Genomic DNA, 144,179 nt, shown 5'->3' on the forward strand with positions numbered 1-144,179 from the left:
AAAAATTTTTCTTACATCGGAAGGTAAATTTTCAAACGGTATAAGACAGTGTTTGTCTTTTTTGTCATTTCAGTGGATTTAAAGACCTGTTTTTCCGAAGAAAAAAGAAACTTGAATATCCAGTTTCATAAAAAATATTGAGTCTATAACTCGCATTTTACTTTTTACAGAGCGATTGTATCTTTCATCGATTTTGATAGTGCTTGAAATACTAAATGGTTGTCATCTCGATATCAGTAACTGAATATCCTTAAAGACTTTGATATGTTTTAAAGGAAAACCGCAGCGTAAGAGCAGATCAACTAAGTTCCCCTCACCCTGCTTCTCGATTTATCACTTTGATTCACTTTCCGTGAACCTTTTCCTTCCAAAAATTTCGTTATTTTTACGCTCTGATCAAGATCCGAACTCTACCATTACCAAGGGACAAATGATTTAAAAAAATTAAAATAACTCGCGAGAGACTAGAGCCTGACGTGTGATGACGAATGATGACGACAAATATTTTTTTGGCTTCAATTTTTGGCTTCGGTTATCATTCTAGTTATTCAAATGTCTAGTTATTCACTGTCTCAAACACGGCTTTAATTAGCGGCTGAAACCAAAAAAATGGAGGATTTGTTCCATTACCGCTGAGATTTACCGAAATCTTCACACATTAAGAAAGAGTGAGGAAAAAGTATATGTTTTTTTCGCATATTTGGCAAGCATTTTATGGTGATATCACTGTAAAAACATAAATTTCATAAAAGCGAGTCTACTGTCGTTGCCAGTTGTCGGCTTCTACGACGGATGCCTTTTTCAACTATTGACGAACGAGCTATTTGTTGGCCACATATGAATGCAGATGTGCGCGTCGTAACTGTCGTTTAACGATTTGCTCGATCAAAGTTTGTAGTCTGTACGAAACAAAATATATCATATTTTATCTCAACGGATCACGAGAGAAATGTTAGCTCATTTATTCTCATTAGTTTTTTGCTTTCTTTCATGTGATGGCCTTTTTCGCAACAATTGTAGGATTTGTTTTTGTGCATGCGTTTCTCGCGTTTCGTAAATGAATAATGAAAAAATATTGTATACAAATCACGAGAAGTCGAGAATCTTTGAGATTTTTGTGGTCTTCTGAACAAGAACTGCATCGAATACTTCCCAAGTTGTAGCATATTTGATTTCGTTGTAATGATTGTGAAATGGCAAAAAGCAAATAATTAAAACACTTAAATTACATCCGCCAGTGGCGGATCCAAAGTACCTCAAAATAAATGAAAGATCTTCAATTTTAAATTCAACTTTAAAAAACTATTGGTTCATAATTTCTAAAGAATATAGTTTTGCCAATGAGTTTGCCTCTAAGGTGTTTAGAAATGTAAATATACGCCAAAATGTGCTGCAGTAATTTATTTTGAGGTACTCTAAATCCGCCTCTGCTAATGGCCATTGTCCCCTTGGGTATTTTTCGTCAGCTACAAGTACTAGATCTCCTTCTTCACGATTCCGTCTCGGTGTATACTATTTCTTTCTCTCCATTAATGTTGGTAAGTAATTCTTAAGCCATCTACGCCGAAAAACATTTGCCAGGTATTGAGCCTGCTTCCAATTCTTCTTACAGCAAAAATAATTCTTGTCAAATATCCTCGGGGGTAAGCTGGTACTTGTTCGTAAATGCAATAAGTGGTTTAGAGTTAGAGGATCGCCATCGTCAGGACGGTCACTGTTGCGCGTGAGAGGTCTTCAATTCAGGATTAGAACCACTTCTGCAATCACGGTTTGCAGGACTTCGTTTGAGACTACTTGTTCTAGGGGCCACTACTGTCAGCGTCTCTTCCATTATTTGAAGCGCTCTCTTGTCTTTAAGCGATGGACACACACTAGTTTCAACTAGGGAGCCCTCAAAGTCGGTCTTCCGCAATCTTTCCAGTTGATACTTGAGGTATTCATTTTCCCCTTCATCAACCTCATTGTTAGTGGCAGAGTCATCGGCAACGATTTCCAATCGTGCATGATTAGCCGATGCACACCGACGCCGTTCCTTTTGGTCAGCGACGCGACCAATCACTGTCCATCCTAAACTGTCTTTAATTTCTACTGGATCCTGTTTCTCTCCCAATTTATATTCCAAAGGTAGAAACAACGTAGGATTTTCGCGCAGTCCGATAACCAGCATAACTTCACAAGTCTCCAACACTTGCAACGGAAGATTGCGCAAGTGCGGCCATTTTCTTATATCACCTCTTTTTGCTACACAAGACTCTGAAATTGGTATTTGGTCCACCGTTCTGATATTTGGTAATTCAGCCACTGTGCTGTCATCCATAGAACTTACTACGATATCTACTAATTCACTCTTTAATTCAGTCGATCCAGTCATCCCTGTCAATGTGAAGTCATGCTTTCCTCCAGTTATTTCAAGTTGATTTTGCAAACGTTTATGACAAAGTGTTACCTCTGAACCACAATCCATTCGTGCGTAAGTTCTGACTGCCAGTCGATTGTTCCTCTTTGCTGTTACTTTCAGTGGAAGAACGCTAAGGCACCAGTTGCAACTGCTACCTTTTCTTCATCTGGACTTCCCTCTTTGTTCGGTTCCCTCTTCTTGTTTGTACCATTTCCTTCACACAGTTTGTCCTTTGAATGCTCTTTGCTGGCCGTTTTCGTTTGTGGTGGATGTAACAAAGTATTGTGGCCCTCTCTGCATCCTTCTACTCGACAGTTGAGATCAGTCTTGAGACAATATCTGCATAATGCCCCCTAGTGAGACACCTGAAACAAAGTTCGTGTTCCTGAACAAACTTCTTCTTTTCATGATAAGGAAGTTTCTTAAACTTATCACATTTCCATATCCTATGGCTTTCTTGAAAAATGAGGCATTTCATGTTTGATATTCTCCTTTCTGTAAAGTTTCTATCTCTACCGTTCACTCGTTTGTACACTCCAACCGCAAACGAACTAGTTCTCGTAGAGGGACCCTTTTTCCATCTAATCTCTTGCCTCCATCGTTTCTTACGACGCCAGAACAGAGATCTTCCCCAAAGTCATTGTTCACGAGCTTGGCTCTTTTCTTCACAAAAAGAAGGAAATCTTTAAATTTAGGTCTAGAACCAGATTCGATTATAGAACCCGCACATTTTGTCCACTTAACTCTCATAAATAGTGGTAGCTTTCGATTTAATTCGCGTAGGGTTCTGTTTGCTACTTCCAAATGTCGAGTTAATTCCAACAAACTTGGTCCATCTGCTTGCTTCAATAGCAGCAAATTCATCAACTTTAGAACGTTAGCCTTTGCAATTATATGCAGTTTGCCAAAGTTTTCATACAGTGTGTTCTTTGCAATGTTATAACGTTCTTGGGCAGGTAAGTTAACACAACTCTCAATAGCATCACGAGCTTTACCAGTGCAATATTGTATTAGCAGTTGAAGTCTAGTATAACTATCTGGATTGTCCTTTTCTAAGCAAATCTCAAAATTATGCATGAAGGAAGCATAGTTTATTGCATCACCCTCAAAGTGCATATATTTGAATTATGGCATAGAAACTACTTGTCTCAAGGCTTTTACTATCTCTTCTCCTCCTACTACTTCCATTAATTGGATCTGTTCTGTTTTTTGTTCTATTACGTTTGTCATAAGAGCTGATTGTGTTTCGTCTTTCGACGATCTTACAGGTTGCTCTGAATTAGTTTGAGTTTTCTGTGTTGGTACCTCCGACTGTTTTATTTGTGGTTCGGGTTGATCTACTTCAATGATTTTCCCCAGGTCTCCTATCTTCCTTGGCTTCGAGGGCATGCTTGTTGTTTGCACTAGCGAACTTTGTGGAACACGCCTTTGCAAACGGTGATAGGTTTTTCCTTAGGTTTGATACTGTTACCGCTGATGTCTTATTGTGGCCTTCTTCGAGTTCGATCTATGCTTCTTCTCGGCAAGAGTTAAGACTCACCAACGCTCGCTCTTCTTCCATTTGGGCTTCCATAGCCTCCTTTTCAAATTTTAATTCTGCCGTTTTCCTTTCAAGTTCATGTTGTTCGCTAACAGATTTCTCTTCAGCTGTGCAAGAGCTAACTTTTCCTTCCTTTTGGACACTGTTGAAGACTTGGATCTGTGGCTCCTTGACTTACTCGCTGAGCTTCTTACTTGTTATTAATGAAGGCGAACTAACCTCTTTTCCTCGTTGCTTTGCTTCTAGCTTGGCTTTCCTTTGCCAAGATCTGATCATTTCATCTAGATGCACCTTTTTTGCCATCTGTTTTTTGTAGCTACGACTTGCGATATCTCTTTCTTCTTTCTGGAGCACTAATTCAAGGTATTGTTCGTGAACGTCAACAAACGCCTTCCAATTATCATCATATTGCCTTTGGCGTCCCTAGATTTCATCCAATGTTGCACCAGCATGAACGCCTCCTTGTAACCATTCCTAATTGGTTAAAAATTTTCCTCACAGATGAATTATTTCTGCACTTTTTTCCGAAAAAATGGTGGATTAAAACCCAAAATATCTGACAATTCAATAAATCGGCTGTTAAATTTTTATAAAAAAATTTGAAGAAAATTGAAAAATGTCATTCTCTAGCTCAGATTATTGGCTTTTTAAAAATGTATTATTTGTTTCATTGTGATGACTTGTTCTTGAGATATCATGTTAATGCTGTTAACTAATTATGGGCTAATTAATGGCCGCAATAATGGATAATTAGTGTAATTAGCAACTTCCTGAATTTTTTTGTGCACATCATTTTCTATCACCTTACTCATTCAGAAAATGTTATTTTCACCTTAAAATGTTTAAAAATAAAAAAAAGTTGCTATAGAGGGTTGACCACCTTAAAGTGTTTATCAACCCGATACGAGTCTTAAACAAAACGTTGATTGCTTCGTTTCCGGTTTTCCCTATATTTGATTCTGATATTGAAGTATTTGGTTCATTGTCGAACACCGCAAAGCCTACGTGTCTGAAGTCACTCTCAGATCTTGTTTTCTGTTCGACAATTTGCTCATCTTGCACACTATCGGCCAAGATTTTACTGACATAGTCGAACTCCTAAAATAGCATTGGCTTAGAAGACTGTCCTAGCAACTGTCCATCATTCCATATGATAATCCCAATGTTTATGTTGCGATATCCCGTCCCCCACAAGCAAGTATAATCAGATAGCTGTTTCCTTCGAGCAATTAAATATGTCGTCCGTAACGAGCGAACATAAAAGAATACACCGTCCCTGATGCGCAAGTATAGATGAGATACAGCGTCCCTGACGCGCAAATATAAATAAAATACTTCATCCCTGAAAAGCGAATATAGATGAAATACACGAATATAGATGAGATACACCGTCCCGGACAAGCGAATATATTGTTTACAAATTAACAATCGTGGTGTTTAGGTTCTTAACTGTAACTATCAAGTCGCTATACAACTTGAAATTAAACTTTATTTAATCAAACATACCAAATTACGCTCAAATTACGTTAAAATAAGGTAAATCGTACGGTAGCCCCACCTCAGTTTGTATTCCATTGATTTATTAATGTACGTAAATGGTGAGAAAACGCATTAAACTTCTCCTGTGGGGAAAATTTGACGATTTGTCGGGGAATGGATAACGAAAAAATGTAATTCACAATGTCGATTATTGCAGTTCGTAGCAATGTCAGAACTCAGCATCAGCACAAATCTTCATGCACGCCAGCTGTCCGGCATCAAATTTGAAAAAATTGATAAAGTTTATGTGAAATACTTTTTTCTGATTTTTCATTAGAGAACAGGGCCAGTTGCACGAAGCCCTAGCGTTATCCATTTGGATAGCAAAACTTTTCAAACTTGTAAAAAAGATGTTTATATTTTTTTACGACAAAGAAAATTTCGCAATCTTCGAAACAATATTTTATTCAAGCGGTTGCTCAGTTTGAATCTTATATTTTTTGCTTTAAAAGGTTTTATAAAAGTTTAAAAAATTGCTATCCGATGGATAATGCTATTCAGGCTTCGTGCAACTGGCCCCAAATATGCAAATGTGACGTAAGATAAATCTTTTAATATGGAATCGCCATGGTGCTCGCCCGCTATTGGGCATGTGCCTTTTGGGACTGGACTAGTAAAAGGCGGACTAGACTCGATTAGTAAAACACAGACTGGACTCTAGTAAAACGTAGATCTTTCTCAGAAAATTTTTTTTAATTTCCAATATTTCAATACACTGTAACTAATAATGTATCGCATAAAATTTGTTTGTACGACAAACAACGTCTACTTTCAAAACTAGCAGTGACTGCTGACATGTTGTTGTCGAAGACAAAGTCTTTTAGACTGGCGGGAAAATATTATTAAGCCCTTAATAACCGAGCTCGAGGAATACGAGCGAGGAAACAGACCGAGGTCTTTTTGTACAGACCGAGCCCGTAGGGCGAGGTTTGTACAAAAAGACAGAGGTCTGATATTTCTCAGTAAAGACCGAGAAAGCGAGGTCTTTAAAAGGTTTAGCCGGAAGTGACGCTTAACATATAAAAAAACTTATTATTATATGGCAAGCGTCACTTCCCAAAAAATGGCGCGCTTTGATTGGCTCAGAAACGTTTTTGCCGTTTCATTATCATAATCGACCACGGTCCAAAACGCGTAATTTTACAGTAAAATGAAAACAAACTTAGTAAAGCAAACATCAAAACGCAAAAAAAGACAAAACAAAAAACCATTTACGAATCTGAGTCGAAGGAAAAACACTGGGAAAACAGTTTAACTATTCAGACGATATAATTTGAAACGATTTATTTTCGACTGACGAAAACTAGAAAAGTGAAAGTCAACCGTACAAAGCAGTAAAGACAAGATAGAAAGCAAGCTTCATTTCAGGTCAAATAATGCTATATAAAAACCTTTTAATAACCTCATTTTCTCGGTCGGGCTCGGTCTGTACAAATTTTGTACAAACAGATCTTGGTCCGATATTTTTCCGTAAAGACCCCGAGCTCGGTTATTAAGGGCTTATCAATTCAGTTTGGGTGTTATTATTTAGTAAGTTCAATGTATTTCTGGTTTCACAATTTAGAGCGAAGAGACAGTGCAGATTATATATTTTTTATTTATGATTGCTATAAGTTGCATCGACATAATTTACAAGAGTAGAACCTCTACACGGAGTCACTAAAACTCATCAAATTTAAAAACAGTATTACAAGTGATAGTAAAAAATCTGGAATCTAAATGTAAATAAATATTCCAAAGTCCTCAAATTTACAAAACAGATCAAACTTGTGGTCTGGCTAGGCCAGCGTAGTGTATAAACGAATGGTTTTACTAATGGAGTCCAGTCCGCGTTTTACTACTGTAATCCAGTCCGCTTTTTACTAATGGAGTCCACTCCGCTTTTTACTAATGTAGTCCAGTGCTCGTTTTACTAATGGAGTCCACTCCCCTTTTTACTAATGGAGTCCAGTCCACTTTTTACTAATGGAGTCTAGTCTGCGTTTTGTTGATGAGGCGTTCCTCGACATGATCGGATGGAGGTTAATCAAAAGGATGCAATTAGTTTTAATATACGCCGTTTTAGTTGTAGAGAAGCACATGGAATAATAATTAGTTACATAAAAAAGGAATACAGGAAGATTGAGATCAGACTGTAACACGTTTTACTACTGGAGTCCAGTCCGCTTTTTGCTAATAGAGTCCAGTCCACTTTTTACTAATGGAGTCCAGTACGCGTTTTACTATTGGAGTCCAGTCCGCTTTTTACTACTGGAGTCCAGTCCGCGTTTTATTACTGGAGTCCAGTGCGCTTTTTATTAATGGAGTCCAGTCCGCTTTTACTAATTGAGTCCAGTCCTCTTTTTACTAAAGGATTCCAGTCCGTGTTTTCGTAATGATGTCCTGTCCGCTTGTTACTAATAGAGTCCAGTCCGCGTTTTACTAATGGACTCCACTCCGCGTTTTACTACTGGAGTCCAGTCCGCTTTTGACTAATGGAGTCCAGTACGTGTTTTACTAATGGAGTTCAGTCCGCTTTTTACTAATGGAGTCCAGTCCCTTTTTACGAATGGAGTCCAGTCCGCATTTTACTAATGGAGTAATTTTGATCTGTATAAGGAAAAATGCAAGGAATTTAGAAACACATGGAATTAGCAAGGAAATGTCGTGGTATGCGTGTATTGAATTTTGAAGGTGTTTAAGGCTGAAACACACTAGGCAGTCGCTTTAGTCGCGCGTCTAAAACTACCGCTTTGCGTGGTTACTATAAGCTAGTAGCGTAGTCGCGTCAGCTCGTCGCTTTGAAAGTTCAACATGTTGAACTTTTGACATTGGTCGCTTCAGTCGCTTTACACTGATTGGCCAATAGATACATTTAACTTCCTAAATGCATATCATATTCCCTGTCATAAGCATCATACGAAATTTATAGATTATACCTTGGAAAACGAAGGCAATATATAGTGAGTTCACACTGGAATCTTTCAGTTTTTATGACTTATCAAATAGGGACAATAGGAGCTACAAACTGGAACCTTAATGCACAACCTAAATGCACAGAACAAGATTGTCCACGATATACGCGTAATGGGCTATGATCATATTGGCATGTTTTAACTGGCTTGTTCTCTTTTCTCCACATAGTAATTTGTACTGAGTAAATATTCATATATTAGTAGCTATAATAAAGGCCCAAATAAAAAGTCTATGTGATGTCTGTGTCTGCAACAAACAGAAATCTTCGGCATGTTCAATAGACGCCACGGTAAATGTCGCGATAGTCGCTGCATGTGTGTTTCTGGCATTCGACGCGTGCGCATCAATTCGCTTTGGACGCGCAACTGAAGCGACTGCCTAGTGTGTTTCAGCCTTTATATTTGGTAAAAAATTAAATGCAGAACTGCCATAAATCGACTTTTGTAAATTAATTTGAGAAGTTGTGGGAGCAGAAACAGTTTACAAATTAGAAAGTACAGAATCGCTCATTACACTCAGTTGACTGGTTTACAGGTACAAATATTAATTATGACCCTAATCATTTCATTAATATGGATGACTCCGATTCATCTTTGGAGGAAGGAGAAGGAAATAGTAACTTCTTCTTGCATTCAGAAAGTAAACGTAAACGTCCCAAACAAGTTCAAGTTTTTGTAGACTGCTGGTTGACAGACAAACAGTTCAAAGATTGGTTATGCAAAAGAATTTTTAAGAGATGACACTTCCCAGCCATTTTACAAGTTTTGTGATAAGTTTTTTCCTTGCTCCAAGACTGCCTTGAAGCGACACGCAGCAACATCATTACACCAGAGTTGGAGTAATTCTACTAGAAATACAAGTTCTATAACTAGCCTTTTTACAAAAGCTGCTAGTCAAGAAGAATCAAGTTCAATGGAGATAAAGTTATGCACATTTCTTGCTAAACATAACTTACCAATATCTCTGTCTGAAAAGATGTTAGATTTACTTGGATTACTTTTCCCGCTTGATAACACTCTTAAAAATGTTACCCTCGTGAAACAGAAAGTAACGAATGTGATACGACAAGTCATCCAATTTGATTATTTAAGGGAAGCTGTATCGACATTGCGCTCTCGACAGTTTAGCTTTATTATTGACGAAACAACAGATAAAAGCACAGCCAAACAGCTTGCAATTCTTGCCACCTATTTTGACATGGAAAGTTTTCAGCCGAAGCAGTTTTTGCTTGACTTAATTGAAGTTGAAGATGGAACTGCAAAAGGCATCTACTCTGCAGAAAAGCAATCATTTATTGATCTCCACATTCCAATGAACAATATAATTGTTTATTCTTCAGACACGACAAATGTTATGTTTGGACAATTTAATTCAGTTGCTCAACTATAAAAGGAAGAGTTCCGGGTGTCATTACTGTTAAGTGCTCGTTTCATTTGATTCATTTAGCATCTTCTCAAGCAGCTCTTAAATTGCCAAATAGTTTGGAAGATTTGTGTCGCGATGTTTTCTCACATTTTAGTCGCTCATCGAAAAGACAAGAAACCTATCTGGAGTTCTAACAGTTTTTTAGTGTCGTGCCCCTCAAATTGCTTTCACCATGTCAAATACGTTTGCTTTCTTTGGAAGCATGCGTAAATCGCATTTTGGAATAGTATGTGGCTTTAAACTACTATTTTCTACTTGTTGCAACTGAAGATCCCACACATGCTACCGATCACATTGTAAAATTACTGCCCAGCAAATACACCTTGGCTTATCATGAATTCTTAAGTTTCCAACTTCAACACTTCGATGCTCTCAATCTCCTTTTTCAAAGCGAAAAGCCCCTTTTGCAAAGATTTAAAGAAGAAGTTGAAGGACCTATCAAGTCTATTTCAACTGATTTTATGGATGTCCATTATGTCAAAGCCACAAACCCAAAAAATATTGATCCAAAAAATAGTGGTCTTTATGTACCGTTAATTGAAGTATACCTTGGGGTGGCAGACACGGCAACCATCAATGAAATCAAAAAAGACATCAGCCAAGATGATGTTGATTTGTATAACTTTATGGTCAACTCCAGGAACTTTCTCTGCGAAAGCATTGAACAGATAAAACGAAGATTCGATTTGGATGATGAAATTGATGACGTAGTACAGTGTATTTATCTAGAAAAGCAGCAGCGCGAAATCCATCCTCCCTAGCAATGGTTATCAAGAAATCACCATACATTGAAACTCTATTAAATGCTAAAAGCTTGACAGAGAATGGAGAGAGCATGTTCTTGAAGAAAAGCTCAATGATGACCTTACATGGGAGGAATATTAGCTGATTGTGAAAAATGCTAAGGTGTCTATCGGGGAACCGAAATATCCAAATCTGACAAGGTTTGTTGAAATAGTAGCTTCTTTCCCTTCTCCAATGCGGCTGTAGAGAGGGTATTCAGTTTATTAAAAAAATTTAAGATTGATGACCGGTCAAATCTTAAATTGTCATCAGTTACAGTGCAAGTTGGCAATGAAGAATGTCAGATTTAATGCAGTAAATATTACACCAACGAAGGACGCACCAGAACTGATTTCTAAAATGAAATCCAGTGTTTCTGATGAAGAAGCTAAATGTTTAAAAAAGAAATTCCTGGACTCACCTTTTAGCTAGTCAATTTTATTGTTAATTTTGTCATTTGTGACATAAATATTTCCAAGTCTAATGTGAACCTCTAGTTGACTAGTTCGGTAGTTCTTGAACGTAAAAACAAGTTTGACAGTTCATTTTTTATTGAATAATGTTGAAGGTGTTTTGTTACGTAGTTAAATATTTGTGGTGCTGCCGTGAAAGGACGTTTGCGGGAAAAGATAAAGATTTCTTTCAAGGATTTTTTGTGAAAATAAGAATTTCAGAGTTCAAAACAAGGATTTCATAAATTTGCTTGTGGAAACACTGATCATCCACCGTCACACATTCTCACATGACATGCAATCATGCATGATATTGTCATTTGAGACTTCAGACCTTGGGAGAATTTCTTGTAATTTTTAGACTAGTGCGTGATGAATTGGATTTAACGAGAGCACTTGATCAAACTGATGACTTCTTCAAATTTTGCGTAGGGGAAATATTTTTTCAAAGTTGGGCTAATCGAATACGTATGTACAAAACAGTGTGAAACCTTAAAATGAATCACGATTGTTTAAAAACGACAAATAAAACTGACACCACCAATAACGATCCATTTGATGAATTATATCCAGCATTGATCAGTGTGTTTGCCGTAATTTTTTTGGGCTACTTAACTGGACGTTTGGGCTTGATATCTCCTAACGAAGCTCAGGGAATCAGTAAATTTGCTATTTATCCTACTTTACCTGCTTTCGTATTTCGAGCAATTGCTACAATTAATTTCAAGACTGTTGAATGGATGTTCCTTCTAGCAGTTACCTTGTCGAAGTTAATCGTTTTTGTTGTAGTGACTATGTTGACTTTGTTATTTACAAGAGATGTTGGCAGAGCCGGCGTTTATAGTTTGTTTTGTACAATGTCGAATGATCTAGCATTAGGAATACCTATATGTAAGTATGATAATACGTAATGAAAAATTGCTCAATGTTCAGTGTGGTTGAACACATAAAACACATACTACGTTTTGTCATTAGCAATAATTCTTAATGTCGTTAACAATTATTCAGTACAATAATTATTGTTGTGATTCTATCGTAATGACTTTCAAATGCATTGTGGAGTTGGTAATGTGCTGTTCGTCATGTTGCGTAATTACACTGTGCACATGTAATTAAGAGTCAATTAGCAGGGGAAGGGCTGCAGTTGCCTCAATCAGGATTATGTGGTTTACTGTGTAATATATTGTTTGATAAATCATGAATTTTAATACATGGACACAAAATTTTGAAGAGCATGAGTTAATCAGAATTTCTTATCTTTATGCTTGTAATTCTATATAGTGATTTAAAAAAGACACATTCACCATTAATTAACCCAACAACTAACGAATTAACTTAAATGTGGCCTATTGTTGTTTTTGAACAAGTTAGTAAAATCTTTGCTCAAAGAAGCATTGAACTACCAGCTGACAATTTGATGTAGTATAAAATGAAGCAGACTACCTATAAAATACCCATCTTTAACTTAATTTTTTATGTAATAGTTTATAACTGATGTTTCAATAGAATTTTTATTTCTTGTGAGTTTTGTTAGATTCTTGAATATCCTAGTCGAGATGAGAGTTCCAATATTCTTGATTCATGTGAACACAATCTTTCATCGGTGTTGTATTTATAAACATTTAGTAGTGCCTTACTAGGCTAAAAATATTGTGTTGAGATAATGAGTAATTTTCTTAATGTTATCTTAAAACATGTTCAGTTATAGTTTTTGGCTATCTTCCTCAGAGTTATAAATGCAAATGCGACCCACAAAAATGAAATTTTTCTAAGTTGTCCTGACAAGTTGCATTTTCTATAAACTTTGATATTGCAAAGTAATGAAACAAGCATGAACCACTACATCCATTAACATACAGATATATTAATAATCATACCATATTATAGTTAGATAGAACTTTATTTAGACACACTAACACTGAAAATCAAAGCTGATTTCTATGGGGAGAGGGCAAATGAAAAGTATATGGAAAAAATATTTATAAAATTGCGAGAGAGAAATATTATCAAATTGACTGACTGTACATGAAGTATTGAAAAGGTATTCCATAGAGTGAAGTGAAGTAGTTCACTCAGTGGTTGGTTTTCTCTTTTTATCTAGTGAAGCCATTATATGAAAAGAATCATAAGAATTTTTTGGATTGTGCTTACGTTCTTTCATTGGTCAACGTGGTTCTTCTTCTAATGATAGCACTTATTATGATGGAGTTTAACCATCAACGTTCTCGAAACAAATCAGCAAATCTGAAAGGTATTGTACTGAAAACTGTACAATCAATCGTTACAACTCCAGTTGTTCTGGCATCTGTGATTGGCATCATCGTAAATTTCATATCTAAACAAAAATTGCCAACATATTTGGACAAACCACTCATGACCTTGAGCAATGCATTTGGTGGAGCAGCATTGTTTTTTCTTGGTTTAAGCGTCGTGGGAAAGATCAGGACCAAAATAGGAATGATTACTCTCGTTCCCTTGTCGCTTGGTATTGCTAAGGTGTAAGTATATGATGTTAATTTTGCAGCAAAACTAAGCAATGCCATTCGTGCTTTATTATATCTAAAGTAGAATTGTAAAGTAGGAGGAATATTGCCAGTGTTTTATTGAAACGGATTAATTCTGGTCAACTTAAAGTGTAATGTAAACAACAGACAGTTTCTTGGACTATTGAAACGTAAAATTGGTTCGAACAGGTTTACCGAACGGAAAGAATACAGATTGCTATGGGAATTGGGAAATTAATTCTTCACTGTGCGAATGACTGGAAGGCTGTGTAGATTTTTTGCTGTAAAACCTTTTTACATTTTTTGAAGTGTTGAACACACGAGCAGTTTGGTCTGACAAATTTCCTTATATAGTAGCCTGCAGTCAAAACACATTTCGTGTATTTTTACGGTGTATGCAGGAAATTAACTATTGCGCTCCGTGCTTCATTCAAGTTACCTATTGACGACAAGTGGTGTGTTTATAAAAGTTTATCCCTCCAGCTTAGATATACCTATTGTGTACAAACAACCATAAATAAACGCATTTTTATCTTCAACATTTCGCTATAGCTTGTGGCAAATACAAGTTTTACAGATTTGGCTAATTTCTATTCGTTTTCTCTATACACCACTAATTTATTAGGCAGTTGAAAATAAGTTGTTGATAGTTGTCCATTATCTATCGTTATCTGTACCTTAAAGTGCCTGACCTAATGTAATTAAACATAATCCTGTTTCCTCCCAAATTCTCTTTTTTTCCAAACTCCTGCTCGTGTTTCTTTCTACTGAAGCACAGAAAATGTTTTCTATTTGCTCAATTTTATTGCCTTTTAACAGCAATTGAAAAAGATAAAGATTTATCGATTTTAATTACATTAAATAGTATATTTTTCACTTAAATTTTCTTCACAACCACGCAACTTGCGGGGAAAGTCCTTGTGTCTATAAAGTTAAGGAACACTTTTTTTGAGCCATTAACTAATCAACGTCCATCTTTTGAAAAGCTTATTTTATAAATTGTGGTTATCAAGATCAAGGATTGAATCAACAATGATTGTGTTAGGGGGTGGTTACCTTGTTACTGTCTTTGCGCCTTGTTTTATTGAATTTTGTGTGCTTCATAAAACACAAATCACCATTGCTTTTGCTTGGTTGCTCGATATAAGTAAATAAACCCCTGATCAGAATCGAATTTCTCCTCACCTATAGTAGCTATACAGTTAAGTTGTTATGTTTTAGTATCGTCCTACCGCTGATAATACGCGGCCTATGTATTTCATTCAACATTGGCGGCCAAAATTTGAGGGAAGATTGGAGTATATTTGGCTTCTTGTATGGTACCATACCGCCATCTCCTCCCACGGTTATTTATGCTGCTTACTTTGGTATTGAAGAGGATACGGTATGAACGGTTTCTTTCTTTCGTTTTTCTTTAAAGGATGCAACAATCACTTACATTTGCTTGTTATGATCCTTTGATGAAATGTTGGATGCTTGCATGACAGAAATGTGTCCATCATTGAAATGTATGATGAGTGCATGACAGAAATCCGTCCACCAATGAAATGTAAATACAAAAAAAACTTTCCCCCGATAATTTAGTAGATAATTTCACTAGATTATAAAGTAGAGCAAAAACAAGTTCCAAATAAACAGGGCATCTTAAGATAACAAAATATCTGTCTGTACTAGACGTAAACTGCTTTTTTGCTTTAATGAAGCGTATAATGCGTGCATGACAGAAGGTCGTTATTCAATTTTATGATAAACTAGTGGAACATTCACCATTTCATACATACTGTAATCAATAGGTCATTCCTACCTATTTACCTCATTCAATATTTTATATGTTTCTAGATGGCGTTTGGAATGATTATGTCAACAATGTTTTCTGCTCCCGTCATGTTGATTTCATCTAAAATGGCAACTGTCAATAACATGAATCAAACAAATGTTGTTTACAGAGATCTTTTGAATAAAACTAGGACTGACATTAGCATCGTCTCCATTATTTTGGCTGTAAGTATTTTGCTTTATATGAATAACGCTTCCTGTATTCTTTTCACTTTCGATGTGGAAATTTTGATATGTTGAATTTCAAGCTAGAAAGCTTTCAAAATGTAAATTGTGGATTTCGCTTTGTTTTACGGGCAACTTTTGCAGAAGACGTGAGGTCTGATTGAAGAATTATCTTAGCAAATGCCAATTTTTCAAAATTAAACCATCCATTTTATCTTAATGAATAACCTGAAAGAGGTAGATTTATACGATGGCTATTTAATTTGAGGTTTTACGTTAAAACCGCTCCTTAAAACCTACGTCCGGAAGTTGCTTTGTACAGTACCACTCAGAAGTAAGTATACCGAAAACGCGTTTCAGTTGCGTTCCAATTGCGTTCGGCTTAACGTTGAACGCTTATCAAAACGCGTTGTTGATCACATCCAATCGTTGATCGGTAATCATCATTGATTCTTCTTATACAAGTGTTCAATTTCGAAAATTTCGGATGTTATACCGAGATTATTTAAACAATCGGGAACGCGTTCAGAATGTGTCCTCTAATTTTTTTGGCGCGTTCCGGCCGCATTCGAAACGCAAATGGAACTTGAACGCAGTGTTAATCATTGTAGATTAAAGATGTATAGCGTGTTCTCTGTTTGGTCAACATGACGCATTTGGATCTTATGTCCTTTTGTTCATGGTCCCTGATCACATATTTATGTGTCCGTGACAGTGGTCCGTAATGGCTAGATTTTTCATGTCCGGGGTGATAAATCATCGTTTTTTCACGTGTTGTATCTTAATAGTCTTTTGAAATTGTTTTTATGATTAAGTTTTGTGTTTTATAGTGCTGGGTTATCGCAATACTCTTCCTCAGTCGTCGATTCCAATCAATTCCACACAGGTTCACAGTGTGTCTTGCTCTTAGTCAGGTAAAAATCACAATGTTTTTTTAGCAGTTCTATTTTTTATAAAGCCTCTAATTATAACAATCAGAGCAAACTCAAATTTATATTGACAGATAGATAGATTTCAAAGGTCATTTTTTTGTTGTGACGTGCGTAATTGATTTAAAACTGCCTTCGTCCTTGTGAAGAGGAAAAAATGAGCCTGGCTCAGTGGTATTGTGTAAGTTGTGTAGTGTTTGTTTTTTTTTTGCTTAATTTAATGAATGACGATAGTAAATTTAGATCATTATGTTTGTAAAATTTAGTCATTTCCTCTGTTTTAATTAGACAGCAATGCCATCAAGTTAGGTACTGTTTAGAAAGATGGTGTTTTATCATGTTCTGCATGACCAATTAGATAAATATACGTTTAAGCTATTTCTTCCCAAGTCTTTTTTGCATCAAAACAAATTTTTAAGTTCTCAGAAAAGATATAAATGATACTCTGTTAACTAGTTTTTTAGCATATGCTTTTTGGTGACACCATCCACTGCCCTTGGTCACCTTTGGCAGTTGTCAATGTTCTACGTCAAATGAGAAAAAGTTAAACAAAATAGAAACACAACGTTGAGAGTGGTTCTACTTAAAAAACCCACTAAACTTTCAATGTCTCCCTCTTCTATGTATTTTAACTGCCTTTGTATGTAATTTTACGGTAAATGTGATGTTTTTTGAATTTTGTAGAACTATTTTCTGTGCTGCTGTTTTCTTATGATGTCTACCAGTGTCGCCTTTCTTGTCAGTTTATAAAAAATGATGAAAAACTAAAGTAAATCATTCCTAGTAAATCATGTGTTGAAAAATGATAAAAACTGAAGATAAAAACTTGTGGTACCGTACTTGTGCGCCGCTCCCGGTTAAGCGCCGTATCTGAGTAATATTAGTATGGCGCTTAATAGGACTAAATTTCGAGTTACTATAAACTGCAGAATTTACGACAATTCTGTTCTGTACCTATATGACATTATTTTCGTTAAGTTGAATCATGTTTTATTATGTAAATAGATTTCGTCTGCTATTTATTAAAAATCTCCCTGAGAACCTTTGTTAAAAATTTTCAAGCACCGCTCCCACTTAACCGCCGCTCCCTTATAAACGTCCCATCCTTATAAACGCCGCTCCCTCATTAGCGCAGCTCCATTAAAGTTCACTACAATGTTGATCACTAGATTATAATGTCACTACAATGTTGATTGCTAGATTATAAAGTTCACTACAATGTTGATCACTAGATTATAATGTTCACTAGAATGTTGATCACTAGATTGTAATGTTCACTACAATGTTGATCACTAGATTATAATGTTCACTACAATGTTGATCACTAGATTGTAATGTTCACTACAATGTTGATCACTAGATTGTAATGTTCACTACAATTTTGATCACCTGATTGTAATGTTCACTACAATGTTGATGGCTAGATTATAAAGTTCATTAGAATGTTGATCACTAGATTATAATGTTCACTACAGTTTTGATAACTAGTTTGCAATCTTCACTACAATGTTGATCACTAGATTATAAAGTTCACTGCAATGTTGATAACTAAAATATAATTTTCACAACAATGTTGATCACTAGATTTATAAAGTTCACTACAATGTTGATCACTAGATTATAATGTTCACTACAGTTTTGATCACTAGATTATAAAGTTCACTCTAATGATGATCACTAAATTGTAATGTTCACTACAATGTTGATCACTAGATTATAATGTTCACTCTAATGATGATCACTAAATTGCAATGTTCACTACAATGTTGATCACTAGATTATAATGTTCACTACAATGTTGATCACTAGATTGTAATATTCACTACAATGTTGATCACTAGATTGTAATGTTCACTACAATGTTGATCACTAGATTATAATGCTCACTACAATGTTGATCTCTAGATTATAATGTTCACTAAAATGTTGATCACTAGATTATAAAGTTCACTACAATGTTGATCACTAGATTATAATGTTCACTACAGTTTTGATCACTAGATTACAATCTTCACTACATTGTTGATCACTAGATTATAAAGTTCACTACAATGTTGATCACTAGATTATAATGTTCACTACAGTTTTGATCACTAGATTACAATCTTCACTACATTGTTGATCACTAGATTATAAAGTTCACTACAATGTTGATCACTAGATTATAAAGTTCACTACAATGTTGATCACTAGATTATAATGTTCACTACAATTCTGATCACCTGATTGTAATGTTCACTACAATGTTGATCGCTAGATTATAAAGTTCACTACAATGTTGATCACTAAATTGTAATGTTCACTAGAATGTTGATCACTAGATTATAATGTTCATTAGAACGTTGATCACTAGATTATAATGTTCACTAGAATGTTGATCACTAGAATATAAAGTTCACTAGAATGTTGATCACTAGATTATAATGTTCACTAGAATGTTGATCACTAGATTATAAAGTTCACTACAATGTTGATCACTAGATTATAATGTTCTAGAAATTTGGTTTAGTTTAACTCTTTAAAAATATTACGCGACGCTGCATTTTTAAAATGCTTTATCTACTTTTACCATTAAGTATTTAACAAATAGATAACATTTAACCGTTGTCTATACAGTTATAGAAACACGGGTATGACGTCAATTGTGATAAAAACTAAAAAAGTGGCCACGAGCCAATACTTGGAACATTGGAAAGTCTTGATTTTACAAATATCACGCTTACGTGATCTATAGGATTAAAGAATTACTATCGGCTAGTTAAATCACGTGATAAAATGTGATTGGCTAACAATATAAACAAGCAAAGGCTGATCAATGTAATTGAAATTTTGTTATCGAAGACGGACTACAAATCAATACTTGTAAACCGGTTTTTTTTTCTTTTTGCTTAAATACGTCCACTCCTTCAACTAGGCATGCTTTATTTCTTTATATGCTCATTCAGGGATAAATTCAGGTAAATATTCAAGCAAATTCGCCGCTCGTCTGTCATTAAAAAACAAGAAATTTTCTGTGACGTCAATTCTGTCCTTTTATATATCATAGCTCTCGACCAAAGAAATTACTCAAATTCTTTTGGTTATTATATATGAACTGCTATACTACATAATAAACCAATCACCAACCATATTTTAATTAAAAGGTATCTAGAAAGTTTGAAAGCACTCAATTCTTCAATTTTCTTCTTTTTTAGTTACTGCTTTGTATATCTTTTGTTCTCATCAAGTCTAATCCATTCATTGAATGCTGCGGAGGATTTGAAGCTTTTTTAATAACAACGTTTATTTTTGCAACACATTGCTGGACGGCAATCATCGCGTTCATTTTATCCAGCGCTCGTTGTTCCGTAGAGTCGCAGTGGAACACAAAGACACGACGAATATGCATTACTGGATGGGCGTGAGTGCATTTATTACTTATTTAATTTTTTTGAAAATGAAATGCATATGTTTTAGAAATTTTGGTTGCGTGTAGAAATCATCAGTCAGGTGGAAAATACAATTGTTTCATCAATTTCTCTGCTTCAGTATAACTGATTATTCCTGTCTTCATTGCCCTCAAGGAGATGTGCTATGGCTTTGATCTTTTTATATACATAACACGAAAGGACCAAAAAACGACATTCCGCCTTATTAACTACCATCGGTTCCTACATACTTCTATTTTTTCATAAATTTTGAGAAAAATCTTGCATAGGTGCGATGTCATTAGATCCCTGAGATAGTTCCGAATCTTGTCATTATGAACTGCACGATTTAATTTTTTCTTATCAGAACCAATAATTACATTCTAATGTCAAGTACTTCTTTTATTAAAAACTTGTGATTTCATGTGTTTTCGTGTGTTATGGAAGTGTAGCGTCCTATGGGCAATTTAATCTCTCATTTCCCGAACAATTGTGTCATTACTTCGTTTACCATGATTGTCGAGGAAGACCTTGAAACAGAGAAACTTGCCTGGGTTTTAAAACTATAGAAAACGAGGCAATCCTGATATGATCAATAGCGAAACATCAACTGCTAACTGTACCTGAAATAGTTGTTGCTGTATTTTTAAATGTACACGACTCGTAACATGTTTGAATCTTGTGCGAATGCTAAAATTATCTTTCATTCAATGGCAGTGTGCATGGTTATTAACTTTTTTTTGTTTGCTTTCAGTTTGCCGGCTGTTTGTTGCGGGATACTTGTGCTGATTTTAAAACCGAAAATTGACGAATTCCCTGATAAAAAAAAAGATTTCTTTGCTTTTATCAATGAGAAGGTGAGTTGATGATTTTTTGGCTTGTTGAACTACACATTATCTTCGCGGTTTTGAAGATTTGTGCTTATTTAACCTTGAAATTTTTGTTTAAACCATAGGAAGCCCATAACTACGTTTTTTTTCTTAATAAATATGAAATAATGAAATAGCTAATATTTCTTTCTCACTCCTGAGTAACATGATAACTTCAACAGTTTGTCTTTCATTGATCGATGAATACTTTGATATGCGAGAAAAACTGTAGTTTTTATAACGTCAATTGAACTCACAAGACAATGATGAAACATTCAATAATGCGATGTGCAATATTAATCACACAAAAGCGATTTTAACAAGTTGCAACGATATATCGATCAATAGTAGTACACCGTTGTATCATTGACTTCGAAAAGACACAATAGAATGACATATGTAGACAATGTTCTTGCCGATAAGCGCTCAAACGAAGAGTGTGCATTGTTCAAGAAGCCTTAAAAAGATGAGAAGCTTCAGGACCTAATGAACAAGCATGCACGCAGTTCAACACTTGGACATGGCGCAAAGATGAAGGCAACAAATTATTTAAAAACCCTGCGAGCTTTTTAGTCAGAGCATTTGAGGATCCCGAGCAAGATGATTTCACTATTGCAGATGCGCTGAGGATCCACTGGTCAACCTCAAGAGGCATTGTAAGGCGGTATTTAGAGGACGGCCGTGTACAGGAACTATTTTGTGGTGTGTGTGCTAGACGATGCCCAGCCGAAAGAAATCGACCTGATGTCATTAGAGCTCGTTATGAGTTTGCGAAGTGGTTCCTGGAAGGAGGCCATAGAAGATCGTGTTGTCTTTGTCGAAGAGTGTGGATTTCATTTTTGAACTGCAAGAAATCTTAGGTGGTCAATAGGGGATCATACTGCACAATCGTCGTCTGATCATATACGCCTACGGATGCTTCCACCTTATTCTCCTTTCCTTAATACTGTAGAAGAGTATCTCAACCACATATTCAGCAAGGGATACACAATAGACTGAGAGCACGCGACGAAAACATACACTAGGGGAATACAGGAAGTGTATTCTCATGCACGCTACTGAACGAAACATGGGGACCATGACTATTGCCAAATGTGCTGCATGGTTTCGTCACATGTAGACGTACCTTCAAGGCTGCATGAACCGGGAACCCATTTAGGCAGATAAAACAACTTATTGAATTGTATTTCGTTTAGTCATTAACGATCACACGGTTTTCTGCTGTTGATATACTTTTGCGACTTGTTGAGTACGATTTTGTCTGATTAATATTGTACGTCACGTTATTAAATGTCTGATCACTGCCGTGTGAGTTTAATTGAATTTATTAAAATTACAGTTTTTCCCGTGTATTAATATTATTGACGTTTCAATGGTGGTAACGATTTTCCGCATTTTTGCTAATAAATATTTATTTGCGTTAATGTTATGGTGTAATTAATAAAACTGATAAGACTACACGTCACACTAACATCGCACGAGGTTGATCGATCAATGAAAGACAAATTGTTGAAGTAATCAAGTTCCTCAGGAGTAAGAAAGATTGATTATTTCAGATTTATTACGAAAAACCCTTAGTCATGGGCTGCCTATGATTTTATTGAGATTCTTTTTGGAATTCTATTTTAAAAAGTAAATCTCGGGATTTTTTTGAGATTTGAAGAATTGAAGTTTCAGAAATAGATTAGCTTTTTAGGGGAGAAATTTTTCAATAATAAATGATTTTGCTGCACGTTATGTTATGAAGTTAAAACACACTACTAAAACCATTTCGCTAGAGTTAGGAAGTGGCTTATAATTAGGAATAGTAACGAAATTTTGATTTATAAAGTCACAATCTATGGGTGCAGTGGCATTAAGAAAAACCTGTAGTAATGGGCTGCCTATGTTAAAACGAAGTATACCGGCCTTTCCCGAAATTGCTTTAGGAACTTAAAATAACAGCATGAAGTTGAGGCGGACAATGACACTATTGTTAAATCAGTATTATCAGCAAACAAATTTGCAAATTGCATGTTGATGAAAGAATTTTTGTTTTCTTTAATAAACTAATTTTTAAATATTTGACTAACAAATTTTAATAAATTTTATAGCAAATTTTAATAAATTTAGTAACGAATGAAAGCGATATAAAATTTCTTTTTCGACGTTTTGATGCAATTACATTACAGTGCTTACAAACAATGAAAATTTATTACAAATCACTTTTTATAGCTTGTCCTTGGAGGTAAGTTATCATCTGATACTGAACGTTTTATTAAACTAATTTATAATGGCACGTTTATTTAGGCGTGATTACCAAAACTCAATCTAAGCATTATTCATCCAATTTCTATTCTTTTTTTACCATTAGCTATGAAGCCAATCACGCTTGTGCATGATCATGATTAGCTTGAACTGCCTGCATTGAAGGTTAAATTGGCCGAAATTATTTTAGCAACTACGCTCTATTTCTGAGAGGCCTATTTTACAAGTTGCTATTATTTATTTTTGGTTATTAAGTCTCGAGTGTTTGGTAGAGATGATATACCGTTTCGGTGAAAAAAAATTTACATGTTTCTTGCGCTTAGGTGAGGAAATTGAACTACTTTAATAATATTAGATTGGGCGAAAACGTCTTTATCCATTGTAAATTAAAAAGATAGTGGGCAAAATGTTTAAAGAACTACTTAGGTTAAGCTTATTGTTGTAATTTGAAGACACTAATTAATATTTTCCTATTTTCCTTGCTTTTCTGTTATCAGAAAGTGTATGTTGCATTTTGGCTGACTCTTCAAGTTATTTGTATTTTCGTTTGTGTTGGATCACTACTACGAATGTACAGATTTGACAAATATTGTAAGTGTGAAATGGTTACAGAGGAAGACAATGCTGGCGATCAAACACCGTTACTTTCTTCGTCTAGGTACGTTTTTTTATTTTTACCTTTACTGCAATTCTCGCTTATTAAAGAGTAAGTTTCTCTCTTGCTATTGTTGCACTTCAAGTTTTTTCATTTCGCAAGTAAGCCTGGCTACGACAGGTCGCGGTAACTACCACGTTTAACGATCATTTTCATCTCCAATAATAGTATCTTGTACAGGGATAAACCACTTTGATTTTGTTGGTGGTGAGGGGAGATGTCCAGTGTTTGTTATATTTTGGTGGCTACTTGTTGCCATAGCATGTCAAATTTTTTTTGTTAAAATTAATTCTGTTACCTTTTTATTATGATTGGGAGATTTTTTTGTTTTGGAAATGTGCTTCATTAATCACTAACCAAAATTTGCTTTGCCTAATTATTTTGTAAATAATAGCTATTTGTAGAAAAATCGGACCCCTCCTGCGTTCCTTTTTATCGAAGACCACGAGGGTTGCGCATCCCTCTACAATCCTTCTCTAAATCTATTCCCGATCGCTATTTAATACACGATATAAGATAGTTTTCCAATATGATATTATTAAGAGCTTATTAAAAACTTATTGTTTGTCACTTCTAACGTCTTGTTTGTACCTTGTATATGTTGTATAGGAAAAAGTGCCATCGATGCGTAAGAGACAAACAACGTGGAACTACTGACGATTGCACATCTGTAAGTGAAGATATGCAAGATACGGATGAAGGGTTTTCCGTTGTGCATACCAGAAACCGCTTATCGTCACAAGACTTTCTTGAAGGCAAACATATAAAATTGGACAAATATTACGAAGGAGAGCAGCATCAAAGTGGCAATCATGTTGTTGTTATTGTCAGTCAAGTACTTGTTATGTGTTTGGTGAGTTATATACACTTAATTGTGTTTCTGACCGACTTTAGTGTGTAATAATTGAAAAGCTTCCTATTCATGTACGTATGTAGGGTTTATAAAAGTGAAGGGGAGTTACTATGGGCGCGCCTCAATTTTAAAATAATGAAAACGTAAGTGTGTACAAAAAATAAAACGCTCTTATTCTTACAAATACAAACCTTGAGCACACTTTAATTATTTAGAGTCATTTTACGTGTACAGTATTTGCTAAATAATACACTGTTTTCGGTGTATATCTTAGCACACATCCTCTCTGTAAACTTTAGGGTTGGGCGATACTTTTATGATATTTTTATGACGCGATTATCGTATCAAAGGTTCAAACTTAAAAAACGACATGTTAATGCATGTTCTAGTTTTTCTTGTAAAAACATGGAGTAAAGTCGACTATTAGTTGTAGAGTATGTCAATACTCAATACTGGGATACTTCAGATCAACCACAAGCGGTAGTAGTTATATTTAGTAACTTTAACTTTATCTCATAATATTTTATTTAAAACGAAAACGTCTCGTTTAAAAAAAAGGATAATAATGTTGATTAGAATTGGAAAATAATGTGGTGCTGTTTTGTTGTATTTGTGATAGTTTCCTTAAAAATAATGGTCTGTTAATTTTTTTATTTTCACCCAACTCCTGTCATCTTAGGTACATCTGATTTTTTGCGCACAATTCTAGTTTCCTGATTTTCTTATTTGTTGATAACTATTTGCTCACTGCTCATACGTACGTAGAGTCGTGCAAATATACATTTACAGAGTGTATCAAAAAAAACTGAACAGTCAGGAAAATCTCGCTTAAGTAATTAGCGCGCAAGATCTACAAAAACCTTTAGTGAAATGGGTAGTTACACTTCCAATGGTTCATTTGACAGTAAATTTTTCTTTTATATTAATAATAATATTTGGAGTGAGAATTGTGTTACCGGGGAGCACTTTTGAAATAGCTGGCGCTCGTAAATGACACCAATGCAAAGCAATTGGAACACGTAGGGTTAAAATATGGCAGATATTGTTCAAGCTTACAAAGTTTTGGTAAATTTGGCGTAACCGTATACGAACATATCAATCACAGATTATTTTGCATTTTCCGTTTTTATCGCCATTTTTTTAAACCTTCATCAATTATTCATATTACTTTAACTTAAGCTTACATATACGCATAATTGATGAGGATTATAACTAAATGACATTAAAAAACAAAAAATCCAAAATAATCCGCGATTTGAAAGCAAATCTATGTGTTTGTATTGTTTTTTCGCCGTGTCATTTTCGTGCGCAAGCTATTTCAATGGTATTCTCGGTAAAACAATTTTTAACATAATAATGTTTATTATTTGCAACAATTTTACTGTCAGGTGAACCATTGGAAGTCCAAGACTTTCACCAAAGACTTTTGCAAATCTCGTGCGCTAATGACTTAAGCAAAGTTTTCCAAACTGTTCATTTTTTATACACATACTGTATATATTCAGATGTTGCAACAGTTCAGTTAAATATTCGCCAATTAGCAGCTCTATAGTTGCAAGTGCGTGCACATTAATAAATTGCTATGCAATAATGCAAAGAAATCACAGGTGAAATGCTGAGGACAATTACAAAAAATGTATGTCATGCAATTTAATATTTTACGTAACGTGCAGCAGACTATTCAGTGGTAGATCAATTTTCCAAGCAGTTAACATGTGATTAAAAATACAAAAAAGAAATTTTTCATTTATTTAACAGTTTAGTTTTTTGTTAAGAAGCCTTTTGTAACTATTCAAACCTGGTATTAAAAACTAGTATTATAAACTGAAGTACTGTAGTATTATAAACTGAAGTACTGGTATTATAAACTGGTATTATAAACTGGTATTATAAACTATATATAAAACTAGTATTATAAACTGAAGTACTGAAGTACTGTATATTTGAAATTGAATAGTCATTGAAGCTGTCTTTGACAATGACACGTAGAGTCTAAAACATTGTCTGATGTTTACTTAAACAAGCAGTAAGAATGTTTTATGTAGTGCGGTGTTTGAAATTAAATGAAGATATGATCTTCGCACTTTGCTGGACAATTTAAGCAATCGTCTCAGGAACCTGAAAAAATCAGGTGACTCAACGGGATTCGAACCCATGACCTCTGCGGTGCCGGTGCAGTGCTCTGACCAACTGAGCTATGAAGTCACACAGTGGGGAGCAGGTCAATATTGTTGGGCTCATGTTTTCTCGTGAAAGGAATGTCATATGAATGTTTTATGCAGTGCGGTGTTTGAAATTAAATGAAGATATGATCTTCGCACTTTGCTGGACAATTTAAGAACCTGAAAAATCAGGTGACTCTTCGAAAGTGCAGTGTGACCAACTGAGCTATGAAGTCACACAGTGGCGGCTCATGTTTTCTCGTGAAAGGAATGTCGAATGTTTTATGCAGTGCATCTTACGACATTTCTTCAAACATGAGACTTGACCTGCTGAACCACGTCAGGTCCTGCAGTGCACCGGCCCGCGGACTACCTGATTTCAGGTGAGTGTTCAAACATATCTTCATTTAAACAAGCAGTGTTAAATATCACTCTTTAATACTTTGAATGAAAATTAAGATCATGCATGTACATTTTAATGTGAACTATACTGGTTGCTCATTAAATATTGCTTATATTCTACTTAATAAGTTGACCTTTTTTCCTACCCACAACTTGGTTATCTACGACACACGATTACGAAAAAAAAAGGGATCCCTTTGACTTATTGCTCCACGTTGTTTGAAAATTAGCAAGCGGAAGTTTTTTATTCAATGCTTATAATGAGTTTGTTTTTTTGTGGTTCATATCGATGTTTTATAAAAAATTGCCCATTCATTTTAAATGGCCAAACGGATAATTTTTCCCAATTTTTGCCGGACTGACTTTGTAGACATATTTCACAATTTTTAAGGAGGAGGGTCACACCGCAATGAACATTTAATATGATATAAGATCAGTATCATAATTTATTTCTTTATCTATTGTTCTCACAGTGAGAGCGAGCACATAGAGTTTACGTAATATGTAGGACTAAATGCTGCAAAGTAGGACTATGTTATCACACATATTTTTTATCTCTTCCAGTGCATATTCTACTGTTTGTGGGTGCTCGTAGGCGATGATTTGACTTCTGGCATATTTTTGGAGGTTGAACTCTTAATATCAATTATTCTCTCTGCTCAGGTATGCCATAGCTAGTTATGCTTTAACTCATCGTATTTTGCGAAAAAATTTGTTCCTTTACCATGAAACATCGGCAAGCGAGCAAGTTATTAAGTTTATTATAAGAAATTTAACCACTACCAACAGCTCTCTAATGCAAACATAATGTGAAATGTTTGTCAATCATAATCTAATATGAGGAATTTGAATTCAAAGAAAAAAAATTGCTATCATTTTTACTTGAAGAATTCCATAGTACTTTTAAGTTTTTCGAGATGGAAATTCATTTTTCTACGAGCGGTAAATTTGTTACACAGGAACTCAGAGAAGCATTTTCAGGAGCCGGAGTGTTATTGATTTGTTGTGCTTTTTTGTCTCAACTTTTTATGATCATTTTTATTTGGCTATTTCTAAAACCGGGAACGGAATGGGGAATGGGAAAAACCAGGAATACTAAAAGCTGGAATCTCTAAAAATCTCTACTGTCAACAAAGCGTCCATAAGAAGATTAGCTCATCAAAATTATTGCATTATAACTGATATAAATTGAACAGCTTTTGTACGAGTTGGTCGAAGAACGAAAAGAGTGCAAACATCGATTTTGACCATATTTTTATTCGGCATTATGAGGAGTATAACAATTTTAAATCAAGAACATACCCTCTGAAAGCGTATTTTCAGTTGTCGATTAGAATTTCAATAGAAGCACTAATGGCGCAAGTGTACCGATGAAGCTTGTGAAAACACGTTGTACGATTTTAAAACTAAAAACACAGATTGTCATACTATAAAATGTGGTCATTATCGAAATTTGCACTCTTCGTTCTCCGACCAACTCCTACAAAACCTGTTCAATTTATATAAATTATAATGCTATAATTTTGATGAGCTAACCTTATCGATGCTTTGTTGACAGTAGAGAATTTTAGTGATTCCGGCTTTAACTATTCCTGTTTTTAGAGATTCCCTCTTTAGTATTCTTGTGTTTTTAGAGATTCCGGCTTTAGTATTCCTGTTTTTAGAGATTCCGGCTTTTAGTATTCCTGTTTTTAGAGATTCCGGCTTAATGCTTACCTGCTGTCGAGCAGGTGCAACCCTCGACCTTCGGTCTCGGGCTAGCACTGATCTTCTCTCGAGTTCTCCCAAAGGTCACCTCGGTTTGCATAAGCATGTGCAAACACAGTAAACATCTTTTATTTCTTTAGAATTTATTGTAATATAAGTAGCTACATTTATGTGCATGTGTATGAGTGAAATGTGTTATTCACTATACATAACCTTCAACCCCCTGTTGATATTAAGTGAAATTGAAGTGAGTTGTTTAAATAGATCTTCGAAATATTTCAAGTCCTTTATAAAAAATTAGTTTTGATGGTTTTCCTGCTCTTGATTTTGTCGAAATTGTTCGTTGTTTCACTACAATTCACACTTAACATGCTTTATTATATAGGTATTAGTTGTATTTGCATGTTTTGGATTTGAAAGAACGTTCCTAATAGATCCTCTACTCCAAAAGTAAGTTAATTTGCAGAAAACATGTGTTGTATCGTCGTGAATAACAAAAATACAGTTATCAAAAGCTGTTCTCATTTTTATCAAAATATAAGTCAATTTTGGGGGAAAACAAAACGTCAGAAAAGTTTTGGTGTCGTCTAGAGTTTTATCGCATGATTTTGTCATTAATTAAAACTTCTTTTAGAGATGTTTTATGTTTAATCTTGTATTTCCAAGTTTTTCATTCGCACGAAGTTGTGATCTCAAATCAGGGTTGCATGCTAAAAGTTTGTATTTCAAAATTGTTTTGCGATTTCATTCTAACTTTTTGATTACATTTTTTTATTAGTATTGTAAAAGTTAAGAAACCAACCATTCATTTGACTTTAAACTTATTCGTTTGCATTAAATGAATCAGCTTCACATGCGTAGCCAAAACGTTGATGTATAATTTGGTTTTCATTGCAATGATACTTCATATAGATTGCGTTGTTATTGGTACGGCGTTGACACTTTAATACTACCTGAGATAAATGATTTGGAACCGGAGGAATATCATATATGTCGACAGTTTGTGCGTTATCACAAAGAAAGTTGTTTGGAAGCATTAAGTTCGAGACCAGCAGAGGATGGGTAAGTTATTGTGATGCGATGTTTGTTTAATAACGAGTAATATCATAGGCGGCCCAGAAATCTGTTTAGCTTTTTTATTCAATCGATTTATGTAGTAAATATAATCTTTGATTCATATGCAATATTTATCAAGCGCGCTATCTCGCGTGAATTCCACATTTTTTTGGTCTTAAAGGTCTTATATATTGACAATGTAGGCAACTCTCAACACAAAATTACCAACCGTTAACACAAACACTTTCACAAAACCGTAAATATCTTATAACTACATGGAAAAACACGAAAAACAAATACATCTCATTAATAACGAATAATTTTACTGTATTTTTGCAGCTTTTTTAACATTCAAATGTATTTCTATGCATTATGAAAAAAGCAAATGTTTGTAGGGTTTGTGGCAAATATTTTTCCAAACTTATGCTGGGGACACTTATATTTTTGAATGCTCAAACGCATTGCAGATTGGCTAAAATTGTTTTTGCATGCATTCGGATTGGCTTCCTTTTTTTTTGATTGTTTTCATAAAAATTCAGCCAATCTGCATTGTGTTTGAGCATTCAAAAATATGATAAGTGTCCCCAACATAGGTTTTGAAAAATATTTGCCATACACCCTAAAAACATTCGCGTTCTTCATATGCATAGAAATACGTTCGAATGTTCAAAAAAATGCAAAAATACCATAAAATTATTTGTTATTGAAGAGAGGTATTTGTTTTTCGTGTTTTTCCATGTGCTTTTACAGTTTTGTAAAAGTGTTTGTGTGAAATGTCGGTAATTTTGTGTCAAGAGTTGCATACCTTGTCAAAATATAAGACATTAAAGACCATACAAACGTGGAATTCGCGCGAGATAGCTTGCTTGACAAACATTGCATATAAATCAAGGAATATATTAAAAAACCTGAAAAATCTAAACACATTTCTGTGCCGCCTATGGTGATATTAGCTAAGTATTTCCAAATATTTCTAATTATTTTTAGACTTTAAATTGAAAAAAATTTCTTTTCAATGTTATATAGGCAATAGTTAACATGATAAGTAATAGTCTTAGACAATGATCGACTTTTTAAGTATTTAAAGTACTTTTGAAATGAAGTTATCGAGTCATTTTTGCGGGCATAATTCAAATTACTAGCTCTTTAGATCGGTTTTTTGCAAACAGAATTGAAATTAGTCTTTTTTATAGCTGTCGATGTTTGGGATTTTTCTGTAAGGTTTTTGCTTCCGCCGTATTGACAGGTGTGACGTCGTAATGAGCACACTTTCTCATTATTTCCTACTCAGCTTATAGCGATAATCAACTATAAATTCATGAAAATATGAAACTTTGCTATTTTGTAGCTCATTAGGAAATTCTTTTATTGTCAGTGGAACTTCGTATTTCTATGGCTGTAACCTGGTAGACTGGTTGGTAAGAGTTGGCCTTGTTGCAGATCGTGTTACAGCTGTGAAATATGGGAACAGTTTGCTCAAAGGACGAGTTATTCGACACTCTGAAAATCGATATTATTTTAGAGACTCAACTAATACATATAATTTTTGTCCTGATTGGGATGAGCATGATCCAGAGATAAAGATAGAATGAACTGCATTCAAGTAATTTGTGTTTTTACTTGCACATGTAAATTCCTATTTTGAGTATGGGCTGCATTTACCGCCAACAGCATTTTTCAAAACTAATCAAACGCATTCATTTTTTTAAATATTCGTGATAAACAGTAGAAAACATCTTTTACTGCACCTGCACAATTTTGTGAGATAATAACCTATAACCTATATATTAAACCCAGAAGATTTAAATGCTGCAACATGATTTTATGATGATGAGACATTTTTTGTTAGACGGTGAAGACGTTTCACAATAAAAATAGCATTTATGGTGTTTTAAGTTTTGTATTTCATAAAAAATTAATTTGTTGCCCTAAGTTGGGTGGAAATAGTGTAAAATTTTAGCTAACTGGATAGTCGTTTCTATAAACATAAGTTATAAAAAGACACTTTAGCTAATAGGATTTTGTCATACAAAACTTGAATGTCCTTTAATGTCTATGTACTTAGAATAGATTAATCAAGTCCTTGATTTTATAAAGATATGCTTAAAAGTTCTTGAATTTTAGATTTTGGGTGAATAGTTTGTAATTACGTCGGTTGGTACACTATTTTCTTCAATTTTTTCAATGTCAAAACTAAATTATCTAGCGACGTGGAGGTTTTCACCTCACATGAAAAACACAATTTGTTCGGCATTCATTGAAAAATTGTTTTTGTTTAACTTTTGATGATATGTTTGATAAATTCTTGCTTTAGTCGTGCTTTGCATTCAATTAAAGATCTAGCTCGCTCTTAAAATTTTAATCCTGCAATGTAGCTACGGACCCTGGTGTAAGTAAATTTTGGGCTCGTTTTAAGATACAAGCTCATGTCAGAAGTAAGTTTAACTCGTTCCTCGACCAATTTCAATAATTTTTTGAAAAATTAATGAAAGTTTTTTTAGAAAATAGCAAGTTGCTGTAATTATTTATTGGTATCACGCTGTATATGCACAATAAAATCTCACGAAGGAATTTTTTCGTAGTTTCGTTTTCAGTGTTTTGAAACTACTGTGCTGCTGAGTTGCTTTGACGTTCTTATATCAACTATATTTTCTGTTGGTGGATAAGTTATATACTCTAGAAAAGTTACAAAAATAGACGCCGAACGAGGTATTTCACAAAAACCATTAGCAGCCGACAATTTAAAAAATATGGTATGAAACAAATTCCGAAAAAACAAGACATCTTGAGATTGCAAAATATGCATTAAAACGAGAAGTGAACTGTACATTTTCAACTTTATTTCAAAGTCATCCTCAGACAAAATGATATTTAAAACCATACGTACACATATATATAACGTCGTGATCTTTGATAGCGTATGCATGGTTTGTGTAAATCAGAGTCGGTGTTTCGGAGTTTAGACCAAAAACCATGACCAGCCGACAATTTAAAAAATATAGCTAGTATAAAACAAATTCCAAAAAAACAAGACGTCTTGAGATTGCAAAATATGAATCAAAACAAGACGACAAGTGAACTGTAAATTTTCGACTTTATTTCAAAGTTTCGTCTTTATTACCGCGGGAATTAGCTAATTAACATCTATTGCGCTGCCTGGCCACTTAAATCTCATCCAACAGGGCGATTGACAACAACAGGGAAAACAATGGTAAAAAAACAAAAAAAGGAATTGGGATAAGGTTTGAAACAAGTTGAAGTGCGATGTGATTTCAACAAAACCTACCAATATTGAAACCAAGAAAACGTAGACATTCTTTTAGAAGACAGAACAAGCAAGCAATCGGTTCGTTGGGAATTTATATATAGTATAATGTTGGTATCATTTAGGCATTTCTGTGATCTTAACTTTCTAGGAATTTTCTTTGTCTGAGCCAGTAGAAAAAGACTTTCTTTCAGAACACTTTTGACAACCTTAGCGGTAGTCATCTAAGGTTGCCGAAACGTCAGTCAACAACAACAGAAACAGTCCTTCTCAGGACTATGCTAACCTGGACGATCTACATCTACAAACATGTAACTATAGCTACAATTAACCATCCTTGAATTTGATAAATAAAACTTAAGTAAATATAGACTAAATAGCAACATTTTAGCTTGTTGTAGGTTTTAATTTTAATGTATTTTGTAGCATGCTTTGCAATATGGTACAAAACTTGTCAATTAGCTATATTTGATCGCATGTCTTATGATTATGCTATTAGCTAACTAAATTTCTTTATTAACGAGAAATTTCTATAATTTATTTTGTGTATTGAAAAGCAACGCTGTAAAGTCTTGCTGTCCTCAGTAAAACACTGGATGTGTAAATCACACATACGAAATTGAAATATTGAGGTAGGGTAGGAAAGATAAGTTTAATATGTATTTACTTGCATGCATATATGCATTATTTTGAGACTTACGAGCAAGAACATTTCTCCCTTCTTTCATTTTTTTGTGTAAGAAAGTTGATCCTTGATGACTTTAGTGCCTTTTTTACCTTTACAACATATGGTTATATGTGGTTACCTAACAAAGAAACTGTGATAGATCTCGAGTTTTTTACTTCAGGCAATAAGCTTAATATTACATGTTTGTGGATGTAGATCGTCCAGGTAAGTAGAGTCCTAAAGAAGAGTGTTGTTGATTTTGACTGACGTTTCGACAAACCTTAGCGGTAGTTAATTTCAGAGTCAAATGAGGAGTAAACTTCAGGTTAGCCGTATTTGTTATCTGATTCTTACGTCATTGTATTGAGTGTGTAGGAAATATGTGGGTGTCAATTGTGTATTGTCATCGTGGATTAGTGTAGTGTTATGTGTTTAGTTGATCGTTTGTATTGTAAATAAGTCGTTTGTATTGTGTCTGTAATTGCTGTGATCTGTTCAGGGGGTTATGTTCCAAGTTGGTATACTAACACTCTAACTTAAACCGTTGTCTATAGTCAGTGCTGTAAGTAATGCATTTTGCCGAGTCCCAGTCAGTGTTAACGTTGTGTTTTGCCAGTGGTGTTCAGCACAATATGATTGATTTTGTCTTGTATCTTTGTAGCTCGTTTGGTATACTAACTTTATAATTTAAACCGTTGTCTATAGTCAGTGCTGTTAGTAATGCATTTTGCCGAGTCCCAGTCAGTGTTAACGTGTTTTGTCAGTGATGTTCAGCAATATGAATGATTTTGTCTTGTATCTTTGTAGCTCGTTTGTGTTCAGTAATTCTTATGTTTAAGTTCCTGCCAGTTTCCCCGATATAGGAGGCGTCACAGACTGGCAGTTGGAGCAATTAATTATGCTAAATATCTGTGCAAATTGTCAACGATCCAGTAACTACATGTTTGTAAATGTAGATCGTCCAGGTTGGTATAGTCCTGAGGAGGACTGTTTTTGTTGTTGTTAACTGACGTTTCGACAGCCTTAGCGGTAGTCATCTTCAGAGTCAAAAGAGGTTCAAACCGGGGTTCAAACGATTTACTTTGATCCAGTAACTACTAGCTATGACCAAATTAACGGGGTTAGTAGATATGGTTGACCCTTAGTACGCATTCTAGACAACATTTCTATGGGTTTCAAGAGCGTAAAGGCCCATTTCCACTTCATTCGCAAATCGCATGCGAACATTCGCGTTGCGAATTTGACAAGTTCGCAATGTTTGAGTTTTTGCGAAAGTTCGCATGCGAACCTGCGTGGGCAACCAATCAGAAAAAGACAATAACAAACAAAAATGGCGGCGACAGGAAGATAGAATGGACGCCAGAATTAGTTGAAGCCTTGATTGAAAATGTTCGTTCAAACAAAGTCGTTTGGGATACTAGCAATGCAAATTACAAGAACAAAACTGTGCAGGAGTCAACATGGTTAAAAATAGCAAGTGAGTGTGGTCTGGAAGGAAAAGCATCGAGTATTAAAGCAAAATGGCACGATCTAAAAGACACGTATAGGAAAAAGTTGAAGCTGTTGATACCAAAATCTGGTGATTCTGGTGCTACAAAGAAAGCTACTTGGCAATGGATGAGTCAAATGAGTTTCATGGAAAAATTTAGCATAGTTGAGACGCCAACATCTAATTTCTTGACAATATATGAGGAGAAAGTCGCGAGATAGGCTTGCTGTCAAACGAAACTGAGGCGGACATATCTGACTTGTCCCTAACGTTAGATGATCCATAGCCAAACAGCCCAGCTTGCTCTTCATCAGCAAGTGCCGTTAGTAATACTGAAATCTCTAAAGCACCAAATTTCTCTGGTAAAAGAAGGAAAAGGGATGAATCACTCAACCAAGTAGATTTGGCGATTTTATCTGAACTAAACAAAGATAGGGATGATGAGAATAGTCTGTTCAGGAAATGCTTGATTCCACAACTAAGAAGACTGGAGCATAAAAAGAAAACATTAATAAAATGCCAAATTCAGCAGCTGCTTTTTCAGGCAGAGTCTGAGTCCGTTTTGAAGATCAATGATTTCTCCTGAATTGCTCCTGCTAGATGGAGTATTCTAGTTAGGTCTTGGCATGTAAATGTGCAAAACATGTACTTGAAAGTTTTGACTGCTCCATTCAAAGGCAAATTCACAGCTTATACACATACAGTCAAAAAGAACTGCTCAGGTTTTGTTTAGTAATGTTGAATAGATAGCAATTACCAAAGAGCTGGATCCACTTGTTATTGAATATACTACCATTTTTTTCTCAGAAATTCAATGTAATGTTTTGGCGTTTTGTAACAACAATACCCCTGATAAACCATTTTTACTAGTGGGCAGTTCTTTTTGACTGTGTCAAACAATCAAATTAAACAGCTAGAATCCTTTACCAATTTAATGAGCTCATTTTCCTAATATTTACATACTGTTATAGTTTTGACAAATTTACAGTATCTGTGTGTTATGTGTTTTTTACAAGATTGGAAACATTTTGGTTCTGGTCTTTAGCTTTAAATACTCAACATCAACAAACATCATTTATTTATGTACACATTTTGCCAAGGTAATGTTCCAGCAGTATCTGCATTTCTGTCTTCGCTCATGTCTGGGCAATGTTGATTCATGGAACATTAAGAAATTGTGTAAGGCTACCACAGCTTTGACGATACCAATGCATCGCTCAAGTATAGCATCGATTGGTCGCTTGAAAATGCGCCAATCGATGTGACGAAAGGTTTGTGACGTCATTTAAGGAACGTATGAATGCGCTGCATACAAAACAACATAGTGTGAAATAACAATTCTTTATATATTGCTTTGAAATTAATATAATTGTACGAAACATGTCCACATCTGATTCTGAGTCGAGTACAGCAACAACAGTGGAAAATATTGAATTGAACAGTCGGGAATTCGATTTAGAAGACGAAGATCAATCGTCATCAAATGCGCTCCGAAACACCGATGGCGATTTTGAGTATGGCCAAGCTGAAGCGTATGAAAACGAACCACTTGCAGATGAAGAGTGGTTAAAAAAGTATATTAGAGAAACAGAAGAAGAAAGACGCCAAACAGAAGAGCTCGAACGCAGAATGCAAAATGAAGTTCCTCTTGATTCTTGGTAAGAAAAGTTGGAAAATTTGTTTATTTATTGTTGCCGAAGCTTTTGACAGATAACTTTCGTAGGTGCCATTGTGGTAACTGCCGTGTTCCTCTCTTGGTTAATCCAAAAGAATGTAGATGCTGCCACGAAATTGCCAATTGCATGATTGAAATGCAAGATCATATGGTGGTATCCGAATTAGGAAGGCAGCCAAAATGCATAACAGAGCATCCAGGATTTGATGCCATTTGCCTCAATCGATGGGCATTAAATTTAGCTGCCAATCTTTACCAAAGACAAGATGGAGTTAGATATCATAAAGGATTCTTGGAGCAAAGGTTTGTTAGAATTATTAGTTAAATGTTTCTGTCTGGGTTATCTATGAATGCACACTTGCAAAATTTGTATTTTATGGACTCCTACCTGTTTTAATGGACCTTTTGTATTATGCCTTTTCAGGTTTTTTCGAGTTGTTGCATATAGACAATTTACAAGAATGGTACATGGCATTCTTCGAGACAAAAGAATTCCACTTCCAGCTTGTGCTTACCATGTTATTCGAAAAACTTTTAATTTAAAAAAAAATGAACACTTTGCAGGGTATGAAGAGGACAATTTGTAAAATAACATAACATTATATATTATTTTAGGCGTTGTTTGCATGAGCCCAGCTAGTAGGGATTCAGTGAAGTGTGGAATGATTTAAGCCACTCTTGATTTATTGCATCTTCGATTCACACTTATACTTGTTATACAAAACATACAAAATTACAATTCCTTTCTCTTTATTCTGTCCATGCAGTCAATTCACACTTCACTGAATCCCAGCTAACTGGGCTCATACCACCAGGTCCTAAAAAACTGGTTACTTTCGGTTTTTTGGACAGTTCATTATATTTTTATGGCCTTTCATCCAATTCTTGCACACAGTGCATCGAGGTGCTGCTCTCTCATTTCTCTGATTAGTGATTATTTCTTGGACAGGTGATACTTCAGCTATATCAAACAATAAAGTGAGTCAGTTCCAAAAATAAGATTCAAATTAACTCAAAGCAAGTAATGCCTTTTGTAAAACCTGGCTTATTTGGGGGGAAATGTACAGCTGGCATGCTTTTTCTTCTTGCTTTTTTTGAGATAGCTTCACTTTTTGATTGCTTGTCCAACATGGAATTCATTGGCAATGGAGTCATTCGATCAAAAGATCACCTTTGGCTTTTCTCAATGTTTCCTCATCAATGAGTGCAGAGCACAACACTTGATAAATATCTTCAACATACCCTGGAGGAGCAATGTGCAAATTATTCAAAATTTTATTTTATGGTAATCATTTCTTATTAAGGCTTTCATTATTATGGCATTAAACACATGATATCTGGCAGTAGGAGAAATGTATTAAATAACCTTACCAAAATCCTGAGCAACTTTTACATTTCTTACAACAGCTTCACCATTTTTAATCAGACATCCACTTTCTTTTCATCTAAAATGGCATGTATTTATGAAATATACTCTCACACAGATTCCAGGTAAAATGTAGATATGCATATGTATAATTTTAACGTACTCACCATTCTGCGATCTCTTGTTGTAAGTTCATTGTCATCTTTTCGAGGATAAATGCTCGGGTAAGCAACGATTCCGAATTCATCTTGAATGAGTCGAGGTGCAAAATTACTTTCTGATTCAGAAAGCGAGCCGAATTGCCGAGAAAACGAATCTTTTGTGAAGTGTTCCGAGCAAACTGCGGAATTCTTTGTGGGGACCCACTTATCGCGAGTAGCTTTCACAAAGTTGACCCATCGCTTTCTCCTACGCTTAGCTTCGCTTCTTTCGTCGTTAAAAAATGGTATGCGATGAAGTGAAATGCCTTTCTCCAAACTGGCTACGTTAGAACAACCAAAAACTACACATCGATCTGGCATTTTTGTGTTTGTTTACATGCATAAACTGTGTAAGTTGTTTTGGTAGTCAGTCTGTGTTCCTTAAATGACGTCACAAGTAAGTCCCATGCCACGGATTAGAGCTCTCGACATTTTTTACAAAACGTTGAAATTTAGGTTTTATTCGCATCTTTGCCGAAAGATAACTCAAAAACGAAAAAAGTTATTCAAATTCTGTAAACGGCATTTGTATTATTTATCCAAAATCTATTTGAGAATAAAAAACTAAAAATAACTGTATGTGCACTTTAAAGAAACTTTCGTGGTCTCCTAGTTGCATTTCTCTGACCAGATTGGCATACTCTCCTTGCTCTTTTCTTTTTTGAATAGGTCGGACCCAAAATCGTTTCTTGTATTTTGCCTTCCTTTTTTGATACCTTTTTCGTAATAACAATATTAAAAATTTTCTTCTGCAAAAAACTGCCATGTTTTTTATTTAACCCGCAAAATTTTGCCATACAAAATAATTTCATTTTATTGGTCAATTAAACAATAGAAAATCGTGCGAACAGCGTTGATGTTTGTGATAAGTGTGTATTGAATTCACATGTGTACAGACATCGCATGCGATTTGCGAATTGCGAATGAAGTGGAAATTGGCCTTAACTGGTTAATTAAATATAGCAACATCAAAACTTTATTTACTGCAGATGTGTTGACGACATTTCCTGTATTTTTCATAATTACATCAACAAACAGCATTAAAGCATAAACTTCACAAACCAAATTGAACAAGACAATTATTTACCCTCTCTGGATATCTTACTAGCTAAATGAGACGAAAACTGTGTGTCCTCAACGTACCATAATCCAACATATAAACGACTACTAACAATCTATTTTAGTTTCTCACCATTAAATTGCAAAATTGGATTGATACGAACATTGACCCACAGAACACTAAAACTGAATAACCCAGAAATCGGCTTTCAGCGTGACTTAAAGAAACTAATTTTCCCTCTTCAACGTAATTCTTTTCCTTTTCATTTCATCATCAGCACAATACAACACTATTTAAGCAACTAGAAAAGTTCTACTCATCCAACTTCACAACTATTTTATGATGATGGAATAGACACTTTTGCATGTGTATAATATAAAAAACTGGCCCTCTCCTACCTAAGCTTGGTCATTTTTACTCAAGCTTGCTCGTTTGGTACCATGCATAAGTCGTGTAGTTCTTATCTTTGTACCATGAACTTAACGCTGGTTTCTTTACTGAAAACGTAATGGCCTAATTTTGAATTTGAATCTAAATTTTTTCTTGAAGATTCTAAAATATGATTAATTGAGAGAGTGGGAAAACTTTTACCTATTGATTATGATTGATTGCTCAAGTGATTGATTGCACGCATGCATATAATGGCTAAATTTAAATAAATGCCAAACAAAGGCAAAATATTATCTACTTGTACAGCTGTACGCTAGATAGGTTAATAAGAAGCTCATGTTTTATTTATAAAAATTTAAAAAGAAATCCTAGCTCTTTCGAGGATATGAAATTGTGAATATAATAAATATAGTAGAATTAGTATACGAAATAAAGCACTCTTTATGAAGATAGTATAATAATTACTAATGACATACTGTGTATTATTTTGAAAAACTTAAGCGAAATTCTTATGCTCTGGTGTTCGCACTCTCGTCATTTCGTACGTCTGTTGCGGTTTCGTTCTAATGATGGATTTTGTTGCCATCGATTGAAATAGAACGACTATCTTGTTTTAGCAACAAAATTTCAAGTATATGAAAACTTTAAGCATAAACAAATCATCCGCGACAGATCTCATGCTTCATATTAAGGATATTTCACTTTTGATAAAACATAAGGTTTTTATGAGCCTACCTAGTCTACAGCTGTACAAGCCCATAAAACTTTCCGTCGTCTTTTTTTTAATCTTGTGTGTTTAGCCATTACATGCGTGCAATCAATCACTTGTGCAATCAATCATAATCAACAGATAAAAGTGTTATCACTCTCTCAATAAATCATATTTTAGAATCAACACGAAAATATGACCAATACAAGAAAAATATAGATTCAAATTCAAAATAAGACCACTAGGTTTATAGCAAAGAAATGAGTGTAAGATAAGAACTAAATAACTTGTGGTACAAAACAACCAAGCTTGAGTAAAAATAACCAGGCTTAAATAGGAGACAGCAATTTTTCATGTTATGCATATGCAAAAAGTGTCTGTTCCATCATCATAAAATCTTGTTTTATTTTTGCTTGTCTTCCTTGGACGTAGTTCTACGCATGTTATGTAGTTTTAAGTTCCTTTGAAATCCATTGTTTTCTATGGATTTAATATGCGTATATATGAATTAACCTTCCTTTCCCAATTATCCATTTCCCTATGTTGTCTTCTCTAACTGTAGTAAGTATAGTACAAGATTGAATGCCATTTAAAAAACTCAACTCAATATTTATGTCAATACATTGCAGTGTGTCCAATCCGATTGCTTCCGAACGGACATTGTTAAGATGAGATAGTTTATTATTCCTCTCCAGCTGTTTTATATCTTAGACATTTATGGTTGTATACTATGTTATGTATTTAACTATTAGATTATAAGCTCAAAATTTCTATGAGGTGAAAACTGGTCAGGGCGAAGCCCTAATCAACTATCCCATGATTCCAATCATGGAAATCAAGAGCAAATTTACGGTTAGAATTCAGAAATCTGAGTAGTACGCAAGACAGTATAGGATCGGCAGCCATATTTTTTGCTGCTCACTATCTATTATAGTAGGCAATCAAGTTATAAAGCATTTGCAATAGAATACTAGCATGATTCCACTAATATATAATACGTTATGCTCATATACATCGATTTGACCATTAAAATCATATTGTTATAAATTAGAATAGATAGCGATCTTGCAGCCTTTTTATATCGTTTGTTCAAATTCAGTCTTTCTTTTGCAATGTATATTTTGTTGTAGTCTAGCATTGAATAAATGTTTAATTTCATTATTTTTGATCTTCTGTTTGTTTTGGACTTCTTTTTATTATATATACAGGCAAGAACTTTTTTCATTCAGTTTTCAATAAATCGATTATTTTGTTACACTAAAATTTAAATTGCTTTTATATTCTTTAGAAAAGATTATGTGGTTTTATAGCTAGGAAACTGTGTTAGATCTTTCCAGAGCATACTTCTAGCTCTTTATTTCTTCAGACAACAAGCTTTGATCAATATAGCTATTAGCATATGGAATGAGCATTTAGCTACAGCAACATCTGTTCTCACAAAATGATCTACTGCATGTGTCAATTATCTTTTCTGAACTTAAATTAAATACGTATCATCACATTCAGTATTCAGAAGGCTTTGATGCATGATATCACCTTTAGAATATTAGATTCCTATTAAAAAACAATGGACTTGATGTTGCGAAGGCATTTGATAGTTTTGTTCGTGGTTAACATCATCTTTGCACTGTCTGGAGTGATCTTGAATCTGTTCGTTATTGCTTCTTTGATGAAGTCGTCACAACTTCGAAAGAAACTTTGTCATTTCATGGTCGTCGTGATATCTTTTTTTGATCTCATGAATGTCATCACAGGTCAACCATTATTGCTGGCGGAGCTTGTGTTGTGGATGAGTGAGGAAAATAAAATACTCAAGGACCTTGAGAAATACGTACGCTTCACATTTGCATTTGTCGGTTCTTCATTGTTGGCACTTTTAGTGATGAGTATTGAACGTTATCTTGGAGCATATCACCCCATTTTCCATCGAAAGTCTCTGACTAAACGCCGTTTGTTGCTGTTCCTTGCAATTTTGATTGTTTTAAACATTGCAATGAACAGAATTGCTACGTTGAACAATGTGGCAAGGTGTGCAATGTATATAGTTTTCTCTGGTCTTTATTTGCCTCCATTTTTGTTTGTAAACTATAAACTATTTACAATGTCAAGAAAACTTAGTCGAGATCGCGCAACATCTTTTCCTACTCGACAATATCAAAATTTAAAAAGTGTGTCAACCTGTCTTCTTGTTGTTGCATCTGTTCTTATTTCCTCAATTCCAAGTTTTATTTTTCTAAGTTTAAATTTTGGGCAAAAAATAGAATCATTAGCATATCGGCTATCTTTTGCTTGGGCGCGCACAATGTTCACCATGAATTGCAGTTTAAATTGTTTCATATTTTTTTGGAAGAACAATGTCCTTTGTAATGAAGGGTTGAGACTTCTAAGATCAATAATATTTGTCCAATTTTTAAGTTGCATATGACTGCCTATTTATATGTATATATATACAAGTGATATCATTAGTTGCCTGAAGATTGCTTTTGCACGAAACTCCTAGTATAGCAACATTTTAAGAATTGTAATTTCTTTTATTTTAAATATGTACTCTAGTCTTCCCCTCTGCCTTGTATTGATCATTGCTACTATTTTATATGAAATATAAAATAGTATAAAATTGATTGTTCTATTTTAATTTAATATATATTTATATTATATAGGCTACTTGTTTGCTTCTAATCCGAATCTGGGTTTGCCTTTCGTTGAATTATTTCTCTACATGCTATATTCATATGTTTTCGTTAGTGCGCTTAATGATAAGTAAAGGAGAAAATAAGACTTTTGCTGAAATTGTGGTAGAACCAAGATAAAGCTAACTTTTATCTTATATTTGGGTAATAGAATACCGTTCCAGTTTGCGGAAATTCAAGTTAGCGGAGGTTCAAGTTAGCGAGGGTTTAATTAGAGAAGGTGGTCAACAATAGAATCATATAAAGTAGTTTCACTAATATCCTGTTCTAACACTGTTGGCTAAATTTTATATTGCACGAAAAATGTAATTCTTAAATATTGCAAGAGTTTTTGTCCCAGAAAAAAAACTTGTCAAAGAAAACGTGTTCTAATGTAAGAGGCTATGATGATAGGATTTGAATTGATCTTTCGCTTTACTGAACTTGCAATATAATTACCCGTATATTCGTAATAGTCTAGCACATATTTTGTTTATTTCAATTTTTCTTGATTTAACAGTTTAGAAGAAGCGGATGGTTATACATTTATAAAGATTTATCAATAGCTATTTAGTAATTTTGATTTGACCTATTTTAATAAGTAAGCATTTGTCTAATGAAGAATACATTTTAATCTCCAACGACATCACGTTAAACAATGAAAAAAAAAAAATTAGAAAAATATTTGAAATGACATGAGAAGATTTTGAGCAAACTTTCTATGGAGAAATGCAAATTTATAAGTTGTACCTGTCGTACTTTCGAAGAACCTTTAATTTTGAATGCTATAGTGATGAAAAGATATCTGACATACAAACATTTTTAAATTAGTCTGAATAGTACCGTTAGTGAAGTTGCAATCTTAATTGTGATTCGCTAAGAGTCTACTGATAATTCTCAATGTTTACCACAAAGAAAAATATGAAAAGTATCTGCATGAATGTAATTTTAATGTGACATCTCTAAAAACAAAAAATAGGATTTTCTAGCGTTTTACAAACTGATTTCGCTAATCACAAGGAAAGGAAAGACGCAAATCATATGGAAAGGGCTATACTGCCAACTAGGAGATTTTTCAATGATTTTTTACAGGAAAAGGTGGAAAACAAAGAGCAAATTCTGATGGCTTCTGTACACAATAGTTTGAAACGTCTTCCACATTTATATAATGAAATTATTGTATTCGGTTTTCGGATGATATCAAGAATTATTCAGACGAAAACAGACCTCGGTCTAAATAGCTCCTGATATCATGCTCAACCTCATCCAATGATTGTCAACCTTTTACCCCATGAATTTTTTTCGGGCCATGGAATGCCATCGGTCCGTGATTGTTGCCCTAAAGCAACATTGCGCAAGAAAAGGTTAACCGGTTAAGTAAGTACCTGAGTTAAAACCCAAGATTAAAATTCGAAATTTTGATATTGAAACATGTGCACCTTTGTTTAATTTTTTTCTTTTATCATTAATTTTTTTCTTGGATTAATTCTCCAGGGGCCGGCTGCACGAAGCTTTGATAGTATTATCCATTGACCAAGGGATAGTAAATTTTTTAAACTTTTGGCAAAAGGTATTTATATTCTCGTTACGACAAAGAAATTTTTTAACCTTAGAAGCAATATTTTACTTCAGTGATTGCTCATTTCACATCTGATATTTTTCCTTTTTAAGAAGTTTTTTACAGTTTAGAAGAAATTGTTATCCAATGGATAGCGCTATCCATGATTCGTGCAACCAGTCTCTGTATTTTATCAGATGTTATACTTGGGCTATTAACCCGAGTCAGGGTTATAGACCGTGGCCAGATGGTAAAAATGTTCTTAAAAACGATTTTAGCTGCACACCTCTCACAACTAATAGCTTCTTTCATAATTCTACGGGGAATATTGTAAAAGAAAGTAATCAATGTGGCTCCAAGCGATAAGTGTGCACACTAAGCAGATATTGACGTTTTATTCACGGTGACGTCATCGATAGATATAAAACCAAAAAAATTTGCAAATTCCAAAATTTCTCAGTACCATTCGATAGACTAGTATGGAATAAGTACAAAAGTTTATTACACCGTTTACTTTCAGTCACTTGTTTATGAAGCACGAACGAATGGTTTTTAAAATGATGCTGACTCAGCATTTTAAAGTCTTATCCTATACCACAGGCAGACCTTGCCAACTCGCCCAGTTTTATATGCTGTAAACTACATCTTAAAAAAATCTTCTGAGCACCAGATTTTCGATCATTTTCATTCTTCTTTCATGACATATTGTTAATGAAAATAGTTTTGAAAGAATGAGGTCGGACTAAGTATTTAATGGCAACAAATTTTAAGCATTTTTTTTGTCTTGCTTTTAAATTTTCCACATGCTTTCTTATTATGAACAAGAAATCCACTTGGATTTTGTCTGTTTACTGTTTTTCAATTCCCTTCACCACAATTCTCAACAATTCCCTTCAACACAATTCTCTTCAACCAAGTTCTTCTGTTCATCAATTCTTGACTTGCAATTCAGCCATGCTGGTGGCATGATACAAAAGAATATTTTATGAGTGTTTGGCACCAACCGACATGGGCGAGCAACATTCTTTGGTAAATCTCAAGAGAACGGTTTCAAGTCAAGAATGTGTTGGTCAGTTTGCGAATTCTTGGTTTGTAAGCTACGTCATAGCCGCCATGTTGAATGATAGGATTTTCTTTACAATGCAAATTATATCCAACATGACGAGCATCCACTATTCTCTTACTCCCAGGGGAAGAGTTGAAAGCCAGCAATACAATTCTCTAATAAACACACACTTATACTTGATTTTTTCAAAATTATTTTACTAAATACATGTCATAACAAGTATTAAAAGCGGTTGAAAGTGATCGAATCTGGTGTTCGGAAGATTGTTTTAAGATTTAGGTGACAGTCAATAAAACTGGGCCGGGCGAGTTGGCAGATCTGTCTGTGGTATAAGACAAGACCACAGAATAAGAACATACAGAAGAGTCACTCATGTCGGAGCCTTGATGTTTTTGTCCTCGCGCATTTCGCGGCGCGCATGGTGGCCGCCATTATTCCACGCAGATGATTAGGAGTTTTGACTTTATCCAAACCTTTAAAATGATCCGAAGTCATTTCTTAACTCAAAATATTCTTGAATTCATTATTAAATATTCACGTGATGTAATTTTAATGGTTAGAAACAAGTGAGAAATCCTAATCATCTGGCTGGAATAATGACCGACATGAGGACACGTTGTACACCTGAGTGACCCTTCAGTATAATCATTATTCTGTGACAAGACTTTCAAATGCTGAGTCAGCATGATGTTAAAAAAACATTTGTTCTTGTTTCGTGAACGAGTGATTGAAAGTAAACGATGTGATACATTTTTATACTTTCATACTAGTTTATCGAATGGTACTGAGAATTTATGGAATTTGTAAAATTTTTTGGTTTTCATATCTATTGATGACGTCATCGTGAATAAAACGTTAATATCTTCATATTGTGCACACTTATCGCTTGGGGGCCACATTGATTACTTGCTTTTGCATGATTCCCCATAACATTATGAAAGAAATTATTAGTTGTGAGAGGTGTGCAGCAAAAGTTGTGTTTTAATCCCATTAGTAATTCACTCACTCGTCGTGAAGCAATCCATGAAAGATTTTGATTAGTCGGTAAAGGGCGTACCATTTAATCTCTAGTAACATATAGTAATGAAATTATAATGTGCTTATATACAACACTAGATAACGCATCCATGTATAAAGTACAATACGAAAATTAAAGCTGGAAGTTTTCTCATTTGCTTACGACCTTCGTGGAGGTTATCGGTCCTACTTTATTGAACTTTTGTATTGCGAAATCCCAGTTTTTTGCGTTGTTCTTCGTTCTACCAACCTTTGATTCAAGCAAAATTTTATGAAAAGGACAGGAAGACCGGCAAAGATATTTAATCCTAAACAGTTTTGTCTTTTTTGTTTTCCAGAAAATTGAGATGGTGCATTGTTGACTTGCATTGGTTTGCATTCCTCATGAGGCCGCTATTGCATTCTTTGAGGCTGTTATTGCATTCCTCAACAGAATCCTCACGAGCATCTTTCTTAGAGGGTAATTGGATTATTGTTCCACCCGCCTCGTGACCGTATGCATGCAAATAATAATTCCAAATGATCTTGAGAGTATTGGGCGCTTCTTTGTGCGGTAATTGATTCCTTAGCATGGCCACTTGACTCATAGCTTCTTCTGGAATACCAGTTGATTCTAGTAAGATTTTAAATATTGTTGGAATATTGAAATGTGTAGTCATCTCTCTCAAAATGGTTACTCCATACGAAGCTGTGGTGTGTTGCTCAACATTTTTCTTTATCGTTTCGTACTCTTCTAAGTAATTATTCCCATTTTTCCAGACGCGGCTCAACTTTCAGTAGAAATCTATTTTTGGTGATCTTGTAATTTTTCATTGTTTCATATATTTATTTGTTATTTATACTTATTTTAAGTCTTTTGTGTATACTTATTGTAATACTTATTGTAAATCTTAATGTAAATTGTATTATGAAACTTAAAAAATTTTCTGTCACTTTTTTCTGTTTGTAAGCACTGTACTTCATTATTTTTCAATGCTTTTGTCAATGCTTGTCAAAATGAGACAAAAAACTCACCTGTAATATGCAAAGTAAGGAGAGTTTTCATTTTCTATAAAATTTTCATTTGGTGTCTCCCAGACCATGCAGGTGTATGGGATAATGCATTGTAATGCATTAATTATTCAAGCAATTTTTTCACCTTTTAAAAATATTTTTTAATTGTCTCTACAAATGCTCCGTAAATAACAAATTAGTATGCCTCTGTTTTGAAAACAAAAGCCTAGGGAGACTTAAAATATAAACAATTTCACGGTGAAATTTTCTTGCTTTTAAATGCTTATTTTTGGACTCTTAAAAAATCATGCGTGCTTCAAAAGCAGTTTATCAATGTAACTTCAAATATCAAATTACAAAACCTCTAAACTCTTTTCGGAAAAGTCTCATAACTGATATCTCAGAAAGAGCAAATACTTTCGCGCGGTTTTTAGCCAACTTTTTTTTTGTCAGATAACATTTCAGAAACTAAACAACCTTTGTTGCATCTAGTTACTTGAGTAAAAAATTGAATGCCTCTACTATAGTCAAAGCTAAATATTGAAGGTATTAACCAAACAGAAAAGGGTGAATTTAGCAATATAAAAAGTGTATTTGATTAAAAACTATGGTTACAAAGGACTGGCACTACCTACAAAACACTGCTTCAATCCCCCCTGATTCAATGTTCATAAGACGGGGGAGGAAAGAAATCGTCACATACAAAACCGGAACATGGCAACGGTCCGGTTTGTGGTCAAAATGTCAGGTCTGCTGCCTTGTGAAATTTATGCGATATAACTTCATAGCCTGTCATCTAACTATAACGTTAGGAAGCTTGGATTTTTCAAAGAATTTGAAGTAGCATGGACAAATTCAGCAAACTTGTTATTGGCACAACGATTGACATCAGACGAAGTGATGGTAAGTAGAACACATACGATTTTCAACTCTTTGAAAACTGCTCTTTCGTGAATGCTGTCTATTTCGAGTTATTGTGTTGTAGACGAGTTAGAGTTATTTTGATGTAGACGAATGAATTCAACGGGTATTTCAAGAAAAACTACAGATATTCGACATACTTCGTGTCGTTTTTCTTTTTAAATTGTCGACGTTTTGAATTTGTCCTGTTTTGAAATTGTCCCGCACACTAAATTAATTGAAGTATAAATTTACTTTTGCATGTATATCTGGGGACGTTTGCTGTGTTTATATTTTCCTAATTGGAGAAAGAAATTTACAATCTTAGAAGCCATATTTCATTTCAGTGATTGCTATGTTCAAATCGTTTTCTAAACGTTCAAATAGATTTGCTATCCAGTGGATGGCGCTAATCAGTCTTCGTGCAACCTCCCCCTGACGTATATCAGTTGCTTTGCAATATTGAATTAACGCCGTTTCTTTACATTTATTTTACTTTGACCTTGATCATACTGTATAGCGTACTTGTCCAATATAGCTCATGCTATTACCCTTGTGTTTTTGATTTCCTATAAGCATTATAATTCAAGAGGCCTTTGTTGAGAATGCAGTTTTGTCTAAGTGTTCGGCAGAACGTCTGTGCTAAAAAACATCAAAAAGTTTTAAATAATTATTCAACTAAAATTGAAAAGTTGGAAACCAATGTATTGATCACATTTTAAATAAATGATTAATCAGTGTATGCAATATCAAAGAGATAGCTGCAGTCATTCTCGTTTTATTGTTTACCACATTAAACAACATATGGCTTCTGAGCATTAAAAGATGGCTTTTGCTGATAAATGAAATTCTTGTCATTATTTTTTCTGAACTATTGTGAAATATGGGAAGAATTTCATCTGTCTGTTTTTCTCTTCCCCAAAAATTGGTACCTAAAAGTGTGAAAAGTGTTTATGTGGTTTCTATGTGAGCATTACAATGTTTCCATAATTTTTTAAGTACAATTATCTGACTTATTTCTAGCTAAAACATTATACAAATTGTTTTCAAAAAGGGAGGTTTTTTTGTCAATTTCACGTCATAAAAATGTGAAAACATCTTGCTTATCTTTTAATATGGCTTGGCCATTAAAGTTGCTGTCATCAGTCTTTATGTATAGTGTACCATAATATAGTTGAAATCAAGCAGCACATTGTGTGGCACAAAGTCAAGTCAAGGCTCAACTATTTTCACCTTTGCCAATAACATTTTAAAATTTATTTGTGATATAGAGCAATACAATTTTTTATAAAACTTTATTAAAGTTTGTTCATGATATATAAGTAAGGATTGTGGAATTCCTATCAAAAATGAACCTAGATCCTGGAAAGAGTATATTTTGAGATGTTTTCTAGCTGCTCAGGTTATTTTTAGCTCTTTCTCTTTGTCATCACTAATTTCTTGTTTAAAATTTTTTGTATGGGTTTAATTCACATTTTATATAAAAGGTTTTGGAATGTACCACCTAACCACCTTCTGGAATGGGATTAAAATTTTGAAATTCATTGTCTCCAGTTTTATTTGGCTGCCATTTTTTTAAAATTATGTTTTTAGGTCGAGTGCATTCCTCCATGCTGAGTGGAATAAACCTTGATTCAAAAAGTGCTACTGTGGAATGGTATGAAAATGGAGAAACCAAGGGCAAAGAGGTGACTTTAATTCAAAAAAATGCTTAAACTCTTGACCTAAGAGTTTTTTGTCAAGAAATATGGAAATTTTTTATCATGATGAACTTGCATCAAGCAGACATCCTCAAGGTTTTGACTACAGGTTGACTGCTGAATATAGGTCTTGCTGATAATCACCACTTTGGCTAAATCAAACATTCAATAAACATAACAAGAGACTGTATACAAATATGTCAGACTTAAACTGGTGAATGTTTTATTGTTTTGGATTTCCGAAACATAAAGATTTTCACAAGTTCCCATAAAGATATTAATTACATATGCTCCAGACCATTTTGTACCAGATTTTGTACAGTTTCAAAACAATGAAAAACTAAGTTTGATAGCTTGGGAGAGGTGTCTGTGTTTCCATAATGTATGGAATCATTCAATAAATGTTTTTTAATCAATATTTATCTTATAAAAATTTTTTGTGCAATGTCACAAGACCATTTAACAATGGGTGACCACTTTATACAGTCAGCATAATACAGTTTCAACTATATATTTTATAATTTTGAAGACAGACCATCATTTAAATTTAAATGTAACACAACTGGTTTAATTTTTTCCAGATTGAAATACGTGAAATATTTGCACTTAATCCTTGGCTGCTTCAAGGAAAACCAAAGACATCTTTAAACAAAAGAACATCTTCTCCAGGAATGGTACATTTTCTGTTATTAACTTCTTGCTTTCAACTAAAGGTTGCAACATGGTAGTTTTTAGTGCCCAAATTCTGTAGTTTTGGCTTTAGTGGCTATAGCTTTAAAATTATTCTAGTCTCCATGTAGAATAAGTATGCCTGGATTTGAAATGAACTTTTGGTACTGGTGTGTCTACCAGCATCACTATCTAGTAAATCTTAAGCGCTTATAGATGACCAAAGTTTTGATCACCTGGTGTAAAGAAATTTTTTTATTATTTAGATAATTTGATGACTTGTGTGGGGAGCATATACAGTTTCTATTCAATGTTGTAATTTCATATGTTTCCCTTCTAAACGTTACAATTAGCTACCTATTTTTGTATGATCAAGATGCACTATGTTTGATAAAGTATGTTTCAAATATTTCCAAATTTCAACAAACAATTTTTCACTTTTACGTAACTTTCACATTGATTTGATATTAAAATCTTTTTTGCAAAACGATAATTTCACTTCTTCAAGATGAACAAAAAGCCAATAAAGACCCTCAGTGCCTTCAAGTGCTCTATTTCTCTTACAAAATGGTCCTAAACTGCTAAAGTTTACATTAATATGAACAAGGCGTTACAATATTAGTTTGTTTTACCATAACATTTACATTCATAACGATAAAACGAGCACAGTCGTTTTAACGCTATTGTTGCATAATCGTTGACAAAGGCAGATTTGGTAACCATTGCTTTGTAATCCATACAAGATTTGAGTTTCGCTAAGTCGGCAACATTGCTGTTGCTCTACTAACTAGTTCTATTCAAGTTGTACGTGTTTACGGATATGTTTAACAACTGAAAGCGAGTGGCGTAGCAATCTGCGAATTTAGTTCTGCTAAGTTAATTATGCTGTGTTTATTCATTGCCAAAACAAATTAAATTTCCTAAGTAATGAATGATGAAATTATTGAAATATATCAACCAGGAATAAAACTTGGGGTCTGGCTGCACTGCTGCTGAAAGTGGCTTCATGTTTTGTTGTGTGTGAGAGAGTTCATAGTTTGATTTTAGCGAAAAATAAATAGTTCAAAAATAGTTAAAGATAATTAAAAGTAATGGGTGAGATTTACAACAGTAAATGGAAAATTTACAACAGTAAATGGTTGACGTGTTGCCAGAGTAGCCGATGGATAGTCACAAAAGATTGAATCATTTTTGAACTGCATTTAACAATACATCAAATAATTATGAATATACAAAGCGTATTTAAATTGTTTCAGATTTCAAGTCAAAATCAAATAGAACATCAAGTTCATCGTTGCACTAACCCTGAATCTTAGTTTTGTTTATGTGTATTGAAATACTTGATTTAACTTTATATTATCGTGCATTTAAATGCTTATTATGAAGTGTAATTGTTTATTTGTTATCATTGCCTAATATAGCCTGCTGATGACAAGGAAACACCCAAACTTTCAAAAAAAGGTAGAAATGGCATACTGTGTTTTGTGCATTCAAATCATGGGTAATAATGGAGTTTAAATGGAGGATTTACCTTCTACTGTAATTTAATATAGTTTTTTTTTTTATAGGATTTAAAGCGTCGGATAAGTCAAACAACAAAAAAAAAGATGAAAATTCTCCATTGCCAGAGAGCAATCACATATCTAGACCTGAAAGTCAGCCTCCAACTTCCGTATCAAACTCATCGTCAGTTAGTGAGTACAAAGCATCTTTTCGTTTACATATTTGGACCAATTTTTAAAAAACCACCTTCATAATTTAAAATTCTTTCGTGTTAACTATTACTCACTATTAAAGACAAGATTTATAATTGGGGGTAGGCGCATATTCAAATATGTATGTCATAATCTATAGAAAACATGGATTTCGAGGGAATTCGGCATATAATGCATTTATGAATATGAGCTCCTCATTCCAGGTGAACAACACACACTTCATTGGGCTACACTATAAGCTTGTAGCTTTATCAAGCATCTTTTTACCTAGAAGTCCCCTCCCCCTAATAATCCACGAAAGCATCCAGGCACTGCACATGAAATAATGTTCTTAACTTGCGTAGTTATTCATTAAATACTTTTTTTGTGATTTCTGACGCGAGTTTAGACAGTGGTGATAATTATGGGGTAAACATGCATACGTATGTATTATATTCACAATTGCTGATCGAAATTTATTTGGTGATCTATTCGTTTTTGAAATCTTAAAGCATTTCAGCCATTGAGTTCTATAATAACTGGAGGGGCTAAGTGGACTGGGGCAAGGTTGACAAAAACATGGATGCCAAAGGACCAAAGATATATTAAACATAGATTGCTGACGTATGTACATGTTATATGTGCGCGCTTGGGGCCATCATGAGTATCCAATATGGCGGCGTCAACAGGGCAAAAGATATATAGATTGTATTATTGTTTACGAAAATGCGTTTTTTTGCAGTTCTTGTCAATGTATTGTTTCGAAATTTATTCAATCAAAGTTTATATAAAAAAGGGACATACAGCAATTATTTTGAGCATATATTTGAGTGAATTCAATAAAAACTCGCAAAATTATCCACCGATAACAGTTTGTGTTAAATAGTCACTTGGTCAATAGCAAGTTGAATAGCCACACGCCTTTTTCGTAACGACAAAAATCGCCAATTATTTCTACATGAACTCTGTCCTCTTCACCCTTCTTTAAATTATACGTCTGAACAGGAATCAAATTGTCAGTTAGCGTTTTTGGATGTTCTTGTCCATAAACGAAATGGTCAATTCCTTACAAGCATTCGTCGCAAGGCAACTTTTACGGGTTTGTACACACACGCTTTGACTCTTTTTCTTCACACAGAGAAAAGATTTCTTTAGTAAAGTGTTTAATAAAGCAAACGCTTAGACTGTCATCAGAGGAGTTCATTTAGGGTGATCTCAACTGATTGAAGAAGATATTTCTCTCAAATGGATATCCGGAAAAAGATGTTGATTAACTTTTCTCATCCACATAAAATGAGCAGAACAGGCCTTTTGAAACCAGCTAAGTGCCCTGTGTTTATCAAACTTCCATGGATGGGTAAGGCTTCTGATGATATTGAGAGAGAAACTAAGAATATTATGGAAAATTTGTTTTTTGCGAGCACTGTTATCTTTATATTTTTGAAAAGAACTATTCTACCACCCACCCCAAAAGAATCTCTACCGGCATAACTTTTAAGCAATGTAATTTATGAATATAAATGTGAGTGTGATGCTCGCTATGTAGGTAGAACGTCTCAAAGGCTGGGAGATAGGATCAAACAGCATGTACCAGCTTCAATCAGAAATGGAACGGTCCCCTCAAGGCAACAACCAAAACGTGATTGTAAGAAAAGTAATTTAGTTTCATGTGACTCCGCGATAGGTAAACAACTCTTGAGTAACTTCCATTGTGCTGATTCTTATTCAGACGACAATTTTAGAATCATTAAGAAATGCCGTTCATTCTTTCAGTTACTCGTCATGGAGGCTGTTTTAATTAAGTTGACCAATCCCGTCCTCTGCCGACAAAAGTATTATGCTTTTAATTTATCCCTGTTTTGAGCGACATCTCCCCTTTTGGAGATGACGCACACTCTTTCTTGGTATTCTAAATATCGGTAGATTGTAAATTTTCATTTAGCAGACGTTGACACCTGAGGAGTAGTCTGCCGAAATGCATCGTGTCGTTTAATTTAGAACTATTGGGTTAGTGCTCTTTACTAAAAACAGTTCTTTTAAGAACTATCAACTTATTATATTACTTTTACCATTCACTATGGTATTTGCTATCTTGAGAACTATTTTCAGATTTGTCACCACAACATAGTCTCTATTTTATTAAATAATATTTAATGAAATGTCTATGGTTTCGGATAAGGGGATATTAGTGAAAAGACTTTGGACATCAAAAGAAACGAAGTAGTTGCTGTTGTGGTTTTGGGTGTGTAGTTCGTTAACAAAAGTAAAAAAGTCTGATATAGTGTAATCGTTGGGTATGACAGAGTTACGTAGAGTGCATAAGTACATGTAGAGATTATAGTTATAAGAGTTGGTGGACGAGACTATAGGTCGAATGGGAGGGGAATTATGGTTTTCTCTATGTTTATGAAGTTTTTGGAGACCATAAAAGCGAGCTGGTTGTGAGCCTCTAGGGAATACTGAAGAGTATATTTGGTCGTCGATGGACCCCCTTTTTTTTAAGATTTTGAAGAAAGCGTTGTAGTCTGCCTTCTCTGAGTAGAGTGGGGTCATTATCTAATGGTTTAAATTTATATTTGTTGTTAAATATATTTAACCATGCATTATTATATACCTTTCTATCCATAATAAGTATGCCGAAACATGTTTGCTCTAAAGAAATTTGTCGTGTATTTTAAATGTTTTATGACTATTGTGCTCTTACGAAATTATGAACGTGAACTATTTGATAAGCACTTCAATAAAGCTCTAATCAATAAAATGTGAATATAAGGAAATTTCAATAAGTTTACTTTACTTATGTTTTAAAATGCTGTGACCATATAGAATCTTAAGTATATATTCGTCAAACTTTTCACCAGGAAATAATATTTCACATTTGACCAATGCAACAGATTTTACAATAAACACGAGACAAACCCACAGGATTATACTCTTATAAATGTCTACTCCATGATGGATGATTCCTCTACAAGTATGGAGTGCAATTGCTACGATTCATTCCATCACTACACCTCAGCCGCCCTTAGAATGTTTGCTCTAATATATAAAACTGGCAATAAAACGCAGCAATTGACCAAGTGACCATTTTAAGAAAACTGTTATCGGTGGATAATTTCGCGAGTTTTTATTGAATTCACTCAAATATATGCTCAAAATAATCGCTGTATGTCCCTTTTTCATATAAACTTTGATTGGATAAATTTCGAAACAATACATTGACAAGAACTGCAAAAAACCTCATTTTCGTAATACCATCTATATATCTTTTGCCATGAGCGTACGAGCCTCCTCTTGTTTGGGCCCTCCACCACACTTCTTTGCCCGAATGCTGTGTGTCCATAGAAAATGAAGTAAATAAAAAGGATAGACTTGTTTGAGATTTAGGTATAAAAAGAAGTAATGATACACAACAGACTGGAAAGTTGGTATTGCGCACCCCGAAATCTCAGGTGCGCAATTTTTGCTAAGAGCGCGCGTAAATTTTGAGAAAAATACGATATTTTAACAAAAATATAGCAATTTTTGCTAAAAGCGCGCGTATGCGCGCAAAGTTTTGAAAAAATACGTTTTTTAACGACAATTTAGTGCAAATTTGCTATTGATCTCAGGTGCGCAGCTTACAAACTTTCCAGTCGGCACAGGGTAGATAATAAGAATATCAAATGTGCAGGAGAATATGCAATTTTCTTAGAATACCGGCCGTTTTAGCACAGGTAACGTCTAGCAGCTTAACTTAAAATCAAACAAGGCATGTACATAGTATTCAATCGTGTTTCCTGGTCGGATTGGTTGGTGTGGCCATTCATAATCATGTATATTGGAAAATCAGAAAAAAATATGATCTTCGGTTATCCGATTCCTAAAAATGTCAATGATTTTCTCAAATAATTGCATGTTGTGATCAGAGACAATAAATATACAAAATAATCAGTACACTTATTAGTAGCTCTATAGCATGGAAAGGCATGGAAAGAAATAAATCAATATGATAAGTTGTTTTGACAGATGCTAAGTACCTTAAAGGTACTGTTAACTACCCAAAACCCAGTAATATTTCGTCTTTATGCTACATAATCATCAAAAAGCAAGATAAATATCAACACCGCATTGAAATTATATTATTATCCAAGCTTGTACGCGTTTCAACTTTTACGTTTCAACTCTTCCATATAATTTGATTTAATTTACGTCGTTTAGCCTTTTATTAATTGCCCGAACGACACATAGTGTTAAGCCCAAATGCCCGAATGGCTCAACTTGGAAGGGAGGGGCTGTACGCCCATGTCTTCTGCCCAGTGCACACCGCCATATTGGATTTGGACCGAAAACTATGGTCATTATCGGTAAATCTCCCCGGAAATAGGTCCATTCCACCATTTTTTCGACAACCTCCGATATCTAAAGCTGCGCTTGAGATAGCTGCTCCAGTTATTATAGAACTCAATGATTTCAGCGAGGAAATATGCAAAATAATAAAATGATTTGGTTAATTGAAAAAATGATGTATCCAAGTTTTTCTTTCCTGGTAAATATTAGCTCAAAATTATCGAAAAAAGCATTTTAAAATCTTGATGAGAGTAGTTGTATGCGCCTTAAAAAATTTGCAATTTGTTAATTGAGGCTTGTTTTCAGAATATCTGTTAAGTCAACATTCACCTATAAGATAAATATTTTCATTAAAATTTTTTTTAAGATTATTGTATTTTTGTTTTTGTTTAACGCGTATAACAACAAAAAGCCATTTCCACTACCCTTGTTTATGGTGTAAAATTGATTTTAAAACTGTTTATTCATGGTTTATGAAGTACTCCATGAAATCCCTTATTTTAAGCTCGTAGAAAGTCGAACTGTGTTAAAGAAGTTGAAAGATTGAAAAAAAATAGAGAAGAAAGAAGGTGATGTTGTCAGCAAATTGTTTTTGTTCTGAAACTTGTAAGTCCATTTAAATATGTTTATTTTGAATCGAAAGTGAGGTTTTGCTTATTCTCTGTTGAGAGCTGTTTCTTTCCCTCTAATCCAGAAAATAATCTTTTGAAGAAATGGACTAGTTATTTTTTCTCAGTTAAGGGTCCCTTTATGATAGATACATCTTGCATAGCTAACACCAATTTTTAATGAACTGTTTTTGTTAATTTTTCATCCTTATTTACTTGACAGTGTTTTGATTAAATAAAATAAATGCTATAGCATTATAAATTTTAAATATAACATAGCGACATTCTTATTTTAAACGATTTTCCGTCTATGTTATTATGTTTCTAATTGCTGTTTTATGAGTTATTGATGTGCGCATGCTTCAACTATATATTTATCTCCTAGAGCCCAACAACAGGAACAGCGGGTGTTGCGTGAAAAGATTCAACAGGAAATAGATCCTGGAAATCCATACTGGGAGTTAATTAAAATGATAAGGTAAAAGATAAATTTAGAAAAATATTTACGTCATCATTTTTTTCCATTGCCTCATACTGAACATGAGGAAAATACATTTTTATGTACGTAAAGTGGTATATTCATTCGCTTTGTTAGGCGTGGTTAAACTTACATGTATTTTTCGACAAATACCAATGTAAGGTTCATGCAGTGTTAAGCAAAATATAGTATAAAAATACTGTTATGCATTCTAAAAAGTTAAGTATTTCGAATCAAACTGCTATTAACTTGTTTTGAATCATGTTTTTAATCATAACTTTTACCATGAATTAGCTGTTATTTAGTATTGCTTAGCGCTTATATCTCTGAAATTTTAGTTGAGCAATGAATTATTTTACATTCCTTTTATAGAGAATATCAAAATAGCATAAACATGCAGAGGGTGACGATGAATGATCCTGTAAGTATGTTTTGACACTCTTTCCCAATTTTTTTGGTTCTGGTGTTTTGAAGTATTATCTCTGTGTTTTTTATCTGCATCTTTTCAGCAATTATCACACTCACATTCTTTCAATAAACATTTTTTGTTTGCTATCGTACAATAAGACTGCTAACAAGTTTACTTTTTTTAACAACTTATAAGGTAAAGTCACAACACCTATATATAAACGTTGAAGCCGTAACGTTTTTTTTAATTTGCGTTTTGAGTTTAGGTGACATCAAAATAATTGAATCGAGTGATGTGTTTTTTTTTGTCATAGCGACGTATTTTTGTCATATTTACCAGCTCAAAACTTTTTCTATGATTGTCGAGACTCGAGATGCATAAATTAGGAATTTGACATTTTGGTGCTAATGAAACAAAAGTTTTCATGTGTTTGTAACATAACATTTAAAATGAAAGTAGTCTGTCTTAAACAGTTAAAAAACCTGCTCAGAATCTGAAGGATATATGAAATTTTGTGACAACTATAACTATGCTTTGGAACCTTACTTGTTGGGAAACCTCAACTGTCATTTTGAGTGGGTTTTCCGTATGATTTGAATGTCATTTTTTTTTCATTACCACTTTTTTTTCATTGCAATTCGCGGTAGAAAGGTTATTTCTCATTTGTATATGAAATCTATATTTAGGTTTGTGATCATCAGATTTGTGTTTGTGTTCGAAAAAGGCCTCTTAGCAAAAAAGGTAAGTTAGCTTAAAAAAACATCTAGATTATCATCATTCATATAATAGAACATGAATATATGTGTATGTTGGAGCTCTATGCGATAGGATAAGATGCGCGGAATTCAACAACATTCGAAAAGAACGTAGTTCATATATGATATATAGTTTATGCATCTGGTTGTCTAGTTCAAGTAATTTAGCTACGTTATAGAATAAGATCTGCAGCCACAAATGTTTTGGAAATTTCTTTGTAATCGAGTTTGTTGTTTATTTATGATATTTTCACGATTTTTGTCTTCTTAAGAGCTGGGCAAGAAGGAAGTTGACGTTATAACTATACCTGATAAAGAAAATACAGTGGTAAGTTCCCTGTACAACAAGTTTCTAGAACTAACCTGCGCTATTTGTTTGCAGCAATCTGGAACAATAGCTACTGTAAAAATATTAAAAAAAAAACATACGAACGTGCCTTGGTATTTTTATAAAGTTCATATTTATGGAATCTTGATGTTCACGTTTGGTTTTGTAGGTTCATGAGCCAAAAACTAAAGTGGACCTGACGAAATATCTTGATAACCACAAATTTAGGCAAGTGTTGTTTGCCAAGATATTATTTGCTTTTTTATTTTTATGTCTACTGTAGCATTTTAACTTGCGATTTCTATACGTGAAATGGCAAAGTGCCCCTCGTTTCTTTTTTAAAATAAATAATTGATGCAATAATTTTAGATGCCCAAAGCCTAGTTTTCAATGCGTCCCCTTGATTTTTTTATATGCCATCGTTTCTAATGGATGTTAAATTTTTGTTAAAAGCCAACTTTGGTCATTGTAATTCAATGTATAAATTTAGAGAATTAGCATTTATTCTGCACTAACTATTTTTTTATTCAAAAGAAATGTTTTCTTTTATGAATTTCTTCTAGGTTTGATTATTCCTTTGACGAAACAGCTACAAATGAACTTGTCTACCGGTAGGTATTCTATGTATTGAATGAATAAATTATACAGAAACGTTCACAGCATTCTGTTTTGCAAAATACGTAAACACTATTAGTTATTGAATTGGCCATATATTTCATGATTAAATGGCGTCACGATATGTATGATTGTAAACTGTTGTTGACCCCCTTGTCTATTTATCAATCGTGCAATGCTTCACGACATTTATGACTGTCCAGAAGAAGTAGCATTTAAAGTTGCAGATCCTAAATGGTATTTCCCCAGCTCTCATGATTGCTTCACGAACGCAGAAGTACAAAATGATATAAATAGATATAATACTTAAGTTTTTATTTAAAGTTTTTTGCTAGTTTGATCGATCGATTTCATGATCGATCTATTTCTTTTGGAAATACCATTGAAATGGAAATTTATAAATTAAAGCGAATTAGATCAACTATAAAATGATGTTACCAATGTTTATTGTTATGTTTTGCACGGCGTTTTCTCAGTACCAGTGAATTATATTTATAGAAGTAATTTCACGCTTGTAATTTTTCAGGTACACGGCGAGACCTCTCATAGAAACGATATTCAACCAAGGCATGGCGACTTGTTTTGCTTATGGTCAAACTGGCAGCGGCAAAACATACGTAGGTTCTTCGCAGTCTTTTTTACTTCTACGTAATTTACGTCTCTTCTAATCCAGTATTTTATTCAGTTTTTTTTCAATTGGATGTAATTCCGTTTTCCCTCTTTTCAGTTTTTCATTTGATGTATAATGCATGTGCCCCATTCACGCGTATCCGGATGTATTTGTATCCGTAAAATTTTTGTTGCGGGTCAGGTTACGAATAAAAATGATTTTGCGTCCACACGTAGCTTGATATTATCCAGATTTATAGTCCGTTGCCTAAGGCCTCAAAACATTTACTTTCGCGCTGTCAGTTTCCCGCACATATTTTGAAACTGTTGCAAATTTACGGTAAATTGGTTAGCAATTTCGAATTCGGTCGGTGTGTGCAAACGTTTTTCGGCTTTGTTTGAATAAATATATCACAATTGGGACAGAAATCGAGAAGAACAAGACGGACCCCTTCATTTGGAATGGTGATGAGATTGAACTCTAACTGAAAGTCACACTAGAATACAAAACTTCGAACGCTGTGGAGAATTGATCCGAAACAAATATGACGACATTTTAACTTTTTCGAGACGGACTTTCGCAAACTCATTTCGTTTGGTGATTCGTGCAGCACGGCTGATCGGTCTCAAAAGTGTTAAACGCGCTAGAATAGTTGCTAGGCAATCGTGGTTAAAAAATATACGTCCACACGCGTCCAAATGAAGTATTTGCCGGTTGCCAGTCTCCCTTAAATTTGCGCGGTTTTGCAATGCATTCTGGGATCGCCAGGGGGCAAACATTGTGTATCTTTATAAAGATATCTTTTCGTAAAAAGTTTATATTCAAATTATAATGGGAATAGTGATCACAGTGCTGTGTATGGCTGTGATAACGATAGGAGATATCCTGAAAAATATATCGTTTCCGATCACGTTGGTATTCTTCGCTTTTTGTCTCCGAAAAACGAAAGACAAGAGTGCTTGGCAAAAGCTGATCAACAGGAAAAACTTCAAAGTCACTACTAATACGAAGGTTTGTTCTAATCATTTTCTTGCTGGTTATCGATCCGAAGGCTTTCTCAATCCAACTTTGTATCTGAAAGGATACCAATCAAAAGAAACCAGTAAACGATTACCGCCGAAAATCAAATATTCCGAAAATAAAGAGATGAAAAATTCTCTGTGAAGGCAGCACTGAAAACGCTTTGAGCATAAGGATAAGGCATTTTTTGCTGCTGAAATCACTGCTCCTGCGCAGTGTACAGAGCCAGAGTCTGTGCACCAGGACAGTCCACAAATAAATTGTACAACAGACTTGGATGTTACAAGTTATGATTCTGATGATAGCTACAGCTTTGAAAGTGATAAACATGACCTCAATGACTGTTATTGCATTGAAAAGAAACGTACTTATTCAACAAGTTATTTGCCAGATACCTAAGATACCTGGTAGCCTGAAAATATCATGGAGCAGCTATAAGTCACCAACTCTGGTCTCATAAACTTGCTATAAAAAGGTGATGGTGTCATGGCTGATAAGAGATTCCTTGTTAGAGATCTACTTGTGGTGAAGAAAGTTCACCTTATTTCTCCTGCCTATTGTTGTAGAACAACTCATACTCGGCGTATGGCATCAATTAAGATCTCATGTCGAAAGGAATATAATGAAACTAAAGCAATTTCAGATTTTATCAGGAGTTATTCCATTTACATTAAAACCAGTTTTGGACCACATTTTGTTTCTGTGTACATATGTAATTTAGGAAAGTGTGGTATAAAGTAATCCTCACACAATCTAAAATAAATTATACTTAATATTTTTATTTTGAAAAGCTATTATTTGTAAATATAAAATTTTATCATTGCACATATTTCAATAAAAGATTACTAATAATATAATTCTTATAGAAAAGAAACACACTTTTAAATACATCACTCCAGAAGTCAGCATCAAATGGTATTTGTACTATATCAATTCCTTTTTTTGTAAATACAATAAAATCACATTTGTCGATTTGGCTTATAGCCATTTGGACTTGAAAGTAATATAAATGGTTCCTGTTCAACACTTTCTTTCCACTATCATTAGTTTTCCCACAAATAGCTGCTGAGAAAAATGCAGATTTGGGATGCATATTCTTGGATGTTAGAGGGCACTTAATTTCAAGTATCCTTGAACCACAGCATTCACATTGACATATTCCATACAAACTCACTCTCACTTTTGGGTTTGGATTTGCAGGATAATGTTTTAGGTTTTGATGGACAAGGTACAGTTCTAGATTTGAGTGGAGGTGATTGGTCATTAGAAAGAGATGGTTCTTCCTTAAGTTCAAGATAAACCAACACTGTTGGTTGGTATTCATTGGCAGGTATTGGGGCGAGACAACAACTATTGATAGGTTGCAAAAGATTGAAATGGGAAGCAGCTCTGTGAAAGATATGCAAGATCAAAGTGATTGGACCATCACAAATTCGATCATATTATAACAATGGACGTAACACCAGGCGAGGAGTGAAATAAAACCATTTCTGCTCAAGCACAGCATAAACACAAATTTCATGCTGCAAAGCCGTGGCTCAAACGTACATATCCACTGTTTCTCACCACGAAGCGGACATAATGCTTCGCTCCAGATGCCTTTCCATCGATTCGTATCGAAATAAATACAGTCGAAAAGTAGCCGGATTTTGTATCAAAACATCGTTACACATTTCTCGAATGTGAGCTAAGTTTTCGTCGCTTTAAGCGTTTATAACCAACGCAACTGCTAGATAGAAGCAATTGCCGTCTCCACATACTTTTACTTCTTTTCTCCCAACTGGTAACGGATACCCATTACAACGAAGAGCCATTATAATGGAAATAGGTGCTTTAAATTGAGAATTTTCGAAAATATCACCATTACAGATATATTTGTAAAAAATGTTTGCCCCCTGGCGATCCCAGAATGCATTGCAAAAACCGCGCAAATTTAAGGGAGACTGGCAACCGGCAAATACTTCATTGTTTGCGGATACCAAAATTTTCACTCCAGAGAGCGTATTTATAAGTTTCCGGATAACCCGCTAAAATGTTCGGATGCGTGCGAACGAAATTTTTTGTTGCGGATACGAGATTATCTGTATACTTGTGGACCGGGGCTAATCAATCATACTTCTTAAAGTTAACAGACATACCATGCAGTTATCAATAACATTTAATTATGTCAGCTTGAGTTACAAAACAAATTTTATGTTTTTGCAGACTATGGGTGGAAATATGATAAACAAGAACCAGGAAATTACTAAAGGCATTTATGCTTTAGCAGGCATGTATTTGTTATGTTAAAAATTCTGCGAGCAGACAGTCTTTATGTCAACTTCGAAATTTTTTCAAGTCCTGAAATTTCCTCGAATCACGAAGGCTTAATGATTTAACATTATAAAATAACACAAGCAAAACGTGTGCTGTGATTGGTTGATGTCTGTGTTTGGATCACGCTATCCAAACACGGAAATTGAAATTGCTGTCGTCAGCACGGTCGTCAGTATGTTATCGTAGGATTTTCTATGTGTTTAAAGGAATTTTTAAGGAAATGATGTTTTTGAGAATTTTTTAAGCAATTTTGAACATTCGAACAATTTTGCCTTAAACTTAAAACGATTTCAGAGGACAAGTAACTTGCCGCACAAAGGCGATGTAGACTTAAAAGTAGCAATATTTTACACACATAAGTATATAAAGTTTCTTGCTCTACATGTTGTTCACATGTTAAGTGTGAGTAAAATAAGCTGTTTCGTCTAAATACAACTGAATTTCTAAACTCATGCAGCAAATGTTTAAAAATGTATCAAATGAAATCAAAGCAAGCGATTGACATAATTTGCTGCCCAAAGACCAAACACTTTTACTCAAAACATATATATAGTATATAAAAAATCCAAGCATGTTTCTTTCTAGCTTCATTTCTCTTTTATGATAAAATCGTGTGCTTCTTTGGATCAGTGAATTAATTCACTTCAAAACTACATAAGTTATGTTGAATTTTTTGAGGGTTTGTGCTCATAAACATGAAAAATGTTGAAAAAATGAAAAAAGCATGGTTTCAAGTGTTTAGATGGCCTGTTCAAAACACTTGGCAATGTTGCTCGAGTTAAGAAAAGCGGTGCAAACCTCTCGCCTTTGGCTCGTATTTCTCGTTACTTATCTTAACTCTCGCTTAAAAGAACAAGCGCAGAATCAAATTATTTGATGTGATCTGGCATTTTTAAGTAAAAGTTGGCAACAGTTGATTGATATGTAATTTGACTTGCTAAGTGCGAATATGCATGTCGCCAGAGCTAATTTAGCGTTTTTCATACGGAAAACGATGTTACAACATGAAAATGACGTCAAAATGAGATAATACTACACAACAAATATGATTCGAAGCATTATTTAAGTCAAAAATGTCATTTTTGTTGTTTTGAGTACACAGATAGCCAATTCTAATTTTATTTTTATACACTAGCAACAGAAAAATATCAGTAAACGGCTTATGATCTCTTTCTATTTGAATGACAATCGACCGTACTTATTATACACAATCAGTTTTGTCTAATACTGAAATTTAACGCTTTAAATAGCCATTGACGAACGCTCTGTCACAGTTTAAATGCTGGAAACAACATGAAAATAAATCAGCAACAAGACAATTAGTGTATATGAGATTATCATATACGATAATATATATGAGAAATTGGAAACTTTATCTGTTCTCAACTATTTAGCTTGTGGACTTGTTTTTGCAACAGCTGCTTTCATTGTCGTGTAATGAGCAGCTGCAGACACTGGTAGAGAATAGTTTGGCCCTTTTACAGCCACAGCGAAGAGTTGTGCATCCGCTTTTGCAGGAACAGGGTATGATTTCTTTGCAAGCCTTCGGAATGGGATGTAATGTCATAAGACGTGGAACCAGGTGCTTACCATCAACTTTCATCCAACCCATTTCATCTGGACTTTGTAAGATGGGATACTGACAGAAGGCTTGTTTCCACACCAGTTTTTGATAGTAAGAGCGCTTTATATGCAGTTCTAACGCATCCGTCGTTGGAGGTAGAGCTTGCGGGTTTTTATACTTAGGAAACAAAAGAATTCGGACCTGATTAACAAATTCAACATCTTAGTGCTTGTACATAGCACACACAAACTTCTCGGCATCTTTTATCTTGGTATCAGTTAAATTTCTCTCACCGAGGGACGATATAAGATTGTAGTTCTTCAGGAAAGTTTTCCATGCAGTTGTTTTGCTTTGATTGCATAAGAATGAAGTTGTATCACAATTTCAAATGTAATAAGTTGTAAATTTTTGCTGATGGCTTTGATATTATAAAACTTCCTATGAGCCGATGAGTCGATCGGATGGCCCCCTTTCATATGATTTTACACATTCTATTATGTCCCCAACAATTCGCATTAGTTTATCTTTAAATGTTTCTCTTCTACTTACAAAAGAGGTAGGAATTTTCACACCTGCTTTCTCTGCAAGAAACGTATACCTGCTCCAAGCATCACTCATTTTTATGACATGTCCTTTTTCTGCAGCATTCTCCAACTCTTGACAAAGGCAAACCATTGCCAAATCAGTGTCCTTTGCTGCTTTTCTTGCGTTTTCAACAGATCTCTTAAATCTGCTAAAACATGCTAAATGGTACTTTGCCTCAGATGTTATTGAATCAGACACATCTGCTAGTCTAATTCCTAGTTTATAGTTATATCTTGCAATATCATAGATTTGATCATTCATGCCGCATGTCATAACAGACGATAATCGTTCTTTTGATGTTTGATTCTCACAAAAAACACACAGCTCCCAGTTAGTTTTATCAACGTGACTTCGTGTTTTACATGGGCTAGAAAATGGGGCTCCATTGATTTGCCAATTTCAACAAACTTCTTCTGCAAACGATCTACCTTTTGTTTATTGGTAAAAAGCGAGTCGCATTCAGGATGCAAAACAATTGAATTTGCACCATCTTTAGTTTCGATAAAGCATTCCAGTCGACTATTCGTGTCAATATTATCAACATCTCTAAGTTTACTCCGCATTTTCTTAGCTTCCTGAACAACGCTTCTGCTGTACGCCGTAGATTGACGTACATCGTCTTTAGTCGCGTTTCGCTTCTGGGAAAACACGCAGAGTTTCGAATCGAATTCAAAAGCTCGTTTTGAGTTAATGACTGGCTCCATATTCCATGAAAAGATAAGCTTATATATGGGTATTTGCTTTGAAAAATACGACCAAGTGCAGTCTAGACAGTAAAATCAAACAAGACAACGTCGCAAGAATAAGAGACAAGAAGCAGACATACTGTCTACAAGTCTAGACTGCTACAGTTGCAAAACAAAAACTATTATAAAATTCAAAATGAAATGTTAATGAAATTTTTGTAAAGTATAAGGAAAATATCTATATTTTCATTTTTATATGAAGATATTTAAATGTGATATTTTCACTGGTAAAATAATATTTTTGTCAAAACAATAGAACATATTGTAGTGTGCCGTCATTTATATGTCAGAAATATTATTGCCTTAAATATACCCCTTAAAACGCAAAATCAGAGTTGGCGACAGACAAATTCTGTTTTAGCACCTTGAATTACATAAGAATCCACCTCTTGCCAACTAAAAAAGGCCAACTTTTTCTAAATTTCGCCTGGTCTATTATAACCGTTTATTAAATGTTTAGTAATATACTTGAAAAAATTTATAAATTCTGATTGGTTAAGGGTATTGCAATTTTTCCTAATTAGCTACAAGTGCAACAACGCGAAACACCGGTCCAAAAAAGCGAAACAGTGCAAATTTCGCTTCAAAACTGCTCTTGATTGGTTAGTCAGACAAAAAAGTAATATAAGAGCCAATCAAAATAAAACATTTCAAAGGCGGGAAAGTTACATTATTGTAAACAAAGCATTACAATGGCTGGCGTAAGTTTTAAGTAGATTTTCTTTGGCGACCGATTCAACAATTCATCGTTTGCAAGACGTTTCTGAACAAAAATACAAACACTGCTAAAAGTAGATACCTTGTTCTAGCAGCAAGTGTGGAAACTATGGTGTTATGAAAGAAAGCAAGCTTTGTTTCAGGTCAAATAATGCCATGTAGCTAATAAACCTTTTACTGACCTCGCTTTCTCGGTTTTAACTGAGAAATATCTGACCTCTGTGTTTTTGTACAAACCTCGCCCTACGGGCTCGGTCTGTACAACAAACTTCGGTTCGATATTTCTCCGTAAAGACCTCGCGCTCGGTTGTTAATGGCTTATTATATGGCAAGCTTCACTTCCCACAAAATGGCGCGCTTTGATTGGCTCAGAAACATTTTTGCCGGTCCATTATTTTCCCGTAATCGACCACGGTCCAAAACACGCAATTTTACAGTAAAATGTAAACCAACTTCGCAAATCAAACAGCAAAACGCAAAATAAACAAAATAAAAAACATTTACGAATGTGACTCGAAGGAAAAACACTTGGAAAACAGTTTAACTATCCAGACGATGCAATTTGAAACGATTTATTTTTTATGAAGGAAAACTAGAAAAGTGAAATCCAACCGGTAAAAAACAGCAAGCACGAGAAAGAAAGCAAGCTTCGTTTGAGGTCAAATAATGCCATGTAATAAACGTTTTAATAACCTCGTTTTCTCGGTCTTTACTGAGAACTATCGACCTCTCTTTTTGTACAAACCTCGCCCTACGAGCTCGTGCTTTTCTGATGGTCTTCGAAGAACTCACTCGTGCATGTTTTTCCCAAATTTTCACTGGAAACCTATAAAAATTTTATACAAGAAAAGAATATAGGTGGAAAACGTTTATCTTTGTGTTCAGGGAAAATGTACTTGAACTAAATTATAAAGCTCTCTATTTGTAGCTCATGATGTTTTCAAGTACTTAAAGAATTCAAAGCATAAAAATAAGGATCTCGTAATATCATGCAGTTATTTTGAAATATATGGGGCTAAGGTATGGAAACGATTTACTGAACGTTCTTAAAATTTGAAGTTGTAGAAATAAACAACTTCTTTTATTTGCGTTTGCTATTATAACTTGCGAAATTGAAGTCAACTAATGACAAATTCGTCTTCCATTTTCCAAAAACGTTTCTGCTCTAGACAATTTTCCTGCTTTGTTTTCAGCGATGTTGTGTACATTTATTAACATGGAGAATTACATAAGTTCTAATTGTTTCTGTAAACTGCTGCACCACAATATATAGGCAAATGATTGGAAGTTTTGAATTTCCGTCAAAAGGTGCTATGAAGCTCGTGTTATTTTCCTATATTATGATGTTGAGACTCGCTCCAACCTCCTCAACTTCCCTCAGCTCTATTGATACTACTTAATAATAGATGTGTTTTTTTCATTTTGTCTGAATCATTAAAATTTGATTTTGCTGCAATACTTTGTAAGGTGAGGTATTTGTTGTTTTCTAGGTGTTTGACCTTCTGAACAAGAAACGAAAATTGAGAGTTCTAGAAGATGGCAACCAACAAGTTCAGGTAATGCAGGTGTAATTATATAATTACATGGGGCTTTTTTGCGAATTGTCATACATACAGATTGGATAAAAATACATATATGTTATTTACCGGCTTGGAGGTCCGTACGGAAAAAATATTTTCACGAGGTCTCAAAGGCGGCCGAAGGCCGAGGCCGAGGGATGCTTTGAGGCCGAGTGAAATATTTTTTAAGTATGGACCAACACTGTAAATAACATATTTATTTTTTTAAATTTTATTATGAAGAAATTCGCGTTGTAAAATGGCTGATGGCACGATGCAAATTGATGTTGAGACTAAAATTGGATTGTTTTCTTCAAACTTCGCTTCGTCTGGATAGTAAAAATTTATTCTTGCTATGATAACTTTTATCTGAACAATTTACATCGCTTTTAAATCAGTTTTAAAAATTTACATTCACTTCGTAAACAAGTGCATTGCGAAAAAAATATCACTTCTGTCCACGGGCAGATATCGTGAAAAGCTGCCCGCTCAGGCAGCCAATCAAATTGCTGAAAATCAAAAAATATCGCTTTGGACCGCTAAATAAAAAATAAAGAAAGTTGCAAAATGTTCAGAAAGCTATTACTTCATATTTGTTGCTAGTAGTTGAATATTTTTCAATATTTTGAACATTTTGCTGAATATTTTCAATTTTTTTAGAATTTTTTCCATGTATCTTTAAAAATCAGCTGCAAATTGTTTTTCAATACCTTGTTCATATAACTATAGATTTGTGAACTTCAAGAAAGTGTCGTTAATGCAGTCGAGGAAGTTTTAAAAGTGATTGAAATTGGAAATCGACTGAGGTTTGACGCTGTATTTAGTTTTTTGTTTGGTTCATTTGAAACTCGCTTTTTGAATGTTTTGTGACGCAATATTCAATATTGAAGGTTTGGCATTTGTTTGAGGTCAGGAGGCTGCATTGATTAAATCTTTGCTACATGCATACGTGCTGACATGTGACTTTCATATTCGTTGCCACAAAGGTTTTTTTGCGGTCCTTAAATCAAAAATTTTTCTCGCCCAAACTTATCATGCACTTTTAAAGTTCATATGCTAATGTGATTTTCTTGTTTTGTAGTTTGCTCAGATTTTATCTTCAAATATTGAACGCAATGATAAATGTTGCTTTTAAATAGTATAATACATGAATAATAATACGCGTGTAAAGTTTCTGCACATTTAGAGGTATTCAAAATTTTGATTTATGGAGGAATTTTCTGACGTTTTTCAGATCTTATATAGATAGTAAAACGAGTCAGATTTTTGCTTTAATTAATTTCCTTATATGCTTGGGTTGATTTACACACGTACGGTGTGAGAGAAGAAGGAATCAATTTCGTGATAAATGAAAACACTTGTTTTTTCCGTACTTGTTAGCTTGAGATATCTGATCAATTGATACTAAAATGATTGACTTTGTAATCTGCTAATTTCACTTCATTTACATTTTAGAACATCTGGTCAAACGTCAGCAAATCAGAACTCTTCAAGATCACATGCAGTATTTCAAATAATACTACGTCGAAGGTATAACATGTTTTGTTTGCTTTCCTTCTTTATAACTAATTGGCTTCACCATGCACAGTACTGGAAACAGTACTGGAACTACTAAACACTGATGTACACGTTTTGTGCACACATTGTTAAATGCTGATTTATATATCACGATATGAAGACAAAGGATTGTGATTTTAGTGGCTAAATATATATATATTCACGTTGCCATGAATTTGTGCGAAAAGTTTTGTGATTTGAGAAAACGACAGAAAACCAGAAAACCAAGATAAGCTTTTCACTTAAACGTGGACTGATAACGTGAAGATTTGTAACTTTGGAAAATGTTTAAAGCATCTGATTTTCAACAATAAAGTATTCAACCATAGATGTGTTAACTAGTCTTTATAATGCTGAGTTTTCATTTCACGAGCGTCAGCGATCCCATTGGCGTGGTCTCAAGGCAAACATATTAAAATTATTTTTCGAATCCTATATTATTAAAAAATACTGTAGTTGTTTGGCAAAAGTCTATTCTGATTGGCCGAATTGATAGTCAAATATCTTTTCGGAAAGGTAAGTCTTAGTACGTTCTTGTCGCTCTAATGGAAGTCATTCCTTTCTGAATAAACCATGAAAACGGAAGGAAAGCGTAATAATAGGAAGGAAGGGCAATAAGAATCGCGATAGTTTTGGTCTTACATGTTGTGATTTTTAAGCTCAAATTATGGTGTAACATGACCATGCAGTGCCTCTAAAGTACTTTTTTCACATATTATGCACAGAAATACTAGTTGGTGAAATACATGATTTAGTCCTTTTACTTTTTTTTAGATTTTTGCCTTTCAATTTATTTTTTAATTCATTTGTTAATTGCAAATTTTTTGTAATGTGACCAAATATATTTATTTTACGTTTACACCGTAATTTATTACGCATCATTGTAGAGGTGTTATGAAAAGTGGAGCAGGTGGTCAGCTGTATGGTAAATTTTCCTTAATTGACCTCGCAGGTGAGAAATAAGGGTGCATTGGTGATGCTAATTCAATCCTATATTTTAAAATTCAGTTAATATTTGTACATTTGTGTACATTAAAGTCTGTTTTACATATTCTCTTGAATTAAAGGAAACGAGAGAGGAGCAGATACGTCCAATGCAGACCGACAAACAAGACTGGAAGGCGCCGAAATCAATAAAAGTTTACTTGCTTTAAAGGTGCATTTTGTGTATTCATCAATGCGCTGTCTCGAAATCAGGGCAAAGATTTTGTATACAATGCATTTTTTCAAAAGTTATATGTCTTGAAATGGAATGCAGTTTTCATAAGAAAATTTACACAAGCTTTTAGCAAAGTATTCTGTATCATATAAATGTATTTTTTGCTCAAAAAACTGAAAAAATGGACTTGTTCCTGCAGAAGGCAGTTCACGACATTCTACTCTACCGTATGCAAATTTTTGGTCTGATTCCAAAAGAACAGTCTGCGATAAGAATTAAACCTGTCGTTCAATTCTTCCTATCTTTTGTTAAAGAACTGTAAAATCAAACAATTATTTTAATTAGCCTTGACTTCGTCCTTGTAGCCACTAATGCTGCGTTTTATGATATTTGGATGGAAAAATTTATAATTGTTTAGTAAATTGTGTACGATATTACTTTCTACACATGCATTGTCTTTTTGTATTTTATTTAATTAGGAATGTATTCGTGCACTTGGAAGACATGGGGCTCATTTGCCTTTTCGAGCAAGCAAATTAACGCAGGTGCTTTTAATGGATTGTCTATGTTTTTTTTCAAATATTTGCGAGACGGGGTTTTATTTGAATCAACTGGTTTACTATTTATTTACAAGTTTCAATTATTTTACCAAACAATTCTATTTAAGGTTCTTAAAGATTCGTTTATTGGTGACAACTCCAAAACATGCATGGTTGGTACTTATGAAGTATTGTGTAAACATGGCTGTATCCAGCTCAATAATTTGGGGGGAGGGGCATTATTCATATATCCATGTTTTGCCGTATTTAGTTCCTTTGAAATCAATTCCTTTCTGCAGATTAGAACAAATATAGCTATATAAATACTACCCTCCCCCCAATTATGGAGGCTAGCTACGCCACCTTGTCGAAATATAGCGATCTTGATAAATGAGAGATAAACCTTGACATGACCTCTTTGATCGTATGGTACGATCTGGGAATAAAGTGTGAGGCCACTTGTCCTTTTAATAAATATTAATCGTTGTAATGAATTGAAAAAATGAAACTTTTGCGAAGAAGCATTTTTGTCTGATGATTTCAGATTGCAACCATATCTCCCGGGATGAGTTGTTGCGAACACTCGCTTAACACGTTACGTTACGCTGATAGGTACGTGGTGCATTGAAACTTAGTGATTATCAAATCCTTGTTTTGTATGTTTTGGTCTTATCGAACTATGGACGTATAGTTGGAAGCAATTTTAAAAAAATGACCATCCAAGCTCTGAACTTTATATTTCATTTACGTATTTGAACAATTTAGTTTTGCAGACTGACTTGTTAGCGTTAAGTATCTAATTTTGTGTAGGTAATACTATCGTTTCTTTTACAATTTGGATAAAACATGCAGGAATGAGTTCAAATCACAGTCAAGAAAAATGCTCTTCTGTTAGTTTTTGCTTTTAAATTATCAATAATTTTTCAAACAAGATTGAAAACTGGAAAATTACACAAAAGTTTGTTGCAGTGTTTTAATTAAGAGGCGGTTGCCGCCTCCTATTTACCGCTGTATGGTTTACCGCTATATGGTTTACCGCTGCCTATTTTGCATCATACAGCCGCTTGTTTGCTTGTCAGTCTGAAATTAACAACGTGAAAAATTTGTAGTAAAAGGCAAATGAACTTCTGTATTATTTAATTTCTCTTAAAATTATGACAAATTTTTCTTCAGAAATATAGAATATGCAGCAATAAATTAACATACATACAATGAATCAATTCATAGGTAGAAGTTGGCCATCTACTTTTCGTTCTAGCTTACAAACACCTTAAAAACTTCATAATTTTGCTGTCATCTCTTTCTCTGTTAAATAGAGTGAAGGAATTGGGTCCTGATAATGGCAAAGAGAATGGTAGGGAATATATTGCTTTCGACGATGTCCCGGATGTTGTCTCGCCGACCCTGTCAAGAGGTGATCCTGCTTCGAATAATGCCGACCTTGCATTGTTGTGTACACATAGTGTAAGTTCATCGCGATATTGTCAGATACTTCAACATCAATGGATTATCATGCACCCTCAACAGTGACGTAGCCATCCTGAAAGTTTGGTCATACAATGCAAATTTCTGATCATTCGTGATATTGGAATTCAAAAGCCTATATGATGCGTTCTTGCTCTATAGCGTCAGCAATTCACGACCCAAAAAATTGATTGAAAATTTATATTAAGTTACAGATGTGCTATGGCTTCTGGAGCAAGCATATTATGATTGTCCAGAAGCCATAACACAGAAGACAGAAGACATTTTGAAAAATAGTTTTCAAAATGTCTTCTGTCAACTCGAAAAAAAAAACTGTCAAGAGCGTTTTTGTATCGAAAAACCAAAAGCTGTAGAGAAAAAGACAAAAATCAAGATTATTTTTCCAAAAAGAAACACGGCAATTTAGCATCAAATTTGCCCGTTCTTTAGGCATTTTTTACCCACACTGAAGTTCATTTTCTTTTGTTCTTTATTTTTTGAGGCAGTAGCAGCAATAAACATTAGCTACCTCTGTTGCTACAATAACAAGTTTTAATTTCGCTTTGCTATTGTTATTCGACATATTTGTTTTCTTTTTGGTGTTGAACTCGCATAAATACATCAGATGCATTATTTACAAACAGCGATTTGTCTTACACGACAAATTTTTCATACACAGCAAAAATCACGTAATATAGCGTGAGGTCAACCCGACAAATCGTTGTGTGTAAAGTACCTTTATGCCATTGAGTCCAGGGGCGTCCGAAGCGTGAAGGGCAAGGGGGAATAAGCCCCCCTCCCCACTTGTCTTAGAAGGGGGGGTACTGTCCCCCCCACTTTGCATTAAAATAGCTAAATTACTAAGAAAAAATGTTTACTACCAGTCTATTTTAAGTATAAATTATATGTATGTACAATGTAGCTGAGTAAACTTCTAGAGAAACACGCAGGAAACTTTTGCAATTCTTGCATTTCATTAGTTTATTACATGTGTGATTGAGCGACGGGTGTTGTTAAAATTCAAAGTGGTGTTTACCTAGCAACATTTTGTACATCGGTACTCAAAATTTCTAAAATATCCCGCGTCCCTTCCCCACGGCATTTAAAGTATAAGGTGTCTTTGCTCGTTTATTTCCACGAAGCTCAAATTATCGCTAAGTAAAAAGGAGAGTACACCTTCCATCCATCTTTTGTTTTACTTTTTGTCCTAATTTATCGTTATGCACTGCCCTGTGCCTGTTTTATAATTGTAGCATACTAATTTGGAGAAAAATTTGTATTCACTGCTATGAAAGTCATTATTTTTACCGTGAATAAGCTTAGAATTATGTCCATACTTTCATTGTAAATTATGCTGGACTTCACAAAGTTGAAAGAAAGCAAGGTCTTGCTTTAAATTGGATGTATCATAATGTAAAAAGTCACCCCTGCACTTGCATGTGATAAATGGAACTTTTTGTCATTTCATTATTTAGGGTTCTGGTGAAATGGATCACAATGAATTGTACACTTTTCACGAAGCCGTTAATCAACTCCAGGATGCCGAAGAACAACTTGTTGAATGTCATAAGAACAGCGTTAAGGTGAGAAAAAGGAATTCGTCATTTGGTCTGCATGTTAATTTGCAAAGCTTTAATCAATTTAAATGGACTATTGGCAAGCTACTTAAAAACTGAAGGTAGTGTTTTCGACTTATATGTTTAGAAGTCCAATTAAAGAATGTTATAGGGTATGTTTTGCGGATGCGACATTATTAAATTTTTTGTTTGAAATTGAAACTATTATGGTACTTCATGAGGGTAGCGTTGAGAAATATAAGATATTTTTCATTTGAGAACACATCGATTATAACCCATAATAAATTCAAAAAATCAGAAATATGATAGACCATAGAAACTCAAGAAATTATACGAGGTTGCATCAGTCATTTTTTGTGTTGTTTTAATGTAAAAAAATGCTTATTGTATTTGAAATAGGCTACATTGTTTAAGCCAATGCAAATATAAAAATGGCTTTTATTTAGGAATCTTAAACATGCGTATTTATTACAGGAAACTAAAGCACTTTTACAACAAGAGGAATCACTGTTGGATAAAGTTGATGATGTGGATTCTGATTTAGAACGTATGTAATTCATATCTAAACTTAACGAAAATTATATTTAAACGTACTTAATTTTTTAATAGTGTTGTTTACCCGCATTTGATGATTCTTTTTTCAGTAATACTAATGGCACGTTGAGGGGCTTGGGAACTAGTTAATATACAGAGTGCAAAATATTGGAACAATCGAACACTTAATAGGGTTAAGGGAGTTTCAGGAAATTTGGCTGAGGGGTGTTCGAACTCTCAGCTTCGAAATCTCGAGTTGTTTTGGATTTTTTGTTTTTAATCCTCACGATTATACGTAAATTTGAGATTAAATTAATGCTATTATGAATAATTGATTAAGTTATTTTAAAAACGGTATTTAAAAACAACAAAAAAATAATCTGCAATTTGGGTGCCCAGCATACGCGTGTGCATCGGTCAAATGTCCTGAAAACATGTTAGCTTGAAGAGCATGCGTCATGTTTTATCAACCTTAGTTTAGTCATTTTTGTGCCTAAATTATGTCGAAATTGCTTCTCAAAAACAAGATTCTCATCGTAAAAATGTTCATTATTTACAACATTTTTCCTGTCAGATGAACCATTAGAAGCCCAACTACCTATTTCCAACAAAAGTTTTAGCAAATCTTGCGCACTGCTAAATTTTGGGACATTTTCCTAACTTTTCAGTTAATTTAGCCACCTTGTCTTTTCCTCAGCTCAATTGTGGATTGTGAGTACTCGGTCATACCCCCCATTAAACCACGGTATAGTGCAATTGTTACAGGGACCGGTTGCACGAAGCCTGGATAGCGCTATCCACTGGATAGCAATTTTTTAAACTTTTATAAAACCTTTAAAAAGCAAAAAATATAACATTCCAAATGAGCAATTAATAAATTAAAATATTGTTTCGAAGATTACGAAATGTCTTTGTCGTAAGAAAAATATAAACACCTTTTATACAAGTTTGAAAATTTTTGCTATCCAATGGATAACGCTATCCAGGCTTTGAGAAACCGGCCCCAGGTGTTTAGACTTCCACTTAGTTTGATTATGTCCATATATATCATTAGCGCATGCATAAAATACACCTTTGTGTCTCATGCAGCACGGTGGAAATATCTGTGCAGTTACCTGTTTTGGCTAAAAAAATGTTATTTCCCTTAGAATACGTACAACGACTTGATGGTATATTGAAACAGAAAATCGAGAACTTCACTAGCCTTCGGGGTAAGTGCAAAGTCATGCTGTTCTCGTTTGCGGTTCACATCATGCAAAATTAACTTTTCGCAAAAAATTGAAAATTGCAATGCAAGTCTTCTCAAAATATATCTCTGTTTGTTCCGCTTTTTTATTTCTCTCACAGTCACGTTTTTGCCTCCTGTTCTATTTTATCTTTTTCCTTTACTTTTGAATATGTGAATTTTATTTCTCGTGTTAGAGCGTGTCCAACAGTTCAAAAGCCGACTCGAGCAAGAAGAAAAAGCCAGTAAAAATATACAGAGGTTACCATTTGTGTAAGATTTTGAGCATCGTAATTTGTTAAGCATAAAGACAGAAATATCTACAAATATTTAATTATTTACGTATATTACGAATAATATATTTAGCTACAGCATGTAAAGAGAGATGTAAAAATAACACAGATTTCTTTACCAAAATTGTCAATATTGTTCATACTATTAAATTATGTTATTTAAACCTATATACTCTTTACTTTCACCAAAAATTTTAATTTATTGCGGGTAGTTTTAGAAGTGTCAAAATACGTACGTGGTGGTTAAACATGGGAACCTAAATACTAACACATGCCCACTGACCACGAAGAGCAAAGCTTGCCTGCCATAATTAGTAGTAGCTACTAATTAGTGTTAGGAAATGTTAATTAAGACGTTGAAATTGTACATGTGGAAAAACACACGAATGTTATTGTAACTCTTAGCCATTTAATAAGCATTCCCAAAACAATGCTATTCCTATTCTTTCCATCAATACATGTTCTTAATGACGTTTAATGTCATTTCAATTACAATGATAAAGAACATCTAGGAAATTTGAAACACTGACTTCTTATCTGTCTGAAAATAATTATCATGGGCACACCAATACTGATCAACTGAGCTCTCCATGAAAACAAGTTAAAGATTTCTAGTTGTTGTGGAATATTCAAGGAGTCAGAATACAATACAATTCACTACTACTTGTATTATCTCCATGAAGATTGAAAATAGTATGTTATGTATTATATTCCATTATATTTCAAACAATTTATCAGAAATATAAGCTTGTGATAAATTTCTGCCTAAATAAATAAATAATAAATAAAACATCACATAAAATAAAATTATCCGACTGAAATTATTTTTTTAATTCATTTGTAAAGTGACACCACTGATTTGGCAAATGGCAATTTTTTCAAACAGTCATCAAATTCATGTATTATTTCAAGTTATAATTTGATTTATTGTTTATCAACGTAGCAAACAGGAATGAATGCAAAAAACATTTAACAATACCTGTTGGGTGACTGGCTAATATCAGTAAGGTGTACAATTGTATATCAGGCTAACAGGTGACACCTGTCAGGTGTAGTATCTTTAAATAATTTGAATATCTTTAGTTTCATTTCAGTTATTCTTCATTAAATATGGCATCAACCAATGTAAATAATTATTACATAGAAAGTTTTTTCAATTCAAAAATTGCCTTTACAATTTGTGCTCAATCAATCGTTCTAATGATAAAAATTTTGTACCATGTCTTTACATGTGAATCAAAATTTAGTGATATAACATAAACTTTCACTATACCTTTACTTTGAAAGTTTAATGCAATTAGAGTTCCAAATTAATACCTAACTTGCTCTCTAAAGTGTGTTTGCATCTTATTTGATTTGACATTAAGTTTAAGTGTCTGTTTTTTCTGGTAACTGCTCTTCATTTTCAAATTTTGAATTTTCAGTCGATTTGCTTTTGATATGTTTCCTTGCCAACCAAGTCTGTCATAATCTGACATGAGCCCTCGTACTACAATTTGATTTTGTTTAACCTGTTCTGGTTTGAGATTTTGCTTGTAGTAATTCTTTAATGACCTATGCCCTATTTTTGCCCCAGAAGATAAGCACAATTCACCAGTTTTCTCTGATATAAACAATGCAATTTCTTCAGCAAAAACTTCAGATGAGTCACCATCAAGAAGAATATTGCCATCTGGGTAACTGCTGGTAAAATCATAGAAGTCTGAAAATTCCAAAACAGCATCACCTTCATAATGTAACTTGCAGTGTCCCTTATCTCTCATGTGGGTCTGAACTGCTTCAATGGAGTAAAATGTCTTCCCTTTCCCATTACAGTACAAGCAAAGTTTGCCAAGTCCAACCTTCTCTCCCAGGTAACCTATCAAAGCTTCCATGTCAGTCACATATTCAATATCAGGGATAAAAAAGCTGTGTGATTTTGTCATGTGTCTCATATTGTCTTCAAATGTTTTGCTGAAATGCGGACAGAACAAACACTGAGTTGTTTCAAGGCTTTCGTCATCACAATCTTCGTCAGATGACACTGAGCACACAGATTTTTTGACATTTCTTTCATTCTCCACATGTTCTACAGACTTTATAGGTGCGTGAATACTTTTCTTCGCCAATTGTTCTTCGTGTTTCTTTGAATGTAAATGATTGGCGAAAGCGTTCTCTGAGGAAAAATCTTTACTACAAACCTCGCAGTGTTGGGATGGCTTTTGAGCTGCTGACGCTTTCATCTCCGCTTTTTGTGCCAGTACTTTTTCACGAAACGTTTCAGCCGTTACTGGAGGCATCTCAGCTACTTTTCGTTTTAGATTATAACGGTGCCAGTCGCTTTTATAATGTGCCCTCTGAGTATCACCATCAGCAAACGTCACACGACACGAAATGCACGTATGAGAAAGCATACTTTTTATACTATGCTTTATACATAAGTCATTTATTCGATAAATTCAAACACATTTTTCTCTACTGATCGTAGTGCTCATTCAATGGCAGGAATCCCTGATTCGATTCGACAACAACGGAACCACAGAATAGATATATACAGAAGCGCCACTCGATGTCGGAACCTTTGATGTTGGTGTCCGCAGCATCCGGGCAACTTTACACGGCGGCCATGTTTCCAGCCAGATAAATGCAGCCAGATCGCAATATAATATATAGTTCTACGGATGGGTTTTGGCAAATAAACCCAAATATTTCTATAGATTGGCCATTTTTAAATATTTTTGTGTGGATACAGTTAACACATCAAGCTCTCAACAATTTATCATTAATTCGACGTCCGTTTTGATAAATGAGGGTTTATTTACAAAGTAGATATGTATCTGACGAGATGCGTACTCGGTATATGGTTTGTCGTCAGTTTTAATTTTATCATATAAGAATTCTACAGAGAATCTTGAAGACATTTGTTCTAACATTTGAAATCTCGGTCGTGGCTGAAACAAGTGACAAATCAAATTATCCTCCAGTTAAGTTTATATATTGCAAACAACGTTTGGCAGGACATTCGAATCACCAAAATTGTCTACCCAGGTGTTTTAAACTATCAGAAGCGATGCTGCATGGCCACTATGAAAGTCATCTGATGCCAAAATATTTTGTATTCATCACAGTTGTGACTTGTGAAGCTTGAATGACTTTTTGAGCAAGTTGGAACATAAGCAGTAGCATGTTGGCCTCCACCAATAAAGTGCTTGAATAGCAATTTGTAAAACATATACTGCCATATGGTCCACATGATTTAACTTTGTTATTTCTGCCTTTTTAAATTCAATCAGGAGATTATTTATATATTTGACATGGATGCTTATTGATGATGTGAGAAGTGAACATAAAAAAGCTTCCTGAATGCTTTTGTGAATTGGATTGGTGTTGGCTTGGCAGTTTCCCCCTGTCAAATGTTTTAAAAAAGTTTTCTGGTGTATCTGTGTTTCACCTTTTGGTAAACATTTTACTGTGTAAAGTATTACGATTTAAATAATGGCATTAAGAGTAACTATAACTGGTTTTTGTCAGAATAAGTTCTGTTCGTGACATGATTACTTACAATAAAAATTTTAATTTACTGAATGAAGTTTATGACCCTTTGTTGCAATAATTTCTCTCTGCTGGTTGATCAATGCAGTGAATCAAACATAATTCTAATCATTTTCACATACAATTGTTGGTCACAACTCACAAGTGAAGTTTAACCAAAGAGGTTTCTCACCTCATATGCTTGGTATCCTATCCGATGGCATTAAAATTTTGTCCATAAGTGAATTTAAATTCGTCAAATTTTCGAAAAACAACTCTTCATAATATTAATCTATATACATTCTGGCCAGTTTATCTGGCTGGAGTGGCGGACGCAAAAGATGCGCACTTAAGAACTGGGTACAAGTAGGGACAGATTTTTCGCTGAGTGGCGCTTCTGTATATATCTATTCTGTGACGGAACTACTAACCTGATGAATGAACGTGCTGGTTTATAATTTATATCTAGTGAAATGCTGACGTAATGCTGTGACTAACCAGAAAATAATTTGTGACGTTGCAAAGCTTTGGACCGCAAAAGTTGCTCTTCTCTTCCGTCTTCTACTGTCAGTTCTAGTGTGTCTTCTACAGATACAGCTATAGATCATCATACACGAGACCGCCGAGAGCAATTGCAAAAATTCTGAAATAAAAGTTGAGAAATAAAAATTGAATACGGAAAGCTGAACAGGGGCTAAGGAAGCACGTTTGAGTTGGGAAATGAGGATTGCAAAACTTCTAGAGCACTTGCTTGGTGAATTCACGTTGACACGTATTTTTTTCTGTTGAAAATACCTTGCCATGCTAATGGCTCATAAAAAGCAGTCTGCGAATGTCCTATTGCAAATCGAATCACTTTTTTGTTCGTTCATCTCAAGCAAGAATACTATCGTAGCTGCTTTTTCGTGGTGGTGATTAAAGAAGTAAATTAATGCCTTTCATGCAGGTCCATCAGTAAGGATGTATGACGAATTTCCATGATACTAAAGACACCGGGCCGTTTCTGTATCTCGACAAATTTTTTTGTCAATTTTTTAACGCGCGAATTGCATCATTGAAAAAATGAAGATGTCTACAATGATTTTTTCAAGATGATGTTGCGCGTCGTTGCAAAACAGAGTGTCTCATCTCTTTTTCTTAAATTCTTTTACCTCGATCAGACTATATGATGTAGTATCTAAAGCACCTTCTTTCCATCACAGAACCATCCGACTAGAATCACAACTTCAAACTTGTTATTTGATTACTCGACATTCTTTAAACAAAACAAGTGAAATTTTTACTCACTCAGGGAAACTTGTTCACATCCCACTGTTTCACATTTCACATTAAATAAAAGTGTTTGTGTTCACAATAATTGTTCTTTTTTGTTCGCGATGCGAAGTATGATTGGCTTCGTTAAAGCAATGCACCCAAACTTACAAATCCATTGTCTTAGCTATTATTTCATGGTTGAAGGTAAGAATGAATTTGATTAATTTGATTCTCTGTGAATTTTTCTACCTTAAGACAGAAGCAGTCATTATCTGGTTGCTTTTCCTTCATAGGACAAGATTTTTGTCTTTTGCTTTTGTTCTCACTTCCTCTTATCCACTGCGTTACCTTTTGGCACGTTTGTTTCTTTCTCGCTATTGAGTACTGAAATCTTCATTTACAATTTAAAATTACCAACATCCTTTTACCAACTCCTTGTTCCCTAACTGAATTATGTTATATTATGTGTTTATTTCTCGTTTTTGTCAGTGAAATACTGCAAGTGAAAACTGCTGGAAAATTGACAAAAAGTGGGTCATTTCCAAACTGTTATTTACGTAGCTACTGCTTTTTTGGAATCAGTCACTAGTCGGGCAACAACTCTTTCAGTAAGTGAGCCACTATTAGAAAATGTTATAAAGATGGAAGGAACTAGTCAGAATACTGAAGAATTTATATGAAACTAATTGGCAAATGGCATGACAAATACAAGTGATTCCAACAGAATTGAACGTTAAACTGTGCCGCAGGAGGAAAATATATTGTTCACCAATCTGCGCGGGGATAAATCATAGGAGATCAGATAAAACTGACTAAAAATTTCTGTTTCAAAACTAATGAAAAGTGTATTGAAAATTTATGCACAAAACATAACTAAAATATATAAATTCACTTTAATAACAAAAGTAATAATAATTTGCTTAAAACAACTAAAACAAAAAGTAATATAAATTCACTAATTTTTGAGAGTCACTGTTAGTAATTGAGTATATTACTGAGTCGTGAGATTAAAGTATGTTAAGTACAAAACAAAACAAAACGAGCTATATTACATGTTTAAGATTACTGATTTGCTTCATATAGGTGAGGTTTTTTCAACTTCCAATGACGAAATAACCTTACTGCATTCTATTGGAATCTCGAGTCTTTACCTTTGGAATCTTGGAGTTTTCACCTTCTGGAGTGCTGCATTTTGAGAAGAAACTGGCAATACCTATTCACGGAAGGAAGATTTTATTATTTTACCAAACAACAATACAGCAGTAGCAACAAAACAATTTCAGAAATTACTTGCAAGCAATTAAGCAAATAAAATCCACAAATTGTATCTGAATAAATCCCACTTGGCCAGTACTTTACACATGATATATACATCAAATTAGATCATATTGGTTCAAATCTGTTATGATGAAGCCTTTGTGGACTGGTCACTTATTTTGCTATGTATACAAAACAATCACATATTTTATTTGAAAATTCAAAACCAATTGACTGATGTACTTTTGACTGAGATTACACGGTGTACTCTGTTAGATTGAAAATTAGATATTGACACTATTGATTAGAAAATTTCTGATTGAACTATGATGTCAGAATAAATACATAACCATGACATTGCATGGATGTTATTATTTCACCTTTTTGCCATGATGGTGTTGGTGTCCACCTTACAGGATTTCCAGCACCATATCTATCTTTTGATGCAGGGGTGCTGGATGGATTAGCAAGTTGTTTCCTTGGTGCCTTTGCTCCAATAACTGTTGTACAATTTAAAAAATGTATGTCACACACTTTTGATTCAGACATAATGGCAATTAAGACAAACTAGACAGTAGACAAGATAAATTTTATAGATAAAAATTTGCAGTTTCGGGCAAGAAAGAGAAAAGAATTTTAATTTGAAACGAATGACAAAAAACATGAGTGGATGGATATGAAAGCTACTATGGTAACTAATAAGTAAGTAGAACTAGTAAATAAATGGCCAAGTTTAATAGAAAGCTCTTGGTGAATTGTACTTGGTATTTCAATATGAACTATTCGAATGGAGATTAGGATAGTGTTTAGACTTGGGTGACACATAAAGATGTGGTGTAATTAATTGTGATTTAGGAAATCATCAAAAGAGCGAAATGTGCACAGTTTTGCTCATTTATGGAGTGGAATTTGGCTACCCGTATTATGAATTTTACGTTGATAGAATGTTTACTTCGGCGATTTTTAAGTCAAGCGTACTACGTACATGAAGAGCTTAAAGTTAGGAGCACGACAAGTGTGAATGCAAGAGACAAGCGACATGGTTCACATAATATATGAATAAGATCAATCCACACATCTAAGACAAAAATTTCATTTTACCTTTTCTGCCACTACTATCTGCCTTTGTGCGCACCATAATAGTCTTAGCAGGAATCAAGGTAATTTCACTGATCTGTGAATTTTGAAAGAAATGTATTTGACAAGCTTGCGACTTGTCAAATTTATTTTAAAAATGGTGCCACGTGACGTTAAAACAGTGGTAATAGCGGGAATGCTGCACTGATATGTATATTAGACTGGATAACGCATGTCTTGCGAAAATTGAAGTTGGAAAATCGATCATTTGCTACTGGCTTCATGGGGGGTATCGGCCCACTTTACTTTTGTATTACAAAATCACAGTTTTCGCGTTTTTATTCCCTTTACAAACTTCTGATTAAGGCAAAATTTTTATGACATGTAGAGGAAAACCGGTAGAGAGTTTTAACCCTGAAGCTCTGTTTTTTTGGCTTTGTAACGACTAGAAATAAGATGGCAAGTTGTATTGAAATTTAAAAGTTGAAGGTGACGAGGACAATTTCAGCCGTGCGAAGCATTTTTAGAAGATGAATACTTAAATTAAAAATTTACACCAAAGCATAGAATAGAGAATATAAAGAAGAGCAACTCGCGTCGGTAACCTTTGATGTAAGCGTGGCGCGCATACCGGAAATGTGACGGCCGCCATTACTCTGGCCAGTTAAGTGTACAACATTTACTATGAAAATATATTGAGTGGAAGCAGTAAAGTGGGTTAAAATATAGATTTTTTGAGCTGTTGGCTGTTTTTGGCATCTTTTTGAAAGAAATTGAAATAAAAAGGCAAGTATTTTGTATATATCATGTAACAAATGCATTTATTTAATATATTTATAGCGGAATTCAGTCGGAAAGCTTGAACAGGTTCTGAGGTTCACAAGTCCTGAGGACTTAAATGAACTTGGATGTATTACATGTTAAATATATTATTGTGATATAAAAAGCTTTTGTTTTCAATTTAGTTTTATAAAGGACAAAAAATTATATGCACAAAGCCCTCAAAGGTGTGTGACTTTAATGTACTTTCTGTCTTTCTTTTTAGTTGTTGCGAATATGCGGTTCGCAAATTTTATGGCGTAATAAATGCGCATTCTTACAAAAAAGTTTCTGCAAGAACTCAAATGGGAATTCCGTACAGCAATCAAATTCCTTTGGTATGGACTTGACGGTGTCTAATATACTTCGACCAACACCTTCGCTCTTTGTGTAGACAGAAAACGTCTTAATAAATGTGTCTTCAAGTTTGATGATGTATTCCAGATAAGGAGAAGATGGTGATTGTAGTCCTCCTAAATCAGATTTCTTTTCATCGAATGCTTTAAAGTGGCAGAATAACTTTCTGCTATCATCCAGTTCTGTAGATGAAAGAGCATTGGTGCATTTCAGACAAGAGTGGAGTTTGAAACTCTTCATTAGAAGAAAACCAGACACATATGCAATGTCATTTTCCCTCATTATGTTAGTAACAACATTTGGCTCCTTGTAGTCAGTAGGACCAAATGCTAAAATTTGTGGTTGCGGAGGTGGAGAGGCTTGAACCGTTTCCTTCTGGCTGACTTTATTCTTTGCAACATTTTTGGAATACTCAACCAGCATAGAATCAAGGTCGTTGTCACAATTTCCAGATGAACAGGTTAGAAGGGAACTGAAGAAAAGCTTTCTAAATGCTTGCATAAATGCTTGCTTGGGTTGGAGTGGGGTTATCACTATTGCCTCCCGGGCGACGAATAGTACCAAAAAAATTTTCTAGTGGGTCAGTATTTAGTCGTCTGGTAAAAAGAAACTTAAACTGATGCACTGATCGTAATGTTTCCCATATCGAGATGATGGCTTTAAGTGTCACTAACCAGCCATGCAGACATTTAACTCTACCAGTGACATCTTTATTCCCTTGGAACACTTTCAATTTTTTGATGAAATTGATGCTTTCCTTCAGAAATTCAATGTGGAATGATCTTTCATTGATGGCACATCTAAGTTCTTTACTCGTTTGCAACATGGAACTGTTTACACAGTCAAAAATAGAATCAAATTTGCAAACAAATTCTGAAGTTCCCATTGCAGAGGAAGGAAGACCACCCATGCTCACATATGTACAAATTCCTGCGGCCACAGTGTAACTTAAAACTTGAGTGGCATATTTGACTTTCATTTTGTCAAAATTATTTGGGTGGATGTGTTTGTACATTAATTTATGTGCAAGCCTTGTGTGAAGTGAACTGTCTTTGTTATAAAATTGTTCAATATCATTCCACGAAGCAGCAAGGCCATCGGACTTAAAGGCGTATTTCATCAGGTTGTTTCAACACACTTCATTAGATGAGGGGGATCAAACATGAGATGGTAAGTTCTTTCGTTATAAGTAAACCACGGTTTGTCAGGGGTTACTTCCAAACGGTTGGCAAAACTATGAAAATTGGAACCCATGTCGGATATTACCACCACTACATTTAGACCAATTTGCTCCAATTTGTCTAGGGCCTCTTTAAGAACATCTTCCAAAATTTCAGTTGGGCATCCTCCATTGGCAAGCACATAACCAAGACATTTGATGCGCGATATATACTTTGGCTAGCAATATTGTGATACATCACACAACATCACACTATCACACTCGAATGACGTAATGTCCGCAGTGTTGCATTCGTCTTTCTCCCGAAAATACTCGATGAAAACTCTCCTCACTGACAATTTTACCCATTCCGTTTATTTTACGTCTTAATACTCTTTAATTCGAGCGAAAACAGTTTGCAAAACGCTTGCAAATATCGAGCAAGAGTCTGTCATTATACCTTTTTATTTACAATTTTGCATGAACAATTATATGATATGTCACCTATAGCAGTGTAGGTAGGTTCTTAGCCAATTGCAATCGAGATTGCATAATATGCATAATAATAGTATTTCCCATGACTTCTGACTGGAAAAAGCCAAAGGTCATTTCTCACTGGATCACTGGGGAAAGCCGAAATCATTTCTGACTAGGAAAAGCTGAAAATATGTCGAAGCGCAGGCGTAACAATTGTCAATCGGTTGACGATTTGCGAAAAGATGTCAACGAGGAACTACATCAAGAATATGTGGGGTCGAGGATATTAAGTGATATCCAATCTATTAATTTGAAAGTCTGCAATGATCTAAATGTTGATGTAATTCTATTTGTTCTTGTTTTGAAATATGGGTTGTCACTTGTGTGCTCTATTGCCAATGTTGTGTCTTCTTTGCTTGTACTCCCCGTAAATGTACGCCAAGAAGTGTTGGCTTTGGTATGTCACAATGCATCACAATGCATCACAATGCATCACAATGCATCACAATGCATCACACTACATCACACTACATCAAAATGCATCACACTACATCACAATGCATCAAAATGTATCACAATGCATCACAATGCATCACAATGCATCACAATGCATCACAATGTATCACAATCCATCACACTGCATCACCAAGTATCACAATCCATCAAACTACATCCCACTACATCACAATGTATCACAATGCATCACAATGCATCACAATGTATCACAATGCATCACAATGCATCACCAAGTATCACAATCCATCACACTACATCACACTATATCACAATGTATCACAATGCATCACAATGCATCACAATGTATCACAATGCATCACAATGCATCACAATGCATCACAAAGTATAACAATGCATCACAATGCATCACACTACATCACAATGTATCACAATGCATTACAATGCAACACAATGCATCACAATGCATCACAATGCATAACAATGCATCACACTACATCACAATGCATCACACTACATCACAATGTATCACAATCTATCACACTACATCACAATGTATCACAATGCATCACAATGCATCACACTACATCACAATGTATCACAATCCATCACACTGCATCACCAAGTATCACAATGCATCACAATGCATTACACTACAATACAATGTATCACAATCCATCACACTACATCACAATGCATCACACTACATCACACTACATCACAATGTATCACAATCCATCACAATGCATCACAACGTATTACAATGTATCACACTACATCACAATACATCACAATGTATCACAATGTATCACAATGCATCACAATGCATCACACTACATCACAATGTATCAAAATACATCACAATTTATCACAATGCATAACAATGCATCATCTTTATTATTGCAATGTATCACAACATTACAATGTATCGCATTACATCACAATGAACTGTAATAGCGCATCACATGAGAATACAATATTGTAGCTACATATAAAAATTCACTATTTAACTACCTCAAAACTTAAGTAAGCAACAGGTCTACAAATTACTATTATTCTTTTCATGCTAAAATGGGTTGAATATAAATGTGACAAATGTATTTTTACATGAAAAAACGTCAGCAATTTTGTAATAAACGGGCGTCACTTGCCAAAATATTAAACATATTGTAATGGGCTTACCAATTGTGAATACAGCAGCGATACCATTATGATGCAACATGGACATCATAGATTCCACCATTTCACCTAATGTTAAGGAACATAAAGGCAGGTTTACTTTATGCCAAGGAGTTGCTGTTCTTTCCGATTCCAAGATTGCTTTGACCCATATAATGCTGGTCTCTTCTGTAGTAACGACGACACCATCACCGTTCAATTGCAGGTTTTCGCCCAAAACCCAAACGTCTGAATTTGGTTGTCTACCAATGCAGCAAACAGCTTTGTACGTGTCTCTTACTTCATTGATTCGGCATTTCCTGGAAGCGTTATTTTGTTAAAAGTTCAGGGTTTAAATTATTCATTGATGTTAATTTTATTCATGAAGTAGCTAGAAGTTACTTCACCGCAACAAATGGTTAGGCTTATTTCATCTCAACATGAAAGAGTTATCACGCTTGTGTATCAAGGCGGGGATAGTTTATCTGATCGAATAATCTGAATTAGTTTATAAGTAAATTTTGCGAAATGAGGGCGACAATTCAACGTCTCCAATACAGTGAAAAATTTGAAAAACGAAATACATCTTGAATTATGAAAATAATAATTTCGATAACTTGGTTTACCTAAAATAGTTCTTTATCTGCCACTTGATGAAGCATTTGAATTCATGAGGATCGAAGTCACTTGTCAACACACCTGAACTATACGATTTATTGAAATCGTGCATAAATTTTGATTGACCTCCAGGGATTGCACCTTTGCTTCGGAGGAAACACAACCTAAACCAAAACACATTTTGCTCTGCATGAAAATGATGAACAACAATGACAATATGAAAAACAAGAGAACAAAAAATTCTTGACTTACCTGGACTCTTCACCCAATGAGCAATATACGGGACATTGAAAGCCACTGTCATCGCCTGCGTCAATGTGTATCAGCAAGGACATCGAAAAACTAGTTTTTTCAACATACACCGATTTTCCATTTTTTTCTTCTCACACGAATTCCCATAGTTTTTTCTTGAATTTAAAATTCATAGTCTGAAGCCATATTCCTGCCTAGTTTATAGCTTACGAGAGTTTGTAATGAAGATGGACTGAATGAAAGATATGTTGAATTCCCTCTCTATATATATGCTAAGTATTTTTTTGTGTTACGCCCCTCGTAAAAAAGATGAGGCCTCTAATTGGCTGAAAACAATCCAGACAATGAGCGGAAGACTGCATGACGTACATTATATTGAACGTCGTACACTGATCAAGTCTCGATTTGACGTAAAAATTCATTAGGTTGTTTTCAAGCGTGATGCAATATTTCTTAGTTAGGTGAATTATATACTGAACATCTTTCTCGTACACATTGCTTTTAATTGAACGGAAAAATCAAAAGTGTAGGCAGACAGCAGACTGAATCAAATTTCTTTTATGTTGGTCATTTGAACTTATTTTTAAATAAACATGCCTAGCTTTAACATCATGAATTTTGGTTTTAATCAAACTTTTAATATATTGACATTAATGTTGATTGTCGAACTAGTCACATTGATAAGTATGGCATGCAATAGCATTGTTTTAAAACAGCCAAAACCTTCAAGTGTAGTTAATTGTTGAACAAATAGATGAGTGTAAGAAGGAGTTGTTTACAAATCTAGTGCACAAATAAAACACTGGTCTTTTTTTATACTATACAAGGATGTGTGAATTTTCATAAATTTAAAATTTCAAATGCATGGCAATATTTCTTTCATGTTTTCCATGCATTGTTTTTAGATGGATCATGAATGTCTTTGCTGTTTCTCTAAAAGATAAGTGCTCTTTGAAGAAATTTCTTCAAAGAAAAATGATTTAGCTTTTAACATTCCTTTTGGAAGCAATGAGTTATCACTTCCTTTGAAAATGAAACGTCCATTAAGTGAAGTGCATCCATTTGAATTTCCTTTATATTGGGCATAATACAAAAGTGTCACATTTTCACGAAAAACATGCACCAGTTATTAAAAAAAATAAATATTGTGATGCAATGTGACAACCAATCTCTTTGTAGCTACTTCAAGATTTTATATAATTTTCATTCATCTTAACGTTTAAACTTTTATACTTATGTGTTTTTTCTCCTTAAAATGATGTTTTTCCAGCCACAGTAATAAAGTTCAACAGTTTTTAAAGATGCATCATAATGCATCTTCCGTTATCTTGTCCATGCATTTATTGACAATTGTTCAATAATGAAAAGGCTCATAAAATATTCATCTATTTATGCACCAGCTATAGCTGGTGCATGTTTTCGTCAACATGTGACACTTTTGCACTATGACCAATATAAAGGAAATTCGAATGGTACTTCACTTGATGGACGTTTAACACTCTCAGTGTAAAAGCATAAAAATACTTTCAGTGTTTTATTTGTGCACTTCAGATTTTGAAACAATTCCTACTTACACTCATCTATTTGTTCAACATTTACCCTCAGAGATTTTGTCTAATTTAAAAGAATGCTTTTTTATGCATGATATACTTATCAATTTGACTAGTTCAGCAATCAACATTAATGCTTCATATTCTTGCATTGATTTGCAAACATCTTTTTTGTAAATTATCATAGTGCTAGCTTGTGTTTTAGCTAATATTAAAAATTTGATCAAAAGAAAATATTCATGATGCTAGAGGTTGTGTATGTTTTTGAAAGATATGTTCAAATTATGTGCAATATGACCCATATAAAAAAAGAAAATTAATTCAGTCGGTCTATAATTTTGATCTTTCTTGTCAATCAAAAGAAAAAAGTATTCAGTATGTAATTCACTCTAAATAAGAAAGATTGCATCACAGTTTAAAATAAGCTATAAAATTTTGTAAATTGCAGAAGTATATCAATTTAAGTTAAGGCACCATTGACATGTAGAAGGTATTCTTCAATTTTTTAGTGTCCAGGAAACAATTATTACGACATGGTCTCTTGATTCTGTTTGAAATTTAAACCTGTACCAGACACCGATCCTTGGTATAATAATTAGACATTAATTACATATAGTAATAGTTAAGGTTCTGTCGAAGTTGCGGAGTAACTAACAGCAAGTGATCACTAACTGGCATATATGTACATATTTTAATTGAACATTTAATAAAACTTGATTTTTTAACACTAATGTTGTATGTTTTTATTTAATATAACTTGTTGAAAAAACTAGGAATTGTGATGAAGTTGTTCAAAGGAATGCTTGATTATATTTAGAGATGAGACAATTCGATTAATCGACGATACCTAGCGGAAGGGAATGGGTGATTTTAGAATGAACATTAATAGTCAAAACAGGTTAATCGAAACGCAATAAAATGATAAAATAAAACATAATTTAACATAAAAATAAAATAAAAATAAAGTGATAATATAAAATTTTAAAGAAATGAAGGTTGAATGAACCACGCAATTCAATACTAGTAGAAATGACTATTATTCGTTTGTTGTAGATAATCGACCATGCATATATAATTACTCATCTCCAATTACAGATGCGTAAATTCAAAAGTAAATGAATTAGCTTTCCGCCTTACGAACGACTGGTAAAAGAGGTTTTTTACCAGTCTTATAGCATCTAACAGTATATTTGTTTCTGTGCTTTACCATTCTATGTAAAGAAACAAATAATGCACTTTGGGCATAGCACACAGTATCTTCTTAAACCTGGAAAGCCAGACGAAAGTCTGTTCAGCAGCCATTGTATTTCCATTTGGATTTCAGTTTTAAAGGCAAAGGATTGTATTTCTCCAGGCATTTCTCGTCTTTGTGATTTTTGATATGAAGGCTATCAATTATTTTACGAATTGACAGCCATGCTTTATCCCATGGTTGAGACCATGGCAAAACTTTTCGCTGCTTGTAAGCCATCTAGGTGGCACATGTTGTCATATGAAAAAAACGGAACTCGAATTCATTGGGTTGATTTCCTTTAACATAATGCGCAGCCAAGAAAGAGTTATCAAAACACTTGAGAAGGGCTTTCAGATCTGAAAAAATTAATTGTTATGTAAATGTATAATAAATACAAAGTTTTTCTGAAGATGCGCTTTTGTCAAGCATTCTCTGTGCTTACCTATAAAGAGGACTCCATTTTGATTATTTCTCCTCCTCTAACTATAAACAAATGCCCTCTTGACCACTTTTGAAGTCTTTGTTTTCCCCAGTTTCCTTATTGCATTTTGTTTTGTTGGTTCAACACAATCTCTTAAAATAGCTTTAATTGCATCTGGCTCATTATTAACGAACTCAGCATTGCCTATATGGTACAAATTAGCGTTAGCACTAGTTTCAATTGTGTTTAGAAACGACACACAATACACAGCTTTGTTGTTCCATGCATTGTTCAAAAGAATTAAACACCTACACAAGGCTTTCTAAGTTCTAACCGACAAGAAATTTGTCAAGAGATTTGGTTTTCATTTACAAAGAATGACTTTGAGGCTTGAGGCCTGAAACTTTTGACGCCACACTTTTATAAACATTGAAAGTGCGAGAAGGCAAAGAAAAAGCACGCAAAATCAAAATAATCCAAAGTAACAATTTCCCCACCATCACGCGTGCATGGATAACTATAATCCAAATGCTGTCATAAAAAGTTATTTTTCTATCTTAAAAAAATAATAAGTTATTAATTATCGGTACCAATGTATTGAAATTTCATCATATATATAATATGGATGAGTTTAAAAAAATTCAAATTCATGCCGTCATTCACAAACCTGCTTTAGAACACACTGTCATTAACGACCACTTTTACGTTAGTAGGAAAGCTTAGGTTTCACTGATATATATTACTATATTAGCTACAATGTAAAACTGTTTTTCATATTGTGAAATAAACAAATTTTAGACAAATATACCTTGTGACTCTACAACACTATTTCCTACTGGAAAAGTGTCGTCATCTTTATCAAGCTTTCCCAGTGTTTCGTCCATTTTTGACACGTCATTGTTAGAAAGCAGACCTGTGTCGTCAATCAATTCTTCACCTATAAAATAGAGTAATTCTTTGTAGTAATTTTCTGTCAGCTCTGAAATACACATATCATTGAGATAAATTTAGAGGGTACCAATTTCCTGCAAAATACTATATACCAAAGCAAGAGCAGTTGTGATTAAGTGTAAAAGCTCTGTTAATGTATCTCGAATTGATCATGAAAATCGGACTTTATTCTCAAGCATGATTATAGTCATGACAATTTTGGAGTACATACCTATGTTACTTGGCTTCACACCACAATATCTTAAAATCCACGCACACTAGTGGGTACATTAAGGAAGTTTTTTTCCAAATATTGCACATGCTGTTCGCAGAATGCCTTTCCATGCTGAGGCGACTCAGTGCATACATTGGGATAGTTCAGCAATGGAATACCTTTTACAAAATTCTGAAAACAATTTCATATAATATTATTAAGTTACGAAAAGCAAAAGTAATGTTATATCAAACTAAGATAAGTACCTTTCTACGCATCATGCAATGAGGAAACATTAATTTCCATATTCCATCGGCAACCCATAGCCTTCCACATCCTATAAGTTTCATTACGAAAATATCTTAGCCTGATGAGAATCACAGCTATTTTCCAATAGAATATATTTATAGCTTTTAAAGTAATTTTAAAATACAATTGCATCTAACTTACCGCGCTCTTTGCAAGTATCCGAACAATCATCTGATATATGCTCGTACAAACTTCTCGCCCTAATTTTGTCGATTTGTTCTAGAACTCTAGAAGAGTCCCCATCTTCTTTAAGCAAACCAAAAAAGTCCAGTTGCCCCAACTCTCTCAACTCATTCTCCATCTCGCCGACCCAAAATGAAGCAGCAACTTGTTTCTCTCCAAAATCTTTATATAAAACGCAAATAATGCTTACCATCAAAAACTGTAACAACGTGATAACAGTAATACAGATCTACAACATATCGTTCTCTTACTGCCATTGTATACTTCAATTGAACGCTTCAGAAAAACCGTTAAATGATACCCACGAATGACAACTATAGAAAACATGTTTCATTTGTAAAATCTACTTGCTATTTTAACATTAATTATTCAAGTGATTATATTGTAACTTACGCGAGTGACAGCTGCCACTGAAGCAAAGTTGAATCAACAAAACAGACATCCGTAGCCTCGATCATTTTTCTTTGTTCGGGATATAACATCCAGCCATCTTTCCCATTACCGAACTTGGAATATCCATAAAGCAAATTACAGCGATTGCATCTAAGCGAAACTTTCACTCCATCGGTAGTTCCAGAAAGATCGTGTACCTGAACTTTTACTGGCTTATTGTAGCTCACGAGATCATGGTTGCACTATATTTGGAGCATGGAGGTGTAAATACATGCAACTTCCTATCGGTTGCACTAGGAACTTTTAATTTAGAAGCGGACTGTAAAAGAACATTTCCATCTTCTTCTTCTAAATTTGGACATACCAAAGCCAACACTTCTTTACGTACATTCACGGGGAGTACAAGCAAAGAAGACGCAACATTGGCAATAGAGCACACAAGTGACAACCCATATTTCAAAACAAGAACAAACAGAATTACATCAACATTTAGATCATTGCAGACTTTCAAATTAATAGATTGGATATCACTTAATATCCTCGACCCCACATATTCTTGATGTAGTTCCTCGTTGACGTCTTTTCGCAAATCGTCAGCCGATTGACAATTGTTACGCCTGCGCTTCGACATATTTTCAGCTTTTCCTAGTCAGAAATGATTTCGGCTTTCCCCAGTGATCCAGTGAGAAATGACCTTTGGCTTTTTCCAGTCAGAAGTCATGGGAAATACTATTACTAGGAGTTACTATCGCAAGGGAAGTGCTGCTCCTCCACCAAGTAAGGTAAAACAGTTTGGAAACTGCTATTGCGTGTTTTCCATCATTTATCATCTGCCATAAACAATACAATAATGAATGGTAAAAATAAAAATACAGCAAGAAACCGCAACAACTCGTATACTTTGTCATTGCATAAAGACAAGCTAATTGTGTCATCTTTTATTTTCAAATTGTCATATAAATCAATTTATAGAAGTAGATGCAAGAAGTAACACTGTATGTATGTATAATTATGCTAATTTCAAAATGGACTAATTGGATGAACAGTTTTCAAAGCTCATTTTACAAAAATTTGCATATTGTCATTTAGAACTTCGCCAATAACAATTAAATCATGTTAACGGCTTAAATGAAATTTTCAGAATTTCATTCACTTGGTTGCCAACAGCACAAGATCAACACATCCATCAATACAAATCGTTATATGGTGTCATATATGTATCTCTTCGTCTCCCTGTGCTTCTTTGTTAGTATATCATATGTTTTCACCTGGATTCATGTTACTCAGTTGTTTTAGTGAGGAATCACTTTTATGCACATACAAACTTGAATGGTACAGTCGTTGCAGTCATTATTCATAGCATTTCCATTATTGAAAGCGTAAATCGTAGTATTTTGAAAGTCTGTTCTTGATTCTTCAATTAATAACCCAGATGTAGAAATCTACAAAAAAAAGATAATATTTAAAACTGGTGCATTATCATAAAGCGGGAATATGAGAAGGCAATGTAATAAGCCTGAAAAAATAACTTACCTTTATCGTATTTGCTGATGATCTTATTTACATACATTATACATACAGTGATTATGGCCATGAAATTGATTTGTTGTATAGGACTGATTACACATAATGTATGACTATAAAGACTTTAGAAGTCTGAAACTGGACTTCATGAAACTGGATTTCTGAAACTGGATTTGAATATGTAATACAGACTTGGATACAGAAGTCTTCTATACAGACTTAAGTAAAGTCTTCTATACAGACTTCGTCTTTATTACACTGCTATAAGAAGTCTGTGCTAAACTATCTAAGCGTTTTCCTCTTCAATCCTGTATTGTAAATTGGCTGATGATTTCAAGCTTGTTAATCGCTCGTAAGTCATTGGTTCAATGACACAAGATAAAATTGATTTTACCCTGCTTATTGCAACGTATGAAACTCCGGCAGTTCTTTCAGACTTGCCAATATCTATCCACGCTTTGGGAAGTGTTAGTCGTTGGCTCTTTTGTATTGTTAGAGCCCAAGTGAGTCTTAGAGGCAGCTGTTGCCTCTCATGAAATCCAGTTTCTAATTGTGAAGAGACTGTGATTGGACATATTGGAACACAAAATGGTTTGTCTACAATTTGTTATAGATATTTTGTCGATGCGATTTGCCAGTATTTGAGCGCTTTTTGAAGCACTTTCACCTAGGAAATACATATTTATGAAAGCGATTATACATTCATTTTGACTCTGAAGATGACTACCGCTAAGGTTGTCGAAACGTCAGTCAACAACAACAAAAACAGTCCGTCTCAGGACTATACGTAACAGTGCAACTCTCATTTAATTCAAATATATATAATGTACATTTATTTCATGTAGCACGTTTTGAAAGCAATATTTATACGTTGTTTATTTAATCGCTTTCATAAATATGTATTTCCTAGGTGAAAGTGTTTCAAAAAGCGCTCAAATACTGGCAAATCGCATCGACAAAATATCTATAACAAATTCAACTAAAACATACAAATGAATGTAGTATAAAAGTAAAATACCTTTTCAGCATTTAAATCCATCAAATGGTTGCCCCAAAGTCCACACAAATACAAGGAAAAATAAACGCAAATATCAATGTATTGAAGAAATTGTGTTGTTTCTCATTTGTTGACCAGAAAATAGTCGTATGTCACTCGTATGTACTCGTATGTTACTCGTATGTACTCGTATGTACTCGTGTGGTGTTTTAGTCACGATCATTGAGTTCTATAATAACTGGAGCGGCTAAGTGGACTGGGAACTGTTGTAAAAAACATGGCGGCCAACGGACGTATTTCCGCTGAAATGATTGCTTTGCAGAAAAATAATATTCTCGACCTCCCCCTGGTGTCTATAGTAAATTATAAAGAATTTTTCAAAAACAAACACGATATCACAGAATATGGATATCGTTAGTTCCATAATCTGTGACGATTCTTTTTTGTCATTTCTTTTATAATGCCAACACTTCAATCGTTCAATTGTTGGATGTCGTAGTTTCCACAAAAAGGAACATATCGCTTCTCACAGGTGAGGTAGTTGTTTGTTTTGTTAGTCCGTCAACGATTGAAAAGCAATTATACATGCACTTGAAAAGCCATAAAATACATATTAAAGATCGTATTTTTTAAGACAGACTTGAACGCCAAATATACTGATGTTTTCCTGTTTATAAAACTCTGTATACTTGTAAAATTCTTATAAAATTCTGTATACTTTTCTGTCATTTGTTAATGCATGAAATCGTAAATTTACCCATCTATTTGCAAAATAGTTTCCCTAAAGCAAAAAAGACACTGCACACATTTTGCTCTGTATCAAAAATGTGATCTGGTATCAAAAAGAAATGATCAGCCCCAACGGTACCCATGATTTGGAGCAGAGCTTGTTATGTTCTATTTGCTGACAACATGCAGGGAAGATCAAGGAGTAAAGATGACTGGAAGATGTTATTGACCAGGCAGAGTCTTAAAAAAATGATAATGCTGTAAAGATAATTGATTTATTGTCTTCCTTATCCAGAGTTATTTAATTTGATTGTGGTCAAATTCTATGGATGGAGACAATGGATTCACTAAGGATGCCTTGAATGCTTTGAAGTTAAAGTTCATGATCCAAAGAAAGATGGCAAGAAGGTTGTGTGTGTTTTGATGCTTAATGAAATGTCAATTCACAAACATGTAAAATGGAAGGCCATAAAGTTTGTGTCTATGTAAACATTTGTACTGAGATTGATGATGACTCGATGCAGATGTGAAGCTTCAAACTGTATAAGCCATTGGGTTTATGTAACTTAATGTTTAAATCATGTGATATCTTTATCAAACTATTTTAGTTGAGTGTTGTTTGAATGTTACTAATATCTAATGCACTATACTGAAGCATTAAAGATTCAGTGATGAAACCTTTAAAGTTACTGTACTGTATATTTCTTATATGTTTCTTATATTTCTTTAAGAAAAATTTGAGCTTATTTACCTATTAGAGTACAGAATGGAGATTTATCATATGCATTATTGCTGCTTTTTTAAAGAAAAGTTTTTCACTTTTCAAAGCTTTTCTACAAATTTTTTGCTTCTTATTTCTTATCATGAAATTGATGATATAGAGGTAATATAATCCAATAACTTTCTAATTTCTAAAAAGCTTTTAAGCTTCTAGCATAAAAGTACACTATAGGTATGTAATTCATTTGGTTTTATTGCCTTGCTATGACATATCTACTTGCACTTCATCATTCTTGTATGAACAAAACACCAGATGTGGATACTCAGAGAACAAAATGCACTACCAACTGCTTATGAAATTTATTATTGAGGTGAAGACTGTGTTAATCATTCAAATTATAGTGCACTTATATTGCAAATATAGGAAAAACAAAACAAAGTGAAAAAGTAAGATAGAAGTATTAAAACTACAAATGAATTATAAACACCATTGGAAGCATAAGTGTTTTGATGATTATTTGCATTTTGCCCAATTCATATATCAATACAACAAAATCAAAATGTGCTACAACTTCACAAGTATTTGATGCAGTTGCACTTCAGAACATCACAAAAAGGTTACTTAAAGTAATTTCTACACAATATTGTTTGTTTTCATTTACCAAACCTATGCAGACTTGAGTCTTTTTGAAATTTCATATGAAACTCAATTACAGAAAATCCGTAAATATCCAGAGATTTAATATGTACTTTTTTAAAGAAACAAGTAAAATCCTACAATTGTGGCGAAAAAGCCATTGCCCATTGCATGAAAAGAAGCAAAATAGCAATGATAACAAATAAGCTCTCGTGAACCGTGGAGATGAACTATGATATATGGACTAAAGAGTTTAATCGATCAAACAAATTTGACGCTGGTAAGAAAACGACGCACATCTGCATTCATACATGTGTAGCCGACATATAGGTCTTTCGTCGATAGTTATAAATGCATCCTCGTAGGAGCAGATAACTGACAACCACAGTTGACTCGCTGTTATGAATTTAAGGTTTTACCTTGATTTTCATCAAAAATTGCTTGCCGAATCCCAAATACATATACATTTTCCTCACTCTTTCCTCAGGAGGGAGTGGAAATTGTGAAATTTTCGGAAAAGCGGTCAATTTCGGTAAATCTCAGCGGCAACGGACGAAATCCGCCATGTTTTTTACAACATCCGATATCTAAGGCCGCGCTTGAGATAGCCGCTCCAGTTATTATAGAACTCAATGGTCACGATCATTGAGTTCTATAATAACTGGAGCGGCTATCTTTACTGGGGCGAGGTCGCCAAAAAAATGGCGGCCAACGGACGTATTTCCGCTGAAATGATCGCTTTGCAGAAAAATAATATTCTCGACCTCCCCCTGGTGTCTATAGTAAATTATAAAGAATTTTTCAAAAACAAACACGATATCACAGAATATGGATATCGTTAGTTCCATATTCTGTGACGATATCTTTTTTGGCATTTCTTTTATAATGCCAACACTTCAATCGTTCAATTGTTGGATGTCGTAGTTTCCACAAAAAGGAACATATCGCTTCTCACAGGTGAGGTAGTTGTTTGTTTGTTAGTCCGTCAACGATTGAAAAGCAATTATACATGCACTTGAAAAGCCATAAAATACATAATTTTTGATCATAATTTATCATCATTCCATAGATCGTAATTTTAAGACTGACTTGAACGCCAAATATACTGATGTTTTCCTGTTTTGTCTATAAAATTCTGCATACTTTTCTGTCATTTGTTAATGCATGAAATCGTAAAATTTACCTATCTATTTGCAAAATAGTTTCCTAAAACAAAAGACCCTGCACACATTTTGCTCTGTGAAAAGTATCAAGAAGAAATGATCAGCCCCAACAGTACCCATGATTTGGAGCAGAGCTTGTTATGTTCTATTTGCTGACAACATGCAGGGAAGACCAAAAGTAAAGATGACTGGAAGATGTTATTGACCAGGCAGAGTCTTAAAAAAGTGATAATGCTGTAAAGATAATTGATTTATTGTCTGCCTTATCCATAGTTATTTAATTTGATCATGGTCAAATTCTATGGATGGAGACAATGGATTCACTAATGATGCCTTGAATGCTTTGAAGTAAAAGTTCATGAACCAAAAAAAGATGGCAAGAAGGTTGTTTGTTTTTGATGCTTAATTAAATGTCAATTCACAACATATAAAATGGAAAGGCCATAAAGTTTGTGTCTATGTAAACATTTGTACTGAGATTGATGATGACTTGATGCAGATGTGAAGCATTAAACTGAATAAGCCATTGGTTTTATATAACATAATGTTTAAATCATGTCATATCTTTATCAAAATATTTTAGTTGAGTGTTGTTTAAATGTTACTAATATCTAATGCACTATACTAAAGCATTAAAGATTCAGTGATGAAACCTTTAAAATTACTGTACTGTATATCAAAATGTGCTACAACTTTACAAGTATTTGATGCAGTTGCACTTCAGAACATCACAAAAAGGTTACTTAAAGTAATTTCTATACAATATTGTTTGTTTTCATTTACCAAACCTATGCAGACTTGAGTCTTTTTGAAATTTCATGTGAAACTCAATTACAGAAAATCCGTAAATATCCAGAGATTTTATATGTACTTTTAAAAGAAACAAGTAAAATCCTACAATTGTGGCGAAAAGCCATTGCCCATTGCATGAAAAGAAGAAAATAGCAATGATAACAAATAAACTAACTTCTCTCTCGTGAACCGTGGAGATGAACTATGATATACTTTTTTGTATAGACTAAAGAGTTTAATCGATCAAACAAGTTTGACGCTGGTAAGAAAACGACGCATATCTGCATTCATAGATGTGTAGCCGACATATAGCTCTTTCGTCGATAGTTATAAATACATCCTCGTAGGAGCCGATAACTGGAAAGCTAGGTTGACTCGCTGTTACGAATTGTAGGTTTTTAACGTGATTTTCATCAAAAAATTGCTTGCCAAATCCCAAATACACACGTACATTTTCCTCACTTTTTCCTCAGGAGGGAGTGGGAAATTGTGAAATTTTCGGAAAAGCGGTCAATTTCGGTAAATCTCAGCGGCAAAGGACGAAATCCGCCATTTTTTTGGCGTCATCAGATATCTAAGGCCGCGCTTGAGATAGCCGCTCCAGTTATTATAGAACTCAATGGTCACGATCGTTTAATCATAGCATTCCAATTTCTATCCAATCGGCATGCACAAACGACGCACAGTTCACCTTATATGGACGTGAGTGCTTCAATGCTCAATCGATTCTCGTCAGTCATACGTTTTCATCATAAAATTAAAAGATAAATTCCTTGCCATTTTGAATGAAAACATTTTTTTGATTCTTTTAAATGTCTTGATTGTTTTGATTCTTTTGAGTTTTTAAAATGCTTTTTGATTAAAAGTATGATACCTTGTTTACTCAACCGAACAATCGTCCGCATGTTTACAAACGTAGAAACGGACTATATTATATAACTGTAGTTTTGTTTCCATTATTTCCTTTACAACATTTTGATAGAACCTTTTTTCCGATGATTCTGTGCGACTGCGATAAAATGATGTATAGTTATCGCAAAGAGCAAACGTTTCATCATATTCATAATTCATATTTCATGGTTGAACTCGCACCATGCGTTTAAATTATTTTTGACGTTTTGTTAAATCCACAGTTCGAAAATAAAAAAGCTCGAACGAAAATAAACACATGCTTACACTATATTTTGCTCACCGTCTGACCATAGAGCGCAAGATAAAAAATGTAAACCGAGCTGGCTAAATACGGCACGGTGAATCGATTTCATGTGTTTTTCGCCAAACGAGATATGTGTAATTGATGTCGGTAATCACTCGATTTTGGTATCTACTGTATAACGTTGTTTAGGCCGCATATCTATTCGGATTCCAGACATTTAAAATCAAAGAGAAACTGACAGGAGTTCCGAAAGGTTCTACCTTATTGTGATTGTTCTTCCCCCCTCATTCCGTAAAAATCCCCCCCGGAAATGTTAACAGACAGACACAAATCGAGATTTTACCTCTATATAGGTCGAGTAGAGGAATGGGCCGAGACATGTCAAGATTAGTGTGCTGCCACGCTGATGCGTGGCAGCAATTATGCATATTATGCAATCTCGATTGCAATTGGCTAAGAACCTACCTACACTGCTATAGGTGACATATCATATAATTGTTCATGCAAAATTGTAAATAAAAAAGTATAATGGCAGACTCTTGCTCGATATTTGCAAGCGTTTTGCAAACTTTTTTCGCTCGAATTATTGAGTATTAAGACATAAAAATAAACGGAATGGGTTAAATTGTCAGTGAGAATAGTTTTCATCGAGTATTTTCGGGAGAAAGACGAATGCGACACTGCGGACATTACGTCATTCAAGTGTGATAGTGTGATGTTGTGTGATGCATCACAATATTGCTTAAAGTAGCAAAAATATATTGCGCATCAGATGCAATTTTGCATGAACAATTATATAATATGTCACCTATAGCAGTGTAGCTAGGTTCTTAGCCAATTGCAATCGAGATTGCATAATAATAGTATTTCCATGACTTCTGACTGGGAAAAGCCAAAGTCATTTCTCACTGGATCACTGGGAAAGCCGAAATCATTTCTGACAACGGAAAGCTGAAAATATGTCGAAGCGCAGGCGTAACAATTGTCAATCGGTTGACGATTTGCGAAAAGATGTCAACGAGGAACTACATCAAGAATATGTGGGGTCGAGGATATTAAGTGATATCAATCTATTAATTTGAAAGTCTGCAATGATCTAAATGTTGATGTAATTCTATTTGTTCTTGTTTTGAAATATGGGTTGTCACTTGTGTGCTCTATTGCCAATGTTGTGTCTTCTTTGCTTGTACTCCCCGTAAATGTACGCCAAGAAGTGTTGGCTTTGGTATGTCCGAATTTAGAAGAAGAAGATGGAAATGTCCTTTACAGTCCGCTTCTAAATTAAAAGTTCCTAGTACAACCGATAGGAAGTTGCATGTATTTACACCTCCATGCTCCAAATATAGTGCAACCATGATCTCGTGAGCTACAATAAGCCAGTAAAAGTTCAGGTACACGATCTTTCTGGAACTACCGATGGAGTGAATGTTTCGCTTAGATGCAATCGCTGTAATTTGCTTTATGGATATTCCAAGTACGGTAATGGGAAAGATGGCTGGATGTTATATCCCGAGCAAAGAAAAATGATCGAGGCTACGGATGTCTGTTTTGTTGATTCAACTTTGCTTCAGTGGCAGCTGTCACTCGCGTAAGTTACAATATAATCACTTGATTAATTAATGTTAAAATAGCAAGTCGATTTTACAAATGAAACATGTTTTCTATAGTTGTCATTCGTGGGTATCATTTAACGGTTTTTTTGAAGCGTTTAATGAAGTATACAATGGCAGTAAGAGAACGATATGTTGTAGATCTGTATTACTGTTATCACGTTGTTACAGTTTTTGATGGTAAGCATTATTTGCGTTTTATATAAAGATTTTGGAGAGAAACAAGTTGCTGCTTCATTTTGGGTCGGCGAGATGGAGAATGAGTTGAGGGAATTGGGGCAACTGGACTTTTTTGGTTTGCTTAAAGAAGATGGGGACTCTTCTAGGGTTCTAGAACAAATAGACAAAATTAGGGCGAGAAGTTTGTACGAGCATACATCAGACGATTGTTCTGATACTTGCAAAGAGCGCGGTAAGTTAGATGCAATTGCATTTTAAAATTAGTTTAAAAGCTATAAATATATTCTATTGGAAAACAGCTGTGATTCTCATCAGGCTAAGATATTTTCGTAATGAAACTTATAGGATGTGGAAGGCTATGGGTTGCCGATGGAATATGGAAATTAATGTTTCCTCATTGCATGATGCTTAGAAAGGTACTTATCTTAGTTTGATATAACATTACTCCTTTGCTTTTCGTAACTTAATAATATTATATGAAATTGTTTTCAGAATTTTGTAAAAGGTATTCCATTGCTGAACTATCCCAATGTATGCACTGAGTGGCCTCAGCATGGAAAGGCATTCTGCGAACAGCATGTGCAATATTTGGAAAAAAACTTCCCTAATGTACCCACTAGTGTGCGTGGATTTTTAAGATATTGTGGTGTGAAGCCAAGTAACATAGGTATGTACTCCAAAATTGTCATGACTATAATCATGCTTGAGAATAAAGTCCGATTTTTCATGATCAATTCGAGATATAATATAAAACAAATTCCGAAGAAACAAGACATCTTGAGATTGCAAAATATGAATCAAAACAAGACGAGAAGTAAACTGTAAATTTTCGACTTTATTTCAAAGTCATCCTCAGACAGAATGATATATAAAACCATACATACACATATATATTTACAACGCATGAAACAAGTAAACGGAAATAAGCAATAGAAATTAAATAGTGCGATATTTACAATGAGTTGGAAGAGGTGTAGTATTACAAAAGGATGAATTGAAACTGCCGACCCGACTGGTAGAATGAGTGTGTTATAAATTAAGAAAAGAGTTGTAATTCTTTGCTAGCCTTAAGTCCCGTGTTGAGAAAAGGTTTGTTATGTTTAATGAGTAGTGCTTCAAGAAAAGCAAGAATGTGGTAGTTGTTAGATTTGGTTGAGTGAAGTATTTTATAGTTGTTGAATACAAGGTTTTCTATAGGAGAGGGAGTTCTGGGAGGTGGAGGGAGATCATTTAGTTGTGAGAACTGGTTTTGTAGAGTCGTCAGGAATTGAGCGTTTTCGCACTCAGAGAAATGCTGGCAAAAGCACTAGAAGAGAGTCTGGTTGCATGTTCTCTGAGCCGTACAGACAGGCATCTTTGTGTCATGCCGATGTAGGTTTTACCACAGCCAGGGCAATTTATTTCGTATATAAGATTACTGCGAAAGTGAAGGAAGTTTGTCTTTGTTAGAGACAAAATAGGACAGTTTTTTAGTATCATAAATAGTAATAAATTTCACCGGTTAAGAAAGATGTTTTGTATTTTCTTAAAACAGGATTTTAAGAGAAAATCGCCACACATGCCAAGATAAGGAATACGAACCCAGATTTTAGGTAGATTATCATCTATAGAAGAGCGGTTATCAATAGAAATAGAATCATTGCTCTACCATGTAAACCATGTGCTCTACCAAATTGTGCTGTAACAGGTTTAAGAGAGTCAAATTGTTCGTCAGTAATTTCACCACGTTTGTTAAGTTTACGAAGGTAGTTTTGAAGAGAATGAAGTCTGGTTAGTGTCGGGTCGTGATTTAATTTCTTAAACTTAGAGGGGTTAGAGAAGAGGGATTCAACAGAAGATATATAATCAGAGCGGTTTATAAGTACGATGCCATTTCCCTTGTCAGGCTTGAGAATGGCAAATGTTTCGGTTCTCACAACTAAATGATCTCCTCCACCTTCCAGAACTCCTCTAGAAAACCTTGTATTCAACAACTATAAAATACTTCACTCAACCAAATCTAATAACCCACATTCTTTTTTCTTGAAGCACTACTCATTAAACATAACAAACCTTTTCTCAGCACGGGACTTAAGGCTAGCAAAACAACTCTTTTCTTAATTTATAACACACTCATTCTACCAGTCGGGTCGGCAGTTTCAATTCATCCTTTGTAATACTACACCTCTTCCAACTCATTGTAAATATCGCACTATTTAATTTCTATTGCTTATTTCCGTTTACTTGTTTCATGCGTTGTAAATATATATGTATGTATGGTTTTATATATCATTCTGTCTGAGGATGACTTTGAAATAAAGTCGAAAATTTACTTCTCGTCTTGTTTTGATTCATATTTTGCAATCTCAAGATGTCTTGTTTCTTCGGAATTTGTTTTATATTATACTTCTTTAAATTGTCGGCTGGTCATGGTTTTTAATTCGAGATATATTAACAGAGCTTTTACACTTAATCACAACTGCTCTTGCTTTGGTATATAGTATTTTGCAGGGAAATTGGTACCCCTTTCTCTAAATTTATCTCAAGGATATGTGTATTACAGAGCTGACAGAAAATTACTACAAAGAATTACTCTATTTTATAAGTGAAGAATTGATTGACGACACAGGTCTCCTTTCTAACAATGACGTGTCAAAAATGGACGAAACACTGGGAGAGCTTGATAAAGATGACGACACTTTTCCAGTAGGAAATAGTGTTGTGGATCTAAGGTATATTTGTCTAAAATTTGTTTACTTCGCAATATGAAAACAGTTTTACATTGTACCTAATATAGTAATATATATCAGTGAAACCTAAGTTTTCCTACTAACGTAAAAGTGGTCTTTAATGACAGTGTGTTATAAAAGCAGGTTTGTGAATGACGGCATGAATTTGAATTTTTTTTACCTCATCCATATTATATATATGATGAAATTTCAATACATTGGTACCGATAATTAAAACTTATTATTTTTAAAGTGCTACTGAAGTGAAATTTTGGGTATCGATTTTTTCTATAATCAAATAGTTCTATCTTTCCTGATCACTTTGGTATAATTTTATGCATATTGAAGCACGGGATCATCAATAAATTTTTGCTCAAAGTTGGGTTACGCGTGCGAATTTTTACTACTGAAATATTATACGGATGTGACGTAATTAAAAGGACGGAAGTCGAAGTATGAGCATTGATTTACTTGTATTTTGTTAGATTTTTAACACATATACACAATAAATATGAGTTCTTCAAGCAGTGAAAGCGAACGCAGTTCGGATACTGAAAACTCAGATATGGCAAATGAAAATTTACTTTCGAATTCCGGCGATGAGGATACAATTGTGGCTAATTCAGTTGTGGTACGAAAATGAACCTCTTGCGAACGCAGTCGGAGAGAATTTTGTGTCGGTCGAAGAAGACGCAGATGGCTTAGAACCTCGAACATTGGAAGCGAGGTTCGAAGGAACCGTTCAGTTAGATAAGTGGTAAGTTGATAAATGTTATTAGAGCTCTAGAAGAAATTAAACCATGAATTAAACATGTTATTTTGTCCTTATGTCGTGGTGCATAAATGTGATAACCACTTTTATAGGTGTGCATGTAGCTTGTGTCATACTCAACTGCTGACAGATGCCATTGAATACCGTTGTTGTCAAGAGGTTGGGCCTACTTTACATAAACTGGTATTCGGTGGTAGCATGAAAATTTAGCTGTGTTACTCTTCACGAAGAGTACACGATTATGACACATGCTACAGTCTTGAAGAATGTTGGCTCACTTCTGAGAGACCAAGATGGAAGGTCATACAAGCGTCGTAGAATACATGAAAATGAGTTAGTACATTTTTGATTTCTAATTTTGTTTTGTAATGAATGATTAATATCTTGCCATGTATCTCTACTTTTTACCTTTATGTGGTTCATTATTGTGCTGTGATGCTTCACAATTTTGTTGTGTGAAGTCAAAGTAAATAATCAAATAGAAATTACTATTTTGAATTTCTCATAGATACTTGAGAGCAGTTGCATACCGTTGGGTCATTCGATGGCTGTGTGGATGCCTTGGTTGGGAAAATTCTAGACCATTACCTGCATGTATCTACACAGACATCCGAAAACGATTTCCATTATGAAATCCCCTAGGCCAAGAACATGTTGGCTACAAGTCGTCAGCACAGGAAAGAAACTGATAGAAGTAGGAAACATTTTTTGTAGCATAGTATATTATTTTATAACTAACTTTAAAGTTGGCCTGCCAAGAATATTTGTCAAGTAATTCTTGTGGACAATGACTTTTTGGATGTCCTTTCATTGGCTGTCCACAATTTTTGCATAAGCACGTTTTTTTGGATCTGAAGGACCTGTTGAAGCAGCTTGTTTTTCTTTGTCTAAACCTTTTTTTGCAGTACATCTTGCTGTTGATCTATAAATAACAATTTAATGTGTTTACTTTTAGAATGCACTGGCCATACCTATTATACATGCTAGCATGAACAACTTACATGTGGGAAACAATGGTGTTGAAGAAAGTTGTTTCCTATCCAACTGCCGTTGGATTGCTTCAGTTTTGGAAATTCGATCCGAGAAAGTTTTGTTTAAGGCTTCTGGGACTTTTTCCTTATACTTCTTAAATATGTTGTCCATGGATTCGTCACAACTAAGAACCATGACATTTTTGATTTCATTAACATAGTCTGGAAAAATGACAAGTGGTTAGATGTGTAAGTCAAGAGTACCAATGCATACATGCTAAACTTACAATATGATGGTGCTGAAGAAACAGTTCTTACTACTTCATCCCCTGATTTAAATTTTGGGTATGTCACAGAATAATATGGTGTTCCATTTTTGTTTTTTTTGGCTGTCTGTGGAGGTTTTCATTGAAATGAAGTACTGCCAGTACGTGCCTAAACAGAACAAACCATTTACTACGTAATTTTTTTTCTTGACTAGGAACAAGTAAAAAAGCCTTGGCAGATAGAGAACAGTGATTACAAGTTACCTGCAATATGTACCAAGCCAAGAAAAGTGGGTCATCTTTGGATGCCAACCATTTAATGTTGAATGAAAACCTTCGTGACAACTAGTTTGTGCTTCTGAAGATAGTTTTTTAACATCTTTGAGAACAGATTTTGTTCAACAGAATTGAGGAAAGTCGCTGATATGATTTAGTTCCTTAAAAAGAATACAATCCCATCTGAAAAGTGGTAAATAACATTTTAGACATTTTAAAAATCTCACAGCCTTTTTCTTTACTAGTCTTTAATATTGTTTTGGAAAGTCCTTTGCAAACATGCCACAAATCATTGAAGTGCTGGGTTTCCTTCTCAGATGTTCGAATCCACTTTGCAATCCCTTTGTGACAATCGCTAATAAATATTGGAATTTGTAGTCCACTATCTTGAAGAAACTTGAAGCATCTTTGAGCTCCATCCAACTCCATGGCATTGCTACTACCAGACCGATTTGACTATACGAAAGGTAATGAAGTTTATGTAAAAACTATAATATTATTTTTGAGATCTTGTTCAAGTAAAATGAACTGATTATCTCAAATATACATGAAAATATTTGTTTATTATTTGAAAAAAATATTATGACTACCTGTCTGATGTCAAAATGAACTATTTTGGAAATACTGTTACAGTATTTTTTACTAGTATTGAGTTGCGTGGTTCATTCGACCTTCATTTCTTTAAAATTTCAATTTATCACTTTATTTTTATTTTATTTTTATGTTAAGTTATGTTTTATTTTATCATTTCATTGCGCTTCAATTAACCTGTTTTGACTATTAATGTTCATTCGAAAATCACCCCCCCCCATTACCCCCCTGCTAGGTATCGTCGATTAATCGAATTGTCTCATCTCTAAATATAATCAAGCATTCCTTTGAACAATTTCATCACAATTCCTAGTTTTTTCAACAAGTTATATTGAATAAAAACATACAACATTAGTATTAAAAAATCAAGTTTCATTAAACGTTCAATTAAAATATGTACATATATGCCAGTTAGTGATCACTTGCTGTTAGTTCCTCCGCAACTTCGACAGAACCTTAACTATTACTATATGTAACTAATGTCTAATTATTTTACCAAGGATCGGTGTCTGGTACAGGTTTAAGTTTCAAACAGAATCAAGAGACCATGTCGTTATAACTGTTTCCTGGACATTAAAAAATTGAAAGAATACCTTCTACATGTCAATGGTGCCTTAACTCAAATTGATATACTCCTGCAATTTACAAAACTTTATAGCTTATTTTAAACTGTGATGCAATCTTTCTTATTTAGAGGGAATTACATACTGAATACTTTTCTCTTTTAATTGACAGGAAAAATCAAAATTATTGGCGGACTGAATTAAATTTCTTTTATATTGGTTATATTACACATAATTTGAACATATCTTTCAAATACATACATAAGCTCTAACATCATGAATATTTTCTTTTGATCAAATTTTTAATATTAGCTAAAACCCAAGCTAGCACTATGATAATGTACAAAAAAGATGTTTGCAAATCAATGCAGGAATATGAAGCTTAATGTTGATTGCTGAACTAGTCAAATTGATAAGTATACATGCATGAAAAAGCATTCTTTTAAATTAGACGAAATCTCTGAGGGTAAATGTTGAACAAATAGATGAGTGTAAGTAGGAATTGTTTCAAAATCTCAAGTGCACAAATAAAACACTGAAAGTATTTTTATGCTTTTACACTGAGAGTGTTAAACGTCCATCAAGTGAAGTACTCCATTTGAATTTCCTTTATATAGGTCATAGTGCAAAAGTGTCACATGTTAACGAAAACATGCACCAGCTATAAATAACATGAATATTTTATGCCTTTTCATTATTGAACAATTGTCAATAAATGCATGGACAAGATAACGGAAGATGCATTATGATGCATCTTTAAAAACTGTTGAACTTTATTACTGTGGCTGGAAAAACATCATTTTAAGGAAAAAAAACACTTAAGTATAAAACGTTAAGATGACTGAAAATTATATAAAAACTTGAAGTAACTACAAAGAGATTGGCTGTAAAACAAAGCCTTTTTTCTGCATGACATACTTATCAATGTGACTAGTTCGACAATCAACATTAATGTCAATATATTAAAAATCTGATCAAAACTAATTCTATTTCGTCATTGGACTACGTCACTAAGGAGTCATGTGAGATATGCGCACGCAGATCGAGGAATCAGTTGCCTGCGTAGTCTTTGAGCGAACGGTTGTTTTTATCGAATAAAATCTCAACAAAGGAGCGAAAATCATGGCATCAGATGACGAATTGGAAAGACGGCTATTGGAAGAAGAGCCAAGCGGTATGAAAGAAGCGACACCACCAGGGATAGCAATGCCAGAAGTGTTGGCTAGTCTCGTCCACAAAGTAGAGAAAATGTCAAGCAAAATCATCAACATGGACAGTTCCATTAAACGGTTGCAGTCCGACAGTCAGGATCCTTGCTTGAACGAAGGACCAAGCAAAAAACGATGTGTAACTTCACTAATGGAAATAGACAAAGGTTACACTGACGGTGATGCAGAAGGATTGCATCGAGAAAGTGAAGCTGATGCCGACTCGGCAAATGAAGGTAGTATAAGCGCCACATGTGTTCGACGCGAACATGACGCTCTGCTACAAGAAATCTCGCACGACTTGGAGCAAGAAGAGGAGGTTGGCGACAATATAAACCAGCAACTTGCTGATATTGTCAACAAACGATGGTCAAACAAGCTCCCAGAAGCAAAACAAAAAGAAAAAATGGAAAAGTATTCAAGACCAAGTAATTTTGAAAAATTTATTGTCCCTCGCGTTAACGCTGAGATATGGGACAAGCTTGACAATAAGACCAAGCACAGCGACCTTCGCACTGCGAACACGCAGAAAACAATAGCGAAGGTTGGCGCCGTACTGTCTTTCACGACAGACAAATTGCTACAAATACGTAGTAAAGAATCACCAGACGTTGATAAACTGATCACAATGAATACCGATGCCTTGGCACTTCTTGGCCACACAATGTGTGAACTATCAATGCGTCGACGCGACGCTATTAGGCCAAATTTAAACAAGGATTATAGCAGCCTTTGTGCATCACATGTGCCAGTAACGACTTACTTGTTTGGGGATAACCTTCAAACACAACTAAATGATATTAGGGCATCGAACAAGATCAGCAAGGCAACAGTGCCTCAAAGGTTTGATAAGGTCAGGCAGTATGGCCGCCCTCACTCTCATGGTACCAACAATTCCTCCTCACAGGAAAACCAAGAAAGAACCATTTTTATCCAACAATCTGAATTGGAAGAAACACCCACCAAGGTCGACATACCCATCGAAAAAGCCATCAACCTTTCCAGTCAAGCAGCAACAATACCAGTAATGGCCAATAGTGAAAGAAACAAAAATATCATGACAAACTTACAGGTCAGTACTTTAGAGAGAGACTTGCCTTTATTAGTGAGGTATTTACACTCACGAGTGAAACGGTTTCAAGCAGGCCAGTTAAGTCACAAACTTTGTGAATGGCGCAAACTTACCTCTGATTCAGAGGTTTTACATACAGTCTTGGGTGAGGAGATTAAATTTAACGCTTTACCTCACCAACTACATGCACCAAAACCCAATACATTCACAACATTCGAGAATGGTTGTGTTGCACAGGAAATAAAAAAGCTGTTTGCAAAGGGTGTCATAGTTGAATCGGCTCATGAGGCAAATGAATTTATTTCATCCATTTTCTTAAGACCAAAACCTGATGGGTCTCATAGAATGATATTAAATCTCAAAAGTTTAAATAAGTATGTGGTATATAGGCACTTCAAAATGGACTCCATTTGGAATGCTATTAGTCTAATGAAACCAAACTGCTACATGGCATCAGTTGATCTAAAAGATGCCTATTATTCAGTACGTATCTGTGCTGAACATCAGAAATATTTAAAATTCGATTGGAATGGTAAATTATATAAATTTACTTGCTTCCTAATGGGTTAGCATAAGCACCAAGAAAATTCACAAAATTGCTTAAGCCTGTGTACTCATCATTACGGAAAAAGGGTCATATATCATCACCTTATATTGATGATTCCATTTTGATAGGTGATAACTTTAATGACTGTGCAGCAAACATTGTTGAGACAGTTAAAGTTTTAGACAACTTAAATTTTGTCACTCACCCTGAAAAATCTGTGTTAATACCAACACAAAAAATTGTATTTCTTGGTTTTATTCTAAATTCAATAACTATGACGGTTTCTTTGACACCAGAAAAAGCAAAGAAGGTAAAATTGGCTGTTACCCAGCTACACTCTTGTAGGATACCTCAAATAAGAGAGGTTGCCCAGGTTATTGGGTTTATTATCTCTACATTTGCAGGGGCAATGTATGGGCCCTTATATTTTCGGATTACAGAGGGTGAGAAAGCGGAAGCCCTAAAACAATGTAAGGGAAATTATGATACTCACATGCAGTTATCCTCTAGCGCAAAAAGGAGCTGGAATGGTGGATAAACAATGTAGAAAGATCAAACAATCTGATCTCTAGACCAGAGCCGCATGTAACTATGTCCACAGATGCATCTAAAGTGGGCTGGGGGTGTGCTATAAATAACATTAAAACTGGAGGGCTCTGGACTCAGGAAGAGAGTAAATCTCATATTAACTATTTAGAAATGCTGGCAATGTATTTTGGTCTCAAGTCACACCAAAAATCTATTACGAAAATGCATGTAAAAGTACTAGTTGATAACACTACGGTTCAAAATACCCTAAAGAAAATGGGAACAAGTCACTCTCCATTATTGAACAGTCTTATCAAAACTATATGGGACTGGTGCATTGTTAATGAGGTTTGGATCACAGTTGCCCGTATTCCTGGCAAGGAGAATGTCGATGCAGACAGGGAATCTCGGAAGGCCAGATGGCTATCTCGAGATGGCTTAAAACAATCTTAAAGCTGGCCGGAATAAATGATTTTTCTGGCTACAGCACAGGAGCAGCATCCTCGTCAGCTGCAAACAAAGCATCCATATCAATTGAGGCAATTATGGAAGCAGCTGGGTGGTCTAATGCTTCAACATTTCAAAATTATTATAATAAGCCATTAAAAACAAAAACCGACTTCGGTTGTTCATTATTACATGCTTCCAATGACTAAGCACGAATTTTTTAATAGTGAGAAGTATAGTTATATGTGTTGTTGAAAAAATTGTCAATACATTTGGGATTATGTTAAAGCTCGTGATCACAACACTTTGAATATCTCACATGACTCCTTAGTGACGTAGTCCAATGACGAAATAGAATTTAAAAATTAAACGAGACTTACCTGTAAGTTGAAGTTTGATTGTAATTCTATGAGTTATTGGACAAGGAAACTAAGGAGTCACCATTATATTGGAGGGATGTTTAGTGTAAAAATCTTTTGCACCCGCCCTAAATGGTGAATGCTGTTGAAATCACTCGCAGCGTTGAAAACTGATTCCTCGATCTGCGTGCGCATATCTCACATGACTCCTTAGTTTCCTTGTCCAATAACTCATAGAATTACAATCAAACTTCAACTTACAGGTAAGTCTCGTTTAATTTTAAATTATTCAATCTAGGACATGTTTTAAATCTAGGACATGTTTTTTTAAAAAATAAGTTCAAATTATGTACAATATGACCAACATAAAAGAAATTTGATTCATTCTGCCTATAATTTTGATTTTTTTGTTCAATTAAAAGCAATGTGTACGAGAAAGATGTTCAGTATATAATTCACCCAACTAAGAAATATTGCATCACACTTGAAAACAACGTAATGAATTTTTACGTCAAATCGAGACTTGATCAGTGTACGACGTTCAATATAATGTACGTCATGCAGTCTTCCGCTCATTGTCTTGATTGTTTTCAGCCAATTAGAGACCTCATCTTTTTTTACGAGGGGCGTAACACGAAAAATTCCTTAGCATATATATAGAGAGGCGTTTCAACATATCTTTCATTCGGTACATCTTCATTACCAACTCTGGTAAGCTATAAACTAGGCAGGAATATGGCTTCAGACTGTGAATTTGAAATTCAAGAAAAAACAATGGGAATTCGTGTGAGGAGAAAAAATGGAGAATCGGAGTATGTTGAAAAAACTAGTTTTTCGATGTCATTGCTGAAACACATTGACGCAGGCGATGACAGTGGCTTTCAATGTCGCGTATATTGCTCATTGCGTGAAGAGTCCAGGTAAGTCAAGAATTTTTTGTCTTCTTATTTTTCATATTGTCATTGTTGTTCATCATTTTCATGCAGAGCAAAAATGTGTGTGTGTGTTTAGGTTGTGTTTCTACGGTGGCCGGTACGGGTCACCAGAAAAATAATTTAGAAAACATGACAAATAATACGAAAACATCACTCAAAATCATACTACACATTTCAAAATACTCACTACACATTTCAAAATACTCGCTACACATTTCAAAATACTCACTACACATTTCAAAATACTCTACACATTTCAAAATACTCACTACACATTTCAAAATACTCGCTACACATTTCAAAATACTCACTACACATTTCAAAATACTCACTACACATTGCAAAATACTCACTACACATTTCAAAATACTCGCTACACATTTCAAAATACTCACTACACATTTCAAAATACTCACTACACTTTTCAAAATACTCACTACACATTTCAAAATACACATTTCAAAATACTCGCTACATTTCAAAATAGTCACTACACATTCGTCCCAGTCTTAAGGCTCTTTTCCACTCATCGCAAAATGCTCTCGCTGCGAGCTTGCGATGAGTATCAGCTCGCGCTGCCAATTTCCACTCTTTGCTTTGCTTCATAATATATTACATGGCGGTTTGTTTTTGCTTACAATATGGCGGCCGTTGTCAATCGCCGTATTTTGTTATTACTGTATTTTAAGACGTCGTATGCGAAGATGCAAGAAGTATAGAAAGCGTTTTTGGGTTAGGCCGATATTCGAACGACGACAACAGCATGGGGAATACTTCAGATTAGTAAAAGAAATGAAAGAAGAAGATCACGAAAGCTATTTCGCCTACTTCAGAATGCTCCCTCGACATTTTGATTTTTTACTGTCTCTGGTCGCGCCTCTTATCTCTAAATGCAGCACAAGAAGGGATGCTATTTCTCCGTCGGAAAGGCTTGCTTTGACTTTACGTTATTTGGCGTCGGGTGACAGCCCTCAAAGCTTATCATTCAGCTACAGGATTGGTTTGACAACAGTACATAAAATAATTGGTGAAGTTACAGAAGCAATTTGGTCTACTCTCTTTAAGAAAGGTATATTAAAGCTCCAGAGAGTTCTTTTGAGTGGGAGAAAGTAGCAGAAGAGTTCGAAAAAAGGTGGAACTTTCCTCACTGTTGTGGAGCAATGGATGGAAAGCACATTAGAATGCAAGCTCTCCCATCAGCTGGTAGCAGATATTTCAACTATAAACTGTGGCATAGTATTGTCCTACTTGCAGTTGTATCAGCTGATTACACTTTTCTCTTGGTTGATGTCGGTGATTGTGGTCGTCATAGTGACGGTGGTGTTCTGCAGAATTCCCAGTTTGGTGAAGCACTAGTAACAAATCAACTAGGGCCCCGTCCACACCAGTGGCGTGCGGTCATGCAAGCGTAGGCAAGCGCCGCTTGCCTAAGCATTTTACCGAACAAAAATTTTTTGGATCAATCTCTGAGCAAAATCAGTTTAAATTTTTCTGTTCTAAACAATGTCAATGTAATCTTTTGTCTAAATTGTCTTTACAGTTGAAATGCTTGCTATTTATACGCGATTTACTGTCGTGGTTTTCGGTTTCACTTTGCTACACTTGTAAGATGAGTCAAGTGTATTAAATTAAGTGGATTAAATTAATTATTTATTAACCAAGGCAAGCGCGCTTGCCTTCGGAACTCAATTTGAACATTTGCGCATGCGTTAATCTAGATTTGGAGGCTTCTTATTCGAGGAATATCGAGAAAAGGCAAGCGGCGCCTCTAAGGGCGCCGCTTGATAGCGATTGGTCAACAGTCTTGTACGCTCGCAATTTTAAACACATATCAGCGCACGAATAATATTCGTATATTCAACACATTGGACATCCGAATTATTCACGCCGTTAATGTTATCGTTTATTAAAAGATGACTGAGAGCGAAAGGTAATGTTCTGATTTCTAATTCAAAGTAGTAGTAGATTTCTAATTTATGTATGTAGAAGATATTATCTGTAGCATGTTATACTTTAGCGTTATATAAGTCTTGCGTATGAGCTCTGAACGTGATTTCAATGTACTAGAACGCTATTAAATTTTGTGATTATTTTATTCACTAGCAAAGAAGTTATTTACAACAGTCGTGAGTATTCTATATGTTAGAATTTATTTACAGGCTTTTATATATTTTGATAAACAAGGTGCAGTTATTACACAGCGGATAATGTACTTGAAATTTGAGTAGTTTTACGTAATTATAAAGTTAAGTGCGTAAGTTTAAGTAGCGCGTTTGAGTAAGTGTAGGATTGGCTATTTCCTCTATTGCTAATACATGAATCTAGATGAGTAATGTACGCACGTTATGTACGTCACTACAAGATATCATGTAACTGATGTAAGGTATAAATAAGATTGATGTTCCTATAAAATATATAGCATAGGAATTTTCATCCTTTTATGTTCTACTTCTACAATTCGGTATTTTCACGACACCTGTACAACATGACTGAATGCATTGTGGAATCACTGTTATCCCGCTCATTTGGATTGAGACCTTTTCCGAGAAACGAGAGATCGTCGAAGGTGGCCGTCCCACTCCTGAGTTGCAAGGACTACATACAACATCCAAGCGAAGTGGTAAAGTCTTTATTCGAAGTTTTCAGACGTCAAATTACGACAAGTACAAATGGCTGGCTGGCTCCTCAAAATTGAATAAGTTATTTTGCTGGCCGTGTCTTTTGTTCAACTCAACAGACAAGACAGTCTGGTGCAAGAAGGGGTACGATGATTTGGCCAACCTGTGTAATGCCGTCAACAGACACGAGAAAACGAAGACACACTTGTCCAGTTGCCTAATGAATGCCAGTTTTGGGCGTACACGCATCGACATGCAGCTAGACGAACAGGCCCGTCAACACATCTCAGCTCACAACTTGATGGTGCACAAGAATAGAGAAGTACTTCGCCGTTTCATTGATGTTGTTTGCTTTCTTGGCAAACAGGAACTTTCTTTCAGAGGTCGGGTGGAGCTGGAGGAGTCTGCCAACAGGGGCAATTACGTCGAATTGATAAAACTGCTAAGTGCATATGACCCCACGCTTGAACAGCATCTTCATACAGCAACCGTGTTTTCTGGACTTTCTAATCGTATCCAGAACGATTTGATTGTTGCTGTCAAGGACGTTATGTTGAAAGCAATAAAAGATGAAGTGATGAGGAGCCCATTTGTCGCTATTTCCCTGGATGAAACCTCCGACGTTAAGACCTTATCGCAGCTAACAACTATAGTTCGCTATGTCAACCCAGATGGTAAAGCTGTGGAGCGCTTTCTTGGATTTACCGATGTAAGTGAGGATAGAACTGCGGCTAGACTGAAACAAGAAGTCGGTAAAACCCTGAACGAGTACGGATGCGGCGAAAAACTGATTGCCCAAACGTATGACGGTGCGAGTGTGATGTCAGGAGAACTGTCCGGTTTGCAAACACGAGTAAGAGAAGACTATCTACATGCTCTTTTTATCCACTGTTGCGGACACGCATTAAATTTGGTCCTTATTCAAGCTGTCTCGTCAACTAAAGAGTGTCGTATATTTTTTAAAACCGTCACTGGTCTTTCATCCTTTTTTCACGCCTCGTCCAAGAGAACATACCTGTTGGACACAGTTGTCGGCAGACGCATTCCCACTGGAACAGCTGTTCGATGGCACTATCAGAGCAGGTTAATCCATGCTGTACTGGAGACAAGAGCAAAGCTGCTCGAAGTTTTCGAATACATCATCGAAAATGATGACGAGTTTGACGGTACGACGTTAAACGAAGCGAGGGGCTACTGACAAGTTCTTGCAGATTTCCAGTTTGTGTTCTGCCTTAAAATATTTTCAGAAATATTTGGTCTTACGGATGTTTTGTATAATATCATTCAGAGTAAGCAGTTCGATATTGTCTTCTGTGTCACGAAAGTTCGCGAGACGAAAGATAAGATTCAAGAACAACGAACAAAATTCGTAGATTATTGGAATTTTACGTCAAGTATCGTCAAAGTAGCACTGAAACGCGGGCAAAGTGAAGAGGATGTAAAGGCGTCCTTCCGTCAAATGTTTTTCTGTGTAGTCGATACCATTGTCGTGCAGATTGACTCTAGATTCGAAAGTCTTAACAGCAGAGCATTCGTTTCTTTGTTGGAACATTCAAAGCACGAATTGTACAGCCGGAATTTTCCCGAACGAGAGCTGCAATCGTTGCAAGATTCATATGGAGCATTCTTTAATCTTCAAGCACTAAAAAGTGAACTAATCGTTGTATACGCATCTGCCGAGCTCAAATCGAAACCTGTTTTTGATATGATATCAAAAATAATCGAACTTGACTTGAAAGCCTGTTTTCCAGAGGTGTACCGATTGTGTCAGCTCATTCTTACTATGCCAAGTACGTCCTCCTCTGCAGAAAGATCATTTTCGGCTCTCAAGCGTATCAAAACGTATCTTCGCAGTACACAAGGGCAAGAGCGACTTTCTGCATTGGCTACAATTTCAATCGAGAAGGAGATGTTGGTAAGTTTGCAGGGGAAGCCACGATTCTATGAGGACGTTATAAAGGAGTTTTGCGCAAAGGAAAGACGGATGGAATTTACATTTAAGTAAATCTGTTGTAGGATTTTGGACTATTTCGTTCTGTTACTTCTTCACTACAATAGAAATGCACGCGTAGCCATTTACTTAAAACGACTTTATATCACAATACCACAGGTAATACTTTTAAACCGTAATTGTGATATATAGTTTTTGAATTTTTTAGATTTTTTCAATACTGTTTCAGTCATGACAGATACATTTTTTCGACAAAGTACTCCCAGAAATCGCGGGAAATGCGCTCCAGTAGCCTTCAAAATCCAAAATTTTCTGGGGAGCATGCCCCAGAACCCTAGATAGCTTCGCGGCATGCCGCGAACCTCACCAGCGCTTGCCTATTAAATTCGGTCACCGCACGCCACTGCTTTCATTTCATATGTAATTTTAAAAAATATGATGTAATGAGACTCTAAAAAATTATTATCATTTTCATATTTTTGTTAAATATATGGAAGAAATGGAGCAGACTTCTTATATCTCTTTATCATTACATTTAAATTTGAAACAAAAGGCATCATTACACTGATGAGTATGGGCTTTCTTTTCATTAAAAATTTAAAGCAAATATGATTTAAAAAGACTCCTTAAAAATTATTTACAATTTAGCATTTGTGTGAAATATAAGAAAAAACTGCAAAATACTTTTTCTTATATTTCATTATCCGTACATTCTTTTAAGTGTAAACTAATACAGTCCAATGACCATCGGATTTCATAAGGTCATACTTTATGTATATATAGCAAATTAGATGTATTGTAAATTTCTTCCTAATAACATGTCTTCTTATTAAACGGTTTGTGTGATCATCATTGAAAGAATCTTAAGCAATCCTCCATCTATTTACATTTGGCGACCTCAATAGGTTATGGGCCCAGGTCACGAATGGATTTCGATGGAGACGAAATATGAACTTTGGGAGACAAAGTTTATGGGATATCTTCATATTTTAAAGTTGAAAGATACCGTCGAAAGCGCCGAACCCAATGACGCAAAAAGCCGACGTTTATCTGGAATTAATCGAAGTTCTGGACGATCGATCACTTTCTCTAGTCATGAGAGATGCCAAGGATTACCGGAAGAAAGCAATCAAGATCCTAAGGGAACATTACAGGTCAAGCAGTAAACCAAAACTCATCACGCTTTACACAGAGTTGACCACGCTGTATTAAGGGGAAGCAGAAAGCGTGACTGACTACATGCTCCGAGCGGAGGCGGCCGTAGCAGCACTGAGGGATGCAGAAGAAGTTAGTGATGCTTTACTAATAGCAATAATTGTTAAGGGGCTTCCATGGGCATCAAAGCAAATGAATGATATCGCGACATAAAAATATATGTCTCATGTCCTTTAAAATTAGTTACATTTTCACAATTTTAAATGAATATATGATCGTTGCACTTTGCTGGACAATTTAAGCAATCGTCTCAAATAAAAAATTATTTAGAATTTAACATATATGTTAAATATAAGCAAAAATTGCAAGTTACTTTTTCTTATATCTCGTTATCGAAACATTCAAATTTTAAACAAAAGGCACCATCACATTGATACTATTATGGGCTTTCTTTTCATGTATAATTTTAAGCAAATATATTTAAAGAAGATTCTTTTAAAAATTATTTACATTTTTACACTTTGTTAAATATATGGATGATATGGAAAGTACTTTTTCTTTTGTCTCTGGATCATTACATTAAAATTTTTAAGCAAAAGGTACCATCACACTAATAAGATTATGGGCTTTCTTTTCAAATGTATTTTAAGTAAAATATGTATTAATATGTTTCTTTTAAGATTATTTATATTTTTCTTAAATATCAGGAAGAAATGAAGCTTTCTTCTTCTTATATCTCTTTATTATTACATTGACATTTAAAACAAAAGGAACCATTACACTGATAAGAGTATAAGCAAATATGATTTAAACAAACTTATTAAAAAAGTATTTACAATTTAGCATTTGTGTTAAATATAAGCAAAAAATGTAAAATACTTTTTCTTATATCTTGTTATCTTTACAATTCAAATTTTAAACAAAAGGTACCATCACCTTAATGAAATTATTGGCTTTCTTGTCATACGTAATTTAAATAAAATATGAGGAATTAAGAATTTTGAACAAAAGGTACTATCACACTGATGAGATTATGGGCCTTCTTTTCATGTGTACTTTAAATAAAATGTAATAACACTGATGAGAGTATTGGCTTTGTTTTTATACAAAATTTAAAGCAAATACGATTTAAAAAACTCTTTAAAAATTGTTTACAATTTAGCAATTGTGTTAAATATAAGTAAAAAATGCAAAATACTTTTTCTTTTATCTCATTATCGTTACAATTCAAATTTTAAAGAAGAAGTAACATCACGAAAATGAGATTATGGGCTTTATTTTATATGTAGTTTAAATGAAATATGAGTAATAAAGACTCTTTAAAAATTATTTACATTTTCCCATTTTTGTAAAATATACAGAAGAAATGGAGCTGACTTTTTCTTATATCTCTTTATCATTACATTTAAATTTGAAACAAAAGGCACTATTACACTGATGAGAGAATGGGCTTTTTTTCCATATAATATTTTAAGCAAATATTAAAAAAAAACATTACGAATTAGCACATGTGTTAAATATAAGCAAAAAATGCAAGTTACTTTTTCTTATATCTTGTTATCGAAACATTCAAATTTTAAGCAATAGGTACCATCACACTGATAAGATTATGGGCTTTCGTTTCATATGTAATTTAAAGCAAATATGTTTTAATAAGATCTTTTAAAATGTATTTAACTTTTGACATTTTCGTTGAAGATACGGAAGAAAAGGAACTTACCTTTTCTTGTATGTCTTCATTATTGTATTAAAGCTTTGTACAAAATGTACCATTAGACTGATGAGATTATGTGGTTTCTTTCATATGTAATTTAAATGAAATATGTTCAAATAAGTCTCTTTTCTTAAACAAGAGTTACCATCACACTGATGAGATTATGGGCTTTCTTTTAAACTGTATTTTAAATAAAATATGATTAAGTAAGACCCTTTAAAATATTATTTACATTTTCACATTTTTCTTTAATATATGGAAGAACTGGAGCTAACTTTTTCTTATATCTCTTTATCATTACCTTCAATTTTTAAACAAAAGGTACAATCACTCTGATGAGATCATGGGCTTTCCTATGTAATTTAAATAAAATATAATTTAATAAGACTCTTTAAAATATTATTTACATTTTCACATTTTTGTTAAATATACATAGAAAAATAAAATTATTTTCGTATATCTCTAATATTGCATTTCAATTTGAAACAAAATGTACCATCACAATGATAAGATTATGGGCTTTCTTTTTGTATGTAATTTCAACCAAATATATTTTAAGAAGATTCTTTTAAAATTTAATTGCATTTTCACAATTTTCTTAAATGGAAGAAATGGAGCTTACTTTTTTTTATATATCTCTTAATAATTACATTCAAATTTTAAACAAAAGGCACCATTACACAGATGAGAGTATTGGCTTTCTTTTCATTAAAATTTAAAACAAATATCATTTAAAAAGACTCCTTAAAAGTTTTTTTTACAAATTAGCATTTGTGCTAAATATAAGCAAAAAAATGCAAAATACTCTCTCTTTCATCTCGTTATCCTTACAATTCAAATTTTAAACAAGAGGTACCATCACACTGAGATTATGGGCTTTCTTTTCATATGTAATTTAAATAAAATATGATTAAATAAGACTCTTTAAAAATTTTATTTGCATTTTCAAATTTTTGTTAAATATACCGAAGAAATGGAATTTACTATTTATTTGTTGAGGCATGCTCATAAACAACAAAAACATGTTAAGGAAATAGTATGTGCGTAGTTTGGTTTATCAATATATCCGTTCCCACACAGCTTACAGCCAAGAAACAGTTATTGATCCTAGTTAAATTTCCTTATGTACCATATATAGCTTAAATAGAGGAAGTATTCCGAATAATAATGATATTTGTGATTTGTAATAAAGAGCATAAATACTTCTCTGTAATATAATAAAAATCATTTCGATCATTAAGTTCACTCTTGGTTGTTACTGAAGGCATAGAATATATTAAGTAAGACATATGGCGAGTAACTAGAACTCAACAGGTTATGGGCCCAGGAGAGGTTTGCTTTTCCATGGAAGCGAAAGCAAATATGAGCTATGGGAAGTAAAATTCTTGGGCTATATGCGTCTTCAAAAACTGTACGACGTATTTATCAAATCAGCAAGTGAGAGAGAAGAACCAGCAGCTTCAAAACTGACTGACGCTTTTGCAGAGTTGGTCCAATGTCTGGACGACATAAGTTTGTCTCTCGTGATTCGGGAGGCAAAAGACAACGCACGGAGAGCTTTCGAAATCCTCAGACTTAACTATCAAGGCAGAGGAAAACCTCGCATCATTGCTCTTAACACAGAACTCACTTCGCTGAAGAAAAGTGACGACGAGACTTTCACAGATCATATAATGCGAGCGGAACGATCGGCAACAGCCTTAAGAGAAGCCGAGGAGATAATAAGTGATAAACTACTCATTGCAATGGTTTTAAACGGCCTGCCAAGCACGTTAGATGTCTTTGCTACTGTAACAGTTCAAAGTGAAAGACAAATGACATTTACGGAATTTAAGAACTCGTTACGAAGTCATGAAGAAAATATGAAACCATTGTCACCAAAAACTGAGGTAGGTGACAACGTTATGTATGTGAAAGCAAAATTTGACGGAAATTGTTTCAAATGTGGAAGAAAGGGACACAAAAGCTCAGAATAGCGAGTGAAGGGGAGCAAATGGTGCTCCATTCGCAAGACCAAGACCCACGACACGAAAGATTGCCGAAAGACTCAAGGAATGTCCAAGTCAGCTAAAGACGAGCAGCGCAGTGACAGCGAACGGCAACAGTCCTTCTTATTCGTGTCAAAGGATGAAAAAGAGAACGCTGAAGCAAGCATGAAGGATAACGATCAAGCGAATTTCAATCTACTTGTGGACACAGGAGCTACAAGCCATATTATTAATGCTATATGAAAATTTATAGATTTTGATAGTAAATTTTATACTAAAGCGCATGTTATTGAATTAGCAGATGGCAGTAAAGCCAACAGAGTAGTTGGTAAAGGTACTGCTAAAGTGAAATTAGTTGACATGCATGGAAATGCGCAGGATGTCTTATTGAGTAATGCCTTATATGTCTCATTTTACGATCAAATATATTCTCAGTAAATGCTGCCGTAGAAAAGGGGCAAAAGTCAAATTAGATAAACACGATAAGCATGTATAGTGCCCTGATGGCACAACGTTTGGAATAAGACAAGAAGGCAAATTTTACTATATAAATAGCATATCATTTTCGAATAAAAATGCATGTTCTCTTTACAAGTGGCACAAGGTTCTAGGTCACTGCAACTACAAGGATATTACGAAACTAGAGAAGGTGGTTAAGGGGATGAAAATCACAGACTTGAGGGAAGTTGAGTGTGAGATTTGTACGCAAGGTAAAATGTGTCAGACGAAAAGTAAGATGGAAGATAAAAGGCGAGGGTCCTCCTAAGTTTATTCACACGAATCTTGCAGGTCCTTTTGATTCGGAAGGAAGGGAAGGGTTTAGATATGCATTGTCGTTTATGAATGATTATTCAGGATTAAATATGGTCTATTTTCTTAAGCATAAAAACGATACACCACTAGCATTAAAACAGTTTTTAGCAGATGTTGCACCTTAGGGAAATGTAAAGCGCATATGAAGTGATAACGGCACTGAATTTACAAGCAAGAAATTCAAATCGATTCTTAGGGAAAATAAAATTAGTCATGAAACTAGTTCATCATATTCGCCACACCAGAAGCTCGTGGTTAACTCTATTTAACATGGCTAGGTGTGTATTGCTTGAAGCGGAACTACCAAAATCCATGTGGACATATGGCATCATGGCGTCTGCTTATATTAGGAATCGTTGTTTTAAATCGAGGTTGAACAAAACTCCGTTTTAAGCATTTACAGGCTCAAAACCAGACATGAGAAAAACGCACGTTTTGGCTGTGTTTGTTATCATTATTCACAAAATTCCAAAAGTTAGACCCTAGAAGTAAACAAGGTATTTTCTTAGGGTTTGATGAAAATAGTCCAGCATATCAAGTATACTACCCTGCATTAACAAGGTAGAGTGTATAAGATGCTTTAAGTTCTTCAGGGAGGGTAGCAGGCAACCCGTATTGACTACAACGAAACATTTTCGCCAACTGCACGCATGAGTTCTATCTGTGTATTGCTTCAACACGCTGTTCAAAACAACATGTTATTTCATCAGATGGATGTAAAAACAGCTTATCTTAACAACCCAATAGACTGCAAAATTTATATGCATCAACCCGAGGGATATGAGGAGGTAGATAAAAATGGTGAAAAATTAGGGTGCAGGTTGAAAAAGTCTTTGTATGGATTAAAACAAAGTGGTAGAAATTGGAATAACGTATTGCATGAACACTTAAGACCCATTTCAACTTTATTTGCATTTCGCAAATCGCATGCGATCCTTTGTTTTCAATTCCCTTGCGAACTTTCGCAAATCGCATGCAAACATTCGCGTTACGAATTTGACAAGTTCGCAATGTTTGAGTTTCTACGAATGTTCGCATGCGAACCTGTGTGGGTGACCAATCAGAAAAAGACAACAACAAAACAAAATGGTGGCAACAGGAAAGATAGAATGGACACCAGAATTAGTTGAAGCCTTGATTGAAAATGTTTGTACAAACAAAGTCGTTTGGGATACTAGCAATGCAAAAATTACAAGAACAAAACTGTGTAGGAGTCAGCATGGTTAAAAATTGCAAGTGAGTGTGGTCTGAAGGAAAAGAATCAAGTTTTAAAGCAAAATGGCGTGATCTAAAAGACACGTATAAGAAAAAGTTTAAGTTGTTGATACTTAAATCTGGTGATTCTGGTGGTACGAGGAAAGCTACTTGGCAATGGAGTCAATTGAGTTTTATGGAAAAAGTTAGTATCGTTGAGACGCCAACATCTTCTAATTTCTTGACGATAAATGAGGAGGAAAGTCTCCAGATAGGCTTGCTATCAAACGACACTTTGGCAGACATATCCGACTTGTCCTAACTTTAGATGATCCACAGCCAAACAGCCCAGCGGATGACAGCCATAGTATTTCAGGTGGAGTTAGAACGGTGGTTTGGTTTCATGGAGGAGTAAGAAGCAATCTACAATAGCTTTGTCAACTTGTGAGGCTGAGTATATGACATTGACTGAAGCTATTTAGGAAGCAAAATTTTTTAAACAGTTGTGTGTTGATTTGCGTATTTGTAAGGAAGGTGAGTGTGTTTTGTTGAATGTTGACGATCAGGGTGCAATTAACTTAGCAAAGAACCCTATGTACCACAAAACGTCTAAACACATAGATATTACATATCACTTTATCAGAAGAGAAATAAGGGCTGGTAAAATAGAAATTATGTATGTAGCAACACATGAAAATGTGGCTGATATATTTACGAAAGCTGTAAGTAAGATTAAATTAAGTTGATTCAAAACATTTATAACTGGTAAATAGATAATAATTTGTTTATTAAATAGAGGAACTATTCCGACCAATAATAATATTTGTTATTTGTAATAAAGAGCATAAATACTTCTCTGTAATATAATAAAAATCAGTTCGATCATTAAGTTCACTCGTAGTTGTTACTGAAGGTATAGAGGATGTTAAGAAAGAGATATGGCGAGTAACTCAAACTCAACACTATTTCATCTCTTTATGATTACATTCAAATTTTGAACAAAAGGTACCATCAAACTGACAAAATTATGGCCTTTCTTTTCATATGTAATTTTAAGCAAATATGTTTTAAATAGATTCTTTTAAGAATTATTAACATTTTCCAATTTTTCTTAAAGATACAGACGAAATGCAACTTACGTTTTCTTATATCTCGTTACCCAAACATATAAATTTTAAACAAGAGGTTTCATCACGCTGATGAGATTATGAGCTTTCTTTTAATATGTAATTTAAATAAATATGATTAAATAAGACTCTTTAACAAATTATTAACATTTTCATATTTTTGTTAAATATACAAATGCTAAAGCATTTGGCCCGTTTTGCCGGCCGACACATTAAAAATACCTTTGATGCCGATCTACCCATCATTTTCTCTCAGTGTGGAACTGTGGAAAAACCTGTGAATCGTAGATGTTTCCTCACAAACTCTCAGGGAAAGAAGTGAAATACTCGAACTGGACAATTTCAGAACAGACTTCAAAAAGGTCAGGCTTCCACACGCCCAGAGTACACCCAACATCCTAGATTCCACCATGACAGAGAAGCCAGCTTGCTCAGCCGCAGCGGAGATGAACTGAACAACCCTATCATGCCTACAAATCCTAGGACCACTGCTTCTCGCACATACTTGAATGATGTGCTGAGTCGTCTCTGGGCGCATGCATGCATCACAAAGTCTATCTCCCCCAGGTCTACCACGCGAATTGCTTGACTTATTTGAGAGGAGCCCAACTCTTGCCTTGATTGCAACGACAAAGTTAGCCCCAGAAATATTCCGGGGTGGACTACTTACCCAGCGACTTCCCTGCGGGCATGCCTGTGCCTTCGACAAACCTCTCCCATCCACCTTGGTGTGCGACACAGCAGCCCAAGCATTAAGCAAGGACTGCTTGTCAGTCACCAACTGCCTTGCAGAGTGGTATTGGCGGTTAGACTCATCAGTTTTTGAAAAAAAGATGAGCCAAATAAGGCTTGTGAAATGGGATTAGTAGCCAAGAGGACATTATCAAGTCGTCGCCTCTTCTTTACAGGGATGGCATAACGTAATGAAGACATTCCGAAAACCCCATTAGCAATACCCGCATGAAAGAAAGCCACTGGAGTGCCACCTGGCAATTTCAACCATTGGCGTACATTGGCTCTAATGCTGGTATTTAGCCATTTTAACCACCATCGCCTACTGGTGCCAACAGGAGTTCGTGCAGATACCTGGATAACAGAAACGGTTTTAATATCTTTAACTGCTTGTGAGGTTAAGCGGAGCTTCAGTGATGTTACGAAGTCCCCCCATCAGGTCGGATCTCAAGTCTTTTCGGAGTCTAGCTCCACTTACACTCAACATTATACCCAAGTATCGGTACTAACCCTTTCTGGTCAATGATGGCATGAGACCACTGTTAGTCACCAGGAATGGACTTCGGTCTACGACCCATCATTTGGCTTTCCCATCAATAACAATGCTGAGGGAGGCCGATTTTCCCTCATTCCCAGCACTGATGATGAGTTCGCCTGCTGCAAGATGAGACTCCAACGTCCAAATTTGTTTATGGAGGCCATTCCGAGTCTCACCAAGCACCACGATGTCGTCGGCCTATCTGAGGTTGTTTATTCGAATATTGCCAAACGAGAACCCTAGGTGATTATCCAAGGATGAAATAGCCCAGTCTATGACTGCATTAAAGAGAAAAGGTGACAACGAATCACCCTGCTTTACCCCTCTGTTGACAAGGATTGGGTCACTCCTTTTCCCGTTATGCTCAAGCACAGTACTGGATCTCGAGTACAGTTCCCGAATGTAAGAAACGAAAGGACCCAGACAGCCAAGACGACGCATTGCTAAAAGAATGGTGTCATGGCTGACAGAATCAAATGCCTTGCTCACATCCAGGAATACCAAGTGGAGAGGTGTTAAATTCCTCTGGGCACTATCTATGATAGCCTGTACTGAGATGAGAGTACATGCTGAGCAATCCCATCACCAGTTCGAAATCCCTTTTGGGTGTAATATTAGGGAATCGTAGCATCACATCTACAAGCCATGACTTTATGAAAGACCTGCAGAATGTGAGAGGCAATGGTGATGGGTCGGTACTTAAGAGGATCACCGGACTCAGAGCCCTTAGGTTAGAACACTGTCGTCCTAGCACATAATGGGCTGGGTTGGCTTCCATAAAGTAGCCATATATTGAAATGGCTACACAGAACATCTGCTCCAAGTCTAATGATATCCCTCATCCTTATCCCATCGGGGCCAGGTGCTTAATTAGCACCTGCTAACACCTTCAAGATCTCATCAGGTGTCCCCGAAACAACAAGTGACCATTACACCCCTCCAATGCAATCGGCATGTCGTGTATCTTTGATAGATGGTTACTCAAACATAGGCTGCCAGGCTGTTTGGAACTCACTAACAGAAGGTGTGGATGATGGTTCAGGATTTCTCCATGAACCATCCAACACCTTGTTCGCAGCCGCTGATGGTTTTCGGGCATACAGATGCTGTATAGCACTGTATTGCGCACGTCGGCGTTAATCTAAAAATCGCTGAGGGTGGACACAATTAGACTGGGCGGGGGACACAGTCCCCCCCCCCATTACCACCCAAATGCGCCACCCTTGATGCAAACAGACTTTCAATTTTATCCCGAGTTGCCTGGTCAGGGCAAGCAACAACAACCCAGTCCAGATTATCAACACTGAGATGTTCCATGTTGATAGCACAAAGAAGAGGTGTTACCCAAACATCAGTAGCGTTGATGTTACCACCACCCTCCAGCTGATGTGGAACATCCATTGAGTCCACTCTAATCCTTTCCATAATATCACTCTCCATCTTAAGCGATGCAAAAGTCTCCAAGTAACGTGGGTTTTTTGTACGCATCGACTTGATAGCTTCAAAAGAGCGATAAGGAAAGCATGAGTGGAGTTCACAAACCAATGCCGCTTTGGGTTTAATTCGCCGGATTTCCAACTCAGCCCTAGCTACCAACACCAATTCTTTGTGACTCCATCTCGCTTTTACCCTGCCTACAGGTTGCCTTCAGGCATGGTATTCTCTGGATGTGCTGCACGACGATGGACATTTAGACCCCTCTCGCTTGTGAAGGCATTGCCACAATCCGAGCAAACAAATCATTCCCCAACTCTTGCCACAGTGTGCTCTACTGAATCCTCGCTGCCTAGTTTCCACCTTCTGTGACTCAGGAGTGCACTCCTTGTTTTACAGGTCTTTCCACAGTCCTCACATACATTCCCTGTAGAAGGCATGATATCCATAGTTGGCTCTTAGGGAAAAACTTTTACAATTTGGCTATTTTTATTTTGGCCAACAATGCTAATGCACTGGTCTATTAGCTTGACCCACACAAAACAGTTCTAAAAAGAACTGTGAGCTACTAGTCCTACACACCACGAAGAGGTTAGACCAGTTGGATGAGACTTATATAATTAGAGACGACTTCCAATAATATAAGCACTTTAGCAAATATTATTACAACGAAACGCCTTTCACCAATATGTCTTGTTTCTAATATATATAAGCACTTGACCGTGTAAGTTACACATTTTTCTGAAATATACAGAAGAAATGCAACTTACATTTTCTTATATCTTGTTATCCAAACATACAAATTTTAAACAAAAGGTTTCATCACACTGATGAGATTATGGGGTTTCTTTCCTATGTAATTTAAATAAAATATAATTTAATAAGACTCTTTAAAATATTATTAACATTTTCATATTTTTGTTAAATGTACAAAAGAAATGGAGCTGACTTTTTCTTAAAATAATAATAATAATAAGGACTATAATTATAGAGGGGGACACGTAACAGCTGAAAAGCTGACAAACCTGTGGCCCTCTAACTAGATTATACAGCATTACAAAAACTGATAAATGAATAAATATATAAATAATTACAAAATCTATGATAGAAATAGCAGGACATATTAAAAATATTCAGAAAGATAAAATTAATTTCTGAAAAATTAAAATTAGATAAAGTGCTATTGCTTAATATTGTTTCAAAGTTGTCCAGGTTTTTATATGAGCTTATAAAATGCTTTTTCACAGCTGTTTTGAATAGTTTTATACTAGGCTTTTTTTGAGTATCATGGGGAGGGCTGTTCCATAACTTAACTGCGTCAACACTGAATGCCTTACCACCATCGTTATTTCTTAGGTATTTTTGACACACTAAATTTAAATTTCCATGTCTGGTAGACCTATTGTGTACAGAACTGTTCGTCTTGAGTAAGTCTTTGATGTAAATCGGAACATTGCACTTAAGGCTCTTAAAAATCATTGTACACTTATTTAATTTGATTTCATCAAAAAAAGGCAACCAGCCTAGTTTACTAAAGTTTACAACACTTCTAGAATAAGGGTCCACTCCAAGAATTACTCGGGCAGCCCTTTTCTGTAACCTTAGGAGACAGTGCAGTTCTTTAACGTCGCAGGTATTCTAAACCATGCTCCCATACATAGATCTCTTTAGTATTACATTCAAATTTTAAACAAAAGGTACCATCACACTGATAAGATTATGGGGTTTCTTTCCTATGTAATTTAAATAAAATTCAATTTAATAAAACTCTTTAAAATATTTTTTACATTTTCACCTTTTTGTTAAATATACGGAAGAAATGGAGGTCACTTTTCCTTATATCTCTTTATCATTACATTTAAATCTAAAAAGAGAGTATGGGCTTTTTTTTTATTTAATTTAGAATATGTGCTAAGTATAAGCAAAAAATGATAGTTACTTTTTTTTATATCTCATTACCAAAACATTCAAATTTTAAAGGAAAAGGGCAATATATATTTGTTTGACTATAAAAAACTTTTACCATATAAATTATGAAAAATCAAAGTAACTCGTACTCTTCGACTGTTTGGCTCATAGAAAATTGGAATTTTATTCATGTTTCTGTAAATCGAGTATACTTCTTTGCAATCACTGAATCTTTCGCTTGTGCTTCACAGTTTCTAAGGTACTTTTTTACTAGTGATTCTGGCTCCTTTGCAGACCTGCCAATTCTCCCGGTTTCGCTGGGAGACTCCCGCCTTTGCTGCATTTTTCCCGACCTCCGGACAAAGATACTAAATCTCCGGGTTTTTTTAAAGCTTAGGCTTTTAGAAGTTTGTTGGCATTTTTATTCATCGCATGGAAAGAAATACTCGATGAATAGCATTCAAAACATAACGTATTGTAGCCGCAGTGCGCTGGGAACTGGGCATGACATAGATTTTCGTTTTTTCGTATAATTATGTAACACAAAATGGCTGCCGCAAAACGAGGCCATGATGATAGAAATTCTCTAACAAGTTCCATCGAAGATTATGCAGATTCAGGTTCAGAGTCAAGACAAGAATGCAGTTCAAGCAAAGCTAGTAAGAAGTAAGATGGCTCTGCAAAGTACAAAGTGAAATTCAATCCATTGTGGTCTCAAAATTATCCTGTAAAACCAGTTTCAAACGATCGATTCAGCTTGCACTGCATCCCTTTTGCAAGGGATATTAGCTGTAGTCACCAAGGCCTGAGAGACGTTAAGGTGCATTGTGAACGTGTAACACATAGAGAGAGTTGATGCTGCTAAAAATACCCAGTTGATTTCACAACACATTGCAACGGGGACAGATTCTACAAAGAAAAACGTTATCAAAGCAGAGGTCATGGTGACAAACTTTTTAGTGCAGCATAATCTTCCAATTGCAACGGCTGATCATCTGGGTCCACTATTCAAGGAAGTTTTCCCTGATAGCAAAATTGCTGCATCATATGCTTCAGGTCGTACAAAATCTACTGCCATTATCAACAACGCATTGGGTCCTCACTGTCATACATATTTAGTTGATCATTGCAAGAACCATCCATTCAGTTTGGGTATAGATGGAGGAAGTGACACTAGGATAGAGAAAATGAATCCTGTGACGATTCGTATATTTGATATGAATCGATCAAAACAAGTTGAAAGTCATTTTTATGATATGTGTACTACAAGAGGTGAAGACTGGAAAAGCAGAAGCAATTTTTGTTGTTTTGGATGAAAAATTTCAGAATGATTCCATGTATTGGCACAATGCAGTCAGCCTAAGTGTTGATAACACTATTGCAATGATTGGATGCAATAACTCAATAGCCTCACGTTGTAAAAATAAGAATCCTGACATCTTTATCTCTGGTTGTGCCTGCCATTTGGCACACATTGCTGCAACTGAAGCAAACGATGCCTTTACAGACGTTCTTGGCATTAATATTGAAGATATATTGATTGACCTATTTTACTGGTTCGAGAAAAGTTCGAAAAGAAAGGGGAAACTATCAGAATATTTTGAATTCTGTGACCAGGATTACCAAAAAGTTCTGAAGCATGTGTCTACACGATGGCTTTCTTTGGAGCGCTGCGTAGAAAGAGCTATAAAGAAATTTCCGAGTCTCAAGGCTTATTTTTTGAGTGAAAACATTTCCGACCAGAGGTTCAAAAGACTGGAATCTGCATTTTCAAATCCCATCTTGGAACCTGTCTTGTTGTTCCATCAAGCTTCTATGCAGCTGTTCACAGAATTCAACAAGCTACTGCAGAGAAGCGAACCTACAATCCAGGTGTTAAGAGGAGCCATGTTGCGTTTGGTTAAAAAGATTGCAAGTCGTATTGTGCAGCCTCAGTTTATTAAAGATGCAGAACTTGAACAGCTTGACCTATCAAACGATGCAATGTTCAAACCAAACCAGTCAATATTCCTTGGTGGTGTTACTAAGCCTACACTTTCTAGGGAGACATTACAGAAACATCAGAAACATCAATGAGGGAGACATTACAGAAACATCAGTGAATAAATTCTATGCTGCTGCCCATTCCTATTTTGAAAACTCGTTGAGCTATATTTTAAAGAAATTTCCATTGAAAAGATGAGTTGGTTCGAAATGCAGTTTGGATTGATGTCTCTCAGCTGATAATGGTGGAGTGGGAGTGTGTGCAGTATTTCCGTGATAGGTACGGCACAATGTTTAAAGAAGTGCCAATTCATACCCTTTATAAAGAATTTTGCGATTATCAAACACTCTGAAATTGAGGACGAAGCATGGAGAGCTGCCAATGTACTCCAATGTATTGATTCTGATGGAAACGAGGTGTTCCATTATCGTGTAGATGTTTTATGGTGGTTCATTGGACAAATGGAGTAACCTGGAACGTCAATGAAAAGATTTCGGAATCTGTTAAGAATTGCAGAGGCTGTGCTCATTGTTCCACACAGCAATGCCGAAGAGGAGCGGCTTTTCAGTATTGTGCGCAAAAATAAAACTGTGATAGTCTTTCCTGTTTGAACAATGATGGGACACTGTCGAACATTTTGGCAATGAAACTATCCTATTCTGAGAACACTATCCCTTGCTACAAGTGGAAACCCGGCAATGAACTTTTACAGTCGTCAAAAAAGGCAACTACAGTGTATAATAGAGCACACAAGTAGGTTTCTGCAAACACAGTGCATGTGTCTTGTTGAGTTAAAATTTTTGTGCATAACACTTGAGGTAATCATTGCCATTTGCCTAATAAATTAATATAAAAATATGTCGTATACAAGAATAGAAATCTCCAGTTTTTTTGCCAGATCTCCCGGTTTTTCTGCATTAATCTCAAGGTTTTGTATTCCTTGGGGTTGGCAGGTCTGCCTTTGGTAAAATTTCTTTTGTATGTTTTTTTGCTTGTGCAATGGTTGGAAACCTTCTCCTCAGTTCCAAAACGTCTTGTTGTATAGTTTGTGCATAATCTAAATAAAATATAAAACAAAGGGGAAACAGTTATACAATGCAAGTGTGAAAAGGTTGTTTGGCTTATTTTGTAAATCAAGTTTGAATATGTTACTATAGGTTGGTTCTTCTTTTATTTTTCTGGCAATTGCTTTTTCACCAATATCGACATTTGGATAGATTACCACCCATCTGTCATCTCCATGTTTTGTCTTTGCCTGCTGTCTTTAAGAGTTCTCATTGAAGTGTAAATTGGCACAAAACAATCTATATTCAAAAGTGGATTGTTTCTTTTGCTTGTGTTGCAAAGCATGATTGACATCTACTTGTACAGCCATATTTAATAAAATTGCCTTAAAAGATGATTATATGAAATAATGTAATGCAATGGGGGAATTGTTTACCTGGCCATAATTGAGTGATATGGATAGTAGATGTTTTTAGAAGCAAACTGATTGTCCAAGGCATGTTTGATTCCAATGAGGAAGTTTGGTGGAAATCTGATAACTTGTGTATTGGAGATATTAGTCTTTGTCGTTTCAAAATTTCTGTCAACTTCTTGTAAGCTGCTGTGCCTATAAATAAAGCATTCCATTTATCATGCCAATAGATTTTTGTTTGTATGAATTAATAGTACCTATTGTGCTGTATACCTGACTTTAACCATGCTCTTTGCAATGGTCCATGGAGGCATTTTCGAAATGTTTTGTTTTCTGTGTGTACATGAATGTTTGCAATATGATTCAACAAACTTAGCCATCTCTCCTCTCTCATTCTCATCGGATGTTAATGATACCACCCAATATATATGGTTTATGATGAACTAAAACTCCATTTAAGTCAAACTTAACTTTGTGCATGATTGATGTCTTCCTGACAAGAATATTTTTATTGGAAGACCTACCGCAATCCAAGGTTTTATATCTTTAAATTTCTTCACTTTTGCTACTTTTAGTAGCTTTTTCTTCTCTCCTAAAAGTAGTTAATGAACTCTTTTTCATGCTTTGATCATTGGATAAATCACTGCCTTGTTATAATATGTGATTTTTTCATATATGTATTGCCAATTTTTGTTATTATCAATAACTATTTGTTATTCTTATGCAAAATTGTATGCTAACAGTTCTTGCCTTTAGCTAAATGCCAAACATCGTAATAGTGTTAGATTGTTGGTTTTTCCTTAGCCATGTAGCTTGACACTTGGGAATGCCTGTCAGTCACAAGTTTTTCGACATTAACGTTTTCTTGATGGAGATATAAGAGTTGTCGTTTGAGTGATTTCCAACTCCATAGCATTAGAATTTGGAACCTGTGTGATCTGTTTCACAAAAATAAAGTGAATATGCCAGCGATTTCTAATCAAGTACCTGCATCTGTTTTTTATTCAGTCATATAATTATTGCATGAGAGCGAGCTTCCACACAACCAGCAAACTCATCTAGTACTCACCTTGATGATCTGTTTGTCGATAATGATATTTCTTTCTAAATCAAGAGTACTACCCCCTCCAAATAAACCACTGTGGCCTGGGCTCTCTACCCTCATATCTGACGCTATTTTAATAGATTTTCCTTGAACTTCAGAAAGCATTTGCTTTTGCTCTTTTTTCCAAATGTTGTTCACAGCTAGGATTGCTCTTTTTTCCAAATGTTGTTTACAGCTGGGATGACATAGATAGTTAGGATGTTTGCAAATTCTCTTTTTTTTAAATGTAATATGTTCAGGGACTTAAAGAAGCGCAATGTCTTATTACACTCCAATCCAGTGGTAAGGATGTTTGTTGCCACAAGCAGATTTAAAACAGGTAAACGACTTGAAAGTGGCCATGTAGACCAAGAAATTTCGTGCTCTAGTGTTCTAGAACAGGAGATAGAAATTACATTTCCAACATTTACAATACACCGACTTGCACATTTGAAGCAAGTAGAAAACGTCTTGGCTATTGATACTTGGCATATTATGAATTTAAGTTGATCTGTGAAAGATTTGTGAGTGGTCAACACTATTTTTGTAAAGCAGTTTTCATCATTGTCATGAAATTCTCTATCAGACTCTACCTCCTCATCTGAGGATGGTAAGTATTCTTCTTCGCTTTCACCTAGAGTTTCTTGTATGTGCAAAATGACCCAATATTCAAAGATATTAGCGTTTTATTAGCGTTTTAGATATTACTGTTGTCTCATTTCCACAGCCTTTTCTACTTCTGCAACAGAGTTTTGTTTTTGTTTCTCTTCCAAAATTTTCTTTTCTTCATTTCTATTTCTGAACAATTGAATAATTTCCTCAATGGAAGTTTCTACTGCAGATGGCTCTGGAGAGATCCCGGAAGCTTTTTCCTCCTCTCTTAATCTTTTCTTTTGTTGTTTTTGAAGTAAAGTGTAGTGGTCTCGAACAGACTTTTGCGTCACGTTAAACCTTGGGCTATCCATATCATTTAAGGAATCACTGATCATTTCCCATGCATTACCTCGTTGCTGTGATCCTTTTTTGAAGTTCCATGGTTGGAATAAATACATTTCACGAACTAGAATTTCATTATGTTCATTTGTCCAAGTCATTGCTTTTTTGCTAAAATTACAAAAATAATTAAGAATGCAAAGGAAACCAAACAAATAAACTAATTATAAATATATAATATTTCGTGTATATAAAAATATAATAAAATATTAGTTGAGTTGTAATATTTGAAAAAAACAATCGATTTAGTACTCTGTGTGTTAAATAATTTACCCTTATCTCAGTACAAACTGAACATAACCATAACTTATTGTTAAAAAAGGCTTTAAACACTTAAAACTGTTCGATTCCTACCTTTTTGTGTTTTGATGTTCATCCGCCATCTTGAACATGCAGGACGCGTCCAAAGAAGACGATTTCACGGCGTCGTCGCCAAAGGAAGCAGCCAAAATATTAAGAAGCATGCGCACTAGCATTAACTCCCGGCGTCGTCGTCAAAATGTGAAGTTTCGTAAACTCTCTAGTTTTAGCAAGGATACGACTACGACGAGTACGGAAGTTTGTTGTCTTTGACGCTTCGTCAAAATTTTGTTTTAGTTGTAAACAACAGAACGAGCCTTTTTATTGTGAAGAATACCGACGTTTGCGAAGAAGCTAAGGCTCTATTTGTCAATAATGATATCAACGAATCGGTAATACTGATTTTGCGAGAATATAGGACTCTTTAGACTGAAAAATCTTCACTATTTTAAGTTTTATGTACGATATATTTGTACTATTTTATTGTTTGTTTACCTTTCACTTTGCGTACGAAGTACATGAAAGTTTTGCAGGTCATATTTTCCTTTTTAATGTACATCAAGCGCTCAAAAACGGTTCTAAATTAAAGCCTGGAGGCTCGAAAATAGTATTGTAAACTAATTTCTTACAGAATGAAGAAATATACCTACTTTCTTTGCTTAAAAAGACATCGTAGTCGCGACTATGAATTTTTTAAAAAACATCGTACTCAGATTGATGACGGTCACGTGTTTTTGTTGTTGCAACAATGTTTTTGCGCCAAAATGACGTAAATCGTACTCGTAGTCGTACTCGTAGTCTTTGCTAAAGCTCCCTATTGTCCCCCTTTCTAACTGAACACCTCATGTAGAGATGTAAAGGTGTGTTAATCTACGGCTCATACCAGATTGTTTGCCATAAATACCAAAGGGCTATTGATGTATGAAAAGCATTTTCTATAAAGTAAAAATGTCTTCCTATGTATGCAGATAAACCTTGAAATTTGGAAAAACAGCAAAGTATTTTGCATGATTACTAGGTAATTTTTCTGGTGATCATTATAATTTCTAAACTTAATTATTTCAGATTTACATTTAAACAAGCTTTGATCATAAAAAAGATATTTAACATAACCAGTAAGCATGACACATGAACCAATTTTAACATTCATGTAATTATATAATTAAAGACATGTTGGTTACATTCTGTTTGTATTTGCAAATACAATGCTATTAGTGATTGCTATATAGCACACTTTGCAGAAGATAATAATCTAAAGAAATGCCTAATAAACATTTATGGCATTAAGCTGTCCTTAATTGCAAATTTTCACTCGGATAATTTTTGCTTAATCTTTGGCAGAAAAAATTTTGAGTTTTTTCTCAAAAGGTGAATTTGCTGGCACTGATGTGGAGATGGGTAAAGGCTTACAATAAACTTGCATGGTTTGAAGTCTGAGCTTTTCTATATCTATGAACTGTCACTTGTAGTACCAAATTTCTAACTTAACTCATTACAAAGAGGTTTGAATGGGGGTCTCTAGGGGGGTCTATGCCTGACAACTTGGTAAAAATTTTTAAAGACAATATCTTTTTTGGAATAGCATTATTGTAAAATAAATTTTACGTTCCTAGACATGCTAATGAGCCATATATTTGGCATGATAATGAGCCTAAATAATTGGCAAAACATTCAAGTATTGTTCACCTCATTTTTTTTTGAAAAAAAACGTAAGGAAAATGTGTTGTTTTTATGCAAAAACGATGCCCAAAAATACGTTTGTATTGCTCTAAAACGCTGAAAATGGCATTTTCAAGGCTCTGAAATTCTAAATTTGTCAGGGGAGAATGCCTCAGACCGCCCCAGGTGCGGAGCGCCTCCAACGTTTTATGACTGATGTTTGAAAAATCATAGATCCGCCTGGTGCAACTGTCTTTCTTGAATAGATGGGTAAATCTTAGTTAAAATGTCTAAATAGGACTGAGAAAAAGTTTGCTTACCCCTACGACTTAAGTCGACTGGAAATATATTATAAGTAGGTATGTAATTTTTTTGAGTTGTTTTGGTAGGATTGATTTTGGGTGTCTTAGAAGGTATTATGATATTCTGATAAATCTACTGAGAACTTATGAAGAGAAAATAATTTCTCGTTGAATATATGATCTCTTAAATTAAAGTGCATTGGTTTCTCTGACTTAACTCTTTTCTTATTGCTGCATGAAGGCAAACTGTTTAAAGAATTATGATGTAGGTGAAGATATATAGCAAGTTGTATAATTGTTATTGTACAGTTATTATTTACAATAATATTGCCTTGTGTAATGTATGTCATGAAGAACGTATTAATTCTCAAAAATGCTAACCTTCTTGCACTATTTTCTCTTGTGTCGTTTACAAATTACAGTTACCTATACTAATTTTTTCTAGGTTTAAACAACTTGACAAACTTTCAAATTTTACATTATACCTTTGAATTTTTCTTTTTGTCTTTTTCTAAAAACATCAGTGAATGACTTATAAATCAAGTCTATCTAAAATAGTATTTTGCACAAAGAAACTATACATAATTGGAAAAGTCTCATGTTGAAGACAGATGTCGATTCTTTTACTAGATTGCTATTCTTAGTCTTTTAAATAATTTATAGTAATTCTTCAAAAGACACAAAAAGTTTTGCCATCAATTTTTGCTTCTTCTACATTCAACTTCATTGCAACCAATGCATTTTATGTGAATTTTGAATCACCTGGAATTGAAAAAAGTACGGATTTTGTCAGATGATGCATTACTATATTTAATGTTTCATGCATGTTGTCATAAGCTTTTCTTGAGTAAAAATTTCAAGGTAGGAACATAATTTGGCACATTATTGAACAAAATAGTTTTTCATCTTGGTTTTGATGTTTTAACCTGTTTATTATAACAAAAAATTCATTTACAGAAACACCAGATGGCATTTATAAAACTGTTAGCATTAAGAAAACCTTTACACACCATCATCATGATTGTCCATAATCTGTCAAATTGTACATGCGACCTGTTTAATACAAGTATTTTCTATAGTACGACATGTGCCAAAGAGCTCATTAACTAATGATGCACTGCATTTGATTTCAATACAACTCTGTTCTTATTATTTGCTTCGTATTTTCAAAAAACTATTATAAAAAATCCCCCATTTCTTGGAAGTAAACTCAGTTGAAACAAGGAGTTTTAAGATATGCATATCTTGATAAGAATTGGTTGCTTAGCCTCGTCTAGCAAGCAATTAAGTAAAGAACAAATAAGACTGGGTGAACATAACTTAATTATAAATTAGGAGTGAAAACATTCCCAAAATATATAGCATCACACTTCAAGTATTGACTTAAAAACAAAACACTGAACACTTTAGATGGTAAACAATCTTACGTTGCTACCGGTGTCATGAAATGTTTCCTTTCCTGGCATTACTTCAGCATCCGTACACCACACAAGTTTGCAGCATGTTTTATAGATAAAATTTCTAAAAAGTGTTTGTGCTTGGCATTGATATTTTTTATAATCGCAACTGTGGTTGTCAAATCCGGTTGGGCGAAAATAAATTTATTTTATGAGCCCCGCGTCTTTCCGCTGATTTTGACAACCAAATTCCGCCATGTTTTTGACCACGGGCCGCACGCTAATAATTTATAGCAATTTGTTATATGTTTGTAAATGATGATCGTCCAGGTTAATAAAGTCCTGACAAGGACTGTTGGCATGACTACCCCTAAGGTTGTCGAAACGTCAGTCAACAACAACAAAAACAGTCCTTCTCAGGACTTTATTAACATGGACGATCATCATTTACAAACATATAACGATACTCCCGGATTCAAACCATTTACATTATTATAGCAATTTGGTTGACATGTTCCCTGCAGGTCTTATATAATTTAACGTAACAAACACAATGCAAAGTTTCGCGCGAGCTCCACGCAGACTAAGTATATTTGTATTCAGCAACACATAGATCTGGTAGGTCTAGATCGCTGACGAGCCGCCATATTGTGGGACATTCATGATAAATCCAAGATGGCGCGGGAACCGGGCAAAAACATAGAGTTACTCTAGTGCAATTGATGTTTTTCGCAATTTACTTCTTCCCATTGTTTTCAAACTCTTCCGATCAAGTTTTATTGGAAACAAATCATTAATGCAAGTGTTTTGAAGCCATATTGGACAGTTACTATTAAAATACGGGCGAAAATATCACTTTCGAAATATTGTGTAAATTTGTCGTTTGGTTGTCTCGAGTCGTTCGTTCACTAAAATAAACAGATTTTGTCAGCTTTAGCTCCCATACTGGTTTGTTGCGCATTGAAATATATCATATTGATTTGCAAGCAATGTTAGATATTGTTGCCTACTTTTAGTACTATAAAGATTTGCCACGCGAAAAGACTAATTTCAGATATACATAATGCATACAATTGATTTAATTTTATCTGTAACTAGAAAATTTTAAAACGCTATGATGCCGTTATGAAATGTTATTACTGAAATTCAACTCTACATAATTTATGGTCTTACTAAAAGTTTTTGTTAATCGTACTTATGCATAGGATGCATGCTAAGTATCTTTATGGACGATGTTTTACTGTTCATACTGCATGGTCTAAACATGCAAAAATTTGCAGAAAATATATGACTATAATTTCAATATCAGTCGGTAATTTTGGATAGTTCAAAACAAACATGCATGAAAGTAAAATTGAGTTGATAGCAAAACTGTCATACAGTTGTCCTTCAAAGATAATATAAATGCAAATTTGTGCAACTTTTTCAAACGAAAGCTTTAATAAGTAAGTGTGATTTATATATTGACCACCCAGAGTGTTTAATTAACAGGTACTAAATTTTTCACTACTATAGT

At 34.6% G+C, this 144,179-nt stretch overlaps 8 protein-coding genes and 4 long non-coding RNA genes across 15 annotated transcripts; 9 read left to right on the forward strand and 3 right to left on the reverse strand.

Annotated features, from left to right (window-relative positions):
• Window positions 1-11,407: 11,407 nt before the first annotated feature.
• LOC124456281 (integral membrane protein GPR155-like) lies at window positions 11,408-32,455 on the forward strand. Of its 2 annotated transcripts, none has more exons than XM_047006760.1 (13): window positions 11,408-11,983; window positions 13,194-13,590; window positions 14,818-14,980; window positions 15,436-15,597; window positions 16,428-16,511; window positions 19,721-19,926; window positions 20,688-20,790; window positions 23,547-23,707; window positions 24,314-24,557; window positions 27,686-27,784; window positions 29,214-29,278; window positions 29,741-29,890; window positions 31,260-32,455. In XM_047006760.1, the coding sequence occupies exons 1-13, from the start codon at window positions 11,590-11,592 to the stop codon at window positions 31,474-31,476; spliced, it is 2,445 nt and encodes an 814-aa protein (XP_046862716.1). In that variant the 5' UTR covers window positions 11,408-11,589; the 3' UTR covers window positions 31,477-32,455. The 2 variants fall into 2 exon arrangements, with proteins under 2 accessions (XP_046862716.1, XP_046862715.1); XM_047006759.1 differs by having other exon boundaries at window positions 31,233-32,007.
• A 2,378-nt stretch (window positions 32,456-34,833) lies between these two features.
• LOC124456292 lies at window positions 34,834-37,976 on the forward strand. The gene is made up of 3 exons (XM_047006772.1): window positions 34,834-36,963; window positions 37,029-37,283; window positions 37,405-37,976. The coding sequence occupies exons 1-3, from the start codon at window positions 36,686-36,688 to the stop codon at window positions 37,565-37,567; spliced, it is 696 nt and encodes a 231-aa protein (XP_046862728.1). The 5' UTR covers window positions 34,834-36,685; the 3' UTR covers window positions 37,568-37,976.
• LOC124456293 lies at window positions 37,486-39,657 on the reverse strand. Of its 2 annotated transcripts, XR_006952204.1 has the most exons (4): window positions 38,514-39,657; window positions 38,352-38,425; window positions 38,021-38,223; window positions 37,486-37,941 (listed from the first exon to the last, which is right to left on the reverse strand). It is a non-coding gene; the product is annotated as an uncharacterized LOC124456293 (long non-coding RNA). The 2 variants fall into 2 exon arrangements; XR_006952203.1 differs by having other exon boundaries at window positions 37,486-38,223.
• A 2,524-nt stretch (window positions 39,658-42,181) lies between these two features.
• LOC124456332 lies at window positions 42,182-43,515 on the forward strand. Its single transcript, XM_047006804.1, has 3 exons — window positions 42,182-42,927; window positions 43,366-43,395; window positions 43,451-43,515. Exons 1-3 carry the CDS (start codon window positions 42,273-42,275, stop codon window positions 43,513-43,515), a joined length of 750 nt encoding a protein of 249 aa, XP_046862760.1. The 5' UTR covers window positions 42,182-42,272.
• A 5,208-nt stretch (window positions 43,516-48,723) lies between these two features.
• On the forward strand, window positions 48,724-78,126 carry LOC124456274 (kinesin-like protein KIF2A). Its single transcript, XM_047006753.1, has 28 exons — window positions 48,724-48,911; window positions 50,502-50,596; window positions 51,190-51,282; window positions 52,699-52,738; window positions 52,846-52,971; window positions 57,806-57,869; window positions 58,294-58,386; window positions 58,759-58,807; window positions 59,482-59,536; window positions 59,823-59,878; window positions 60,048-60,106; window positions 60,442-60,489; window positions 61,020-61,110; window positions 64,329-64,392; window positions 68,980-69,071; window positions 69,542-69,607; window positions 70,340-70,416; window positions 71,066-71,140; window positions 72,055-72,119; window positions 72,235-72,323; window positions 72,806-72,871; window positions 72,994-73,038; window positions 73,410-73,477; window positions 74,182-74,329; window positions 75,805-75,912; window positions 76,381-76,453; window positions 77,589-77,651; window positions 77,863-78,126. Exons 1-28 carry the CDS (start codon window positions 48,854-48,856, stop codon window positions 77,940-77,942), a joined length of 2,106 nt encoding a protein of 701 aa, XP_046862709.1. The 5' UTR covers window positions 48,724-48,853; the 3' UTR covers window positions 77,943-78,126.
• A 737-nt stretch (window positions 78,127-78,863) lies between these two features.
• On the reverse strand, window positions 78,864-81,922 carry LOC124456276 (zinc finger protein 622-like). The gene is made up of 2 exons (XM_047006754.1): window positions 81,887-81,922; window positions 78,864-80,467 (listed from the first exon to the last, which is right to left on the reverse strand). The coding sequence occupies exon 2, from the start codon at window positions 80,349-80,351 to the stop codon at window positions 79,269-79,271; it is 1,083 nt and encodes a 360-aa protein (XP_046862710.1). The 5' UTR covers window positions 80,352-80,467; window positions 81,887-81,922; the 3' UTR covers window positions 78,864-79,268.
• Window positions 81,923-83,541: 1,619 nt separating this feature from the next.
• LOC124456277 (PCNA-associated factor-like) lies at window positions 83,542-85,233 on the reverse strand. Its single transcript, XM_047006755.1, has 3 exons — window positions 85,081-85,233; window positions 84,360-84,479; window positions 83,542-83,935 (listed from the first exon to the last, which is right to left on the reverse strand). Exons 1-3 carry the CDS (start codon window positions 85,115-85,117, stop codon window positions 83,841-83,843), a joined length of 252 nt encoding a protein of 83 aa, XP_046862711.1. The 5' UTR covers window positions 85,118-85,233; the 3' UTR covers window positions 83,542-83,840.
• Window positions 85,234-87,272: 2,039 nt separating this feature from the next.
• On the forward strand, window positions 87,273-88,235 carry LOC124456278. Its single transcript, XR_006952199.1, has 2 exons — window positions 87,273-87,402; window positions 87,538-88,235. It is a non-coding gene; the product is annotated as an uncharacterized LOC124456278 (long non-coding RNA).
• Window positions 88,236-104,281: 16,046 nt separating this feature from the next.
• LOC124456333 lies at window positions 104,282-106,251 on the forward strand. The gene is made up of 7 exons (XM_047006805.1): window positions 104,282-104,362; window positions 104,669-104,910; window positions 104,990-105,051; window positions 105,141-105,344; window positions 105,458-105,528; window positions 105,605-105,779; window positions 106,178-106,251. Exons 1-7 carry the CDS (start codon window positions 104,282-104,284, stop codon window positions 106,249-106,251), a joined length of 909 nt encoding a protein of 302 aa, XP_046862761.1.
• Window positions 106,252-107,522: 1,271 nt separating this feature from the next.
• LOC124456273 lies at window positions 107,523-108,784 on the forward strand. Its single transcript, XR_006952198.1, has 3 exons — window positions 107,523-107,823; window positions 108,306-108,577; window positions 108,685-108,784. It is a non-coding gene; the product is annotated as an uncharacterized LOC124456273 (long non-coding RNA).
• Window positions 108,785-108,799: 15 nt separating this feature from the next.
• Window positions 108,800-110,715, forward strand: LOC124456272. 2 transcript variants are annotated; one of them, XR_006952197.1, is made up of 5 exons: window positions 108,800-108,925; window positions 109,101-109,286; window positions 109,548-109,908; window positions 110,045-110,298; window positions 110,423-110,715. It is a non-coding gene; the product is annotated as an uncharacterized LOC124456272 (long non-coding RNA). The 2 variants fall into 2 exon arrangements; XR_006952196.1 differs by having other exon boundaries at window positions 109,101-109,908.
• Window positions 110,716-118,848: 8,133 nt separating this feature from the next.
• Window positions 118,849-122,090, forward strand: LOC124456334 (zinc finger MYM-type protein 1-like). Its single transcript, XM_047006806.1, has 3 exons — window positions 118,849-120,139; window positions 120,221-120,888; window positions 121,830-122,090. Exons 1-3 carry the CDS (start codon window positions 118,849-118,851, stop codon window positions 122,088-122,090), a joined length of 2,220 nt encoding a protein of 739 aa, XP_046862762.1.
• The last annotated feature ends 22,089 nt before the right edge of the window (window positions 122,091-144,179 follow it).

Source organism: Xenia sp. Carnegie-2017, unplaced genomic scaffold, assembly GCF_021976095.1.
Source record: "Xenia sp. Carnegie-2017 unplaced genomic scaffold, XeniaSp_v1 HiC_scaffold_45, whole genome shotgun sequence".
NCBI classification, from domain to species: domain Eukaryota; kingdom Metazoa; phylum Cnidaria; class Anthozoa; order Malacalcyonacea; family Xeniidae; genus Xenia; species Xenia sp. Carnegie-2017.

Coding starts and splice junctions, on each gene's coding strand:
- LOC124456281 (XM_047006759.1), top strand. CDS start 11,590: ATGAATCACGATTGTTTAAAAACGACAAATAAAACTGACACCACCAAT. Junction 13,591..14,817: donor TCGCTTGGTATTGCTAAGGT/GTAAGTATATGA, acceptor GTTATGTTTTAG/TATCGTCCTACCGCTGATAA. Junction 19,927..20,687: donor ATATGCATTACTGGATGGGC/GTGAGTGCATTT, acceptor GTTTGCTTTCAG/TTTGCCGGCTGTTTGTTGCG.
- LOC124456292 (XM_047006772.1), top strand. CDS start 36,686: ATGTCCACATCTGATTCTGAGTCGAGTACAGCAACAACAGTGGAAAAT. Junction 36,964..37,028: donor GAAGTTCCTCTTGATTCTTG/GTAAGAAAAGTT, acceptor TAACTTTCGTAG/GTGCCATTGTGGTAACTGCC. Junction 37,284..37,404: donor AAAGGATTCTTGGAGCAAAG/GTTTGTTAGAAT, acceptor ATGCCTTTTCAG/GTTTTTTCGAGTTGTTGCAT.
- LOC124456332 (XM_047006804.1), top strand. CDS start 42,273: ATGGACTTGATGTTGCGAAGGCATTTGATAGTTTTGTTCGTGGTTAAC. Junction 42,928..43,365: donor TCTTATTTCCTCAATTCCAA/GTTTTATTTTTC, acceptor TATATTATATAG/GCTACTTGTTTGCTTCTAAT. Junction 43,396..43,450: donor TGCTTCTAATCCGAATCTGG/GTTTGCCTTTCG, acceptor TGTTTTCGTTAG/TGCGCTTAATGATAAGTAAA.
- LOC124456274 (XM_047006753.1), top strand. CDS start 48,854: ATGGACAAATTCAGCAAACTTGTTATTGGCACAACGATTGACATCAGA. Junction 69,072..69,541: donor TTGAAATATATGGGGCTAAG/GTATGGAAACGA, acceptor GTTGTTTTCTAG/GTGTTTGACCTTCTGAACAA. Junction 72,324..72,805: donor AAAGTTTACTTGCTTTAAAG/GTGCATTTTGTG, acceptor TTATTTAATTAG/GAATGTATTCGTGCACTTGG.
- LOC124456276 (XM_047006754.1), bottom strand. CDS start 80,351: ATGCTTTCTCATACGTGCATTTCGTGTCGTGTGACGTTTGCTGATGGT.
- LOC124456277 (XM_047006755.1), bottom strand. CDS start 85,117: ATGGTGCGCACAAAGGCAGATAGTAGTGGCAGAAAAG. Junction 84,480..85,080: donor AGATAGTAGTGGCAGAAAAG/GTAAAATGAAAT, acceptor ATTGTACAACAG/TTATTGGAGCAAAGGCACCA. Junction 83,936..84,359: donor AACACCATCATGGCAAAAAG/GTGAAATAATAA, acceptor TTCCGTGAATAG/GTATTGCCAGTTTCTTCTCA.
- LOC124456333 (XM_047006805.1), top strand. CDS start 104,282: ATGTCGAAGCGCAGGCGTAACAATTGTCAATCGGTTGACGATTTGCGA. Junction 104,363..104,668: donor AGGAACTACATCAAGAATAT/GTGGGGTCGAGG, acceptor CTCCAAATATAG/TGCAACCATGATCTCGTGAG. Junction 105,780..106,177: donor TGTGAAGCCAAGTAACATAG/GTATGTACTCCA, acceptor ATTCTTTGCTAG/CCTTAAGTCCCGTGTTGAGA.
- LOC124456334 (XM_047006806.1), top strand. CDS start 118,849: ATGCATTGTGGAATCACTGTTATCCCGCTCATTTGGATTGAGACCTTT. Junction 120,140..120,220: donor AAATGATGACGAGTTTGACG/GTACGACGTTAA, acceptor AAATATTTTCAG/AAATATTTGGTCTTACGGAT. Junction 120,889..121,829: donor CAATCGAGAAGGAGATGTTG/GTAAGTTTGCAG, acceptor CGACCTCAATAG/GTTATGGGCCCAGGTCACGA.